Source organism: Enhydra lutris, unplaced genomic scaffold, assembly GCF_002288905.1.
Source record: "Enhydra lutris kenyoni isolate GAN:26980312 unplaced genomic scaffold, ASM228890v2 scaffoldscaffold2, whole genome shotgun sequence".
Lineage (NCBI taxonomy): Eukaryota > Metazoa > Chordata > Mammalia > Carnivora > Mustelidae > Enhydra > Enhydra lutris.
The window spans coordinates 8,550,123-8,694,301 of NW_019154086.1; the positions used below are offsets into that span (position 1 = coordinate 8,550,123).

The following is a 144,179-nucleotide window of genomic DNA, read 5'->3' on the forward strand; positions in this document are numbered from 1 at the left end:
ATTCAACCAACATCAATTAAAGCCTTACTAAATGCCAGACACTCTGGTAGGGGCTGAGATAAATAAGAAGTCCTGTATTAGCTGTATTAGTCCTGTATAGCTATGGAACAAGGTAACCCAAAACTTAGCAGACTAAAAGAACACACATTTATTATCTCACACAGGTTCTGAGGGTCAGAAATCCTGGAGTAGCTTAGCTGGGTGGTTCTGGTTCAGGTTCTCTTACAGTTCTCTTATGGTTAAGCTGTCATCTGAAAGTTCAACTGGGGCTGAAGGCTCTGCTTCCGAGTTCCCATCATGTGGCATATCTACAGGAATACTCACAACATGACAGCTGACTTTCCCCAGGTGAGTGGTTCAAGAGAGAGAGACTGACCACCTATTCACAAAATTTACATACCATTCACTTGTGTTGAATTCACACCAACTATTTCTGGTATGTTATAGAGTGAAGACCAGGAGAGGTGGAAATCAGTGGGAGCCATCTTGGATACTGGCTACTCCAGGTCCACTGTCAAGGTTGAATTACTGGTTTACTTTTGGGGGGCATTTCAGGTAAATATATTCCAGTATGTACACAAAGAAAAGTGGCTTAATAGGAAACTATACAAAGGGTAATGATGGTAGGACCCTAACCAGCCTGCTGCCAACTTTGCCCCAAGTAGAGCACCTCCCCAGGAGAGCAGCTCCTCAACCTCTGGTGCTAACAGTCTATTGACCAGCAGCTGTTCAGGCAGACTTGCCTGTTCACCAGGCCTGGTTGTTGGCTCATTGGTCTACAATGTTAATTGATGGCTTTGCCTCAAGAATTTGTTAACTCTTTGTCATAATATAATCCAAAGAGATCTGGACCACACAGATATCCCACAAGACATCACACCGAACAATTACTTTGATGACATTATGCTAATTTGACAGGACAAGCACAGAGCCATTCTTATGTTGGAGGCCCGGGGAAGACATGTGTATTACAGGAAATAGGAGACAAACCCGATGAAGATTTAGGTAGGGACTAACTAATTCATTGAAGTTTTTAGGGACTCAGGGGGTCAGAGGCATGCCAGATATCCCCCCAAAATAAAACACAAATATTTTGCATCTTGCATCCTTTCCATGAAGAAGAAACCATAGGGCACCTGGGTGGCTCAATGGGTTAAGCCTCTGCCTTCGGCTCAGGTCATGATCTCAGGGTCCTCAGATCGAGTCCCGCATCAGGCTTTCTGCTCAGCAGGAAGCCTGCTTCCTCCTCTCTCTCTGCCTGCCTCTCTGCCTACTTGTGATCTCTCTTTGTCAAATAGATAAATAAAAATCTTAAAAAGAAGAGGAGGAGGAGGAGGCAGAGGAGGGGGAGGGGGAGGGGGAGGGGGGAGGGGGAGGGGGAGGGGAGGACCAGGTAGGTCTTTCTAGGGTCTAGAGACAACTTTACACAGCTAGGAAAATTCCTCTGGCCCATTTGCCAGGTGACATAGAAAGCTATCAGTTTTTAGTGGGGCCAGAGCAGGAGAGGGCAGGACAACAACTCTAGGCTTTAATGCAATCAGCTCTGCTGCTTGAGCGTACAATCAGGCAAACCTCATGTTGGAGGTATCAGTGGTGGGGAAACATACAGTATGGAATTTTTGGCAAACTCCAGTGGAAGAATCATAACACAGGTCCTGAGTACTCTGGAGGCCATGCCATTTGCTGCAGAAAAATAGATGCCCTTTAACATGAAGCTCGTGGCATGTTACTGGGTCCTGGAACACTTGACTTTAAGACACTGTTACCACATACCCAGAATTGCCCAGGTTGAGCTGACTTCTGTCAAATCCACTAAGTAATGAAGTTAATCTTAAAATGGTAATAGGACAGAGGTCAGTAAATTACAGTTCATGGTTTGGCCACCCGCTTTGGTAAATAAAGTTTTGTGGAGTACAGCCATGCCCATGTGTTTATGTATTGTCTACAGCTGCTTTACAACAGCAGAGTTGAATAGTTTTAACAGAAACCGGTCCACAAAACTTAAAATATTTATTATCTTCCCTTTTACAGAAAACTTGCCAGGCCTTCAGGTAGTTAAATGTTTAAATTTATGAGAAACTGCTGAAAGGTTTTTTCCAAAATGGTGTTTGTCTTTCTCTATCTGGCTAAGTTTACTGGACATAATGTCTTTCCAGGTTCATCCATGTTGTCCCACATGGCAGGATTTCTTTCTCATAGCTGAATATTGTTCCATTGTGTACATTTATACTGCATCTTCTTGGTTCATCCAGTCAATGGACACCTATGTGGTTTCCACAACTTGGCTATTGTGAATAATGCTGCAATGAAGGTGAAAGTAGAGATATCTTTACAAGGTACTGATTTCCTTTCTTTTGGATATATACTCAGAAGTGGGATTTCTGGCTTATATGGTAGTTCTATTTTGAATTTTCTAAGGCACCTCCATACTGTTTTCCAGAATGGCTATCCATTTTATATCTCCACCAACAGTGGCAAGTGCTCCCTTCTGTCTACATCTCCACCAACATTTGTTATCTTTTGTCTTTTTGACGATAGCCAACCCAAGTGGTGTGAAGTGACATCTCATCGTGGTTTTGGTTTATATTTCCCTGATGATTAATGATACTGACCACCTTTTCACATAGCTGTTTGCTATTTGTATGTCTTCTCTGGAAAAATGTCTATTCTGGTCCTTTGATCATTTTAAGGTGGGTTATTTGTTTTTTGCTCATTTTTTACAATTAGTGAACAGCATGCATCACTTCATTTTATTTTATTTTTTTAAAGATTTCATTTATTTGTCAGAGAGAAGGAAAGATAGAGAACACAAGCAAGGAGAACAGCAGGTAGAGGGAGAAGCAGGCTCCCGGCTGAGCATGAAGCTCCATGTGGGACTTGATCCCAGGACTCTGAGTTTATGACCCGAGCCAACAGCAAACACTTAACTGACTGAGCCACCCAGGAATCCCTATTTTTTGCTATTGAGTTGTATGAATTCTTTATATATTTTACATATCAACCTGTTGGTTTATAACCCTCCTGGAAGCTTCCCAGGTGCAATCTGAAACCAGTCCCCAATTTTCTCTTGCATTATGGTTCTTTTTTTCTTATTGATTTGTAGGAGATATTTATTTATTAAGGAAAGTAGTGCTTTTTTGTGATAAGAGTTATAAATTATTCCCAGTTTACTCTTTGTTTTTCCTATGTATGTTTTGCTGTGCAGATTTAAAAAAACTGAATTTGATTAATTTTCATTTATAGTTTGAGTATTGTGTTCCACTTAGGAAAACCTTCCCTCTTTTAAGATCTCCCATAGTGTTTTCTAGCCTCTTTTATGCTTCCATCTTTTATATTAATCTCTTATTTTTTTAGAATTTATTTTGATTTTAGGTATGAGAAGTAAGGATTCAACTTTATTCCTCAAAGAGCTAGCCACTTGTATCAATACCACTTCTTGAATTATTGAGTCTTAAAATCTAGAATGTATGTTGAATTTTACTAATGACCTGTTAAGCATCTATGAACATAAGATTTTTTAAACTATTAATAAGATTAATTAATCAATTATATGAATACTGAATCATTTCTTGTAACATCATCCAAGTTTTCAAATTTATTTGCTTAAAGTTGAGCAAAATTAGTCTCCAGCAAATCTATAATTTGTTTTCTGTATCTGTGACTTTTTCCCACTTATTTTTTTTTAATCATGGCAACTGTGCATTTTTCTCCATTTACTTTTATTAAATTAGTTAACTACATTATTAATTTCTTTTCTAAACCTCTGGATTTATTCTTTAATATGTTTTCTAAATTCGTTAATTTCTTCTTTTTTGTTGCTAATTTCTTTATTCGCTTTCCTTGTATTTATTTTTGTTTTTTAACCCTTGAATTGATTATTTTATTTCCACTATGAATTTGCTTACAAGCCCTGCTTTAACTATGTTCAAATAAGCATTTGTATGTAGTGTTTTTATTTTCTAGATATTCTGCAATTTGGGTTTTGACTTCCTCTATTTCCCAATAGTGCACTAAAACACTTCCTTATTTTTATTTACTATTATTATTTTAGAGAGAGAGCGCTCCTGAACGACAGGAGGGGTTGGGGGAAAGGAAGAGAAAGAACTTCAAGCAAACTTCGGGCTGAGGAAAGAGCCCCACCCTGGACTCCATCTCTGCACCTGAGCCAAAATCAAGAGTCAGAGGCTTAACCCATTGAGCCACCTAGGCGCCTCTGAACTAAAACACTTTTTTAAAAACTCGGGTAATTTTAACTTTTTTAAATTTTATTTTAGTTATTTACTTCAGGATTTTTTTTCCCCCCTTTCTCGAGAACACTAGAAAAATTACGTGTTTTGCTCTTCTTCCCATTTGACTTTTCCCCCAGGACTCCGCCTCCACCACTTTCTCCCGGAGTTGAAAAAGGTCAAGAGGCGGGCTCTCCGTAAAGCGCGAAGAGAACGAAGGAACCCAGCGGCCCAATAGAAGAAATAGCAACCCAGGACCCAGGGGTGCCAAGGAAGGTGAGGGGCGGACCTCGCGTTCCCTAGGCGCTACGTCCAAAGCGGCCCTAGGAGGCAGGGACCACACCCCCGCGGGTTCGTGGCCGATTAGCCAATCGTCGCCCCCGATGCCCTGCTCTGCTCTTTGATTGGTTTTAATGGAGACGCCCCCTCCATGCTAGAGAGACCTAGAGCCTGACTCAGCCCTGGACGGTGGCCCGTAGAGGACAATAGGCTTGCGGAGCGGGGGGAAAGATTTTGCGGCGAGTGCGAAGCAGCCAGTGTACCAAGGAGTCGGAGGAGGATTGGGCTGTGGGGACATGGCCGCAGCCTCTGCGGTGTCGGTGCTGCTAGTAGCGGCGGAGAGGAACCGGTGGCTGCGAGTCCCGGGCCTGCTGCTGCCGTCCAGGTAACGTGAGGTGGAGGGGCGATGGGTCTGTGTCTGGGGCCCGGGGCAGGCGTGGTGGTTAATGAACTCCTGCACGCTGCGAGAGGCGCGCGGGGGCCGAGGGTGGAGACGGAGGGACGGGACTAAGGGAGGACGGAGGGACAACCTCAGCCCCTTTCGGGGTGTTGTGCTTTCAGTCTTGGCATCGGGAGGGAGACGTCTTCATCCCCGGCCCTTCCTGTTCCTCCCTTTCCCCATATCCACCCCGCAGCCGTCTGCCTCTGGTTTTTCCATTTTTGAGGCGTGGGGGAGGGGGTGGAACTGGGTCCGCCACATCCACGCTTTGCTCACTACGGCAGCGAGAGCGACGCGGCACAGCACAGCTGCTGCGGTTAACGCGGCGCTTTCTCTGCGTTCGCCGTATGGGTGTGTTGGTAATCCCCGTGCGGGTGAGCCCCAGCGGGCTCAGCGACTTGCCCGAGTTTACACAAGTGGAAAGAAATGGAGCCAGGACGCCCTCAAGCGCTTTTGGGTTCAGCTATCCCGGCTCAGCTGTCCGGTTCAGAGACCTGGAGTTCTTTCTCATTGTTGGAATGGATCAAGTTAACAAAAGCAAATTTATCTTCCAGAGGGCCGAGAGGCTGTTTTGTCAAAAGGTCTTGGAGGCAAGTTAACCAACGTGACTCCAGATCAGTGTCAAATTGTGAGCTGTAAGCTTCAATGACAATAACTTTGGTAGTGAAGACACCCTCAGGTTCCCAACTACCAGGCTTCTCTATCTTGCTTTGCCTCTTCCTCCTCACCTCCTTCTCCATTCTGGAAAGACGGCATTGCTTGGTGCTGAAGGGCGCTCAGACTGCAGTCAGAAGCCAGGGAATCTCAACTTTGCTGCTCAGTAGCCTGTGAGCAACTTTGGGCAAGTTACTTAATGTCTCCGTGCGTCAGTTTACTTACCTAGGAGGAGGTGATGATACTGTTCCTAAAGGAGATAATATTGGTAGCTAGGATTGTGTGAATTAAATGAATTAATGCATGGAAAGGATTCAAACAGTATGGTACAGATGAATCCATAAATGCAGCCTTTGCAGACCCCCATTTGGGTCAAGTTTTTTGCTCACTTTTATTTTTCGCAAGTTAAGGTAGAGGTATTTAGATTTCAGTTGCTTAATTGTGGGACTAGCCCCAGAGTAAAGTAAGACTGGTGGTGAAAGCAGTGCTTTCCTCTTTCTCCTCATTTTTCTTTTCTTAGGTTTCCAGGGCTCTTCAGGATATTACACAGACCCATTTTCTCTCTCTTCCCTCTTCCCTACTGTGTATAGAACTGTTTTCCTGGAAAATGTTAGTGTTCTTAATGGCTAAAGGAATTACAAATCTTGTCATTATAGAGGGTGGTTACATGTCTTGTAGGTCATGATTCTCTAGTAACTCAGAGAAAAGAAGTCTGGTGGTGGAATTTTAGAATAAACTGATTTAGAAGTTATCTTCAAGTAGGATGGAATTATCTCATGGAAGGAACTTCTTAATTTTGTTTTGTAAGCCATTTTTTTAAGTTGAGCTTAGATAATGGTGAGAAATGGAATAGATCAATCAAAACATCAATGGGATAGAGGATTATGTTAAATGGTGTGTGTGTATGTGATTGTCTTGACTAGAATAGCAGAAGAAAACTTTAATTCAGCAGTGGCCTTGATCAGAGTCTTAAGCTGGATTTATCAAGAAGCATTTTATAGATACAACTGTGCAATACAGGCCTTGAATCTTAGTTGAAAAAAAAAAAAACCTATCTGAAGAATGTGATGGGAAGATGCTGTGAACTAGAAGGTGCCTTTTAAAGATAAGGAAAAACGATATTTTTCCTTAAAGATCAAGATAGTGAGGTTAGTGGAATTGGGAAGATGTGGGAAAGCAAGAGCCTCCTGAGGAAGCCTTCTTGTGGAACTCAAGTGCCATAGCTGTGGGTCTTCCCACCAGCCCTGGATGGATGTCAGTAGCTGATTGAGTGTCCATCAGAGGCCAATGACTGCCAAACCCACTGTAACAATCCCGCCTCCTGCACCTCTGCCCCAGTGGAATGCTAGTTCTGTTCAGTTACCTAGTTATAGACACAGCATATACATGCTACACATACATAATTGAATAGTATCTAACATACATTATGCTTTTTATCACCTGCTTTGTAAATGATCTAAAATGGTTAGTTGTTTATAGCTATAGTTTTGTCACATCATCCAGATCTGGATGGAAAAGACAGAGGTGGAATTCCTTCTGCAATTTGTTGTTTTCCCAGTGTATTTCTTTTAGCTGACAACTGATAGGCATTATACTCTTTTGTTCCCAAAGAGATTATGGCCTGCTTTCTGTCAGTTCTTCGTTAAAGTTTTGTAACTTACTGTATCAGTAGGTATCATGGAACTTAAAAATTGCTTTAGACCTTAATGAACTTCTACCTAATTAAGAAACCTCAAACAGGGGCGCCTGGGTGGCTCAGTGGGTTAAGCCTTTGCCTTCGGCTCAGGTCATGATCTCAGAGTCCTGGGATTGAGACCCACATCTGGCTCTCTGCTCAGCAGGGAGCCTGCTTCCCCCCTCTCTCTGCCTGCCTCTCTGTCTACTTGTGATCTCTTTCTCTCTGTCAAATAAATAAATAAAATGTTAAAAAAAACAACAACACCTCAAACAAGTCACTTAGCCTCCCTGGTTCTCCATTTCTTATTAACATAAAGACTCAGTTTAAATTGTATTCTTTGAAAACTGAGAAGTTTTCTTCTGTGAGGACACTGAAATTTGAGTTGTAAAGTGAAAATTGGGTCTTGAGAGAGGGAAAAAAACCTCAGATATAACCGTAGTTACCATACCCTCCAAGGCTCAACCCCTCCTACAAAATCTTAGTATTCGTAGTTTTGCATTAGGGGGGCCATAATGAAAAAAGGCTGGAGACACACTGATGTAAAGAGACTTGCCTGGGATCACCAGCAGCTAGTTGGTGGGGGTCTCACAGCCCCATAACCAGCATTCTTTCTGCTGCGTTTGATCAGCTCCTTCTCTTTACTTCTCTGGGCTTAATTGTTCAAACCTGTCTTACTAGGCGTTAACTTAGATTGGTATTTTTCAAGCTGTAGTTTGACCAGTGTATTTTATTTAATAAACTGGAATAGAACAGAGAGTATCAAAACACAGGGAAATCTTCTGTCATGAAACTTCTCTTTGGTGTGCGTACCAGCTTGTGAAGTCATGTGAAAATACAGTTTTTACTTTGGGTTCTAGTCAGAAGAGTTTGAAAAAGCTGAACTGGATGTTCTTGAAGTACCTTGACTTTCTAATTGTTGGTGACTCTGGCCATACGCCAGCCTCTGGAACGAGCCGGTTAGGTGATCCATTCAAGGACACACGGTGCCAGGGAAAACAGCCAGAACTGTAACTTCCGGTTTCTAGAGGGATTGTCTTCCCACAAGAAAGTCTTACTAAGTCACTTTGTGGGCTTCAGGCTTAACTAAGATCATATCTGGACTTGGTTTCAAGTTTTAAACAATTTTGATTCTTTTGAAACAACTGATCTGTGTATCCTGTTGAATTATAATTCCATTTGGATTCATTTGCTAGGAGATGGACTTGGAAGCAGAGAACCATGAAGTACGCAACGACCACAGGTACAGTCTCTGCTCTACTTGGCTTGGCGTCAGGTTGTGAAATGTTAAATTCCTTAATTTGTGTATGTAGAATTAGTTCTCCCTATACTTTTGAAGTTTGGGATTTTCATAATCATTTTCTTAGTAAGTATTGAGTCATGGTTTCCGCCTCTTTTTATGTCAAATCTCTGTTGTTGAGTCTGAAATACATACAGAAATAATTGAGAACATTTAAATGTATATTGTTATTTCTGCCTCTCTCATCTTTAGTGCAGTGAATTGCAAAGGCATAACTATGATGGTCTAAATCAGTGCTTTACAACAGCTCTGTTAAGTAGCAGAATGTTTTTCCAAATAAAACGTTACATGGAATTCCCACCTCTGAAACATATGTAAGTGTAACTCCTGGTTGATTGGATGCCGTTTCCTCCCCACAACACACACGTGCATACATCATCCCAGCAGCTCCTGTATCAGCTCAGGCTCTGTAGATACCCACAGAATGACCTTGTTTTAAGTTCTATAACCGTATTTTTTGAGAAAGATAACTTTCATAAACTGCCAGGGAACATTTATTTCATGTGTGATGATGGAAATGCGTTTTATGTATTAATACAATAACATTATGTTCATAATCATGGCACTGGTACCAATGTCCTGGCATGGTCCTCACTTGTATTTATATCGCAAGAGAACCACGCATCCCTGTGTGTGTACAGGGGCTAGAGGCCATAGAGCAGAGTGACTGAGAGTTCAGAATCTGGAGTGACGCTAACCTGGGTTCAAATCCCGGATCCACTATTTGTTTTCGCTGTATTATTCCGGGAAAGTAATATCTCTTTGAGTTGTAATTTCTTTATCTTTAAAATTGATGCAGTAATAATAGTATCTACTCCATAGGCTTATTGTGAGCATTTAAGTCCAGGTTGAGTCTTTAGCAAAGGTCCTGAGGCGCAAAAGGTACTTAGGAAAGATTAATTACTATTAACTGTGATGGGGGTTGGGGCTATTATGATTTGGCCTTATCATATCAAAGCATCTTTTCATTTTAAAGCTGAAAAAGCTGAGTAAAATAAGAGTTGATGTTAATGAGGGCACCTTGAATTTCAGTGAAGAGGATAAAAAGGCACAATTGATATCAGTTAAAATGGTTATTTGAGGCTCCACTGTGTTGATGTTACCAAAACAGATGTTCATCAGCTGGTTAATATCACGGAATGTTTATTTTGCTTTCTCATTTTTTGCTGTCCAGTAAGATTTGTGTGTGATTTTCATGGTGTTTTAAACAGGACGAAACATTGCCAAGCTCCTCATTGCAAACAGAGGAGAAATTGCCTGCAGGGTGATACGAACAGCCAAAAAAATGGGTATACAGTCCGTGGCTGTGTATAGTGACGCTGACCGGAATTCCATGCATGTTGACATGGTATGTGGTTAAAAACAAAGTCAAATTTTGTAAGTGATTGGCTTTTTTATTGGGTTGGTACTTTACTTCTTTATGTTAATAGTTTATGTTTGCTGTGTTAACAGGGCATAAGGGGGAAAGTTCAATCATCCCTACTGGGAACATTTTTCAAACATAACGCTAGTTGAACTAAGCAGTGTGTTTGGTTGTGTAGTTGACTTACAGGCAAAGTCTTATCTCATCAGGGGTTGGTAAAGACAGTTCACATAATGTGGCCACAGATCTTACTTTGAGGGGCATGTATCCGGATCCCCGATGTGCAAGAAGGATCCAGGTTCCAGTCTTAGTAGCTACCACTTACTGGCCAATGGATCTTCGACAAGTCACTTAATGTTTCTGAGCGCAGGCTTAACTATAAGATTATAACTGAAAGGATCCTACTCCCCCAAGTGTTACCATTCTTTACTTGCAGTTATTCATCAGCCAGAACCAGCCCTGGATGAATTCAACCCTTGGTCTTCCTTATGCCTGTGGCAAGACCAAGCAGCAACAGAAATTCGTGGCAACTGGCCACCCCTGGGCTTTCAGCATTGCATGGCAGGCCCGTGGGCTCTCTGGCCACTTTTCTCTCTCATTCTGTGGAGTGACCAACTCAAGCTTGCTGTTCTCCATTCCAGCCTCTGACTCTCCCTCTACCCACCTATTCTCAACTGATGATCTTGATTCACAGAGGAAGAAGAAATGCATGTACTCTGTTCACTGCGTCTGCGTCTGTCGTTGTCCCATCTAAGGCTAGTTGTCTTCTTATGCTTTGGAGTCCTCCTCTTACCCTTTCAAGCAACTTCCAGCTTCTTTTCTCAATGATCTCACTCTAGATCATTTTGTCTGCTCCTAGGGCTTTACTAAGCCCTTTCAAATTTCTGTTTCTGTTTCTAGCCCAGATTCTCTTTTGAATGTGGTATAGGTCCATCCAGCTGCCCACTTGACATCTCCACGTGGATGTGTCACAGCTCCCAAACTAATGTGCCTGAGATTGAACTCATGACTTTGTTCTGTAGTGAAGCTGCTTTTCCTGCAGACTTCCCTAACCCAGCAGATGGTAACACTGTTGCCCACAGCAGCCATAGTGCCCGAGATCCAGGAGTCCTTGGACATCTTCTGTCTTCCCACCACTCTACATCCTTTTCCTTCCCCATCAAGGCAGTCACCTGGTGCTGTTTGTTCTGTTTCCCAAACACTTCTTTCCACTTCTTTCTGCCCTCTACTCCTGGCACCTTAAGTCAGAGCCACCAGCACCTTTGCCATAGCCTCTTAAGTGGTCTCCCTACTTGCATCTTGACCACTTCCAGGGTATGTTCTACACTGCAGGCAGGCCAGTAGCCTAAAAGCAGATTTTCTCATGGTGCTCCTCTGCCTTAAATGGCTTAAACATTTTCATCATCTACTGGATTAGCACGAATTTAAAAGACAGATAGTATTGTTGGTTATAATGTGGTGAAGAATTAGTATGTTGATGGAAATGTATGTTGGTGATACCATTTCAAGGGATGATTAGCCAGGAGCTATGAAAACATCATACCCTTACACCCAGCCCTGCAAACGTTCCTCTAGACCTCAGTCTAGAGCACATATGTGCAAATAAGGCATGTAGGGGCACGCTGCCAGCATCAAGCTTTTTGCCTTTATGACCTAAGTGTCTGTTCAGAGGTACATAATTAACTGAATTGTGGGACCTCCATCCTGTGGAACATTATGTGATTGTCATAAAAAATGAGGTAGACATATGGGCCCTAGCAAGATGAGAGCTCCCAAGACATACTGTTAATGAAAAAAGCAGTTACAGAAGTTTGATCCTATTTGTATAAAAATAAAAACTAAAACTGTATGTGCTTATGTAAATATATACAAATAAATAAGAATATGGATGTGGAAGAATGTGTCCCAAATTGATGATAGTAGTACTGTCTGGAAGAGGTTTGCAGTGAGGGGGAGGGGCGGTGCCAAAAGGCTCCTTTGCCTTTGTATTATGGTTCATGTTCTTTAGAATAAGAATGGATCTGTGTTTTTGTGGAATTAAGTTTTATTTTTATTTATTTTTTTTTTAAGATTTTATTTATTTCTTTGACAGACAGAGATCACAGGTAGGCAGAGAGGCAGGCAGAGAGAGAGGGGAAGCAGGCTCCCTCGTGAGCAGAGAGCCTGATACGGGGCTCAATCCCAGGATCCTAGGATCATGACCTGAGCCGAAGGCAGAGGCTTAACCCACTGAGCCACCCAGGCGCCCCTGGAATTAAGTTGTTTTTTTTTTTTTGTTTTTTTTTTTAAAGATTTTATTTATTTATTTGACAGATAGAGATCACAAGTAGGCAGAGAAACAGGCAGAGAGAGGAGGAAGCAGGCTCCCTGCTGAGCAGAGAGCCTGATGTGGGGCTCGATCCCAGGACCCTAGGATCATGACCTGAACTGAAAGCAGAGACTTTAACCCACTGAGCCACCCAGGCACCCCTGGAATTAAGTTTTAAAAACAAAAAACAATACCCAGGAAACTTCATTATGTGTTCCCTTGGGAGAAAATCCAAAGCTTAGCCTCCCAGGAGGTCCCCTGAAACCTGTGCTCCCTGGTCTCTCCAGCCCCATCTCTGGACATGGACCCCCCGGTTCACTGGGCTCCAGCCACACAAGCCTCTGTCAGTCCCTCAAATGGGCCAAGTTTCTTCCCTACTCAGGATGTCCATATATGTTGCTTTCTGGGTTGGGGAGGCTGGCCCCCTTCTCCATTCCTGTTCCCAGCTCCACATCCTCCACCCATTTGCCTGGCCAAGTCCTAGTGCTCCTGGGGGAGCCCCTGATCTTCCCTCCCAGGCTTTCCCTGAGTGCCCTCAGGCCTGATCCATCTTCCCCTTCATCTGCATCATGTCCTTTGTTTTGCTTTCATGGCCTTTATCACAGTTGTCACTAAGCTTGTGGATGTATGTTTGATGTCTGTCTCTCCCTCCAGGCAGGGACATTTATTTACTATTGTGTAGGTAGCTCCCACCTCAAAGCACGGCATGTAGTAGGTGTTCAATAAATCTTTGAATGAATGAGGGATGTTTTTTCTATCCAGTCTGCTTCAAGGGCTGCCATGATTATGTGGAAGTTTTAAAGGACAGTATAAAGTAGTTCACAAATGTATAGATAGAGCATTATCATCATACCTGAATAATTATACAAACTTTAGTAAACTTGATAATTTTATTTCTTGCTGAATACAACCTTTATATTTTATCTCATCAAAATGTACACTTTCAGCATTAGATTTCAGCACTTAAGGTTATTATTGTTAATGATGAGACTATGATTCATGCCTGTTGCTTTCTATCCTAAAGACATTTTGCTTCACGCTAGTGCTTGCTTTATACACAAAAATCAAACTTGGGCAGCCTCTTCATGCAAAAGATTCCAAAACAGTCTTATTTTAATAGCAGGCATGAGCTGGTCCTTCTGTTTCTTAATTCTTGCATTGTTCTTGGGGAGCCATTCTTTTTATTTATAACGCTCAAACGACCCTGAAGCAGTTCTGTTGTGTACGAGTGTGTGCTAGCTGTGAGATCTTTCAAGGCATGTAATATTCTTTACACAGGCAGATGAAGCATATTCCATTGGCCCTGCTCCTTCTCAGCAGAGCTACCTTTCTATGGAGAAAATCATTCACGTGGCCAAGACCTCTGCTGCTCAGGTAAGAGTCCTGACGAGATTTACAATGGGAAAGGAATAAGTTTTATACAATTCACACAAAATTACTTAACTATTTTCAGAACACATTCTCTGTTTTTAGCTATTCCCAAGATTTTTACATTTGATTATTGGGTTGTTGTATACTAGACATGTCCTTATTCCTCAGTCACTCCACTTTCTCACTGAAACCTGTGCACTTTAGATCTTCTGAAAAATAGGTAGAGGAAGGGTTTAAATCACAAATTAAAGTTGAGAGGGAATTCTGCCCTTCCCATTAAAACCAGAGCTTAGGAACATTCCTTTGTGGGAAGTAGATGGTGCTCTAACTTTCAAGAAGAAATGTAATCAAGAAAGAAATCTGTTTCTCTCTTGACTTCCCAGTCCCATTCTAGGCTCCACTCCCAAGTTTTCCAGTCTCCCAGGTTCAAAACTCCAATATTATTACATCAACATAAAACAGGAACCAACTGTGTAGAGTCTTTGTTTGAAATTTCTTCAGAAGTAGTTCTCTTGAAGAATTAATTAATTAATTAATTAATTTGTCAGGGAGAGGAAGAGAGGGCGCATATAATCAGGGGGAGTGGCAGGCAGAGGGAGAAACGGGCGCCCCGCTGAGCAAGGAGCCCAAGGTGGCACTTGATCCCAGGACCCTGGGATCATGACCTGAGCCAAAGACAGATGCTTAACCTACTGAGCTACCCAGGTGTCCCAAAAGTAGTTCTTTCTTTATCACACAACCGGACCATATGATTTCCCCTCTAGGTTTCTGATTCTCAGCTGGTTTCCCTCCTAAGTTCATTACCTATCCAGTGAATTCTCCATGCTATTTAGACAAGTGTTTCTTAAATACTAGTTTCATTATTATTCCCTGCTCTTTTTTTTAATAACCTCACCCTTTCTCACCGTGTCCCCTAGTGAGTAAATCTTCAGTGGTGACAGGTTAGAGTTCCAACTTGTTAGCCTAGCATTTAAGGGTGTCCGATATTTGTCAAAATGTTTTTCTCATCACCAGTTCTTTTATTATCACTACCATGAACTTTTTTCCATCTCCTATATTAGACACATACTTATTTCTTCTTCTGAGCATTTGCATGTATTATTCACCTGCCTGAGGTACTCTGTTCCCCCTTCTCCTCCATGGCTTTATTCTCAGCAAGCATTCCTTGGTCTGTTTTATGCCAGCTTCTAAGCATAGATGCAGCAGTGAGTAAGACACGTAGTTCTGACCCGTGAAGCCACACTCGTAGGTGGGGCAGATGCTAAATACTTAACCAGGTAAAGAGATAATATAATTAAAAATGTTATAAGTGGTGGAGAAAAGTAAAGCAGATTAAGGGGGTGAAGATGGGTTAGGAGATACTCTAAAATCAGCTGGTCAGTGGAGCCCTTTCCAAAGAGGTGACAGTTGAACCAAGACCTTGACTGATGAGGAGCCTGCCATATGAAGAATTTGAAGAGCGAGATTCGGGCAAATGCAATTGCCAAGACTCTGAGATGCTGAAAACAAGCTTGGTGTTCAAGGAACAGTAGTATTCAGTGTGGATGGAGTAAAGGCAGTGAGGGGCTGTCATTCACGATCCAGTCAGGAACATTGAAATTCCATTACATATTTCTTTTTTTGTTGTTTTTAGGAGAGAGTATTATTACCTTCATTTTACAGATGTAAAATCTCATGCACAGAAGGTTACATAATAACCCAAATCATCCAACCTCGCCAACCAGAGCATGGTCTGTGGCATTGTTTGGGAGCTCAGCAGAAATGCAGATTCTTTTTCTTTTTTCTTTTTTTTTTTAAAGATTTTATTTATTTATTTGACAGAGAGAGATCACAATTAGGCAGAGAGAGGGAGGGAAGCAGGCTCCCTGCCGAGCAGAGAGCCTGATGCGGGGCTGTATCCCAGGACTCTGAAATTATGACCTGAGCCGAAGGCAGAGACTTAACCCACTGAGCAACCCAAGTGCCCTAGAAATGCAGATTCTTAAGCCTTACCCCAAACCACTGTGATTTACATTTTTATGCATAATTTGCATTTTTATTAAGATCCCCAGGTACCTTGAACTTAAAATTTAACATTGAAAGAGAAGATTAAATAAGAGTCTCCTGACTTACAGCCCTGTGTTAGACCATGCTGAGCAGTAGAACTTTGTTGCCCTGTATTTTGGTAAAAAGGAAGGCATTATTTAATCAGAAATCTCAATTAATTAAAAATAGTTTCTTGTAGGATAGGGGCGCCTGGGCGACTCAGCTGCCTGCCTTCGGTTCAGGTCATGATCCCAGGGTTCTGGGATCATGCCCCATGTCTGGCTCCCTACTCAGCGGGGAGCCTGCTTCTCTGTCTTCCCCTCCCCCCACTCATGGTTTTTTTTGTCTCGCTCTCTCAAATAAATAACTAAAATCTTTAAAAAAAAAAAAAAAAAGTTTCTCATAGGCCAGCCAGCTTCCGTATTTTATCATTGATTTGTGCTCTAATCAGTTATTTTAGAGGTGAAAATCTCCCTTTTAAAAAAATTTTTTTTGAGAGAGAGAGAGAGAGAAGCAGTGGAGGGTCCAGAGGGAGAGAGAAAATCTTAAGCAGACTCCACACCGAGTGCAAGCCTGACCAGGGCTCAACCTCATGACCCTGAGATATCGCGACTTGAGCTGAAACCAAGAGTCAGATGCTTAATCGACTGTGCCACCCAGGCACTCCTGAAATCTCCCTTTTTAATGATAATTTGCTGAGACCGTTTTCAGTTTAAATAACAACCCTGTAGCAAGTGAATGATATTGCTAATTCTGGGGAATTTATTAACTCTGTATCTGTCTGGGCTAGTATTATTTAGATGCTATACTAATACACAATGAAGAAAGAAGAAATAACTTTCACATACTTTGGATATTCAAGATTCGAGATGGCTTGTAAATATTACCTGTAATGTTTGTAAAACAAAGAATAACATCAGAAAAATCAGTAATATAGGACTATTATTTGGTATAGGGGTTGGAATTAAGTCAGAAAACTTAGGCCAAAGAAACCTGCTTCAGTTCTTCCTGGAATCCTGATTCAGAAGGAAATTTGGTGGGTTACAATCAATGAGGCTCTCTAATAAAAGGTTACTTGTCAATTAGGGGAGTATAACTTGCTTTAACTTTGAAGAAGAAACTTACTGATCTTTTTGATATAGGACTTTGAATAACATTTGTCTAGTGATTTTGAAAGGTTGCCCAGAATGTAGAATTGTTAATGTAGCCATATTGGCATAGGCATTTTTACAGATGCTAGAGTAACATTTGCACGTGAGCTACATTTCTTGTGATTTGCCTGGTGACATGGCTAACTTGAAAGAATCTAGAAAATGTAATGGTTCTCTAGTTCTCCTGATTGTCATTTGTCTCAGACCTTCTCTGCATGGGAAAATCAAGTAGTGAGTGCTGGCTGAAGATTAGGATCACCCGAGCAGCCTTTTTTAAAGAGAATGTTGCCATAGTGCTTTGGGGGAGGGTCCTATAGTTAGTTATTGGAAGAGAGCTCATAAGGGTCTTGTGGAATACTAGTGATATTTTGTTTCTTGAGCTGAGTGCTGTTCAGTTAGTCAAGACTGTGTTTATAAAAGCTGTCTACTTATGACATGCACTTTTCTGTATGTGTATTCCTCTTTAGTGGAGGGTTTAAAAAAAAAAACAAAAAACTTATCCCCTCAGTTGACAGGATTAGTTCCTGAACATTAATGTTTTATGAAGTGCTCCAGTTTCTTTTACTGTACCACCAGGAATGAATAACTATTACAGGCATTTCAGGATCACTGATAAGTAACTTTAATGAATATTGCAAACTATTTAAATGCTGATCATCTGTGTAGTTGACCAAATGGAAATCCATATGTTTTAAGTATCAGCTGTAGATAGGAAATTCTTGGTAGTAAGAATTTAAAGAGTATGACTTGTTCTCTCCACCAAAGGAAGGACACCTCTCATTTCTGCTTGAAGGCAGAGCCAACAACAACTTTGGATCTGTACATATGCTTGGAAAGTGCAGCAGAAAGGTTACAAACTAAAAGCATGGAATAAATTATTTTGGCAGAGATTTAAGGGTAGGAGATGACAGTTTTTATCTTTACTGTTAAAGGCACATTAATGTTATAGAATGAAGGATCTAAACAGGGGCTTATAATCCTGGGAGCCCAGGATAAATTGGCTGCTAAATACATGCCCAGTGGCTAGAGAATTAGCCCCCTGCTAACAATAGTATTACTGATTTTTCCTTTTTAATATATTCAAATGATCAAGAAATACTGTGATCTGGATATATTAAATTGTTCTTCCTAAGATAATTAATTAAAACTTCTTGAGGTCATTCCTGTAATGTGTGGTTGGACTTTTCTTTTTCTTTCTTTTTTTCTTTTTATTTTTTTATTTTTTTATTTTTGCAAGAAGATAGTGCTTTTCTTTCTAGGTTTGAAGGGAGAGTATTTATCTGGTTCATCAGAATTCCATTGAATTAACTATCTGTTCAAAAGAAGGGATGCTAGCGACACTTTGAAAATGCAGTTAAGGAAACAGTAATATTCAAAATAACATCAATAAAAATCAAATACTTAGCACTAGCTTTAGAAAAATCAGTTTTAAGATCTATGCATGAAAACTATAACATATTGCTGAGGGGAATTAAAGAAGTTCTAAATTCTAAGTTCTACATATATCATATGTATATGGTATATATAAATGGATACGTATATCATTGGAATAATTAGTAGTATTAAGATGGCAGTTCTTTCCAAATTGATCTGTAGATTTAAGGGAATCTTGATCAAAATCCCAATAGGCTTTTTTTTTTTTGGTAAATATTGACAAGCTGGTCCTAAAATACCCCAAAAGTCTAATATATAGTTAAAACTATTTTGAGGAGTACCTAGCTGGCTCAGTCAGTAGAGCATGCAACTGTTGATCTTGGGGTTGTAAGTTCAAGGTCCATGTTGGGTGCAGAGATTACTTAAAAAAATCTTTAAAAAAATTTTTTGAAAAGACAATAAATTTGTAGGGTTTAGATTTTTGGATTTCAAAACTCACAATAAACCTACAGTAACCAAGACAGTACGGTATCAGAAGGAAAAATACGTATGTCAGTGCAACAGAATAGAAAGTCCCAAAATAAACGTGCACATATATGGTCAATTAATTTTTGAACAAAAGAGCTAAAGTAATTCAGTGGGAAAGATAGTCTTTTCAACAAATTATGCTGGAACAATTAGATATTTATATACAAAAAGATAAACCTAAAATAAGCAATAAAAAGGAAAGAGGTGCTGATACATGCTAAAAAGTGGATGAACTTTGAAAATACTGTGTTCAGTGGAAGAAGGAAGCCAGTCACTGAAGACTGTATGTATTGTATAATTCTATTTATATGGAATGTCCAAAATAGGCAAATCTGTAGAAACAGGGTAAATTAGTGGTTATCTAGGGCTAGGGATATGTAGGGAATGGACAATAACCACTAATAGACATGGAGTTTGTTTGGGGGGTAACAAAAAGTTACGTTATTAGATCTTACTCAGTATCTTAGATTATGGTAATGATCTTTAGATCATTATCATCAACTACTTTAGAAAACTGGCTGGTTTTAAAAAGTTAAATATATACTTACCATATTTGACCTAACAGTTGCATTCCTGGGTTCTTTTTTTTTTTTTTTTTTTTTTTAAAGATTTGCATTCCTGGGTATTTACCCAAGAGAAATGAAAAATATGTTCACAGATGTTATTTGTACATGAGTGTTCATAACAGCATTATTCATAATAGTCCAAAACTGGAAAAAAATCCAAATAAATGGATAAATAAAATGTGGGCTATCCATTCAGTGCATCAACAAATAAAAAAAGATCTATAAAAAATGAACTACCCACGCACCCAATAAGGATGAGCCATAAAACATCATGCTAAGTTGAAGAAACTGAACACATCAGATTCTGTACTATGTCATCCCATTTATATGAGATTTCTAAAAAAGGCAAAATTATAAGAGACCAAAAGCAGGTCGGAATTGCCTGGTTCTGGGAGCAAGGATTTATCGATTATGCGTAGGAGCACAGAAGAACTTATTCAAGTGACAGAAGTATTCTACAACTGGATTATAGTAATAGTTGCACATTTGTATAAATTTGCTTAGTTAATCAGACTGTAAATGAGTGAATGTTATGTACTGTAAGTAAAAAAAGAAAGGGTGTTAAGACATTGGGAAGACTAGGATGTAGATCTGTTTCACTTTGCCTCACATAAATAATATTTGACATTTCATATAAAATTACTAAAATTGAACTTTGGTTTAAAAAACATCAAACTGTGATCAAACTGATATCAAAATGTGATTATCTTGCATTTTATTATTTATTCTCACTAAAATGTAGGTATTCTGTTCATGAGTTTCCCAAACGTCTGAAGCATACTCCTTTAATTTTGAAACATAACTATTCTTTGGTTTTTTTTTTTTTTAAGAATTTATTTATTTGGTTTTTTGTTTATTTTAAAGAGAGAGAGATTGAGAAAGCACATGCACAAGCCAGGGGAGGGGCAGAGGGAGACAAGAAGAGAGCATCTCAAGCAGACTTCACACTGAGCGCGAGCCCAGGATGGGGCCTTAAAATCCTGAGATCATGACCTGAGCTGAAATTAAGAGTTGGTCGCTCAACCAGCTGAGCCACCCAGTGCCCCTGAAACATAACTATTCTTTCAGTATGTTTGTTTTGAAATAGTATTGGCTGAACTTTTTTCTTTCTACATTCTCTTGGTTATAATTATTATATAGTCTTATTAATTTAGAAGAACAGAAATGCTATCAGGGCTGTTGAGGTTGGAGAGAAAGTTGCTTTATCCCTCACTGAATCATGTTACACTGTTGTGCTTTTGCTTTCCTTTGTATCCTCCCTTTTTTGCTGTGAGTATGTTTGTTCTTGGAAATCTTACTGTCCTTTAGGTATTAATTTTCCTCTTCTGTGGGCTAGAAAGCCAGACAAATAAATTTTTTAAAACTCCAAGTAAGTTTCAAGTGACTAGATTAACATATGAGGGAATCCTCTTTCACTAAGTATATGTAGACTCTAACATATGACTTTTTGTTTGCTTCTTAGCTTTTTTTCTGGAAAGGTGATATTGGCAGATAGTGAACTGAAGATAAATGAGGTATTATTGTGCTAACGTGTTCCTTTCAGTTTTGGGGTACCATGGTTTCAGTTCTAGGCCAGCTTTATATGGAAGCAGAGTAAACAGCCCTCCCCTCTGCTACTCTGGAGCCCTTTACTCATGTTTGCAAATACTCATTGACACTCTACCCTAATAGCAGTATTATTTTAGATTCTTCTGTATGATCCAACAGCTTCACGTATAGATATATACCTAAAAGAATTTAAAGCAGGGACTCAAACAGGTGCTTGTACATCGATGCTCATAGCAGTGTTATTCACAAAAGCGGAAGGTAGAAACGATCCACACCTCCCTCAATGCATGAATGGATAAGCAAAAAAACAAAATGTGGAATATACACAGTGGTCCATTATTCAGCCATGAAAAGGAATGAAATTCTGATACATGCTACAACATGGAAGAACCTTGAAAACATAACACTAAGTGAAATACAGTAGACAAAGAAGGACAAATGTCGTACAATTCCATTTATATTAGGTTCCTAGATGGGGTATTCATAGAGACAGAAAGTAAGATAGAGTTTATCAGGGAATGTGGAATTGATATTTAATGGGTACAGAATCTCTGTTTGGGATGGGGACAACATTCTGGAAATGGATGGTGTTAATAGTTGCACAGCGTTGAGAAGGTACTTTAATGCCACTGAACCGTACACCTAAAAGCAGTTAAAACGGTAAGCTTTATGTTGTGTATATATTACCACAATAAAAAGAAGTATAGATTTTTCCGTTTCAGGCCAGGCTTTGGAACTTTAGTAAGAATGTTTCAGATACCTCTTGGAAAGAGATTTTGATAGAGCCCATAGTGTACTTACCACCAGTGTCGGGAGAGGCTTCCCCAGAGGAAAATGCCATCTCCTTCCTCACGGCGCGCCAGTGGAGTGCTAGTAAGTTTGTCCTTTCATTTTCACTTCTAGGCTATCCATCCAGGATATGGTTTTCTTTCTGAAAACACGGAATTTGCCGAACTGTGCAAACAAGAAGGAATTCTTTTTATAGGTCCTCCTTCATCTGCAATTAAAGACATGGGTATAAAGAGGTATTCATTTCTACCTTTTAAATATAACCGGAGGACGGTCTACTGAAATTGTTTGTTTAACCTCTAACAGACATGGCAGTTAGAACCTTTGGTTGTCATGGGCGTAATCTGTTCATCTGCTACTCCAGTGAGTTACAGAAAATGTTTATCTAATTAGGGTTTCTAATCAATATATGAATTAGTTTTAGGGATAAAGAACAAGGTGGGATGAGCTATCACATGAAGCACTAGATTCATAGTTATCACAGAAAAACTAATAGTTTAATGTTTGTGTTAATTGTTGTCTCAGACTGTAGTCTTTCCTTTACCTGGGAATGTTTTATTTTTAAAAAGTTCCATTATATTTGTCGATGGGGCTGTTTGTATGAAATAACGCATAGAAATGGGGCATCTCACCTTTCTTATTCGAAAGCACATCCAAATCCATAATGGCTGCTGCCGGAGTGCCTGTTGTGGAAGGTTATCATGGCGAGGACCAGTCAGACCAGTGCCTGAGGGAGCACGCGGGGAGAATCGGTTATCCTGTCATGATTAAAGCCGTCCGTGGTGGAGGAGGGAAAGTAAGATTGTGCGTGCTCGTGTTTTCACTTCAGGCTAGTCTTCTTGGTTTTATTTAGGTCGTAGTCATACTCTATTGCTGTCTTAGGGCATGAGGATCGTCGGATCCGAAGAGGAATTTCAAGAACAGTTAGAATCAGCACGGAGAGAAGCTAAGAAGTCTTTCAATGATGATGCGATGCTGGTTGAGAAGTTTGTAGACACTCCAAGGTGAGTTCAGTCTTTTTTCCAACTCAGATTTTTAAAATTAAATTATAAAAGAAATGTATGCAAACTATAAAAAATTATTTAAAATATAAAGTTCTACTAGTACATAGTACATTAAGTTCCCCAATCCCACCCCTGATGTAACCACTTAGTATATATGGTGTGCTTTCCTCCAAGCATTTTCTAATCAAATAGAAAGGTTTATGCATATACACACAGAATGTAAAATACATACAAAAGTACAATGAGTACAATCTTACACAATATCATATGCTAATATGATACCATAGCCATCTTTCCATGTCAGTAAATATAGGTCTTCTGTATTCTTTTTATTGGGCTTAATGGTTCCATGATATTGACATACCCTTAATTTATTCAATGCATTTCTTTTTTTTTTTTCTTTTTTGAGATTTTATTTATTTATTTGACAGAGAGAATGAGAGAGCACAAGCAGGGGGAGTGGGAAAGGGAGAAGCGGACTCCCCACCGAACAGGGAACCAGATGTGGGACTCGATCCCCAGGCCCTGGGATCATGAGCTGAGCCAAAGGTGGACACTTAACCGACTGAGCCACCCAGGCATCCCTAATCAATTTCTTGTTGATGGAACTTAGGGATTTTTTTCAAAATAAAAGAATTCTTGTAAAAAACTTAGTTTTATCTTACAGAACTCTATAAGCATCAGTTGAGATGCTCGGAGAATGGGAATAGATACCTAAATTGGGCCAGTAGTGATATGTTAACAAATAATACTAATATCTCACCCATATATCACAATTACCATTTGCCACATTCTGAGCATTTTACATATACCCAATAATTTTGCTGTCCTAATCCTAATTTAATCCCTGCAACAATCCTGTAGGTAGGCCCTATTCCCGTTTTGCATGTGAAGACCCTGAGGAGCAGAGTGGTCGTTAACAACTTGCTTCAGGTCTCCCAGCTGGGAAGTGATGAAGCTGGGATTTGAATTCAGAATTCACACTCTAAGCCACTGTACTAAACTGCTTCTCTAGGTACTGCTGTAACAAATATCATGTGAATTTCCAATTTTTTTATTTTCTGAAACTTTATTTTCCTATGTATTGCTTAAAATAAGATACTGACGATAAAAGCTTCTTGTTTCATAGATTTTGTGGTAATTATGTATTAACACACACACATTTATATATATATAGAGAGAGAGAGAGAAAGTCAGGTGGCTTCATAAAGAGTAATTCACTTGGGAACCATGAGCAGAGAGGGTTTTACCTTGATGATAATATACTAAAGCTTCAGGCCCCTCCCTTGTGTGAGCCTCTTCTAAGATCCTATACCTAATTTTATATTCTTCTTAAGGACAGCCCCCAAATTGTTTTTGTTTCAAGTGCTACAAAACTTTGAACTGTCCCCAAACACAGCATGGTAAGTTAAATTCATTTAAATGTTAATAGTTAAAAAGTCTGCCACCTGTTAGTGGGAAGTAAGGCAAAAATGGAAGAAGTTCTAAGGGAAATTGAGGGCTCCCTTCCACAACATGTTTCAAAAAAGAATAGGCTGACTATCTAGACTGGCATGCTTCTGAGTTAGAATTATCCTGGAGATGTCGGCTAGCTATTTCAGTGACTGTAACTCAATGCCTACAACGTTCTCTAAAGATGTAAATTCTTTACATGTAAAATGTTAGCTGAATATTACTTCACATTGTAGTTTTTCACCCAATAGCTGGAAAGCTCCTGGGAATCAAGGACCTGATAGTACATTTCTTTTTAATTTTCCGTGTATATCAGCTGGCATGCTACTTTCTTCATGACAAGAATCAATAATAGTATTTTTTGAAATATAGAAGTAATATACATTACAAACATGGAAAATACGGAAGATGGAAAACAAAGTCACTCATAATCTCATTCTCTTAATACAAGTAATAGCATTTCTGTATATATTTATTCTGTTTTCTAGTAATAATATTTTAATATCATGATAATTACACTATTTTGTATGTTGCCAGGTAATTACATGTTGAGTTAATGGAGTGCCAGAAGATTGTCAAGGTGGTGCTTATAACTCAGAAAAGTACATATCAAGATGTTTTATAAATCTGCTCAGAACTGTTGAGCTTACCTGAAAGGCTGGGATAGAAACAGTCTTCAAAATGTACTATTTCAGAGGATATAAAAGGAAATCAGGTTCCTTTCTCAGTTCACACTCAATATGTATTCTAGATGGTTAAAAATGCAAATAGGAAAATAAAAACTGTCGAACTTTTGGAAGATATCAAGGCATTCTTGGTAGACTCCAGCTGTATCTGTCCACGTGGCCAGAACCCAGCAATGACTGAACTGGAACAGCTGGGGTTTGGTGCACCTCCTGGTTCTCAGACAGTCTGCTGCAGAATCTCTAAATTAGATAAAGCAGCACAGAAAAAGGATCAGTCAGAAAAAGGAAAATAACAAAAGCAAAAGATCACTACAGAAATCAGAACAGAACACAGATCCTCAAAAAGTTTCCCTTGTAAGCCACCACAGGAACAAGTGTGTCCAACTTCTGAGAACTCAGAAAAGAGCTGTGTTGTGGCCCTGGTATGTGTTCCTTTCAGAACCTGGAGTCCCTTCTCTCCTGACTCCTTCCCTGGAGCAGCTAACAGATAAGAGAGTAGTAAAATTTTACAATTGGAATTTGAAAAACAACCCATTCAGTTCCAACATGTAAAGAGGTTGGAAGTTGTCACTCACATCCAAAAAGCAAGTGCAATTCTGAACAAAATGAAAGTCAGTGAATTTTAGACCTATCAGAGTGGGGACCGCAGGGCAAACCACCACCCTGAAATCCAGATAGCACACGTGAATACAGTGAATCATAGCCAAGAGCCACTCACCCTGAGCAAAAGCCACGGAAAGCCAAAAATTGATAGGGACGCTTCTGCAGGGATTATGATAAATTCCTGGAGTCTGGGTGTGGACTAGCATGATAGTGAGAAACCCCTCAAGGTCCAGTGTTGGGGAACCCCCGATTTTCATGTTTTCCCTTCAAGAACACCACCAGGTTCTCACAGTGAAAATCCAGGAAAAATTCTCTCCCATTCTGGGGCAGAAGGAGGAGAAAAGTAACCATCTGAGATAGGCCCGGAGTGGTCTGTTCTCCCTAACAAAGGCCAGCTCTCCAAGGGAAACTTTGCTGTTGTGTGGGAAGGGTAGTTAGCCAACTCTAACCCCCTCTAGCTTTCCTGTTTCATGTAACGAGAGAAAAAATGCTAAGAAACACTTCTGGGGGTACCTCTCTGGCTCAGTCAGTGGAGCATGTGACTGTTGATCTCAGGGTCGTGAATTTAAGCTTCACACTGGTTGTACAGCATACTTTAAAAATAAATATCTCCCTCTCCTGCTCCCCCTGCTTGTGCGCTCTCTCTGTCAAATAAAATCTTTAAAAAATATATACACACATACATACAAACAGATGGTGCTCATGAACACAGAAACTGGAAGCACACAGGGATATGAGCCCACTAAAACACCGAGATTTAATCACTAGATCATAGTCTGCATTCCCTCCCCTGCACCCTTTTACCATGTCACCAGGGACCTAGTATAATAATAGGGTTTCAAGTGAAAGAACTGTAAGACACAGACTGTTTAAGAAGAGCTCCTAGTCAAAGACAACAGGAGAAACAAAGCAAAACAAAACAAGGACACTAGAGGAAACAAGCCTCTGGTACCTACAGCTACTGCAGACATTAAACCCAGCGCCCTGGCCAGATTCACATTAAACTTTACAGTAAACGTCTATATTTATCTTAGTTACTGTAAAGTGATACCTCATGTCCAGCTTTTACAAAAAAAAAAAAATGACAAGGCATGCCAAAATGCCAAAACTTAGACAAGAAAAAGCACAGTGTAAAGAGACAAAGCAAACATCAGCACCACAGATTTTGGAATTACCAGACACAGAGTTGTTTAACTGATTAATATGTGAAGGGCTCTAATGGAGTGAGGGGACAACAAGCAAGACCCTTTGGGAAATATAAGCAGAGAGATGGACACTCAAAGAGAAGAGTCAAAAGAAAATGCTAGGAATCAAAAACAATGTAACAAATGCAGAATGCAATTGGTGGGCTCCTCAGTAGACTGGACACAGCTGAGGAAAGAATCCGTGACCTAGAACATAGGTCAATGGAAATTTCCCAAACTGAAATGCAAAGAGAAATAAGAATGAAAACAAACGTTAATATCCAGGCTCTGTGGGACAGTTTTAAAAGGTATAGGCTATGTGTTATTTGAATACTACTAGAAGAAAGAAAGGAACAGGAGAAATATTTGAGGTAATAATGGCCAAAAATGTTCCGAAATTAATGACAAACACCAAACCACAGAACTAGGAAGCTCTCAGGATACCAAGCAGGATAAATATCAAAACATCTTTTGAATCATATTCAAACTTCTAGGAAACCAAAGACAAATAGAAAATCTTGGGGAAAACATGGGGATAAGAATGTCTTACCTATAGAGAAACAAGGTAAGAAATATATCAGGCTTAAGAAAGAATGGGGGGAGTGAGATATTTATAAAGCATTGAAAGGAGAAAAAAAAAACTAACAGAACTCTGTGTCCAGTGAAATTATCCTTCAAATAGGAGGGAGAAACAGACTTCCTCAGACAAACAAAAGTTGAGGGACATTGTTACCACAGACTTGACTTCTAAGAAATGGTAACAAGTTCTTCAGAGAGAAGGAAAATGATACAGGTCAGAAATTTGGATCTCCCTAAAGAAAGGAAGAACATTCGAGAAGGACTAAATGAGGCTAAAATAAAATCTCATTTTTCTCTTCTCAGTTGATCTCACAGACAACAGTTTGTCCAGAGAAGTAATAGCAAGAAAGTGGTGATAATAGCTTAAAGATAAATGAAAAGAGGAGGAAAACTCAAGCAGGCAGATCTAAAAGGAAGAAATCAGTTCCCATTATTTTGTCAAGAGCTTGTATTGGACAGGTTGGAAAATGTTAAAATTGAACATTCAGTAGAAATGGTATATCAAGAAACTAAATTTTTCAAGTGGTGTAATGAAGTGGCTTCATGAGGTGAACAAAAGAAACAGAAAAGAACTATTGTGCTACAACAGTACATTTACAAGACCCTTCTTGGTTTTTCTTTTATCATTATTTCTTTTTGACAATTTTTATTTTAAAAAATCAACAGAAAAAACATTTGCTGGTCATTCATTTCTCCATCATGGTGGTGAATATGTGAGGTAAACTACACAGTGAACCTATCAGAATAAACCTACTGAGAAGAATGCTTTCATGTTCACCAAATGGTCTGTGTACCCTCATTTTCTTAAGTGTTCTGTGCATTTACTCTTAATATGGTTTCTCATAATTTTGCTATTTTAGATTCAACATTAAAGTGTCTTTTTTGTTTTTATGATAATAACATTAGTAATATTTTTTAAAAATTCATGATCCATACTGATTTATTCCTTAACCTTCTTATGGATGAGCCATTATAACTTTTAGTCTGCCTGAGTTTATAAAATCTGACCATGAGAGTTGATTTTTAAAAATCCCCTGATTATAGGGTGCCTGGGTGGCTCAGTCAGTTAAGCAGCTGACTCTTGATTTCAGCTCAGGTCATGATCTCGGGGTCTTGGGATCGAGCCCTGTATCAGGCTCTGTACTCAGTGGAGAGTATGCTTCAGGATTCTCTCTCTCCCTCTGCCTCCCTCTGCTTGCTCTCTCTCTCTAAAATAGATGAATAAATCTTTTTAAAAATAATAAAAAATGAAATAAAAATCCCCTGATCATAAAAAAGTTATCTTTGGTTTTGTGAGAGTGCATGAAAAGTGACTATAATTTGTAATTTTGATGTGAGATTTATCAGTTTTCCTTGACAGTTTGTACTTGTGACTTGTACCTACTCTGAGGCTGTAAATATAGTCTCCTATGTTTTCTTATTTCCTAGTCACTTCATGTATGTAATTTTTTTTCTAGAGTGTTCATTCTACAAGTGGAAACTTTCTCATTGGGTTTTTAAATAGGCATGTAGAAGTCCAGGTGTTTGGTGACTACCATGGCAATGCTGTGTACTTGTTTGAAAGAGACTGTAGTGTACAGAGGAGGCATCAGAAGATCATTGAGGAAGCCCCAGGGGTAAGGACCTTGTAAAGAAATTTGCAAGCTTCTCTATAATGTAAACCTCAATCCCTCTGATTTTCACATCAGAAATCGGTGAAGGTAGTGTCTCCTCCAGAGTCCCGCTGAATAACTGCTTCCCAGGGGTAGTATAAAGATGAGGCCCCACTGAAGCCTTGGGGATGAGGGGGTTGAAATTCCCAGGCTACCATACTGAGGGCCATGATCCTTCTGGATGGTATCTAGGAAAATCTACTCTGATCCAAGTACAGACTGTCCCTGACTTCACCATGGTTCAACTTAGAATATTTTGACTTTACAGTGGTGCAAAAGTCATACACATTTAATAGAAGTACTTTGAATTTTGAATTTGATCTTTTCCCAGGCTCTATATGTGGTATGATACTCTCCTGGGCAGCATCAGTGAGCCAGTCAGCCACACAGTCAGGAGGGTAAACAAAATCGTTCTTACCTGTACCCGTTCATACACCCTCTGTACTCAGTATTCAGCAAATCACATGAGATGTTCAGCTTTTTATTACGGAATAGCTGTTGTGTTAGATGATTCTTCCCAACTGTAGGCCACTGTAAGTATTCTGAGCACACTTAAAGTAGACTAAGCTTAGTTAGGATGTTTGGTAGGTTACATGTATTTAAGTGAATTTTCAACTTCCGATATTTTTAACTTAAGTTGGGTTTATCTGGGCACAATCCCACTGTAAGTTGAGGAAGAGCTGAATCTGACTTATAGGGAGCAATTGTGTAATAATTCCATATAGATTTTAAAATTTAATGGGAATGTTTGAGGAATGGGTTAGCCTGGTTCACTGAATTTTTTTTTTTTTTTGAAGTTTCTTTTAACTTCTGTTTGAGATGTCCCTAAAATATATTAGTCATCCTCCTGCCATAGAGATTTATTGTAGAGGAGGGAGATTTGCTCTTATTTGGCAACTTTTCCCCCTTGGAATTAATTGTTACATCTCTTTGGGTCTGTCTCTTGATTGGTTTCGGTTGTCCTCTGGGTCAAGGCCTAAGCCTAGAAGGCCTACTCCTACCCCTTTTTGGATTTACATTTCTTTGAGCCTACTACTGCCGTAGGCTTTCTTGGTTTTCTACACGGTTTTTGTTTTTTGTTTTTTTCAGTGCTTGTAAAAGGTCAGGGATCTGAGGTTTCTGGTTAATCAGTTTGTTGCTCTCATACTGTATTCAGATTTTAATTTCTGCTGCAGACTATATTGTATCATTCAAAGTAAATGTCAACAATAATTTCGGTAAAGCCTTATTTTCAAGTAGTGATTGCTTAAGTATGTGGCTGTAGAACACTGTTTTAAAATGTTAAAACCTTTGCCTACTTTTTAACCTACATTTCTTTCTATGAACCTTTCTTACTAGGTTGGACTCTTAAGGTTTACCATTATTCCAAGATAATTATTGGTCACATGGCCCAGATTGCTCTACCATCTTTAAATAATATAATGATCATTCAGAGTTTTCATATTGATACATGTAATTGGATATATAGTCATGAAAGTTCTTATGTAGGTACAAAGGAGATTGATATGTCATTATGCTGAATAATATCTACAGTTCATAGAAATTACTAACAATGATTAAACTTTGATATGGAGCTTTTGACTGTGGTATAGGATGTATTTCTTGATGAAATATATAGCATTAGCTATTTATCCATATTAACTCTTTAATGTAATATTTGATACCTAGAAATGCAATATTGGATCTTAGTGGAAATTTCTAGTAGGGCAAAGAACTAATGGAAATTTATTTTAAATATTTTTTCATAGCCTGGTATTAAACCTGAAATAAGAAAAAAGCTTGGAGAAGCTGCAGTCAGAGCTGCTAAAGCTGTAAATTATGTTGGAGCAGGTATGCTAAGATTTACTTTGAATGGACAAGAAGAAATAATCATTTATTGATGTTCAGAAGGCAAAAGAAACTTACAACTTTTAAATCATTGTCTTTCAAACAAATTATACCCACATTAAGAAATATGTTTTACATTGAGACCCCGCATGTACACATAAGTATGTATACATATGTATTTATGTCTGTATACATGTATAGTTGGAAAAAAATTCACTAAACAGTACTTATCTTAATTATGAGTAATGCTATTTGATATTTTCTATCCCATTTTAAAATAAAATCACTAAAATGCTTTCTTTTGCCTCTTAAAATTAGTAAACTTTAATTGGTTCACAGCTAAATTGAGCAGAGAGTTGCCATATTCCCCACCTCCACCCTTGCACAGCCTCCCCAAGTGTCAGCATCCACACCAGAGGGGTTCATTTGTTACAGTCAACAAACCTACAGTGACACATCATTATCACCCAGAATCCATAATTTACTTTAGGGTTCACTCTTGATATTGTGCGTTCTGTGGCATTGTTGTACAGTATACATTTGGAAAAATGTGTAATGACGTGTATCCACCTTTGTAGTATTACACAGAGTACTTTCGATGCCCTGAATAGCCTCTGTGCTCTGCTCTTTATCCCTTCCTATCTTTAACTCCTAACAGTCTCTGACCTTTCTGTTGCTTCCATAGTTCTGCCTTTTCCAGAATGTCATATAGTTGGAATCATACGGTTTGTAGCCTTTTTTTTTTATTATTAACATATAATGTATTACTAGCCCCAGGGGTACAGGTCTGTGAATTGCCAGGTTTACACACTTCACAGCACTCACCATAGTACATACCTTCCCCAATGTCCATAACCCCACCACCCTCTCCCTACCCCCCTACCCCCGCAACCCTCAGTTTGTTTTGTGAGATTAAGAGTCTCTTATGGTTTGTCTCCCTCCTGATCCCATCTTGTTACATTTATTCCTTTCCTACCCTCCCAAACCCCCCATGTTGCCTCTCAAATTCCTCGTATCAGGGGGATCATATGATAATTGTCTTTCTCTGATTGACTTATTTTGCTAAACATAATAGTTTGTAGCCTTTTAAGATTGGCTTTTATCATTTAATAATATGCATTTAAGTTTCCTCCATGTTTTTTCATGGGTCGATCAGTTCTGTTTAGTGTTGAATAATATTCCATTGTCTGGATGCACCATGATTTATCCTGTCACCTACTGAAGGATATCTTGGTTACTTTTTAGTTTGGCAATTATAAATAAAACTATTATAAGAACCTGTGTACAGAGTTCTATGTGGGCATAGTTTCAGTTTATTTAGGTAAACATCAAGAAGTTTAATCACTGGGTTGTATGGTAAGAATATGTTTAGTGTTGTATAAAACTGCCAAACTTTCTTCCAGAGTGGTGGTACCATTTTGCATCCTCACCAACAATGTAGGAGAGTTCCTGTTGCTCCACATCTCCACTAGCATTTGGTATTATCAGTGTTCTGTTCTAATAGGTGTGTAGTTGTATCTCATTTAAATTTGCATTTCCCTAATAACATGATTGGATCATCTTCTCATATGCCTGCTTGCCATCTGTGTTTCTTCTTTAGTAAGGTCTGTTTAGGTGTTTTGCCCATTTTTTAAATTGGTTTGTTAGTTTTCTTGTTACTGAGTTTTACGACTCCTTAATAAATTTCGGATAATAGTCTGTCATCAGAGGTGTCATTAGCAAATATTTTCTCCCAGTCTGTGGTTTGTCTTCTCATCCTCTTGACATTATCTTTTGCAGAGCGGAAGTTTTTAATTTTAATGAAGCCTGGCTCATCAGTTATTTCTTTAATGAATCATGCCTTTGCTGTTGTACCTAAAAAGGTGTCACCATACCCAAGGTCATCTAGGTTTTTTCCTACTATCTTCTAGGAATTTTATAGTTTTGTGTTCCCAATTTAGCTCTATGGTCCATTTTAAGTTAATTTTTGAGAGCATAAGATCTGTGTCTAGATTCATTTTTTGATATGTAAGACATATACAATAATACCATTCCAGCACCATTTTTTTTTTTGAAAGACTGTCTTTGCTCCATTGTATTGCCTTTGCTCCTTTGTCAAAGATCAATTGACTATATTTATATAGGTCGATTTCTGAGCTGCCAATTCTGTTCCACTGATCTGTTTATTCTTTCCCCGGTATGTCATTATTTTGAATACTGTAGCTTTATAGTAAATCTTGAACTCAGTGTCGGTCCTCCAACTTTGTTATTCTCCTTCAATATTGAATTAGCTATTCTGGGTCTTTTGGCTCTCCCTATAAAACACTAAAATCAGTTTTTTGATATCCACAAAATAACTTGCTGGAATTTTAATTGGGATTATGTTATCTCTGTACAACAAGTGGGGAGAACTGACATCTAAACAAGGTTAAGTCTTCCTTTCCGTGAATGTGGAATATCTCCCCATTTTGTTCTTCCTTGACTTCTTTCATCAGAGTTTTATAATTTTCTCATATAGATCTTACACATACTTTGTTAGATTTATACCTATTTCATTTGAGGGGTGTTTGTGTAGATGGTATTGTTTTTAATTTCAAATTCTACTTGTTCATCATTGGTATATAGTAAAACAATTCACTTTTTATATTAACCTTATATCCTGCTTGTTAATGACCTCTTTTTAGTTCCAGGAGTTTGTCAGTTCTTTTGGATTTTTCAACATAGATAAGTCATCTGTGATGAGACAGTGTCATTTCTTTCTTCTCAATCCACATACCTTTTATTTCCTTTTTTAATTGCATTACTAGAACTTTCAGTGTGATGTTGAAAAGGAGTGGTGAAAATGGACATCCTTCCCTTATTTCTCTTCTTAGTAGGAAATCTTCTAGTTTCTCACCATTAAATATAATGTTAGCTGCGGGTTCTTGTAAATCTTCTTTATCAAATTAGGAAGTTCCTCTCTGTTAGTAGATTATTGAGAGTTTTTATTATAATTAGGTATTGGATTTCATCCAATACTTTTTCTGCACCTATTAATACAGTCATTTGATTCTGCTTTAGCTTGCTGATGTTATGGATTACATTAATTGATTTTTCAATGTTGGACCAGCCTTGCATACCTGGGATAAATCCTATTTGGTCATAATATATTCTTATTTTGGTACGTTATTGGATTTGATTTGCTAATATCTTGTTGAGGAACTGCATCCATGTTCATAAGAGATATTGTAAAATCTTTCTCTCGTTTTGGTATTAAGGTAATGCTGGTCTCATAAAATGAGTTAGGAAGTATCCTGTCTTCTATGTTCTGGAATAGAAAATTGGTATAAATTCTACCTTCAGTGTTTGGTAGAACTCACCAGTGAACCAATCTGGGTCTATTTTAGAGGCTTGGGAGGTTATTAATGATTATTTCAAATTCCTTAGTAGATAGAGGCCTGTTCAGATTATTTCAGAGTGATTTTTTTTTCTTATGTGACTTTTGGCAGATTATGTCTTTCAAGGAATTGGTCTCTTTCATCTAAGTTATCAAATTTTTGGGCATAGAGTTGTTCATAAAATACTTTTAATATCCTGTTAACAACCGTAAGACCTATAGTAATTTCCCTTCTTTCATTTCTGATATTAATAATTTGTCTCCTCTCTCTTTTCTTTTCTTAAACAACGTGGCTAGAAGCTTATGTATGTTATTGATCTTGTCGAAGAACTGACTTCTGGTTTTATTGGTCTTCTCTGTAGATTTTCTATTTTCAATTTCGTAGATTTCTACTCTATTATTTCTTTTTTCTTGCTTACTTTAGAATTATTTGCTGTTCTTTTTCTAATTTCCTAAAATGGAAGCTTAATTTTAGATCTTTCTTCTCTTCAAATATATGGATTCAGTGCTATAAATTTCCCCCTAAGCACTGCTTTCAGTACATCTCACAATTTTTGAAAAGTTGTATTTCTATTTTCATTTAGTTTAAAATATTTTTAAAATTCACTTGGGATTTCTTCTTTGGTCCATGTGTTACTTGGTACTGTGTTATTTAATCTCCAAGTATTTGGGGACTTTTTTCCTAGCTATCTTTCTATACTGATTTCTAGTTCAATTGATTTTTAATTTAATTATGGTCTTGAGAGCAAACATTGTATATCTATTCCTTTAAATTTGTTTAGTTTTTTTCTGTGACCCTGAATGTGGTCTGTTTTGTTGAATGTTCATGTGAGTTTGAGAATATGCAGTGTGCTATTGTTGGATAAAGTAGTCTGTAGATATCAATATGTCCAATTTATTGGTGGTGCTATTGAGTTCAACTATGTCCTTATTTTTCTGCCTCCTAGATTTGTCCATTTCTGATAGAGTGGTGTTAAAATCTCCAGCTGTACTAGTGGATTCATCTATTTGCAGGTCTCAGTTTTTACCTTGCAGGTCTCAGTTTTTAATTCCATGTATTTGACACTCTCTTCTTAGGTGCATACACGTTAAGGTTTTTGTCTTTTTGGAATATCGACTATTTTCTTGTGAGACAGATCTGCTGCCAATAAGTTTTCTCAATTTTTATTTATCTGAAACAGTCCCTATTTCTCCTTCATTCGGAAGGCTAACTCCACAAGTAACAGAATACCAGGTTGATTTTTTTTTTCACTTGACTTTAAATAACACTCTACTCTTCTTGCTTGCGTGGTTTCTGAAGAGAAGTCATATGTAATTCTTACCTTTCTCCTTTATAAGTGAGGTGTGTCCCCTCAGCCCCAGATTCTTTCAGGATTCATTCATTCATTCATTCATTCATTTTTGTTTTCTGTACTTTGGAAATGATATGCCTAGGTATAGGGTTTTGGGTGTTTTTTGGCATTTATCCTGCTTAGTGTTCTCTGACCTTCCAGAGGTGTGTATTCAATGTCTCGACATTAATTTGAGAAAATTCTTAATCGTTATTGCTGCAGATATTGTTTCTGGTCCTTTCTCTTTTATTTTTTTGGTATTCCCATTTATGTATATGTTACACCTTGTCTAGTTGTCCACAGTTCTTGGATAGTCTGTTTTGTTTTTTTCAGTCTTTTGTCTTCACTTTTAGTTTTGGAAGTTTCTGTTGTCATATTCTCAAGCTCAGAGATTCTTTTCTTAGCTGTGTCCAGTCTACTGATGAGCCCACCAAAGGCATTCTTCATTTCTATTACCATGTTTTGATTTCTAGCATTTCTTTTTGACTCCTTGAATTTCCAAGGAATCTTATCTATGTAGGTTCTTGCATGTGTCTACTTTTCCCATTAAACCTATTACTGTACTAATCAGAATGTTTTTAAGTTCCTGGTCTGGGGATGCCTGGGTGGCTCAGTTGGTTAGGCATCTGCCTTTGGCTCAGGTCATGATCCCAGAGTCCTGGGATCGAGTCCCACGTCAGTCTCCTTGCCCAGAGGGGAACCTGCCTGTCCTTCTGCCTGCTGCTTTCCCTGCTGTCCTTTCTCCCTCTTTCTGACAAATAAATTAAAAAATATATATATATTTAAAAAAGAAGTTCTTGGTCTGATTATTCCAATATTTCTGTCATTTCTGAGTCACGTTCTGATGCTTTTTCAGTCTCTTTAAACTGTGTTTTTGCCTCTTACTGTGCCTTGTAATTTATTTCTTGATAGCCTGACCTGAGGTACCAGGTAAAAAGAACTGTGGTGAACAGGTCTTTAGTATGTGGTGGTTAGGTGTGGGGAAGGAGAGGTGTTCTGTATTCCTAAGATTACATCTTAAGTGTTTTGGTGAGCTTGGGCCCTGAATTTCACCAGTGTGTCTCAGTTTGGGGTTTTTTGTTTGTTTGTTTGTTTGTTTTTGTTTTTGCTTACTTGTTTTGATTTATTCACCTATGGGGGCAGGATGGCTGGAGTTGTGTATTTCCCTTCCTCCTCATCTGTTAATTAGGCTCTGATGAAAAACCCATAGTTTAGGCTCTAGTAAAATAGTTCTCTTATGGATAAATCTTGGTCAGAACAGAACTCTGGTGTACTTCAAATGATTCCTTTTCCCTTTCTGCTGTGAGAGGCTCAGGGGGATTTTTCTCCAATATTCACTGTGAGGACCTGATAGAGCTTCTGCAGGTAAAACACAAAAGTACACGGGGCTGTCCTTAGAGGTTGTAACTCACAAAGTTGTCCACACTGAGCGTCCAGCAACTCGTCAGTTACAGCCCAGTTTTTCCTCCTCTGGTACTTATTCTCTTAGAAGTTTTGTTCATGAGTTTCTGTTCCAGTAAGTTTTGAATCTCTGCATTTGCCTGTCTCCGATTTTGGGGGCAGCAGTTTGCCCTACAACTTTATATCTCTGATGGGTCTGAGAAAAATTGTTGATTTTTTCAGTTTATTTGGCTTTTTACTCCTGTCAGGTTAGAATGGTGACTTCTTAGCTTCTTATGGACCAGAAAGTGGAAGTCTTCGCTGAATTTTTACAAGGCGCTAATGGGTTAGGACCCACAGTTTGAGAAACAGTATTAAATTATATGGAACTTTCAGCTAAGTGAAAAAACCTCAAACACAAAAAACTACGTAGTATATGATTTCATTTATATGACACTAGGAAAAAACTATGGTTGCCTGGAGCCAGTGACCCAGGGAAGGGACTGACTACAAAGGGGAACAAGGGAACATTTTGGATAATGGAAATGTTTTGCATTTTCATGGTGGTGGTGGTGGTGGTTCTATGACTGTATTCAATTGCGATTGAAACTCAACACACTTCCCTACACTTAAAATGGGTAAATTTTATTATATGAAATTACACCTTAATAAGGTTGGGAAAGATGTAGCTTTTGTTGCTAAGCAGTCTTCCACTGGATCACCAGCAAAAGGACTTTTAAAGGAAACCTCCAAAGCCCACAATCAGGAGGCAAAAATACTATTATATTTTTTCTACCGGGTGAGAGTGAGATGGAATGTCACAGTGTGAGCCTCCAGGGATCCCGGCGCACCAAAGCCGTAACACATGGTCCGACCGTGTTCTTGCTGCTGCAGCAGTTGACACTGCTCAGAACTTACCCTTTGCTGAAAACCACAAACGTACTTTTTGTTGCTAGATTTCATGTGTGGCTCCCTATTTTTTATTAAGGCTCATTTGCTGCTGCAAAGTGTAAGATATTTTCTTCTCGAAATGCATAATGTTTACCATTTGTTTACCATTGAATGAAGGCAGCATTAAAAGTTGATGTGATTTGGGGCGCCTGGGTGGCTCAGTGGGTTAAAGCCTCTGCCTTTGGCTCAGGTCATGATCTCTGGGTTCTGGGGTCAAGTCCCGCGTGGGGGGGCGGGTCTCTGCTCATCAGGGAGCCTGCTTCCTCCTCTCTCTCTCTCTCTCAACTCTCTTCCTGCCTCTCTGCCTACTCGTGATCTCTGTCTGTCAAATAAATAAAGAAAATCTTTTAAAAAAAAAAGTTGATGTGATTTGTTTCTCTCTCTGGTTTTGGGAAACAAACCATAAGAGACTCTTAACTATAGGAAACGGAGGGTTGCTGGAGTGGAGCAGGGTGGGGGGAAGGGGTAACTGGGTGATGGACATTGGGGAGGGCACGTGATATAATGAGCCTTGGGTGTTATATGCAACTGATAAATCACTGAACTCTGCCTCTGAAACTAACAATACACTCTGTGTTAATTAACTGAATTTAAATAAAATAAAATTTTAAAAATATGTTAATAAAAAGTTGATACGATACATCATAGAAGGTTTTGATTTCTAGTGATTATATGGTATTGAAATGTGACCATTGTATTTTATCTTTTAGGAACTGTGGAGTTTATTATGGACTCAAAGCACAATTTCTACTTCATGGAAATGAATACAAGGCTGCAAGTGGAACATCCTGTTACCGAGATGATCACAGGAACTGACTTGGTGGAGTGGCAACTTAGGGTGGGAATGTTTTTTCTGTTAAAGATAAGTCTTGAGAATATGTTACCTGCTAGCCTCCTAAAAGATGGTATCACTTTGGACAAGGGTTCAATTCTTGGAGGTTGTCATGAGGACAGGGAAATGGAAAGTTAAAGATGATATTTCATTTGTTGCTGTGACATTATTGTTACTTTATGGACTCAGATTTCTAACCTGTCACCATAATTTCTCTTCGGCATGGGGCAGCCTAAGGCAACGGGCAGGTGAGCTGCTGCCCCCGAGGCTTTCATGTGACCACGTTATCTCAACACCAAAGCCTCGTGCTCTGCCTGAGGCCACAGTATTCTGGCCTAGGCCATCATTTGATTTTAGAGGCAGGACAGATGCTAGCCCCAGTGAAATGAGCTAAGGAAGAGCTGGAAATGAAGATAATGACCAAGATCAAGGTAATGATCTAGACAAATAGAGTGAGCCACATGCAACTGCTGACTTGCACACTGTTGTTGGTAGGATAAGTATAGCCCACTCAGAATAAGTGCTTAGAAATTTTTATAACATTTCTGACATTGCTATGATATGTCTACTGTATGTTACAAAAGTGTAAGTCTATAATTATTCCTTTGTTTATAAATAGTTTCCAAGAAACACTGGCCAGTTTGAACTAGAGTTCCACAAAGCATATTCCTTCAAATAAGAATAATAACTTAGTCTGTTTTACTCTCATTATTGAAAACATTTGATTTTACAGCCTTTTTTATGAAAAAATATTTAAGCACTATAAGTACTTTTGATCTCTGTAGGATTCTTGGTTCTTTATATATTTGAATCTAATTTTTTTTTTTTGCATGGTTGTGATGCTAAAGTCTTGATTATTTTGATAATTTTGTCTTTTCAGAACATCTATGGACGATAATATGATGTTCCTTTTGCTGGTTCCTTGGGGATGATTGGTGGTTTTAATTGAGCCATAAAATTCTTTGGGACCTCTATATCCTTGGGAGCTAATGAAAACCAGGCACATCAGGCTAGTGTTAGTAAGTGAGAGAAAAATTATAGCAGATTTAGAAAGTTTTGGAAAGAGTGGTTCTGTTTCCAGAATTCAAGGAAAGGGGGATTTTTTTTTTTTCTGAAGCAGTAATTGAGAGAGTCCAGATTTTTTTTGTTTTAGATTGATTGATTGATTGATTTTTAGAGGCGGTGGGAGGGGTGGAAAGGGAGAGAGTCTCACGCAGACTGCACTGAGTGCAGAGCCCAAAGCAGAGCTCAATCTCAGGGTCCTGAGTTGAAACCAAGAGTCAGACGTTTAACTGACTATGCCAACTCCAGTGCCCCAGGAGTCTACAATTTTGAAATCATCATGGATAAAAGGTTTCTAAGGAAAGAAAGAGAACGCTTTTGGAAATAAGGGGAACCAGTAAACTTTTTATTTTTGCCTCTCAAGAAATTGCAAGAGCTTTGAAGGCCCTTTAAAAAGAGACGCAGGCTTTTCTTATCAGGGGAGGGATTCTAGAACTGATGGATACCACCATACCTCATTTACAACATTCAAGGCACTTTGGAGTCCACCTTTCAGGCAGCGGTAAAACAAGGGGTCTTGCCATTTAGTGAGTTAAGAGTTCAAGCTCCAGGACCAGCCTCTGGAGGCAAGGACTCCCTAGAATGAGGCTGCCGTGGTGTCAGCATCTGGGCTGCAGACGCAGGTGCTTAGCCTTGTCCGCGGAAGCTGGGGAAAATAGCCAAGGTCCAGGAGTTCCAAAGAGTCAGTGTCTAAGCCTGAGTGAACTAACATGACACAGATTTCCAAAGATCCAGAGGCTTGGTTGGGGCATGTTTCTTCTGAACCCAGATAGAAGCCAACCTCAGAGGAAAATAAGCACAGATCAGCCAAATTAAAATGGGGCTATATAGTTAGAAGTAAGATCACATCGTGACATACGGACACATGGTCATTCTTCTCCTTGTTTGTATAAAGACAAATAGAATTCTTCATTAAAACATTAAAAAGCATTTCATCATAAAGGATAGGAATGAAATGACAATAGCTAAAACTTGTATGGTGCTTACCATATGCACTTTCCTCTGAAGCATCAAGAAATTAAGAAACAAGCCCAGAACAAAGTATAAAAACAGAATTGGAACCTAGGCAATAGGGCTGCAGAGTCTGTGGTTTGAAAGACTGTGTCAAAAAGGCATTCAGTGTACTCCATTTACCTTTCATTCTTAACTCCTGTAGTTCCTGATTTTTCCTACCTATATACTTAAAGAGATGAAATCTTTGCCTCTGTTTCATGCTTTCCTGCTTAATTCTAAGTGGTGCTAAATTACTTCATTTCTTCCCCTCTATCTTTTGCTTTCTCAGTTTGTCCTTTTCTCACCTTAAAGGGTGACTTAAGGAGAGAGTAGAGAGAGTGACAGCATATCCTCCAATAGCCTTTTCCAAATTATACTAGTTGAAGAGAGAGAGTTGTTGTATTAGTACATAACAGTCAGCATAATTATAGTAATGATAAGCAACGATGGTAATCCTGTTTATAATCTGGTATCACACAATATGCGTTTAACATAATAAAATTAAAAAACCATCGTGTTCCCCTTTCTGTTTTGCTTTATCACTCACTTGGTGATGAAGATGACAAAGATGGGGGCACCTGGCTGGCTTAGTGGGTAGGGCGTGTGACTCTTGATTTCAGGGTGGTGAGTTTGAGCCCCACATTGAGTGTAGAGATTACTTAAATAAATAAACTTTAAAAAAAAAAAAGGTTAACAAAGATGACAAATGCCACACTTTTGCCATAGCAGTGAGTGTGGTCCTAAACACCAATTAATAATTAATTATTAAAAAAGATTGGTTTGGTAACTGAGCACTGATGTTTTAAATGAAAACAGATTATCTTGCTAGTAAGAAATTTTAACTGATTACATTGAAAAAACATTGATCTTTATAATTTAGTCATCAGTTCACCTCGTTTTTCTACTTAAAAACTCTAGAAATCCATTGTAATTAATACATTATTTCCAAGCTGCATCTGTTTTTTAACCTATTTTTGTTTTCGCCCCAAACTCGGGGAGGTGGATAAAATAATAATTTTTATTTGGCTTCATTATAAAGCCCACGTGTACATTTTCCATGGAAAAAGGCAAGACCATCAACTTCCCAAGTCTCATAGGTGCTGTTAAGAGGATTTTCATAGAAGCACATCTTCTTTTACCAGATTGCAGCAGGAGAGAAGATTCCTTTGAGCCAGGAAGAAATAACTCTGCAGGGCCATTCCTTTGAAGCTAGAATATATGCAGAAGATCCTGACAATAACTTCATGCCAGGAGCTGGGCCATTAGTGCATCTCTCCACCCCTCAGGCAGACCTTTGCACTAGGATTGAAACTGGAGTGAGACAAGGTAAAGTGAAATGAATGAAAAGTCTTGGTCTTTTTGAATTTTCGGTGCGTAATTATTTCCGGACAGCATCTTTTCCCTGTGTCTTATGGAAATGTCTAGTATGTTTTATAATAAAAGACTTAATTGATTTCTCATTAATCTTTATTTTTCTTTCTGCAATAGTTATTAAAAAAAATAGCTAGTGTTTGTTTTTTTTTTATGATTATTTATTTATTTGACAGACAGAGGCCACAAGTAGGCAGAGAGGCAGGCAGAGACAGAGAGAGAGGGAAGCAGGCTCCCTGCTGAGCAGAGAGCCGGACGTGGGGCTCAATCCCAGGACCCTGGGATCATGACCTGAGCCGATGGCAGAGGCTTTAACCCACTGAGCCACCCAGGCGCCCCAATAGCTAGTGTTTTTAAACAATACGCCCTTTGTTGAAATGTAGCAGTACTTCTTCAAACCTAAATAGCACACATTTATATTTCTACTCTACCTAGTTCTAAAAGTGATTTAAGGCTCTGATCCCCACTATGCCCAATGCCTTCTGCCTTCAAGGGACTTAAAGTCAAGCTGGAGAATTAATATATAGAATTAATATATAAACTCAGTGCAGGCTAAACAACAATCAAAGAAATAAAGAGAAATAAAACAATAACTGCGTAAGAGCTCTCATAGTCAGCATGTGATTCATAATGATGGTCATAGCAATTATTTAGCATTTACAGTGTACTGTGTACACTGTTCCAGGTGACTTTTTTACATGGGCTGCTTTAACCATGAGAACTACCCTGTGAATAGGTATTGTTATCACCCCCATTTTCCAGATGAGGAAACCGGGGCAGAGAGAAGTTAGGTGACTTGCCCAAGGTCCCTGTTGGAGCCAAGATTCAGACCCGGTCTCTCTGGCTCCAGAGTCCATGCCCTGAGCTCCTACCACCTTGACTCTAGTTGCCAGAGAAGTTACTTAGATGGCGAGTGATGAAGAGCAGTTCTCAGGATCGGAAGTTGTATTAGGCCAGTACAGCTGGGACACATTTTGAAGGGAAACCATGAGTGGATCTGAGTAGGCAGATTGAGCAGCACACAGAACAGTGAAGAAAGGAGAGCTTAACTCCAGGCGTGGTGGAGGAACTGTAAGAAAACATGTGGCTGGAGGAAAGGGTGCAGGATGGTGTAGCTAGGGGTACAGGTGGAGAGCAGGTCACACAGTGTCTTGAAAGCCAAAATGAGGAGTCAGGACATCTTTTTTTTTTTTTTTTTTTTTTTTTTTTAAATTTCATTTTATTTTATTTGAGAGAGACAGTGAGAGAGAGCATGAGCGAGGAGAAGGTCAGAGAGAGAAGCAGACTCCCCGCGTAGCCGGGAGCCCGATGCGGGACTCGATCCCGGGACTCCAGGATCATGACCTGAGCTGAAGGCAGTCGTCCAACCAACTGAGCCACCCAGGAGTCCCGGAGTCAGGACATCTTGAGGACAAATTGGAAGAATTTTGAGAGCTCTGGCTAAACCACAGCAAGACTTAGTATACTGTCAGTACATTTTTTTGAACTTAACAGCAGAATACTTGAGAGAAAAGAGAACACTTGCAATGGAAAAGAAAGAATCTGCAGGGCAAGCTAAACTTGAAGTGTAATTTAACAAAGGTGCTCAAAGGATAACAGAGGTGTAATTCCAAGAAGGACTCCCAGATTCACATCTCCGCATGGGGAGGGTCGTCTACTCCAAGAAGCTTCCCCAACCTTCCTCTTCTGTGTTTCCCTGAGCCCCTTGTGTATTCCTCAGGCACTTTCCTTATGTTCTTTTACAGTAAGCTTTTACTTCCTGTCTAGCTTTCCCATTATATTGTAAGTTTCTTCCATGTTACATTTGCAGCACCTTGCTCAGGCCTGGGTCTAGAAGTGTTCTGTATGTGTTGGTGAGTGGTGGGGTGGGTAGGTGGGGGGATGATGGATATGGGAGTATAATTTAACACCTTGATTTTATAGATGGATACCTTGGGGTTCAGAGGGGTCAAGTGAGCTGCCAAAAATCACACAAAGATCCTAGAACAGTATTCTTTATAACATACCACATCCTTTTGACTTGAACCATTTTTAACCTTGAACCATGAGATGTGCATGGTTCAGATTTTTTTTTTTTTTTCCAACTATTCCAGCTAGCAGCTTGAGGGGCACAGGTTGGGTTACGACTGGGCCTTCATGTGCATGGCCCTGAACTTATGGGGCTGCATTGTTAGGATTCTTGTTCTCTAAGACTCTGTCGTAGCAATGATAGCTGCTATTTGTTTATTGGTTCTGCCAGGTATGGCATTTGGCCTTTTATTGTCAATGCTCCAAGAACCCTCTAGGATAGTAGGATTATGATCCGTATTTTTCTGATGAGGAAGCCGAAGAGTGGCGGGAAGGGAATGCTAAGGGCAGAAGTGATTGTGACAGGAGAGGGTAAAGGCAGTTTGAACTCACTTCTAAAATGAGAAGGGAAGAGAAGGTTCAGAAGAAGATAGGATGGGGAAAGCCACCATGTGTGTTATTCGATCACTCTTTTCGGGACTGGTGCCGTCGGGTGGCCATCATCTCCTCAGACTTGTGGTAAGTTTTTAAACCCCTGCGAGCCTCAGTTCCTCATGAATAAAACAGTGGTAACGATATCTATCATGTAAGAGCTCCTGAAGATTAAGTGTGAAATGAGCATAAAGCCCTAGCAGAATGTCTCGCATGTCATATTTTATCACTTTGAGTTTTGACTTTGAGTGGTTACTGTGGTTTTTCAATTTCAGGAGATGAGGTTTCAGTGCATTATGACCCCATGATTGCGAAGCTGGTTGTATGGGGTGCAGATCGCCAGGCAGCCTTAACAAAACTGAGGTACAGCCTTCGTCAGTACAATGTGAGTGCCCTGGGGCCATGTTGGGGACCCCAATGATCTGTGTCTCTCCACAGCCAAGGATGACTCTCACAATTGGGCAGCCTTTGTCCTTGTCAGCTTATTTCTACCAGTTACCCAGGTGGCAGGAACAAACTGATTTCACATTCCCATGAGTCAGAATAGAGTTTAATGACTTCTTGATTCAGCTAGAAAAGAAAAATTGCAGGACTAAAACTGTTAATGTCAGTGTTATACTTCAGTGACATCTGATATTAAATTCATGTTCATCCTGTTAGATAAAGCCAGCTGTGCAAGTGTGGCCTGCAGTCTGGTTTTATTTTCCCCAAAGGAAAATAATTGTTTTCACTTTTATCCATTTGACAAAGTTTGTTGCTTTTTTGTAGCACGTTAGTTTCCTTGGTGGAGTAAGCCCCAGACCACACTGATGTAGCTTCATAAAAGGATTTATTAACCCGTGACATCCAAAGTGTTATATGGCGTTAATTTGACCAAACTTCTCATCTCTGTGGCTCCAACCACACAGGTCTCCTTGCCATTCCTTGGAACCCGTGTGTTCCTATTCTGTCTTCCAGAACGAATTCTTTCCGCACATAATCACAGGCCTCCCTCCTCACCATCCTCAGCTCCTGTTCACTTCAGAATCCTTCTCAGTCTTCTCCATTTTTTTTGAAGATTTTATTTATTTATTGAGAGAGAGAGGGTGTGCGCATGCATGCGTAAGTGGGGGGAAGGGCAGAGGGAAAGGAAGAGAAAGAATCCCCAGCAGACTCACATTGAGCTCAGAGCCCCAATGCAGCGCTTAATCCTGCGACCCTGAGATCATGACCTGAGGTGAAACCAAGAATCATTTAACCGACTGAGCCACCCAGGCCCATTCATTTTTTTTTAATTGAAGTATAGTTGATATATAATATTATATTAGTTTAGGTGTTCAACAGAGTGATTCAATTCTATATAGGACTCACCACAATAAGTGTAGCTACCATCTGTCACCAAAGTGATTACAGTATTAGTGACTACATTCCATATGCTGTTTTTATTCTTGTGACTTACGTATTTTATAACTGGAAGTTTGTACCTCTAGATCCCATTCATCTGCTTAACTTATCCCTTCATCACCTTCTCCTCCGGCAACCACCAGTTCTCTATTTATGAGTCTATTTCTGTTGTGTGTTTGCTTTGTGTTTTAGATTGTACATGTAAGTGAAATCATCTGATACTCATCTTTGTCTGACTTATTTCACTTAGTGTAATACCCTCTAGGTCCATCCATGTAACAGATGGCAAGATTTCATTCTTTCTTATGGCTGAGTAGTATGCCATTATGTGTATACACCACATCTTCTTTATCCTTCATCTATGGATGGGCTGAGGTTGCTTCCATATCTCGACTATTGGAAATCATGTTACAGTAAACATAGGGGTACATATATCTTTTCTAATTAGTGTTTTCATTTCATTTTGGGGAAATAGCCAGCAATGGAATTACTGGATCAAATGGTATTTCTGTTTTAAATTTTGGGGAGAACTTTCATACTATTTTCCACAGAAGCTGTACCCTTTTACCTTCCTGCCAACGAGGCACAAGGATTCCCTTTTCTCCATGTCCTTACCAACACTTGTTATTTTTGTCTTTTTGATATTGTCCATTCCGAGTGGTATGAGGTGGTATCTCATTGTGGTTTTGATTTGCATTTCCCTGATGCTGAGTGATGGTGAGCATCTTTCCATGTGTCTGTTAGTCGTTTGTATATCTTTTTTGGAGGAAAAAACAATGTCTGTTCAGGTCCTCTGCCCACTTTTCAATTGGATTATTAGGTGTTTTGCTGTTGAGTTGTAGGAGTTCTTTATATATTTTGGATATTAGCCCCTTATCAGGATATATCATTTCCAACTATCTTCTCCCATTCTTCTCTTTGTTGATGGTTCTTTATCCCATTCTTCTCTTTGTTGATGGTTTCTTTCCCTGTGCAAAAGCTTTTTAGTTTGGTATAGTCCCAGTAGTTTATTTTTGCTTTTGTTTCCCTTGCCTGAGGAGACATATCCATAAATATTTTTGCTTAAGCTGACAGCCGAGAGATCACTGCCTATGTTTTCTTTTAGGAGTTTTATTGTTTCAGGTCTCATATTTAGGTCTATAATCCATTTTGAGTTTATTTTTTGTGTATGGTGTGAGAACGTGGTCTAGTTTCATTCTTTTGCATGTAGCTGTCCTGTTTTCCCAACCCCAGTTATTGAAAAGATGGTCCTTTCCCATGGTATGTTCTTGCCTCCTTTGTCATGGATTAATTAACCATATAAGCATGGGTTTATTTCTGGGCTGTCAGATCTGTTCCATTGATCTTTGTGTCTATTTTATTGCCAGTACCATAATGTTTTTATTACTACAGCTCTGTAGTGTAGCTTGAAACCAGGTCACCCCATTTAAAATAAGGCCCTTTGCTCTTCTCTGTCCCCTTAACCAGCCTTATTTTTCTTCATATAGCCTGGTATCATATTAGATACTTGTTTATAGATATTGTATGTTATCTGTCCCTAGAATATAAGCTCTGTGAGATTTCATTCCTCATTGTGTCCCCAGTACCTAGATCAGGGCCTGACACCTAACAGTGCTCAGTAAATGGCTGTTAAATGAACGATTGGATGAATGAATGAATGAATGAACCCAAGGCTCAGATGGCTGGTTTTACCTTTGATCCCATTTATTGGGCATATGTGGTTTCATTTTATGCCTTTTCGTTTTTATACCAGTGTGCGAAGTTTGGATTTTAGTGTCGGAAGTTTCTTTGAGGTCATTTAATCCTATCCCTGCTTCAGTGTAGCAATCCTATCCTCAGTTTGCAATCTTCCTGTTGTGTGGGAGTATTCTGAGTGGGATGTCTTCATTATCGTGCAAATAAATCTCATTTAAGTTTCTTAACATTTATCACTTTCCTAGCATGAGTCAATTAAATGTCTCCACACTACCTACCCTAACATCATTTCCTATTTCCTCTTTATCATAAAGAGTGAAATGTAGTCTACTACATTTTAAAATGTATCATACAATACAGTTTTAAATGTTAAGTCCACATAGATAGTGATGGTGAAGTGGGGTTTTTTATGTTGTTTTGTTTTTCCTACAAGTTGTCCTAACTGCCACCATGTGGCACCTTAGTAGGTTTTCTATTTTCCTTGAGAGTTGTCCATTCTAGAAAATACTTCATACAAAGAGCAGATGCCATAGAAACGATTTTCTGAATGTGTTGTTTTCCCCACTCACTAGGAATGTGGGCTTTATTCTCTTCCTAGATTGTCGGACTACACACCAACATTGACTTCCTCCTTAACCTGTCTGGCCACCCAGAGTTTGAGGCTGGGAACGTGCACACAGATTTCATCGCTCAGCACCACAAAGAACTGTTTCCCGGTAGGAAGGCCACAGCTAAGGAGTTTTTATGCCAGGCAGCTCTGGGTCTCATCCTCAAGGAGAAAGCTGTGTCTGATATTTTCAACATTCAGTCACAAGGTATGGAATGCTTTTCCCTTTCCTCTGCTTGTTAAGTCTGTGAATAAGGTGCTTTTCTGGAGGTGCTTTTCTTCCTTTATGCCACTCTTGTGTCCCTTTTCTTTTCTCGGTGATGGACAGTATCTTCTGCCAGTGTGGTTTTTATGTGAAGTAGAATGGATTCACATATCACGCATATGCCCCTAGAGACTTTTTAACCCATTAAATATAACTTAATTACTTGCCTAACAGTGTTGAGATGGATCTTTTTTCAACCAAATGCTAGTTCCTTCCTACACCCTGTGCTGACTCCTTCCAAAGCTTTTTTAATTTGCCGCTCCTTTCGAGGTCTTACGTTCTTGTATTTTCTGTACTGTGGCAACTTCCTTGGTCCTAGGGACCAAAGACAGAGCACTGGAGACTCAGATTCTCTTGGGTTACCTGAGATTTATCATTGTGTTATTTCCTCCTTTCCTTTCCTATTCCATGCTTCAGTTTCTGGCAAACCAGAGACCTCAGTACTTCCTCGAATCAGAGGATCTGAGCACAGGAAGGACTGTGGCGAAGATTCCCGGTTGCTTCACACACACATCTCTGCTTCAGCACCCCCACTGCGTTGTTGCTCAACCTCTTCCTAACACCTCAGGAAGCTAAAAATTTGTAACAAGAACTCATTAGCCTATTATGCTTTCAGTCAGCTCTTCATTTAAAAGTTCTTCCCTCAAAATTGAGCAAAATCTGAACCCTCCCAACTTGCTTCAGAATATTTACTTCAGGCTAACTCCCACCTTTGGAGCCAATAAGAAAAAAAAATAATAATCCATTTATCCTTTCATTATTTTTAGGATTATTATAGGATTTTATTATTAGGATCTTTAATTTCTAGATTCATTCAAGAAAGTTATATTGAAATCTTAAAATATATAACTACTTCTCATTTTGTCCTTTTATACTACATGAAATGCCTCTAAATATGCCCACGCAGTGTTCCTAAGCCTGAACATAGCATTGTTAGAATCGAGTATCCTTTTTTTTTTTTCTAGATTATATTTATTTATTTGAGAGAGAGAGAGAGAACAAGCGTGAGAGGGAGAAGGTGCAGGGGGAGAAATAGGCTCCCCACTGAGCAGGGAGACAAACACCTCTATCCCGGGTCTCCAGGATCATGACCTGAGCCAAAGGCAGACACTAAACCAACTACCCACCCAGACACCCCAGAATCAAGTGTCTTCTTACTCTCCTTCCTCTTTACAATTTATAACCAGCACACATTTGAGCCTCACAAGAAATTGCTTCAGTTCAGCTGTGCTGTAACTCCTGGATATCGTCCAACAGAGGATGAACACACAAGCCTGTGGGCAGGACCAGTGACGCAGAAAGAGGCGAGGCGAGAGAGAAGTAGTGAGTGGTGGAGATTTTGGTGACCTGGAATGCATTTACCCAAGAAGGGGAGACCTCTGGGCTGCTTACGCCCCCAGAGGAAGAACGTTTCGGCTGCACACACTCTGATTTTTCAGAGAAGCTGGAATTTTTCACATGACATTTCCTGAAATGTAAATGAAAGTGTCTAATTTAAATTTAAAGAAGTAAGGACAAAGAGGACACATTTGAGCTACCAGCGTAGGGCTGGTGTTTTACATTTTCTTTTGTAAAGTATAAAGTCAGGCCTGTTGTTTGTAAATTTCTTGCTGAATTTTTATTTTCTTCTAGATCAGTACTCACCTTTTGCGTCCAGCAGTGGAAGAAGACTGAATATCTCTTACACGAGAAACATAACTCTGAGGGATGGTAAAAACAGTAAGTAATGTTTTATTAAAAGAGGAATGTGCTTCAGAGAAATAGCTCATATTCACCTGAAATAAAAGGACCCACCCCAGTCACGGAGCAGTCAATTACATTTTTGAAGCTGCCTAGTCTAACCATTGGTAGGACTACCAGGATTGATGGGCTCAGGTGGTACAATTAGTGGTATCTTTCTTCTTTTTCCCTTTTTCTGTATTTTGTAACTATTTGAAAAATATGTCATAAAACATAACTAGCAAAATTACTAAAATGAAATATTCCAAGATGTTAGGAGACCATTGGGTAGCGGGATTTGAGGTGGTTGATGTCCCCCCCCAACCCCAACCCTGCACAGGCCACTTCTTTATACTTCCTTTGTCTTGCAGTTTTTCTTCAGCAAGAATGTACTGCTTTTAAATATGAAGAACAGTATCCAAAACTACTCTAGGGAGAAGGATTACCCACCAGTCAGGCAGTGTTTTAGGTCGAAGTGGGTTATTAAGGAGCTATGATTTATTAAGTGCCCGATCACATGTAAATTTTTATATTCACCAGAATAGGGGCACCTGGGTGGTTCAGTCAGCTAAACGTCCACCTTTAGCTCAGGTCATGACCCCAGGATCCTGGACTCGAGCCCAGTGTCTGTTTGGCTCTCTGCTCAGCAGGGAGTCTGCTTCTCCCTCTCCCTCTGCCCCTTCCCACCACTCTTACTCTCTTTCTCTCTGTCTCTCCCTCAAATAAGTAAGTAAGATCTTAAAAGAAAAAATCTGTCTTCACTATAATTGAATGAGGAGGAATCCCTACCATTCCTATGTACAGCTGATGAAACTGAGGTAGAGAAGGTGAAGTAATTTACTGAAGGTTTGTGATATTGACACTCGGCCTTTCTGATCTTGACTCGTATGCTGTTTTTACTTTTCCAGTAGAAAATTGATTTTTGACTGCAAGCTAATTTGAGTAGGCTGAGGGTGGGACTGATTTATTGTAATTGAAGCCAGGAGAGTCTGACATCAAAAATTTTAAATTTTTTATATATTTGTGGCTGGAACAGTATATCAGAGGGATCAGAATCCCTTGATAGCGGGGCGCCTGAGTGACTCAGTGGGTTAGAGCCTCTGCCTTCGGCTCAGGTCATGATCCCAGGGTCCTGGGATCGAGCCCTGTATCGGGCTCTCTGCTCAGCGGGGAACCTGCTTCCTCCTCTCCCTCCTGCCTGCCTCTCTGACTACTTGTAATCTCTGTCTATCAAATTAAAAAAAAAAAAAAAAGGAAAAGAGAATCCCTTGATAGCAGTATCTCTTCTGTAGCAGGACGGTTTGCATGGGAAGTGACATTGGTGTGGAGTCAGAGCTGGGAGGGCTGCATAACCTTGAATGTGAGGTTTCATTGAACTGTGAAGGTGCCATTACAAAAAACGTGCCTACCAGGTGAAACAGAATCCTCCTGCTCGCTCATGGCAGTACTCCTCCCCAGACAGAATAAGATCTTCTTTATCTCAACTCTCTGTAGACATCTGTTTGGTTTTTAGCAAATTCCTTTTTCACAGAAGTTGATTGGGTTACAGCTCTTGAGATCTTTTTTCATCCTGAACCTAGATGGTCATTACCTTCAGTGTGTTGCATACATGGAAAAAAAATGTTTTCAAACATCCCTGATAGAGTAGCGGTCTACAAATGGTTAACCTATCCATTTTATGCTGGTATGTTTATTCATTTCATTCTAAAAAACAACGCCTCCGAAATCAGGGATGATCTTCCTCTAGACTCCTATATACCGAATATAAGTATCAGTAGCAGTAACGTTTCAGTGGCCTCTTCAACCTAAATTAAACAGAAAAATCGCATATGTGATTAAAATTCAAACGAGCCAGCTGTGTTATTTGGTATGGATCTTCACCAAGGCACTTAGCAGTGTTTTGAACTCTGGTGCATTTCTTGGAAATTTTTAAAATTTTTAATTAGAGAATGAATTCATGATTGAAAACCAGCATGGTTGCTGTTCACTACATCCTTTTGGTGGTCTTTTTCAGCAATGACCCAGGCCTGAATGTAACAGCTTTCAGAAATTTTCTGATGGGTGTCTGATAAATGCTAAGGAACAGTAGCCATGATTGAATGAGTGCATACACCAAACAGGAAGTCAGAAGGGCCAAGAAGCAATTATGAATCTAAAGTAGAACCAAGTCTTAATGATCTCAGTGCAAATGATCAAGTATTTTAAATACTTAAGGCTTGCAGAATATTCCTACTTTGTTGCTAGTGACCATGCTTCACAAAACCCTGCCCTACCCTCAATAATAAGAATAAGAATAATAGCTAAGATTTATTGAGTGTTTTGTATATGCCAGATATTAAGTGCTTTCCATGAATAATTACCATTTTCAGAACAGGCCAATGAAATTGGTGTTATTATTAGTGTCAACTTTATAAATGGAGAACCAACTTAGATTAATAATTTTCTTAAAAGTCATTCGAGAAGTAATTGGTGGAGCCAGAATTCAAACCCACACTCCAGGGTATATGTGCTAACCTAACACTGCACCATGCTACACTTCCATACCTTATTAAATATGTAAGAGGATGGGGTGCCTGGCTGGTTCAGTCGCTTGAGCAGGCAACTTGATCCCGGGGTCATGAGTTCAAGCCCCACATTGGGCAAAGAATATGATTATTTATAGGTTATATAGATTTTATCTATATTCTCTATAGATATATATAGATTATAGATTGGTTATAGAAAATTAATTTAAAAAATAGAGAAGAGGATATTTAACATTCTCTTGTGGAGATTTAGAGATAACTAGGGGAGGGAAGAACAAATACAGTTACCCATAACATATGAAAGGATTTATTCTCTTTGGTGCAAATGTAAATGGGATTGTTTTCTTTATTTCCCTTTCTGCTATTTCATTATTAGTGAATAGAAATGCAACAGATTTTTGTATGTTGGTTTACGTATCCTACAACTTTATTGAATTCATTTATTAGATCTCATAGTTTTTTTGGTAGAGTCTTTAGGATTTTCTTTGTATTGTATCATATTATCTGGAAATAGATAATTACTTCTTCTTTATCAATTAAATGCCTTTTATTTATTTTCTTGTCTGATTGCTCTGGCTAGGACTTCCAGTACTATGTTGAATAAAAGTGGTGAGAGTGGACATCATTGTCTTCTTCCTGACCTTAGTGGGAAAACTTTCAGCTTTTTATCATTGAGTATGATGTTAGCTGTGGGTTATCGATAGATGAATGGATAAAGAAGATGTGGCATATATACACAATGGAATACAACTCAGCCTTAAGAAAGAATGAAATCTTGCCATTTGTGACAACATAGATGGACTTAGTGAAATGAGTGAAATAAGCCAGAGAAAGACAAATATCATATAATTTCACTTATATGTGGATTCTAAAAAACAAAACAAGTGAACAAACAAACAATGAAGAAACAAACACAAAACAAACTAGTGGTTGCAGAAGGAGGGGGAGGCAGTGGATGAAATGGTGAAGGGGATTAAGAGGTACAAACTTCTAGTTATACAACAAGTAAGTCATAGGAATGAAAAGTACAGCATAGGGAATATAGTCAATAATATAATACACATCAGGGTAAGCGTTTCATAATGTATATAATTGCTGAATTCACTATGTTGTATACCAGAAACTAATTTAATATTATATACCAACTATAATTCAAATTTTTAAGAAATTTTTTAAAAGAATTTAGTTTTCCTGGCAATGTGTTTATTGTGATTCTGTTGGCATTCCTGTCATCTGAATACATTTCATATTTCATAAATTGAAAAAAACCCTAATGTTTAATTGGTGCATTTTCTCTTAAGAAGGGTTGAAAGATATTGGCAAGGTTTAGGTTGGAGAGGTTTCATTTACTCGTATGTTCATTACAAAGTTTTCAAAAAAACAGATGTTTTGAGTAATGTGAAAAAGAGGAAAATACATGACTTTGTCCCTACTTTTCTCTCTTTAGGAATTCACCACCTAGCAAAGAAAGGAGAAATGGGTATGTTGGAAAGATAGGTGGTGTGGTGGTTAATAATGCAGACCCTAGGGAAACCTGGGGGGTGTGTTGGTTAGGCTCCAACTCTTGGTTTGGGCTGAGGCCCTGAGGCCCCCAAGGGTCATGGGATTGAGCCCCACATTGGACTTCACAGTCAGCATGGAGTCTGCTTGGGACTCCCTCTCTCTCTGTTTCACTGTGCTCTCTCTCTGTCTCTAAAGTAAATAACTAAATCTTTAAAAAAATAAAATAAACATAATGCAGACCTTGGAGTTAGGCTGTTATGAGTGTGATCCTGGTTCCTCTGTTGTCTGTAACCCTTGGGCAAGACACACACTCTCTCTAAGCGTCAAGGTCAAGGTCCTCAACCATAAATAGGAATGATAGTAATAATTACTTCCTTGGGTTGTTGTGGATATTAAATGAGACAATAGAAAGCTCGTCGTGCAGCATATAGGAAGCAGTCAGTAGACATTAGCTGTTCTCCTCCTCCTCCTCCTCATCATGACGAAACTACCCCCTTGCTACTATTGAAAGACAAAGTAGATATATATGTCACATGTTAATAAAAAAAAAGTTGGAAAAATAAATAAAAAGTTTTAAGTTGGTTTCAGAACAATATGTTTAAGAATATACTATTTTTATAAAAGAAAAATATGTTTGCATTCTGAAAGGACTTACATTAGAGAGTTTAACAGTAGTTACAGTAGGCAATAGAGAGAGGACTTTCCTTTTTTACTTTATATACTTCAGTATTTGACTTTTGTGAAGTTTTATTTTTGTACTTTTTTTAAAAACAGCTGATAAAGAGAAAAATCATTCTGTCATAAAACTGGATGAGGCAAGAATCATAATGGTGTTTTATATGCAAATATTTGATGAAGTGTTCGGAGGAGAGTAAATTCATTCCAGCTAGACAGACTTTCCCAGGGACCATGACTGAGCATGACATGACCGAGGGGCGAGGTTTCAGTTTGGTATGGCTGGGGACTGACAGCGTGTTGAAGGGGAGCATGAGCAAAGGGGCACAGCAGGGGGAAGACTGGAGGCACATAATGGAGAACATTAATTGGCCCATTTTCCCATTTGGTTGTAATATAGGACCCTATGGAAGAAGAGTAGGAAGTAAGACTGAGAGTTCAGGACCTTCAATACCAGCCCAAGTATTCTGATTATAGTGGAGACACATTAGGAAGCATCAGCTGGGAGGGCTGAGATAGGAAGCAGGAAGTCCCAAGAAGACTTCAGTGTTACCAAGGCCTGCCTTCCCCCTGAATCCGGTTTGAGTGGGGAATGAGAGGAAGACATGAGTAGGACAGATAGGGAAGAATTTGGCAGCTTTGTAGCGACTATCAAATGTGGAAAGCAAAGGAGAAAGTAAGAATGACAGGTTTTCAACCTGGATGACAAGGAAAGTAGTAGCGCCAGTCATGGAGCTCACAGGGTGGGAGGGAAGGCGGGAAGAGCAGGGAGATGATTTATTGGGCCCTCCATATTCACTTTAAGGTGCGATAGAGCATCCAGCTGGGAATGACTAATCAGAGTTCTGGAGAAGGAAGGTCAGGGCTGGAAATAGATTTGAGCTGGCAGCATCAAAATGGTGGTTAAAGTATCAGGAGTGGATGAAATGACTTTGGTCTGCATTTTCTCGGCCGCAAAACTTTTTTTTTTTTTAAACATTTTATTTATTTATTTGAGAGAGAGAGAGAGACAGTGAGAGAAAGCATGAGCGAGGAGAAGGTCAGAGGGAGAAGCAGACTCCCCGTGGAGCTGGGAGCCTGATGCGGGACTCGATCCCGGGACTCCAGGATCATGACCTGAGCTGAAGGCAGTCGCTTAACCAACTGAGCCACCCAGGCGCCCTCGGCCGCAAAACTTTTGATTTCCATCTCCTAGAAAGGTCTTCTCCAACCACCCACCCCCACCCCCATCTCCTAGGAAAGTCTTTAACCAATTCTGTGTTCACATAATACTATGAAATATATATTGTATTTGTATCCTCTGTTACAGTTTGCAAAGCACTTTCACATTTAATAAATCATTGTTACATTCTCATAACCATTTAATGGGTCAGAATGGACCAGGAAATCAGGACTCTGAGATTTGAAATGATTTAGTCAAGATCACAGAGGTGATCATGCCACAGATGGCAGATTTGGGTCTTAAACCAGAATTACTCTCTTCCAATCCATTGCATTTCCTACTTTAACACTGCAGCTTTTCTTGTTGAAGGAAAATCATCTAAAATATCCCACAACATTAGAAGAGCTAAAACTCCACTTTTTAAAAAATTTGAATTTCAGTGTAGTTAACATACAGTATTGTATTAGTTTCAGGTATACAGTAGAGTGATTCAGCAATTCTATACATTACTCAGTGCTCATCATGATAAGTGCACTCTTAATTCCAATCACCTGTTTCAGGTGATTCCCCCCTTCCCCCCACCCCAGCACCACCAGCCTTCCCTCTGGTAACCACCAGTTTATTTTCTATAGTTAAGAGACAGCTAAAACTCCATGTTTTGTTGTTTGTTTGGTTTTTTTTTTAAAGAAACCTTTGAAATTCACCTTTATTGGAACCTGCCTATAGACTTTTTTTCTTTAATCTTTATTTTCCGAGAGTTAAAAGGTGTTAACATCCCTAACTGATGGTTATCTTTAAGGCTGAAAGAGATTTGTAGAATGTCAGTTACTGAATAAATGATTGTCTTCTAATTTTTCTTCAATTTTCCCCCCTTTTCCATAAAGATGTAGCCATAGCTGTAACATATAACCATGATGGGTCGTATAGCATGCGGGTAAGTCTTACTGGTTTTGTTCTACAGTTTAGAGCTAAATCTGATCTCTTTCATACAGAGAAGGGTTTTGTTTTTTGTTTTTGTATTTTTTACACTCTGGTTTCTCCTAAGCCAGTGACCAGTATGACTATAGTTGGAGGGTGCCATGTGCTTTTATTTCAGACCAATTTGGTGAAATTACCCCCTCTCCAGTTCTGATTGTCTCCTCAATTTGGCTGTGGTTCCCTTAAGAATGAAAACTTGTAAAAAAAAAAAAAAAAAAAGTAATAATAGCTTTGAATCAGACTCCTGACAAGTCTCTAAAGTATGTGCATGTATTTACATCTAAAGCAGCCATTCTCAAACTTTTTGGTCTCAAAATCCGTGTACACCCTTCAAAATTATTAAGACTCCCCAAGGAGCTTTTGTGTTAATTACATGTATTAATATTTACCATTTAAAAAGTTAAACCAAGCATACTTTTATTTCTTACTATGCTTTTTAATGTATATTTTAAAAATTATATATTAAATTTATCATATTAGACATTGTTTTACAAGCATCACCACCACTCATCTCCTCTTTTCTCTTGCAAAACTGACAATTTGTACCCATTAAACAGTAACACTCCACTTGCCCTTTTCCACCTCCCTCTCCTTCCAGCCCCTGTCAGCCACCATCCTACTTTTCTGGGTCTATGAATTTGACTACTTTAAGTACCTCATATAAATGAAATCATTCAATATTTGTCCTTCTGCGACTGGCTGTTTCACTTAGCATGTCTTCAAGGTTCTTCTGTGTTGTAGCATATGTTCAGTGTTCATCTGTGGAGTGATATTGCATTGCCTCTCTATACCACACTTTTGTTTATTCATTCATCTCTTGATGGAGACTTGGGTTGCTTCTACCTTTTGCCTATTGTGGATAATGGTGCTACGTACGTGGGGGACGAATACCTCTTTGAGACCCTGTTCTCAATCCTTTTGGGCATATACTCATAAATAGAATTGCTAGATCATATGTTCATGTTCTATTTTTAATTTTTTGAAGAACTGTTTTCCACAGTGACTGCACCATTTCATGTTCCTACCAACAGTGCACAAGGGTTCCCTTTTCTCTGCATCCTCGCCAACATTGATTTTCTGTTTCTTTTTTTCTTCTTCATAATAGCCATCCTAATGGGTATGAAGTGTTATCTCACTGTGGTTTTGATTTGCATTTCCATAATGAATAATGATGTTGAGCATCTTTTCATATGCTAATTTGCCATTTGTGTATCTTCTTTGGAGAAATATCTATTCAAGTCCTTTGCCTCTTTTTTAACTCAGGTTGGGTTTTTTTGTTGTTGTTGAGTTGTAGGATAAATTGAGAAAATTTAAAACCTAAGATTACACAAGCACATGTTCCATTAGCTGTCAGGGTAACATTATCACATGCTCTGCAGTCTCTAGAAAATCCCAGTGTATATTCATGAGAGAATGAAGGTTTAAAAAGGCCAGTAACGTTAGTATTATTATGAAGTGGTTTGGGGACCCCAGGGGATCTGCAGGTCATACTTTGAGAATCCCTATCAAAGTGTTCATGGTAGTCCTCAATTAAAAGAAGTTCTTACGGGACGCCTGGGTGGCTCAGTTGGTTAAGCAGCTGCCTTCGGCTCAGGTCATGATCCCAGAGTCCTGGGATCGAGTCCCACATCGGGCTCCTTGCTCGGCAGGGAGCCTGCTTCTCCCTCTGCCTCTGCCTGCCATTCTGTATGCCTGTGCTCGCTCTCTCTTCCTCTCTCTCTCTGATAAATAAATAAAATCTTTAAAAAAAAAAAATTAAAAAAAAAAAAAAGAAGTTCTTACACTGACAAAATAAAATGCTGCAAGGGATTTAAAAAAATAACAACAATAATGTGAGAACTCAACCAAATTCCTATATAGTAAGGTACAAATTCATAGAGCAGAATAAATCACTTTTAATATGAGCCAAGAGACTTTAAGTCCTACAGAAATGATTGATTAAGGATATGCTGCAGATCTGCCAAGTGCCATGAGATACCATTTTTGTTTCACTGAGATTCAGAAAAACTGGGAAGTCTATGAGGGTTGTAATTCATATTGGTCCCTCGGGTTTGGGGACCCCTTCTTATTCCCTTGGTAAAGTCAACTACAGATTTGTTCTAATCTGCTCTTTGAACTATATTCACAATTTTAGAATGAGCTTGTGTAAACCTTTAACCAAAACTGTTCCCGATCTAACCTTTATGTCCTGAGAATTTCACAAACATTCAAGTGGCTGTTTTAGTAGGTTACAAAACCCAGTAAATGTCATATTTAACTTAGGATAGATGAGAACCGGCATATAAATACTACAGTGTAACCTGGTTCACCTCAGCCTCTATAATATATTTGAAAAGAATAGCCATGGGACTTTGACAGTAACCCCATGGGAATTGAAATGAAACATAGAGAAGATTTAAATGGATTTCCTGTGTGTAAAGGAATTTTTTTTTCTTGGGTGTGTATGTGAGAAAACATTTTTTAAAACAGAAAGGTTTCGTGTCCCTTTGTCAGCTTCCCTGAAAGATCAAGTGTGAAATCTGTTCTTTGGCATTTTCTCTTACAGTGAGAAAACTGTGGCCAGTCTCCAGCTAATTTATCTTCTTAAACTCAAAACTGAAACCCATAAATTTTAGCTACATATTGGAGAGAGAAAAGACATACCATCTAATTAGGTGGTTCTGGCTTTTTTCTTTACTAACATTGGCATAGTAAAGCCAAATTTGACTTCAGGTACTCAGATATGAATTATAATGTGTAATATAGTCAACTGAATTTTAATAATCTTGCTTAATTTGATTTGTATTTCTATTTCATGTTTTTATTGTTATTCTGAACATTTATCTGTAGCATTAACAGTGCTATAGATAAGTTATCTGTTTTTTTTTCTTTTAATTATCATATGTTGTTTCTATTCAGAGTACTTTGTTTATGAGTCTTAAGTTCCTACATGGCTTTTTTAAAAAAATATATTTCACCTGTTACCTTTTGAAACTATTAATAGTAAAGAATTGACTCTGATTTTTTTAATTCTATAGGGTGGTTTATTTATTTTAAGGATCTTATTTTTCTCTTTTCTTTTCTTTTTTTTTTCAGATTGAAGATGAAACTTTCCAAGTCCTTGGTGATCTTTGTACTGAGGGAGACTGCACTTACCTGAAATGTTCTGTTAATGGAGTTGCTAGTAAAACTAAGCTAATTATCCTGGAAAATACTATTTACCTATTTTCCATGGTAACGTCTCTTTTTTTATAATAACACTGTTGAGGTCTGAGAGAACATTGCTTGACCAGAGGCACCCCACTGAAACATTAGGAAGACCCTGCTTCCTTCCATCACTGCTATGACCTTCCCTCTGTGTCACCCTCTCCACCCTGTTTCTTTGCCACATTCCTGCTCTCCCTGGTTCTTTTATTCACACAGCTCCTCACTGATAGACACATATCCATTCTCTTCCTTTAATTCTAAAACAAGTCCTGACCCCCTACTTGTCAGAGAGTGTCTCACTGCCCAGTGCGCAGTATTTTGTCAGGCATTTGGTGCCTGAATACTTTCACAACCACCATCCTCCTGGCACTTGGAATTCTGGGCATTTGGGAGGAGGTGACCATTGAGGAAAGAGTCTGTGGAACTAATATTCCTTGTGGGGAAGGTGGGCATTAGGGAAGTAGTGGGGGTTAATGGTGATGTCTTGGCAATCAAAGGATGGTTGGTGATTGAGGCAGACGTGGCATGGGTTTGGATCAGAGCATGTCTCCTGTCTTATGGGTCCCATTTAGGAGCCTGCTGCCTGATGAGCCCATAGTTTCTATATGGGCAGAAAAGAAAATGTATTATCAAATACACTGTGGCCTCTTCAGAGTCTTCTCACATTTGAGAACCCGCTTACAGATCATACTCCTTTGTGATCAGATGCCTTTAGTATTCCAGTAGTTAAACTACTTACCTCATAGAGAGTCAAGGATGATCTCACATGATCAGGCATTCCTTTCCATAGTTACTCTGCTATAACAATATGGTGGTGGAGGCAGTATGGTGGAGTGGTGACGAGTAGGAGTTCTGGAACATGAAGCTGCTTTGGTTCAAATCCTGGCTTTACCTTGGAACAGGTGTGTGAGCTAGGGCTAGTTAAACTCTCTGGCTTCAGTTCCCCCATCTCTAAACAGGAAAAATAACAGTATCTACCTACCTCATAAGCTTCCTGTGATGATCAATGAATATATATATATATGGCAGTTAAGAACAGTTCCTGGCTTTGACCAAGCACTTGAAGTGGGGATGCTGCCCAAAATGGCTTTCAGACAGTGGCTATCTTTTTGTCAACAGTTAAATACATTAAATCCTTTAATTCGCTGTGAGGCATGATGCCATTACTCCTTTATATGATGGGAAACCAAGACTGAGAGGGGGTTAATAATTTGCTTAAGGTCACCAAGCTAGATTAGAACCCTCGTATTAAAGATGACTAATAGTTAACAAATAGCTTGAAAATAGTCATTATCTTAGGTATATTAATAAAACTGCAGTGGTTTGATCTTGATTTCATTTCTAGTTTGTTTTCTATTTATAGGAAGGAAGTACTCAGATTGGCATTCCAGTCCCCAAATACTTGTCTTCAATGAGCTCAGATGGAACTCGGGAAGGAGCCATAGCTCCTATGACGGGTACCATTGAAAAGGTAATCACGTGAACGTATGTAGACAGATGTTCAGTAAGGCCCGGTAAATGGCATATACATCATTTTTCCCTCTCCAAATCTTTCCGATTAGAAAACATCCTACTCCGGAAAACAAGAGAAGGGGGCACCTGGCTCCCTCAGTAGATAAAAGTACGTGTCTCGGAGTTGTAAATTCAAGCACCATGTTTTGTGCAGAAATGACTTAAAAATAAAATCTTTAAAAAAGAGAAAACAAGAGACTATGATAGATTCAAGTTCTCTGTTCAGTCTTCAGTGAAAATACCCATTTACCTAATTTATGATACTGTTATCTTTGAAAGTGGCAATTTCTATCAAAGTACAAATAATCTAAATTTGTCTTTTTATGATTAAAATGGATCATTCATCAAGCATTAGCCAAAGGGCTGTTTTTTAATGTTAACAGCAAACAATTTATCACGAAATAACATTTTTTCTAATGTACCTAACTGCATGTATGTTAAAATAAAATTTGAAAGGCTGGTACTGGTGAAGAACAACGAGCTTTGGTGTTGAATGCTGTTATGTATTCAGAGTTAAGATTCATACTGAAATAACTTCAAATAGTGGTGGATCAGTAGTCTTCTTGTTACACACTTGAATATAGTAGAGTCCCTGTAAATGCATCTAAGTCATAAAAACTCAACTCTGTATTCTTGGTACCCAAAAAGAAGAAAAAGAAAATAACCATTTAAGTAGTGAAAATGATTGCACCCACCATTCCCCTCTACAGATGTTTGCCCCAAAGGGAGTATAAGCTCGGAGACTTGGATCACTCAGTCTCCATTCCCACGGACATTCCATAATGTGGCATCTTTGCACACCTGTGGGGAAAAGATTTTCCCCATAGCTGCCCCCTAGACTATGGATTCCACCAAGCACTATTACGGCATCATCCAGCGTTGGGTGATTTGAGGGCTTTCCTTAGGTGTTTCTCATTTTTCACACTTTGGGCTCTATACATTGACTCTAGAACCTAACTCCACTGTGTGATGTTTCCAGAAACTGCTTCATCACCATGTTAACCAAGAAGACAGTGAGACATGGGATATATGAGTTCATTTATACATGTAAAAAGGAAAATAGAGATTTTTTTCCATGGTTGCCAATAAGTTTAATTCTTTCACATGAAGATAGTCTATGCATTTACTACACAGGGGCCTCAAAGCTTGGAGCACTATCCTAGACCACCTATAAAATCAGGAAAACCAGGCATGACCCTCCAATGCCTATAATATTGAAGTATATTGGTTCTTCCTTGGTCGTATGGCTTGTCTGTACATATGTGAAAACAGAAAAGGATCTCAAGATATATAAAGCATATTCATCCAATTCCAGGAAAACTAGAGGGCTTGAGGATGGAGGTGAGGAGCTAAACAGTGCTCCCCGAAGACATGAGGGCCAGCAATGCCAGATTGACGAGTAGGTCTCTGATTGGCCCCAGCACCCGTCTTTGGCAGATGAGACAACCACATAGATCCGTACTTCCACTGTATGCATCCTTATGCCAACTCTGTAGACCATGAGGGACCTCTGTCTTTTTCAGTATTAACCTGTCACTCTTAATTTCTAGATATTTGTGAAAGTTGGAGACAAAGTAAAAGCTGGAGATTCTCTAATGGTTATGATTGCCATGAAAATGGAGGTAATGAAATCACAAGCTCACTTGCCAGTTAAAACTTCGGGAACTTTCAGACCTAATTGGCTTTTTGCCTTATTTTATAAGTTAATACCATTTTAAATAGTAAGAGCCATGGGTTGATGAACCATTAACTGGAGGACATAAAACCAAACCACCCTTCTTTTAAATAGGTTTTCATTTTAATTTTGTGAAACAGCATTTGTCAGTTCTGATACTGAAATTAAAGAAATTATCAGTAGCTTAAATTCAGGCAGTACCCCAGCTGATTGTTAAGCTGTTGGTATTTTCTAAGGCCAAACTTGGGATGCCAAGCATCAGTATCAGGGTGAAAACCTCAGTCAAACTAGATGAGCTCCTGAGGTTTGTAGATGGTTGGAAATTGTAGGCCAGTAGTTCTCAGCCTGGCCATATATTACAGTCACCTGATGGGGAGAGCTTTTCCAAACTACTTCCCCAGAATGGCTGAATTGGGATCTCCTGCGCTGGGGCCCAGGGATTGATAGTTTTATTCAACAGCTTCTCAAGTGAGACTCTGCGGTGAAGCTTGTGGCAAAATACCAGGTAGGCCAGAGTGTCCCAGTCAGTGACCTTGAGTGCGATACAGGTGCGTCAGAATAGTGACTCCTCACAGCCCTGAAGCACACCATAAAAATGTTACTTTCTTTGGGGTTATGGGTATTGTGGAGGGTATGTGCTATGGTGAGTGCTGTGAAGTGTGTAAACCTGGCGATTCACAGACCTGTACCCCTGGGGCTAAGAATATGTTTATTAAAAAACTTTTTTAAAAATTTTTTTAAATGTTACTTTCTCTGGGTGCTGTGGTATCTAAAGCTGGAAAAACTTCAAAACAACCAGCTTTTTTACTTTCCATCTCTCTTGCCTTGCTGCGTGCTCAGTCTTCGTTGGTATTGCAGTCACTGTCCGGTCTTGTGTCCCTGCAGCACACCATAAAGGCTCCAAAGGATGGCACGATCAAGACCGTGTTCTACAAAGAAGGTTCTCAGGCCAACAGACACGCTCCTTTAATCGAATTTGAGGAAGAGGCATCTGACCAAAGAAAAGCAAAATAAACTCTGTCAAAGAAATGCCCCGTTAAGCAGTATCTTCAGTATAGTATCTACGCCAAAAAGAGAAAGTGCCTTCCTGCTTTTCTCGGAGTCTAATAAGCAGCAGTTTTACTAAATGATTATTATTAAGCTAAAACACATTTTTATCTTTGAGAATCATGTACTTGGGTCACCACTACAATAAATTATCTCAAAATATTTCATACTAATAAACCGAATTATACTTTATTGGAAGCTAATATCGTTTGTTTCTGCCTCAAATATTACACACTGTAATGTCCTTTAGGAAGGCAAGTAGCACTTTGATCAAAAGAGGAGGACTGGAGGAAGAAAGGTGGTTTAAATTATTTCCCATTTAAAATCATGATGAAAATAGGCATATTTCAGAGACAGAAGCAAATCTGAAAACATGATTGAGTTGAACGTAATTTTCCTGGGGCACCTGGGTGGCTCAGTCAGATACGTATTGGACTCTTGATTTCTGCTGAAGTTGTTATCTCAGGATTGTGAGTTCAAGCCTCACATCTGGCTCCACAGCTTAACATTCTCCTGGGTGCGTGGGTGGCTCAGTTGGTTTGGTGTCTGACTCTTGATTTCAGCTCAAGTCATGATCTCAGCGTCACGAGATCGGCTCTGCATCTGGCTCGCACTCAGCTCAGTCTGTTCTCCCCGCCTCCTCTGCCCCTCCCCCAACTCGTGCATGTGCCTTCTCTAAATAAATAAGATCTTAAAAAAAAAAAAAATTCTCAGGGCAGCTGGGTGGCTCAGTCAGTTAAACGTCCACCTTCAGTTCAGTTCATGATCCCAGGATCCTGGGATTGAGCTCTACATCTGGCTCCCTGCTTGGTGGGGACCCGGCTTCTCACTCTCCCTTTGCTGTTCCTCCTCTGTGTGTATGTGTGTCAGATAAATAAAATTAAAAATTAAAAAGTTCATTCTCCCTCTCCTTTTACCTCTGCCCCCTCTCTCCTGCTCTAAAGAAGAAAGAAAGAGAAAAAGGAAGGAAAGAGAAAATGAATGGGGTGCCTGGGTGGCTCAGCTGGTTAAGTGGCTGCCTTTGGCTCAGATTACGAGCTCAGGGTCCTGGAATCGAGCTCTGTATTAATCTCCCTCCTCAGCGGGGAGCCTGCTTCTCCCTCTCCCTATGCCGCTCCCCATGCTTTTGTGTTCTCTCTCTGTTGTAAATAAATTTAAAAAAAAAATGAGTAAGGTGGGTTCCACATCCAAAAACAGATGTGCCCACCTGAAATAGAGGGTACTTGGGGCCTATAAGAGAAGATGTGTGGAATTTAGTTTGGGGCCAAACTAACTGGCAAGGAAGAGCCCTTTTGGATTTTTACCTTGCAAGTAGCAGTTACATTGAATTGTTTCTTAGCAGGGAAAACAGTGATTTGTAGAAAATTTGGCTAGTAGAGCCCCTTTAAGAAACTTTGACATTTCACAAGGTTAAACATTTGCATACTCTATGACCTAACTTCTAGAAATGCACAAACGCTCTTGTGCACCGAGAATGTTCATAGCCACGTTACCCATAACACTGGAAACAATCCCAGTTGGTCGGCAGGAGAAGGGATAAATAACTCTGGTATGGCACACAGTGGAATACTATCTAACAACAAAGTAAACAGGCTAAGAACATCAAGGCATGGGTTTTGGAATCATAAATTTAAAGACCGGGATAAGCTTCGGGCATTAATCAGGTCAGTGGTTGAGACAGGTGAGGCCTATAGAGCTAGATGCAAGGTACCGGAAATGTTCCAGGGCTGACTGGTTGGTTGGTTATATTCATGCAATTATGTTTCATAACATATTACATAGAAGCTTTTCATAATTCAAATAATATTTTTAAAAATTTCGTCGGGCAGCAATATGCATGTGGACAGAGGAGGAAAAGACTAGAGCCCAGAAAACCAGTTAGGCATGGGGTCATAAAGGACAAGGCCATCTCAAACACAGCCTTTTAAATCTATTTTTAGCAACAGAGGCTTTGCCTGGATCCAAGCAAAACTGTCTACAGAGGGAAAAGCAAAGGTGTCCTGGTGGAAATTTGGGGTTGCTATTTTCTCCCTTTCATCTCTTTCATGGAACAAGATCGAGCTCTCAATTTCCTTGTTACTTGACTCTCTTGGTCATAGGTAATAGCGTGCATAGGAGGAATTTCAAGCCCGCCAGCCCAATTACCCACATATTGGTGGAATCCTTTGAGAGCATCACCAACTGTGGTGCTGTGAGAGCAGGGTTCCTGATTACATGTGACTGCATCTGTTCCTTCTAAAGACAGCATTTGCCGTAGACCAGGACCTCTGGAAACCAAAATGGCAAGAAATGGTTTTTGCTCCCACCCTAATTAATGGAAAACAGGATCCAGCTATGTAGAAGAATGTCCTCTGATAGTATGATATACCTGTGCACTGGGTGCCATGGTGGGGGTCAGGTGAGTGGCATAATCACTTCTACTTTAAAGGGGCTGGGAGGCTGAGGGAGAGGCAGTGACATCCGACCTGGGCTTTGGAGTACAGCCATTTGCCAGCAGAGAAAGAAGGTAAGATAAGGCCAACGCAGGGAGAGGGACTCGCAAGGGCTAATAATAACAGTAAGGCGTGAAAGTGCACACGGCGTTCAGGGCACAGAGCCATACAGCTTGGGCTGGGTCATGGGTGCAGCAGAGAGGGGCTTGGGGAAGTGGCTGCCCAGCAGGGAAAGCGCTTGATTCTGGAGGCAGTTGGGAGCCCTGGAGGTTTTCAAACAACGTTTTTCAAAGTTGTTTCTGTCCACAGTCTGGAGTACAGACTGGAAAGTGGAGTGAGCCCAGAGACAGTGAGTCTAAGTCCAAAAGAGGCACCAAATATGGATGCCTGAGTTGGATGGCTCAGGCGGAGAAGACAGAGCTCGGTACACCTGTCCACGATGGGCATATAAGTAGCTTTTCTTTTGGGTAACCTCCATTTGCAAGCATGGGTCAAAACCTGAGCTGTATGATTAGAAGAAAGCAGTTTGCTCCCTTAGCTCTGACAATAGCATTCTGGATGCATTGTGTTCACATCTAGAATAATGAAGAAAACAAAAGTTGAGAGCCCTGATGGTTCCTTTTTAATAATTGGCGAGGCCACAAAACATTGTAGTGAAAACAGCCTTAGGAGTTAAAATTTTGGCATTTAGACCCTCACCTTGCCACTCACTGGAGTATCCTGAGTAAAGTCACTTACACTCTGAGGGTCATCTGTAAATGGGGGGTGTCAACACTACATCACAGGGTTATTTGGGATATTAAATGAGAAAATGTATAGGTTGCTTTTAGCACTGTGCCTGGAACATCATTTATTCACAACTGATAGTTATTAATTTTTAACTGCAGTTAGAGCAATTAAGGAACCACTCTAAATTCAGCTCAGCTGCTTACCCTTGCCAGCAAAATTCCCAGGTGCTGGGGTGGTGAGCAACCCCACCTGGACATGCATCGCTCTGTTGCCCCTCGTCATTCCACCCCTCATCTTCAGCCCGCTCCAGAGTCACCCAGGCTCTTGTCAACCACAGGCAGATTGCCGCAACGTCTGGGGTAGGCTCTGTAGTTCCCTCCCTCTGCGACGTGGGTTGCCAGGCTAGCATGTCCTAGAGCCTGCATGCTGATGGGACAGCAGCATTCCCAGAAGCAGCTTGCTTCTTGCATGAAGGATGGGCTGGACTTGTTCCATCTTCCAGTTGTCACATGGTGTAGATGGCACTGTGAGGGGGGACCTTCCTTGTTTGGCTTCAGGGTCCATGTGAGTGGGTGTTAACGACTCCCATGGGGTGCAGTTGAGTAGGGAGTTCTCTTCCGTGAGCTGAACTCCTTCTCTGTTTTTTCCCCACGACTGTCTTCTCACCTTTGCACTTACCACTCTTTTTTTTTTTTTTTTTTTTTTTGCACTTACCATTCTTAACCCTCAAATAGTTCTCTGAGGAATATTAGAAGTTGAAATGTGCATCTATGTTATGTCTACATATAACACTTCTGCCATGTTAAGATACTTTACAGTGTTGGGGCGCCTGGGTGGCTCAGTGGGTTGAGCCTCTGCCTTCGGCTCAGGTCATGATCCCAGGGTCCTGGGGTCGAGCCCCGCATTGGGCTCTCTGCTCAGCAGGGAGTCTGCTTCCCCCCCTCTCTCTCTGCCTGCCTCTCTAACTACTTGTGATCTCTGTCAAATAAATAAATAAATTAATTAATTTTAAAAAAAAGATACTTTACAGTGTTGATAGTAAGACCTTGCACTTCTGTCGTACCTTCATCAGAAGATTTCTAAAAGCACTCCTAGATATTCACACCCAGCTTCAAGATACCCAGGAAGAGGAAAACGTGACTTAAACTGTGTGGTGAGAGGGAAGGAGATGGATGTCCCTAAATGCTCTTCTCTGTCCCCAGATCAGGGAGCCTTGGGTAATTAGTGCTTTCCCGCTACTGACACACTGCTCCCTGAAGGCTGGCCGCAGGGAGCTGCGGCTTTGGGGGAGTGGTTCTACGTCACCAGACTCTAAGTATACAGCATCCCAGGAGGCTCTGCCCACGCTCCACGGCTTTCAAAGTCACACGCAGGATGGAAGCAGTCTTGCCCATCCGCCCCCAGCTCCTGTGAATAACCCTGAGGACACCATTCCTTCCGGACCAGGGAGTCGCTGGATTGTTAGCGATCAGAGCTGATACCAAAGATTACCCTGTCACTCTTGATATTTGTCTCCCACATGCTGGATCATGGGAATCAGAATGCCCTGGTGCCTCTAACTGGCTTGGTCTCCTGCAGCGGGTGTCAGGTACAAGGAGCACTCGCCCCTTAAACCTCCAAGTCCCAGCCACGATGTAACTCCCTCCCCCCTAAGATGGCCAACGTCATTCTCTATACAGACGACTCTGCATTAGCTTGATGCTAAACGCTTTGTTTAGATTAGAAAGAAGTCCTCATTCCGAATCCATCACCCCCACCAAAAACACAAAAGCAAAACAAAACAAAAACCACCTAAAACCACTAAGAACAACAACAAAAGATAACTTGGGGCTTCTCTCCTTCTTCTTGGTTATTCTTACTCCTTTATCCTCACCACCTATGTCCTGAAAGCCCTGTGGTTTTGTTCCCATTCCCGAAGTCATGTGTCATGTTAGTCATCATTGGGACTGGCATCCCGCCTAAGTTTGTTCTTCCATTGCTCATCTGGCCCCACTGAGACCTTCCATTTCGGATGGGCCATGCTAAGCAGGCTGCCTCATCCGCCACGGGCAACGCTTGTCCTCGACCTCCCTTCCTTCTCTGTGGGCCAGGCCCATCGCACATCTGAACCCCTGGTCATTCCACAGTAATCCAATACACCAAACGGCTACTGAGGGTCTATGTGCAAGATAAGTCACAGGTCTTTCTTTCCTTGGCCATGTAAATACCATTGGTCTCTTCTCCCATAAGTATTTAATTTGTGAATAGGTGATATATGCTCATGGTTCAAAATCTAAAAATGTATACTAAAAGTCCTGCAGTGGAAATCTCCCTTCTACCCACGGCCTCCTCGCCCCTGGCAACATGTAGCTGTTTGTATTTGTTTCCTGTGTGTCCTTCCAGTGTCTATGTGCTCAAAACCAAATACAACTCTATTATCTAATTTCCAACCTTTGACGATAAAGGTCAAGTTCTGCACTTTGCTTTTTTTATTTAACCATGTGTCTTAGAGATCCTTCCATAACAACATACAGGGAGTTTCCTTATTCTGTTTCACAGCTGCATGGGATTCCACTTGTTCCACTAAATGGACATAACTTATTCAACCAGACCCTTACTGGTGGACATTTAGGTTGTTTTCAAATCCTTGCTATGACCCAAAAAATGCAGTGAAGACCCTGACAATATTTCATTTTGCACATATGCAATTCTGTTAGGATAAATTGCTAGAAGCAAATTCCTTGGTCAGAGACTAATAATGAAATATTGAAAAATTAAGCTAAAAACACTTACGTTTGAGGTTAGTGTTACTGTGCCCGCAGTAACAACTCACATTTATAAAGCATTTTATGATGTGCTGACATTTTATCACCAAGGGAGGAATCCTCAATACCGTCCTCATGGAAATTTGAGGGAACTGAGATTATGAGAGAGACTCCCACACAATCCTACTTCTCATAGCTTCTTGTAGTTGTTGGGACTAAAACTGAAACGGGGACTTTTCATTCCAAAATTCCCTGTTTTCTATGGATAATGCTGACTTCTGAATTAGCAAGGGAGGGGGAAAGGCAATTTTACTCATCCAGAACTTACCATTTTCTGAAAACACTTCTCTCCTTGGCTGAATATCTCCTCACTCTCTTAGATCTCCTCCTGGAGAACTTAGTGGTACCATGGCCCCCATGCTTGTTTGGCCAGAGAATCTCAGGTAAGCTACTTGCCAGACCATCCTACTTAAAATGTCAGTGCAACTTAAGGTGGAATTGGAACTGGAAATTAAAACCGTTTTGTTCAGAATGGGGTTTAAAGTTAAAACACCCTCCAGAGACCCCAGGGTGGCTCAGTTGGGCATCCGGCTTGATTTCGGCTGAGGTCTTGATCTCAGGGTTGCGAGTTTGGGCCCAGCATGGAGACTACTTAATAAAACAAAACAAAAATACCCTCCAGACAAACTGATCTTCTGGTGGTCTTATTTCCAGAATAAGATCATTCTCTTGAAACCTTAAGAGAAATACCGTGTCTCAACATCGACAAGGAATTTGTTAATTTGCCAGACAAAAACTGTAGAATTGGGGGATAGACGGGGGAGCAGGCAATGTGCTCTAATTTTCAGAGATTTTTACTTCAGTAAAGGACTTTGGATATACCTGAAATTTGGAAAAACTTAGATTCAGTGACAGTTCAGTTCTTTTTAACGGAAGGGTAAAATTTTGTGCTTCTTGTGGAGAATTGTGGAGACAGATTAAAAGAAAATATATGACTCATCAAGGCCATTATTTCATTACAAAAACTGAAAAACTTTGTTAATTTAAAGACCACTTCCAGGGCGCCTGGGTGGCTCAGTGGGTTGAGCCGCTGCCTTCGGCTCAGGTCATGATCCCAGGGTCCTGGGATCGAGTCCCACGTCGGGCTCTCTGCTCAGCAGGGAGCCTGCTTCCCTTCCTCTCTCTCTGCCTGCCTCTCTGCCTACTTGTGATCTCTGTCTGTCAAATAAATAAATAAAAAAAATAAAAAAAAATAAAAAAAATTAAAAAAAAATAAAGACCACTTCCAGGGGCACCTGGGTGGCTCAGTCAGTTGGGTGGACAACTCTTGATCTCAGCTCAGGTCTTGATCTCAGGGTCCTGAGTTCAAGCCTCACACTGGGCTCTAGAGCCTGCTTAAATAAAAATAAAAATAAAGACAACATCCACAGAGAAGAAATTGATGATTGCAGGAGGTGGGGAAGCAAAATGGGTGAAGGGGAGTAGGAGATCTAGTTTTGGGTGAATGAGTCGCAGGAATGACAGATACAGCATAGGGAATAGAGTCAATGATATTGTAGTAGCACTGGATGGTGACAGACGGTAACTACACTTGAGGTGAGCACAACATAATATATGAAGGTGTCCAATCACTATGCCTAAAACTAATATGTGTCAACTAAACTAAATATTTTTTTAAAAGGCAATTTCCCCACCAACTCTGCTTTAAATATTTTATTTCTTATCTATTTTGCAGACTTTTTTATTTGCTAATTCAATTCTTTCCCAAAAAATCTGACTTAAACAAATGCATAAAAAAGTTAAAAACTACACAGTGGAATCCACATAAGACAACTTTGTGGACAAAATAGTTTGTCCCCTCTTCAATTCAGATAACATGCACACATGCCCAGAAATGAGATTTTGTTATTAAAAGTGGTTTAATCTCTTAGAGACACTAATAGAACCCACAGAAAAATATATCAACACCTTAATGATGAGTTCTTGATTCACACTGAGAGACGCACCTATCACTCCAATTCGGATAGTCCTGTTGATTTGACTGTGCGTGTTTCTCCTGGTGTGAAAAGCACAGGGAAGCCAATCAGAATGACCAAGGTTCTTGATGGACAGGGACCCAGATAAGAGGAGTTTGGTGCCTGGTATGGGATCTAACAATTTGATTCCCACGGAAGGAATGCATTCAGGGCTAAGGAGCCCCAAGTGGTTGAAACCCCACTACCACTTTGCTTTTCTGGGATTTCCTACTTTCCCGTGTTTTGTCTACTTGCCCCCATTTTATTAACCTATTCTTTCTTTAGATTTATTAACACCACCATTAATCTATTTTTCCTGGACTTTCCTCATAATAGGAATCACCTGGAGTGCTTGACCAAAAAAGATTTCTGAATAGAATTTCTAAAGGAAAGTTCTGGCATTCTGTATATTTAACAAACACCCAGGTGATTTTTACCAGGAGGGCTTGGGAACATTTAGTTCGTTGTATCTCAAAATGTAATGTTCCTACAATCACCTGTTCCTGATGCCATTGGTCTGGAGAGGGTCCTAGATTCCCCATTCCTAACAAGCTCCCCAGGCCTCTGGCCAGGGGACAGATGGCATTTTGAGTAAGAGGCAGTGGTGCTTTTCAAAAAGGTGCTCCTGGGCCAGCAGACTGGGCAGCGCCATAGAACCTCCTAGAAGTGCCAATTCCTAGTCTACACGTAATGAATCAAACACTGGGGTGTGACCCAGCAATTTGTTTTAACAAGGCCTGCAGGTGAGATGTTGATGCATACTCAAATTCAAGAATCACTGATCTATAGGTCTGCTTCGCTGCTGCTTACTGCTTCTGATTGGGAGGTTATTTCACTGGAGATGAACTGCGCACATTTCTGATTTGATTCACGTTGTCTGCCTTCAGATAGTTTAACTCTATTTGGGATGATCCCTTACTAGCACCTTTGTCAAGTGTTTGGGAAATATTGGCAAGAAACTCATCTTAGAGTATTGGGGGAGGGGGGACTTATTCCTTGGCCAGAGCAGGGTTCGCAAATGCTTAAAGGGACCAGACGCTCAAGAGAGAAGAGGTTAAAGAAAGCAAAGTGGTGGGGTTTCAGGGATGAGGTCTGGCTTCAGAAAGCGGCTGTGCCTCTGCTCCCCCCAGCAGGTGCCAGGCCAGGCAGGGAAGTGGGCTCAGAGGAGTCACCTCTCTGACTGCTTACAGGAAGCCAGAAAACCAACTTTTCACGTGGAATCTTGTGATTTTTAAACATTGGCAAACTGTTCAGTATTGTTGTCACTATTCTGTGTGCCTAACAAGCAAGGCTTCTGTTAGCAGCTGCATGTTGGAAGGACTGGTTAGGGAGGCCACTGATTCACTGGCCTGGCTCCTGAAGAAGAGAGAGCCGGCTCTGGAGGTCCTTGCTGGAAAACCCAAACCCAAACCTTTTATCACGCTCCTGGGAAAAGCCTGTCAATTCTTTTCTCTAAGCAGCTCCTGGAGCAGCCACAGGTTTGAGCTCATAGAAACATGTGGAACATTTGTAATTGGAAAATGGGCAGTGTCACATTGTGTGATCCATCTGGAAGAAAGGACAGCTCTGCCGTGGGGCAGATACAGATTCCATGAGTCCTGAGGCTTATACAATTTGGAGGGACCTTATTTAAGAAAAATATGTGAAATTATGAATACAAAGTTACTTATGAAAGTACAAAGAAATCTTAACCAAATGTGGGAAATGTTTACGCTTGCAAATTTTACAAAGAGCAAATGCCCACTGCCTTGGAAGGGCCCACCCAAAGCTCGGGCCCTGGGGCGTCAGGTGTCCCCACACATCTGCCTCGGTCCTGGTGACCACTGGGAGGCAGGCAGGGGTTAGGAGGGGACTGGAGGGGCTGGTGTTCTGGGTTCTGGTGATGTTCTATTTCTTGACCTGCATGGGAAGGTGGATACCAGGGGGGTTTATTTTGTGATTTGTTAAGCTATTCACTTACATTTTTTTTATAGTTTTATGTATCTTTCATAATTTGAAGAAATATTTGGCCCTTTTCTAAGTCAGCAAAAGTACACATTTCATTGGGTAAACTGGTTCTTCAATAAACATTTGTTGAATGAATGCACAAGTAAATGAATACCTTCAAATCTATTCAGCCACTATATATCAAGGGCCTAAATGTGTAAGGGTCCCTGCTAGGTATTTTGTTATTAAATACATTATAGTAGGACATCTGGGTGGTTTAGTCAGTCAAACGTCTGCCTTCTGCTCAGGTCATGATCCCAGGGTCTGGGATCAAGCTCCCTTCAGGCTCCCTTCTCCCTTTCCCTCTGCCTGCTGCTCCCCTTGCTCATGCTCTCCTTCATTCTTTGTCAAAAATAAATAAATAAATAAATAAAATCTTTGAAAAAAATACATTATAGTATTTGCTATTTAAGTAGAAGGAGAAGTAAAAGAAAAAAATTTTTTTTTTTTTGGAGAGAAAGAGAGAGAGAGAGCTCATACATGCACCATGGTTGGGGAGGCGGTGGCAGTGGAGGGAGAGAGAGAATCTTGAGCAGGCTCCATACCCAGGGGCTCAACCTCATGACCCTGAAATCATGATGTGAGCTGAAATCAAGAGTCAGATGCTTAACTGACTGAGCCACCCAGGTGCCCCTAAGTAAAATTTAATGAAAGAAATAAAATAGGGGTACCTGGCTGGATCAGTCAGTGCAGTATGTGACTCTTAATCTTGGGGTGATGGGTTTAAGTCCCACATTGGGTGTAGATCTTACTTAAAAAAATAATTATTTTATTTTATTTCATCATTTTAAAAGGTTAATCTTTTTTTTTACTATTTTATATATAAAACTAAAAATATAAAAATATATTATTTTATATATAAGCTGGATACAGGCTTTAAAAAGTAAAGATTTAAATTAATACCATTAACCAAAGTTCTATTATTTATAGCTTTAAAATTTCTTAATCTACAATCATACAATTTTTTAAAATGTTAGGTAGAAGGAATACAAAAAAGAAATTAGTATTTATTTAACATATTCTAAAGGCCAGCTGAATAATATTTTAAAATCATGTGTAATTCCACACACTAACATAACCACTATTATTGTTTCCTTCAATCTTTTATTTATAGGTACACTTCTTACATAGTTAAAATCATAGTGTCCAGTGGGTGACTGGGTGGGTCAGTTGGTTAAGTGTCCGATTTTTGGTTTCGGCTCAGGTCATGATCTCAGGGTTGTGAGATCTGAGCCCTGAGTTGGGCTGTGCTTGATGCAGACTCTGCCCGAGATTCTCTTCCTCTATTCCCCCCACCCCCACCCCACCAATCTAGTTCTCACTCTACAAATAAATAAATATTTTAAAAAATTCATAGTGTCTATAAAATTTCAATCCTGATTGTCTGTACCTAACACATCATAAGCATTTTCTATGTTGGTACATGGTCTTCATAATTCCAGTTTTAAAAACTGCATAATTATTCCTTAGCTATTCCCAGTAAATGGATAGAATATAATTTATATAACTATGCTTCTAATCTTAGACATTCAGATTATTTTTAATTTTTGCTATTATAAAATAATGCAGTACTTAACATTTGGATGTACATCGCTTTCTTTTCATATTACAGTCCTATGCCTCAGGATACATATCCCTCAATTTTCTTTTTCTTATAAATGCATGTATTTCATTTGTGCACTCTGAAAAAGAACCAGAATTAGAGTGGAAGTGAGAGAAGGAAAAAGGTGGGGAGATGATACAAAGGGAACATCCCTGCCCAGAGATATTCAAAATTGTTCACCTTGATTGACTCCAAGACAGGACTTTAATTTTATTGCATTAAAATTCATAGAACACATTTTTCTCCTATCAGGAATGTTCTTCTACAATCCGTTGGTCACCGTGGATGTTCCGCCCAAACTGGCAGGGTAGGTCCCTCTCTGGAGAATCCATTTCTCAGGTTGTCAGAAACTATGATAGCTATCAAGAAAGATTTTTAGTAGCCAAATGTTGCAGATATGCGATTGCCTGATTATGCTCTAGATGACATTTCATTCCAACTTAATTGAAGAAATTGAGCATCTATATTTCTATTTTCTGTATCAAAAATCTGGACAAGTAGTGTGGTGATTTTTTTTTTCTGATTTGTGAATGTAATTGCGTGAAGAGTCATAAAAAGCTTTTTATTATACACTTAATTACCTTGTCTATGAAATCTGGGCATAAGTATGGGCAAAACACTCAAAGACAGGCATAAACAAAACACAATCCTTCTGCTCAAGCAGTTTATATATTTTTTTAAAGATTTTATTTATTTATTTGACAGAGAGAGATCACAAGTAGGCAGAGAGAGAGAGGGGGAAGCAGGCTCCCTGCTGAGCAGAGATCCTGATGCGGGACTCGATCCCAGGACCCCAAGATCATGACCTGAGCCGAAAGCAGCAGCTTAACCCACTGAGCCACCCAGGCGCCCCTCAAGCAGTTTATATTTTAAGCAATAGGGAACATAAACATGAGTCAATTAACCTTCTAAATAAAGTTTATGTTCTTAAAAAAAAAAATATATATATATATATATATATATATATTTATTTATTTATTTATATATGTATATATATATGACACTCCAAGGAATGTAAACACAAACCGGACAGTTGAAGGTCTTAGGAATGATGGGATGACTTTTTTAGGTGAGTTAATGATGTTGTATTTTTTTTTCTAAAATCCCATTCTTTTAGAGAGATGGAAATGAATTAGAATAAAATGAACTATATCTGAGATTTGCATCAAAATTATGCAGACCATGGGAATGGTTGGGACAAGGTTGACCTTGAGTTGATAATTGTCGAAGTTGGGGGAAGGGTACATTTGGGGGATTTAGTCTACTTTTGTATATATTTGAAAAATTTTATAAATTACTACACCATATTTAGCTTTCCTTGGGCCATGAAATCAAAGCACTAATTATGATTGGAGCCTCAATGATCCACCAACAGCACATGGTACTCTCTCAACCTTCATATCCTACCCAGCCTGCCTGCCTGCCTGGCCTTTCTTCCTGGGCCTCTCCCCAACTCTCACCATGAGCCTGATCAGCTCGCAGCGTCTGTCCTGCATTACTTTGAGGTCCCTACCTGGAAGGGAGATGTTGACAAAGAAGCTTGGTTAGTGAGAAATTGTGCTTCCTTTGACCCCTCCTTGAACTTTCAGATCTATGTTTATTTGGGAATAAAATAGAAATGATTCAGCTTATGAATTTCCTCAGGGCCGGTGGAATCCTGAATTCTCTTAGATGACTTTATTCATTCTAAGCTCTAATTGAAACCACAGTGTGGAAACCGGTTGGCTCTTCTCTTATATATTCTATCTGTTCGAAGCAACAACATCTCAATTCCTGCTTCCTTGGCATTGGGTTGAATTAATCAATAGAGTATATAACTAACACACAAAAAAAGCCAAATAGAAAATCTTCCAGTAAGGCAAATGGAAAATTACAAGATAAAAACTTAACTTTTTGCAGCTTTTCAAGTCAGGTAAAAGAGATTCATTTTTCTTTCGATTTGAATTGTTTTGAATTAAAATTGAAACGGATAGTATAAATCTGAGATACTCTCAGAAACCATTTCTTTTGTTGTATTCCCTTTGTTGAAGCTCTTCCCCCTTAACTCATTGAATTATATCACTGTAATTACCCAAGTCACTGTCATTAAATAGAAAATCTTGTGCCACCATTTTTATTTTAGATTTACAGTAGACAAGATGATCCTATCAATGAGAAGGGAGTAAATTTTTAATATTTTGAAGGCCTAACATCTATTCTAATTTAAATAACCAGTTTAATGGTTCCTAACCTCTTTGCCTTTTAGATTCTTTTTAATTATTTCTATAAACAGGGGCTTTCGGCATTAAAACAATTTTTCCCCCTAACAAAAAACATATACTTATTAACAGGTCATCAAGTAACTTCTCCATTTTTTCAAAGTGTTCAAAGAACACATGTAGTTCATAACGAGCTTGGAAAAATATGTATTATCACCCTGAACTAAAATAGCCCCAGCGAAAAGGAAAGAATTCCAATTTGTGAGCAGGTGAAAGCTTTTATTTTTTCTTTAGCTAAGCCATTTCTGTTAGACTTTTTTTACATAGCGAAAATGGTCTGTGATCTATATTACCACCTTTGCAAACTGTAATTGTGGTAATAGCTCTACTCATTAAATTGTGTCATTCAGAGCTCCTATAAAAGAGCCTTGGTAGCAAAAAAAATAATAGGTTTTCTTAAAGATGATTTTTCCCTTTCTCATTGATAGGCATTACTACACATAAAATTGTGTGAACTAGTAAATAATCTTTTGGGTATATACTTTCTTACATTCTTTTCCTTCTGTGTTTTCTTGCTGTAAAACCGATGTCCCTGGCCATTGCCAGGGAGGAAAGGCATCTTGAGGCTGACACGTGGACATGGGCTCATCAGGCAGGCAGGTGGTAAAACAAGGGGCTTATTTGGAAGTTCTTTATCTCCCTACTGACCGTCTCTTCTCCCCCTTGAGTGTTCAGCCTGGTTCAATTCGGTTCATTGGGCAGAGTGTTAGCGCAGTAGACAATACTTTAGGAGACCTACAAATGTAGGACGCATGGTCCCTGCTTTGGAGGACGTGAAATCTAGTCATCAGTAGAGGAAAAATGATGTGGGCAGAAATACCTAAGCTGAGAGGCAAAATGAGCTAAGTGCTCTAGGGATTTCAAACAGCCTGCTTGGACTTGAACAGGGGTGTGTGTGTGTGTGTGTGCATGTGCGTGCACGCACGCGTAGGGGGTTGGCACCTCTAGCCATAGGGACTGAGGAGCATGATGGAGGAACTGGATATTGAAAGAAGAGGAAGCCTGTGGAGGGTAAAGATAGGGAGATGGGGACAAGGGTATTGCTGACAGAGAAGCAGTACCATCAGGAGATCTGTCTTGTCTGTCTATCTATGGAATTGGTCTTACATAATTGTGTGAGCTGGTTAAGCAGTCTCTCTGAGCCTTTGTCTCCATGTCTAATGTTGGAACTTAAAGGCCACCATCCAGACAGTCAGGAATGGATGTTGGATGTTAAAAGTAAGGGAGATCAGGAGAAGGCTGGAAGTCACAGCATGAGATGGGATTTCGTGAGGATGGACTGAAAGCTGTGTCAGTTCTTGTGACCTCTGACCTTGGCATCCAGGCTATTCTGCAGAAGGGAGGACCCTAGGTCACAGAGCTGAACACAAATACCTGGCTCAGGAGTTGGAGAAGCTGAAGGGAGAATCCAGGACAAAGAGAAGCTGCAAGCTTAGTTGCTGATTCATGCCAATGAGATGAATCAGCACATCAGCAAATTGTGTGTGAGCCACAAAATGGCCACTTCCCTTCTGCCCTCCAAATCTCCAAGAATCGCCCTTATGGCCCACCCTAATAGAAAACATATAAGAAAGGGAATTCAGGGAAATATAGACCAGATGCTTTCCACACCATCACAAAGTGTATCCAGAGTATGGAGCTTCTAAAAATTAAGCTAAAGAATTAAGATGGTATCAACATAAGTGGCCATTGGAATTTTCTGAGACAGAGGACCAACAGTGAAGTTGACCTTAAGGACAATGAAGTGGTGAGCAGGACAGATTGGAGGGCCTGACTAGGAAGCTCAGAACTCTGGTGAGTAGTAGCAAGGGGATTCAGGAGGTTGGAGTAGAAAGGGAAGTGGAAAAGCTATGCCTAAAAATTTCACTGCTATGGCCAGTACACAAAGCTTGCTTTTGTATGTTTGGCGAAGAGAGTGGATCTACGTACAAAGCACTGCCCGCCCTTGACATTGGTGCACTTGTCCATCCATTTTCTTCAACATTAAAAATTTCAGTGGCCTGGGTCAAAGTCCCGAGTTTGTGACCCTAGAAGTTTGTGGTCCTAAAGAGAGAAGATCAGTGGATGTTTGCCATGTTTTATGACACCCAACAATAGCAATTGAAAATCCTTTTTGGGTTTGGGGAATTTTTCTCACTAAGAATCCTGCTGGAAGCCGGTACATCATTGTCTCAGCTTACTTTTAACCTAGGGAGACTCCAATTTGTAAGAAGACAGGAAGAAGCAGGTACCAAACAGAACCACCTTTTTATTACTGGGTAGTATGCTGTTACATGGATATTCCACATTTGCTTTATCCATTCACTAACTGACAAACATTTGAATATTTTCTAGTTTTTTTCTATTATGTATAATACTGCTGTAAATACTTTTGTACCTGTCTTCTGGATAAACATCTAATAGTGCAATTGCTGGGTCATATGGTAACTTTAAGTTGTAAGAAATTGCCAAACTATTGTCCAGGTTTCCATTATACATTTCCATCAGCAGGGCATGAGGATCAGGTTTCTCTACATGTTCACCCAAACTTGGGAAGGTCCATCTTTTTAATTATAGCCATTCTTGTGGATGTGTAGTGCTATCTTGTGGTTTTAATTTGCATTTTCCCAATGACCAATGATGTTGAATTTCCATAAAAATTTTGGGATCAACTCATCAACTTCTACAAAGCCTACTGGGGTTTTGATAGGGATTGCACTGAATCTATACAACTATTTAGGGGAGATTTGCCATCCTTTCAATCTTGAGTCTTTGAATCCAAGAACATGGGACATTTCTCACTTATTTAGATCTTCTTTAATTTCTCTCAGCGATATTTTATAATTTTCAGTGTACAAATCTTTCACTTCTTTTGTTAAATTTATTCACAATTATTATTTTTTGATCCTGTTGTGAGTGAAATTGTTTTCTTAATTTTAGATTGTTTGTTGCTAATATATAGTAATACTATTGATTTTAAAAATATTGATCTTGTATCCAGTGGCCTTGCTGAATTCATTTTTTTGTTCTAGCTGCTTTGGGCAGGGGCTGGGGGACTCCATAGAGTTTCCTATGTATAGGACAATGTCATCTGAGAATAAAGATAGTTTTACTTCTTTTTTCTAATCTGGATACCTTAAACATTTTTTTTCTTATTGAACTGGTTAGAACTTCAGTTCAAGGTTGATTAGAGGTGGAAAGAGTAAGTATCTTCACCTTATTCCCATTATAGGGAGAAGTAGTCAGTCTTTCACAATCAAGTATGATAACACTAGTTTTGTTTTGTTTGTTTTGGGGTTTTTTGTAGATGCTCTTTATCAGGTAAGGAACTTCCTTTTTATTCCTAGTTTGTTGAGCATTTTTACCATGAATGGAGTTAGGTTTTATTAAATGCTTTTTCTGCATCTATTGAGATGGTTGTATTGGTTTTTTTTTTAATCCTTTTTTTTCTCCCATCACTTTTCTTTTTTCCTTTTTAAAGATTTTATTTATTTGTCAGAGAGAGAAAAAAAACACAAGCAGGCAGAGCAGGCAGAGGGAGAAGGAGGCTCCCCACTGAGCAAGGAGCGTGATGCGAAACACAATCCCAGGACCCTGGGATCATGACCTGTGGTGAAGACAGACCCTTAATGATTGAGCCACCCAGGTGTCCCTGATTGTATTGTTTTTGTCTTAATCCTATTAATATAGTATTTTACATTAACTGCTTTTCAACTATTAAACCAACCTTGCATTCCTGTGTACATGGTCATGGTATATAATTCTTTCATACATCATTGAATTTGGTTTGCTAATATTTTTAAAAGGGTTTTTGCATTTATGTATTAAGTCTGTAGTTTTGTGAGGGGTATTTTTGTTGTTGTTCTTTTTGGTTTCACATCAGGAGAATACTGACTTCATGGAATTGACATTTGTCTTGCTTCTATAGGCAGGTAAATAGAATTTGCATTATTGTAATTCTTGCATTTATTTGTTTCTTCTTCCTTTTGAGAAACAAGTTTTATAAGTTATTTTTAAAACAGAAACTAGATCTTATCTACTGGTTTGGTCACCAAAATTTAATAGATGTTTCATCTGAGAACCCATGCAGGGTCCTCTCTTCACACTATCTGTCTGTTGATGCAGACAGGGGCAGAGACAGATGGCATACCAGGACCTAACTACCTCAAAGTCAAACTTCCCAACTGATCACAGACAGAAGAGAAAGCTGTCCCCTTCTTTTTCTCTTCTGTAGTGTAGAGGAATAGAAAAATGTTTCTTGAGTAGTCATTTACCATTGTTGTAACTTCTTATCATAGACCCTTGAGCTATGGGGAAGAAATGTGATAATTATATATATAACCAGTCAAATTCGCTCTGCTGATCGAAGTGTCTTATTTTTTTTTAAGATTTCATTTATTGAGAGAGAGAGCACAGTAGGGGAGGGACAGAAGGAGAGGGAGGAGGACAAGGACAAGCAGACTCCCTGCTGAGTGGGGAGCCCAACACCGGGCTCGATCCTAGGACCCTGAGATCATGACCTGAGCTGAAGTCCGATGCCTAAGTGACTGAGCCACCCAGGCGCCCCCAAAGTGTTTCTAGATGCCAAAGCCATATCAAGTGTTAGAAGAATCTTTGTGTTGATACAGTGTTTAGAAGGAATCGACTATCTAACCAGTGTTTCCCTCTTCATGTAATCTTAATATTTGTTATGATCATGGTTGATTTGGGTTATTTTTCAGTGTATGAAACATAAAGAACAATCACAATGCTCTACTTGAGGGTACCTTTTGATTAAAGAGGCATCCAAACATAATAGGAAAGAACTGCTCCCCCCCCCCAACATCACTTTAAACCACTTTCTTCTTCTCGAAATAAACCAAGTCACCTCAGACTGAGACTCACTGCTATTCATTCTTTAGAAGGTCACTCATGCGTTACTTCTTCTAGATTGAGCAGGTAACCACCACAGCATTACCTATGCTGTCTCAGTTATTCTCCACACAATACTTGGAGATATAGGTATTTTATAGATGAAGAAACTGGGGCTCATATTAAGAAATATGCCAACATCGGGGCACCTGGGTGGCTCAGTGGGTTAAGCCTCTACCTTTGGCTCAGGTCTTGATCTCAGGGTCCTGGAATCGAGTCCCTCATCGGGCTCTCTGCTCAGTGGGGAGCCTGCTTCCCCGCTCTCTCTGCCTGCCTCTCTGTCTACTTGTGATCTCTCTCTCCGGCAAATAAATAAATAAAATGTTTTTTAAAAAAAAAAAGAAATATGCCAACATCACCTTTTCAAAAGATTTTATTTATTTATTTATTTGAGAAAGAGAGACTGAGATAGTGACAGAGATCACAAGTGGGGAGGAGAGGAAAAGCAGTCTCCCCACAGGGAGCCCGAAGTGGGGCTGGATCCCAGGAACCAGGTATCATGACCCGAGCCAAAGGCAGCTGTTTAACTGACTGAGTGACCCAGGCTCCCCGCCAGCATCACCTTTATAATAAAATGGTAGAGTCTGGTTCCAATGCTGATCTAGGTAATTGAAGCCCACCCTCTCCTGCTACACACAGCCACTGGTCCCCCCCGCCCCGCCCTGGAGTCCTGCTGGGCTTCTGGGATGCAGTACCTGTAAGCCGTCTCAGAGACCCTTTTCTCACCCTCCACCAGAGTTTCCACATCATCTGATCCTGGGTTCCTGGGGTGGGTGGGCAGGGACGCCAGGACTGTTTGGTTCTTTCTTTGTATGTCTAGTACCTCATACTGTGGCTGATGTGCAGATATTCAACAAACGTTGAAATAATGACCTAGTGAGAGAAATTGTGCCTCCCAGACTTTTGAGGAAAGCTCAGATTTGAAACTGGAAGGAAATCAGGAATTTATCCAACCCAGACTTGCCAGTCAGTGGAGTCGAGGCTCCAAGAAGAGAGCTGTGATTTGCCCAGTCATCTGGAGATAGCCAAATTGGAATACAGTTGTCTTATTCCATGGCTTTCTCAGGGTACCCGTAGGCCAGTTTCTGACATTTCAAAGCTGATGCCGCTCTTCAGTTTGTAAGGTATATAAAGGTAATGCACATGTAAAAGTAATAATAAGGGATCTGACTTTTAAATCATGTAGAGGTAACGTTGCATGAAAAAAGTTCTAACTACAGTGACTTCTAACTACAGTGACTAACTACAGGGACTTAAGACTATTCATTACCTCTTTTGAGAAATCATCTGAAGGATTGGAATCAAATTTTAAGACTTTTCTCAGCTGAAACATCAACCAAAGCCCTGGGCCTGGGGGACTGGACTAAGAACTTGGGTTCTGAGCCAGACACTTCACCCAGGGTGTGATTGTCATATGTGCCCAGCTTGAGTGAGGTGTTCGCTTACACATTTTGCAGCTCTGTTGTTACTCTGTGGGGCTGGATCCTATAGATCAGGAATGAAAATAATCCCTTCCTCTCTCCTGACCCCTCCCACTGGCTGTTTCTTCCAGCCAGACCTGATCTGCCAGTTGTGCTGTCACCAGCGCTCGCCCACCAGGCCTGACCCTGGGCCACCGTGCTTCCTCACCACTGAACCCTCATCCCCCGCACCCCTCTTTCAGGTCAGGCTGTCAACAAAATCAGGGGACCGCTTCAAATTCCTTAAAATTCATTGTTTTGTTTCAAAGTGGTGATATGCAACCACAATATTTTCCTTCCAGTTGTCTGAGGGTGGCCATGTCACGCATTTTCTCTCTGAAGATCTCGGCCCAATCGTCTCCTCTCCCAAATGTCCTGAAGGGTCCTCTCAACGTATTAACCCATTTGGGCTTCACTTGCAGATTCCTTCACTGACTGCTTCTTTCTGTAGATTTGCTTTCAAAATGATAACCTTACATTAGGAGCTTCTTTGTGATTTTTATCGTATTTTTCTCTTTCTTAGGGCTGTAAGCTAATCTGACCCCAATTTTTTTTCTAGTTGAACCACCTTAGCTTCCCAATTCTAAATAGTTTTGTCCTACTCTTGGTTATATATAACCAAGATATAACCAATTTATTTGGTTTTCATTTATTTCCTGGAAGTAAGAGTACTTATTTCTCCCACTTGTTATCTATTTCCAGGCAAGACACTGTCTGGACCTGTGCTGGCCAATGTAGTAGCCATTACCATATGCGGCAACAGAACACTTGAAATGTGACTAGTCCAAATTAAGATGTACTTTAAGTATAAAATACAGATCAGATTTTCAAGACCTGCTCTGAAAGAAAGAATGTAAACTATCTCAGTAATATCTTAGGTTAAGTACATGTTGATATTTTGGATCTCTTAGGTTAAATATTATAAATGAAACAGGGTAAGCCTGTTTCTTCCCAGTCTTCTAAATGTCAGCACTAGAAAATTTAAAATTTCCTATGTGCCTCACATTCATAGCATGTATTATATTTGCCATACAGTGCTAGTCTAGGTACTTCATACACTTAGAAATGAATGGATGAGCGAATGAATGAGATAAGCTCTACTTTCCTGATCTCTGAGGACAGCTCCTAATTGTCTACCAGGAAGGAATCAAACAAACTCCGGTTTGATTGCACCTTACCACAATTCAACCCAATCTTCTCATTTTGTAATTGAGAATACCCAGTCCCAGAGAAATTTGCATGCCTTCTGTACTATGCGCTGAATAAAGACAGGAAGGCAAGGTGTTGTTGATTTAATACTGGCATTTTCTCTGTCATCAGCAGTGGCAAATGCCTTAGTGAAGATACCCAAAGTATCCAGGGACGGACACTCTGGATTCTGGAGGGCTATCAACTGTACTACCTATAGAATTATTTCAGCCTTCACAATTTCAATGAATTTACTCTCTGCAACTGACCAGAGCTGTCTAAGACAGACACGTAGGCTGAGCTGGAGTCTCATGTGGGAGGGCCCAAGCGGGACTGGGTGGGGAGGTCCAGGATTGACACTTGACATTGTGTCAATTATTGACACATGGGGTTGACATGTGGGACATTGTGACATCATCAGTGATGGTCTCAGATGGTTTCCCATTGCTGGGCCTCCAGTCTCAGCTGATACTGCAAGTTCATTCCTCTACCATGAGTGTGGAGCAGCTAAAATCAACAGATCCACATGTACCTTGAGGTGACAGACTGGTTCTGGTGAATACTCCCTTTTCCTGTTTAGAGGAGACCCTTCTCTTTGCTCTTTTGTGTGAAGAGGACAATGGTGCTCATTTTTCTAAGGATTCCTTAAGGTTTATCCTTTTGTCCTGATTAAGGATTCCTATTCAAATAGTTCAGAATGTGGGGGAAAGAGTCCCAGGCAGTCATTCATTTCTTCAGGTCACACTGTTCATTCTTACTAGGGAAAGGAGAGCCAAAAGGCTTCCATTTCTTCCCCTACTCCGGTGAGTTAGGCATTAATTTGGGGCTCTGGCTCTCACATTAGATTCCTTGCAACTGCACTAGGGCCTGTCCCTGCCCCTGCGGCCTCGTCCTGTCTGCTTCACCCTTTAAAATATTATCATTCTGGATCAGTAAGACTGAAATGCCACGTTTTACTCAAACTAAAATAGGTTGCATTGGTCAGTCTCATTTACTCCTATGTATTTATAACTAGGCGGGCTTGAATTCAATAAGCACATTTATGTAAATGTTGGGCAAAATCAAGTCCACCCAAGTGAAGTGTGGGAGGGTGGTGGCTGTGGATCCCAGACTAGTGCCTTTGAACTGTAACTATGTATACATGGTTCCCCTGCAGGCTTAATTTTAGCTAGATGAACTACCCGAAATGTTAGCAATCTGTCTCTTCAGATTACTTTTGCTCTTTCCCTTTGCTACAAGACAGATTTTAAAAGTATGGAATCCTTGGTTTCACATGTTTCTTTAAACAGAACTGTAACAATTTTATCAGTGATTATATTTATCTTGACATGAATTTTTAAGCATCCAAGGCAATATGCATTTTTCAAATAGTTGCATGTTTTACCTTGAAAAGTTACACTATCTATAAATACTCTATATTAATGTGTCCATGTAGCTATAATGCACAGTGAATATATATGTATGCATGTACTTTCTCTGTGTGTATATATACACACATATGTTATATATAGAGATGTGTGTGTCTATAGATATAGAGGGAATGAGAATAGTGGATTTCAGCTGGATGGTTCCACCTTATTTCTTATTTTGTATTGAGATTGTCACTTAGGAAATAATCTTTGCAAATTCTGCTCTTAAAAAAAACTCAAAGTCTTAAATATCTGAAACCTCATGACAAAAAAGTATTGTGAACATGTTAAGGAATATTCCTCAGTTGATCACATATTGCATTTTGTGCTTTATCTTCGGGACTTTTCCATTTCAAAAATAATCAGGACAATTTTAACAAATATGTTTCTCTCAATAACGATGACTGAGTGATAATTCTCCATTTCACATTCAGTTCTGTAGCTTGTAAGTGCTGTAATGGGTACAGTTGCTACTACATTTACCATCTGACCATATGGTGTAACATACATCTGCCAAAAAGGACAGACATTCCTTTACAATAACAAACATAGGCATAGTCTAAAGGCAAATCGGCAGACATCAGATATCTCCCATCTATTATCATGCAGCACATTCTATGTCATATATGTCAGATACTTGCTTTGACACTGAAAACTCCAAGATGTGTGCAGCTGGGTCTCTGACCTGGAGGAGTACACAGTCTGGCAGGGGAGGTGGTCATGCGGGCAGATGATTATCCTGTGATGTCATGATGTCCTAAGTGTAATAGCAGCATATATGAGGTGTCACAAGTGCAGAAAGAAAAACAATGCCTAACTGCTGGAATCCGGGAATGAATGAGGTCAGGAGATAACTGCAGAGAAGATGGTCTTTGAATTGAGTATGAGGTCTTGGTTGGAAATACAGAGTGGTGGTTAAAAGAATCGTCTGTAGCCAGACTACATGGGTTTAAAAATCCCAGCTCTACGGCTTACCAGCCAAGGAAACTTAGGCATGTTATTTAACCTTTCTGTGCTTCTGTTTCCTCCTCTGTAGAATGGGCATAATCACTGGGCACAGTTCATAGGGCTGAAGTGAGGATTTTGTAAGTGTGTGCCATGGGCACAGAACAGTGCATGGCACATGGAAAGCTCTCAAACAGTATCAGCTTCAATACCAGGGATAGCAGGAGGAGAGAAAGCAAGGAGACCTAAATGAGTACTTGGCTTATCAAAACTGAAATTTGAGGTGTATTTGTGTGGAAGGTGGGAGGAAATGACAAGGTTGGTGGACAGATTACGGCGAGAGAGCCTCATATGCCACACCCATGAGGCTCATGTTTATGGGGCCTGTAGAGAATTTTAAGGAACAAATTCGGGTTTGTATTATAGAAAGATACATCTGGAGCAATGGGGAATGAGTAAAGGCCAGATTAGTTAGGAGGTTACTGATGAGAAGAGATATGATCAAGGCTCGGCTGGGGGATGGAGGGTAGGGTGGAGAGTCAAAGTTAAAATTGATAAGACCTGGTGACCGATTAGATTAAGGGGTTGAGGTAGAAGGAATTGTGCATGACTCTTGGACTTCTAGTTTGGGTGATGTGGTAAAAAGACTGGAGGAAAAGCAGGCTTGGGATAAGGTTTGGGATTTGTCAAAATTGATGGGCCTGTGATGGTGATGGGACCAAATTAGTGTTTAGGCCTGCCACTCAGGAGCTGGAAGTCAAGATTCAGTACTCCTCAAGATCAAGGTAGCAGCTGACATTGTGGAAATGAGTGTAACACGGTGCAGACTGTATACAGGAGGAGATTCATTGATGGTTCAGGACCATTTCAGAGGCAAAGAAAGCTGAGCCAGCAAAGGGGAGTATTCATAGAAGAAGGAGGAAAATGTAGAAGAAGGTGGAATCATGGAAAATGATGGAGAGGAAATTCAAGGAGGAAGTGTTCAGATGCAGGACAGAGGTCAAGTAGAATGAGAACTGAGAAATGTACTTTGGATCTGGCAATTAGAAAAAGAGCTTAAGAAAACCTGTGAGTTATTAACTTGGTTAAATATAACACTGTGGAGAAAGAGATACAGTGAATCCTTTTCATTAAGACCCTAGATGTTAGTTCATATTTCAGGTCAACTCTAGGGGAATTCCTGGAGAACCTCCAGGGATGTGGGCCAGCTTCAGGCTGGCTACACAAAGCAGATCTGTCCTGCCCTCAAGGAGCTGTTTACCCAGAACCTAGTAAGGGGCTGTGGTGGCCACAGATCTGTCTTAGTAGAGGTCTGGGAACTCCTGATATATGGCTGGCTCCAGAAAGTGTTAAGTGGCCCTGGGGAGTTGCCAAAGAAGTTCTGTGGCTTTGATAAAAACTTCAAAGCCCTGAAGTTGCAGGGTTGATCTGGTAGCTTATGCCCGTGTTGGAGGGAAAAAGGTGTTGGTGAGGATAGTGGTTAAGAGGTTGATTCAAGTTGGTTCTGTTCTGGAACACATCCAAACTCTTGGCTCAGTCTTAGATGTGATTTTTCTGATTAGGGTTGCTTCATTACCTGTTTTCTTATTTCCTTCGTGTAGGTAAGTGTCTCATCTCTCCAACTGGTTAATCAATTTCTTAAGGATAGGGACCATACTCCAAACTGTTTTGAACCCCCTGTAAGCACATTCCTGTCCAACTGAACCCTATCTCAGAATCCTGGTATACTCAGCCTCACCGGACTTAGAACCAAGAATAGATCAAACCTGTACGGTGCACCTGGCGTGATGTCAACCATCAGCAAAAAAAAAAAAAAAAATTCCACAATACTTCCCAAAACTTATCCTAGTAAGGTTGACCTGAGGGGATATTTAGAGCAAATAGTAGGTGTTGATACTGCAATTTTTGAATGCGCTGGGCCTTGACCCCTCAGGACTCCTGGCCAAGAACTCCAAGGCCACCACACTGGTCTCCCAGTGGACACTTAGGTCTGGGAAGAACCTGTGCCATGCTAAAGGACATTATGGATCCCACGTGGCTAGATTAAGGTCTCCTCTGGTATGTCCACACAGGGGACCTGATGCAGTCCAGATATTGCACCCGGGGGCCAAGAAGGAAACACAGGGTGGAAGTGTTTTCACTTCTTTTTTTTTTTTTTTTTTTTTTTTTTGGTATTGATGGGGAGGGGTGGCTTGGGATGGATCTAGCGCCTCGGTCCTATTCCTTCCAATCTCCCTCGGCTGCTCAGGTTATTGGCCACCACTCGTCCCCTCCTCGAAACGGTGTAGACACAGCCGGCAGTGTCCTCCGGCGGAAGGAGCGCGTAGGAAGCGGAGGTGGGTGTCCCCCGGCCCCCCACCCCGCCGGAGACCGACCAGCGCGACGGGAGGATGTCAGCGCGTGGAGGGGCGTGCGTCGCCCCCCTTCCTCCCCCGCCCGCGCCCCCCGCCCTGGGGTACCCCGCGCACAGGGGAAGTCCCACGCGTTGTGCCGGACGCCCGCCCCAGTCCCTCCGCCTCCCCGAGGCCCGGGGCTGTCTCCTCGGGCCGCGCTGGGGCCGCCCCGCACTGCGCATGAGCGGGAGCCCGGCAAGCCCGTGAGAGGAGCCGCCGCCGCCGCCGCCGTCCATTCGCTGCGGAGCCGGAGGAGGAGGGGAGAGGCCTGGAGGACACCAACATGGTGAGGCACTGCGGCCGCCCGCCCGCCCGCCCCGCCGGCTGGGGGCCGGCGCAGCTGCGCACCCCCGCCCCGCCGCCCTCCGCCCCGTGGCGACCCCGCCGCCCCGAGCCTCTGCCCGCGGCCTCCGTCCGCTCCCCGGCGGGGCTCTCCTTCCCTCCTCTCCCTTCCTCCTTCGCCCCTTCCCGCCCGGGCGCCGCCGCTACGCGAGAGCCGAGGAGGCGGAGCGGAGCTGGGCCTAGTCGGGAGCCCCGGGGAGTTTGGGGCGCGGGGCGCGGCCCCCGGTGCCCCTCGCCGGACCCGGCGCGGGGGGAGGAGGCGTTGGGGCGGGGGAGGGGATGGGGCAACGGCCCTGCCCCTGCCGGGCCCCCTCGCCGGCTCCATTGTGTCTGGCCGGGGACCGGGGTCCGGTGTTCCGGGTGAGGAGCCTCCCCCCGCCCCGGAGCCGGGGCTTCCCCCTCCGCCCCGCCGGCGAGAAGGAAAGACTTTCCCGGTGCTCCTCTCTCTCCTCCTCTACGGTTCCAACACCCCTCAAGTCTCCAGGCTGTTTCGCTTGGGGTGGGGTATTAGCCCTTTTCCTTTCTCCATCACCTCTTGATGCGTCCCATGCCTTTGGAAAATGAGAGTTTAACTGGCCAGTTGGTGGAGGTTATAGTCGCCTCTCCGCTCAGAACATGGGAAACCGCTGAGCTTGGGGGACTTGGGGGGGGCAGGGAGTACGGAAGTGCAACCTGTTCTCATTTTATAAAATTAGGAGAAACAGACTTGCTACCTTTTGAGCACATGTTTAATTTGCTTGGAATGGGAGGAGTAATTGCTTTATTATGCCAGTTAAAGACCATTTGTGATTTCTAAAAAACAGTTTGTCAAGTTATTCCCCTCTTCTTTTTCTTTTGGGGGACCCCCCCCCCAAATAACAGTCTTCTTAGTAGCTTGAAAAAGTGTAGTCAAGTTATCTGTTTACATTTTGGTAATCTTGTACCTGACTCTCTTGGGTTCTCTTTTTTCCAGAAGTGATGTTTGCATTATAGTTTGAGCATGAGTTGAATTCCATGCAGGTTACTGTATGAATAGACAGTAAAAATGATATTGTTGTCCTTTTGCTCATGGGGAATATAAAGGCCTCTTTGAGGACGGTATATGTGTGTGTCTGTGTTAAGGGAATGCCCCAGTATCTTTGTTTTTAGTTGGGCTTATTTCTGCTGAATAACACTTATCTAGCTCCAGCCTCTAACTTGGCAGAATTTCGGTGTCATGTATGGATATGTGGTTTGGTTTGTCATACATTCCATGGTAAGTTTCATGAAAATTTGCCATTTGTATTTGTAAGAAAACTTGCCATAAAGTACAGGTTAATGTTTGGATTGACATTGCTGTGTTCAAAGATCTAGGAGGGCATCTAAACATTTTCTAAATTTTAAAGTATCTTGAGGGTCATAGACACTACTCCTGGAGTTTTTTAAGGCTCTTGGCATGTAGATAAGTAGGAAGTTTGAAGTAATGAAATGTAATTCCCTGGTAAACACTCTGTGAGAGCACTGAAATGTGCTCTGTTCGTAATAGTCTGTAAATCAGAAGCATCCTCTGACTGGCTCTTGATAGTGCTCCTCACCTGCTCAGGAATTCAGGATTTATGTGGTTCATGCAAGAGTTCAGCTTGGATTGGAGCTTGTAAGCTTCTGTCCTTTTGTTAATATTACATTAGCTAGTTTTGGAACTTAGCCATAACTCATCTAATGATACCCGTAGTGGCAACATATCACTAATTTAAAACACTTTCTGTGGCTGAACTCAGATCATGTCACTAGAATTGTCTTGGTATGCTCTCGTTAGTTTAGAAACTCAGTCACCATGCACTCTAACAGAAGTTAGGCCATAGATTTTTCTAGTTAAGTTTCTCATCGTAAATTAAAATTGTTTCTTGACAAAATTTTTGGGCTGGTATTTCTCAGTATGTGTAACTCCGCCTATTTCTAGAAGACATGTTATTGTTAATTCCAGGGTAGCTTAAATGATAGGATATCTGAAATATTTTGTATAAAAAGTGTTCAGTTAGCCCTACCTGACACATGCATGGACCAAAAATAACTTCAAAACTAGACAATATTCTGTTATTCCTGAAAATCTTTTAAAAAGTATTCAGCATTTCTGGGTTGTTTTCTTATTTGTAAGATGACAGGATCGAATTTGATGATTTCTAAAGTTCTATTCAGATAAAAATTTTGACTCTTAATTTCATCTAGTATAAAAAGTGTGTACCAGGTAATCTACTAAATTTTTATATTCATGGCATAGGATTTTTAGACCAGAAATGGTTCCAGAGATTATCTGTTTTATTCCTCTTCCCTTTTACAAAAGAATAAATTGAGGATCAAGGAGGTTTTGAGGTTCAAATTTGCAAAACTGTTGCAGAACCGAAACTTTTTCTCCTGGTTTACTGTTTCTGCCAGTATTTGTGGTACATGTTGTCTTAACTCAGATGGAATCTAGAGAAGTTGTTGAAAATTGGATTTGGTATTAAATTATAGTATTCGTATAAGAGGAAAACCCATGTGTTATTAATGAATGTTTAATAACAAATTTCAAAAGGATGACTAATGTTAATTATAATGCTTTTAATGGCTTTTTTAAAAATGTGGACTTAGAAATTTAAGATCGTACCTTCAGCAAATATAGAGTTTATAAGTCCAAATGAAGGTAGTCCTGTTTAAGTTTGTCTCTTTAGAACTTATTTCACATTGTTTTGCATATCCACAAGTAAATTAAAGGAGGGCCTTAATTCATTTCAGCAATTATTTATTAAACACTTTGTGTCAAGCATTGTTCTGGGCATTGGGAATGTGTGTGTGTATGTGTGTATATTTTGTGTTTTACAGAAAAAATGAAAATCCCTCCTCTGTGATTGCTACATTTTAGTAGGGAGACACAAATAAATATAGTATATATTTTTCTTATACTATGTTAGAAGGTATTAACTGCTGTGGGAGAAAACAGTGTTAAGGAGGGGTAATGGGAGAAGGGTGGGGACACAGTGGTAGTGGGTTTGCAAAATGGTGTCTGCATCAATGATGAGGTGAATTTTGAGCAGACTAGGAGATGAAGCATTAAGCCATGCAGAAATGTAGTAAGACCAGTGTGGCTGGAGCACTGTAAGGCGGCAAGGGGTATTTGGGCATTAGAGCCGATGAGATCTGAGTGGTAAGGAGTAGAGATGGGTGGGTATGGGTGGGCATTGTAAGGATACTGGGTTTTTACTCCAAGAGAAATGGGAAGCCACTGAAGGATTCTGAGTGGTATGATAGACTATTTCTGTTCTCCTATAGTGTCCAGTTACAATATTATAGGCAGTAATTTTTTTTTAAAGATTATTTATTTATTTGACAGAGCACAAGTAGGCAGAGGCAGGCAGGGGTAGGTGGGGGAAAAGCAGGGTCTCTGCTGAGCAGAGAGCCAAATGCAGGGCTCTATCCCAGGACCCCGAGACCACGACCTGAGCCGAAGGCAGAGGCTTAACCCACTGAGCCACCCACATGCCCCTGTAGGCAGTAATTTTTTAAAGCAGTTTTTAAAAACAACAAAACCCTTAGTATAATTTTCTTTACCTTGCAGCTTCTGTATATAGGGTTTCCAATTCTGTTTAAGATGACTCTCTAGTATTCATTAAAAACTAGTTGACCATTGAGTTTACCTAACCATGCTGATTAATAAAAACAACGAAACCTCTTCCATGTATTGCTATTGAATATGTTCTAGTAGTTTGTACGTAGTTTAATAGCTATATGCAGAAAGTTGGGTCTCTGAAGAGAAAGAAGGACGTTAACATTTATTGAGAACATACTGTCTGCTAGTCAGGCAATTTACAACTGTTATTAATCTTCAGTCTTGACATGGGTATTGCTACGTCCTTTTAACATATCTGGAAATGGGGATTTAGCAGTTCTAAATGATTTGACCAGGGTTAAAGAGCTAGTATGTGGCAGAGCATGACTTAGAAGCCTGGTCTCTGATTAGCACACTTTATCTACGTCCCCATCCCCCCCCCCTTTTTTTTAAACCCAGCAAGTGCTCTTACAGTATAGGTGTGGAATTTTTTATTAGTTTCACTCTTGTTTCTTTGTTAACATATTTCCTAGTGACCTAGTTGTTTCTGTATCAAATGAAATGATCTGATGTAAACATTTAAGTAACTGAAAAACTTTAAACTCTCTCAGTACATACATACAGTAAAAAAGTTGAAAGTAAGATGAACTCTCCTGGTGGTGGTGGTTTGTTTTGTTTTAAGCTTAAAAAAAAGCCGAGCTCATTGAGTCAAGTTGCTCTTTCCATTATGGTCTTATAGGTTGGGTCAAGCATAATGAAAATCTGTGAGAAACCTCCTTTTTGAATTTCAGCGTGTGTTGTTCAAGTTGTGATAGTATGAGCCATGACATTTGATGAAGAGAAATAGTTCCAGATAGGATTCAGTTGCTTTGTGGACACAAATAAGCTCTTGAATAACCTGCTGACTAGTTTACAAGTTTACCTAGTCATTTTAGGTGTACATACCCCACCTAAGAAAAAGCAAAAACAGCAGAGAAAAATGCCACTAAAGCATTTTTCATCACTTTGTTGAATCCCTTTTATGTAATTAGTACCTAATTACGAATGGTGATTAGGCTGCTTGTTTGCATTGTAAAATTTTAAGAGAGATTTACTTTTAAAGAGTTCTTTTCTGGGGTGCCTGGGTGGCTCAGTGGGTTAAAGCCTCTGCCTTCTTTGGCTCGGGTCATGATTCCAGGGTCCTGGGATCGAGCCCCACGTCAGGCTCTCTGCTCAGAGGGGAGCCTGCTTCCTCCTCTCTCTCTGCCTGCTTCCCTGCCTACTTGTGATCCCTGTCTATCAAATAAATAAATAAAATCTTTAAAAAAAAAAAAAGAGTTCTTTTCTAAAGAATTCTTTTGCATTACACTTGTGAATGCTTCGACACAACATGGTGTTCAGCAACAGAGATAAATTGCTGAAGTTCATGGCCCATATCTTTGTTATATTAGGATATTTTCATTTCAGTAAACATTTAGAGTGCTTATTTATTATTCATAGGATTCTAAAATTTTTGGAATTAGGATTTGAATAGATACCAGATCTTAGAATTAAGAGATTTCATTTTTCAAGGATCATTTATTTATGAAATAAATATCACATGACTCTTAAATATTAGTCATCATTATAAGTTATTTAACTATGAAACTCTTAAAATGTCATTTAATTCTTTTTCTTTTGTTTTCGCCTGAGTAATCTTTTTGTTAATTTAGATTTCTTTAGAGAAGATGTTTGTGGAGAGGAGAAGCAAGTTTAAATTAGCTACCTTGACTAATTGTTAGAAGTTCAGAAATTAGTTTGGGGGAGCCAATTGAAATATGATGGCTAACAGAAGTATTTTAAGGAGGTTATTTCTGTTCTATTATAGATAATCAGGATTTAGTAAAAATAACTTTTTAATAGAACAGTCTTGCTGAAATCAAAACATTATATTCTGTTTATAGTGGAAGTCATCTTTTGGATATCTAGTAATTCTTAGGGTAAGGAGAAGAAAATCCTTTAAGTTTCTGTCAACAGTACTTTTTTTAATATATTAAAAACACTTTTTAAAAAATTTTAAGTAGGCACCATACCCACCGTGGGACTTGAACTCATAAACCTGAGGTCAAGAGTCTCCTGCTCTACTGATTGAGCCAACCAGGCACCCTGGGATACTTTTTTAAAAACTATGAGGAAAATCATACTGAACCAAACAAAACTGAGAAACATACAAAACCAGTTTGAATCTTACAAGTATACTTTCTGTAATATTTTTTTCAGATGAATTGCTATTATATAAAACTTCATTGACTACAATTATTGTATAATTACACATTCAATTTAGTGTTAGTACAACACATCTTAAAGAAGAGTTGGTCATTGTAAGTACAGGAAGTTTATGGAAGAATGTTAAGAGGCACAGGCCTAACCATAAATAATCTAACCTGCAGATTATCATTTAAAATAATACTGAGTGTTTTTGTTTTGCTTAATATTTGAAATCGTACATGTTTGTTTATATTTTGGGGGCATAACCTACACGTGTTGTTATTTTCTCTGGGTTTTAAGCCTTCTCATTGGAGAAGGAAATACTGACTTTGAGTACCCTGCAGTTTTCCATCTCTACATTTAAAGATATAGATTGTGGACAGCTCTAAAAATAGACGATGACATGACAATAAACACATTTTTCTTCCTGTTGAATTACTTTTCTTAAAAAATGACCCATCTCCCTCTTCTCCCCTCTTCTTCCTCCCAAAAACCCTAAAAAGAACATTTCATCCCTAAATTAGCCTTTTATTTAGGTTGTGAGGGAATGCTTAATGGACAGTTATTAGTCAGAATGCAGATTGTTTACATGAGATTGGGGAAAGGTCAATTGATCACTTAACTTTTCTGTAAAAATAGGTGAAGAAATATTGCTCACAATTCCCCTCCTCCCTCCAGTTCACACATAATTAGTCAGTGGTTGCACTTTTGCCCTTTCTGTTTTCTCTTTCACTTGATGACAATATGGAATAAATGGAAAGACTGCATGCCCTGAAGCCAGGCACCAGGGTTTCTTTCCTAGCTCTGCTACTTTTTGTATAAGTCTATATTTAGATAAATTGAGCTCTGAGGCTTGGTTTTCTCATTGGTAAAGTGGAATCAGTGATAACCACCTTGTATGATTTTTAATAATTAAATATCTAGTGTAGTGCTGGCACACAGTAGGAGCTCAAATGTTAGCTGCTAGTTTTCTGGTTATGATTATTCTATCATTTGCATAAGTATTTTTTTTTCCTCTGGAGTATTCTTTCCTTCATGAACTTGAAAGGAGGCCTTACTGTGTGCTAGGTACAGTTCTAAGAGTTTAACCTGAATTAATTCATGTAACCTCACACCCTGTTTATAGATGAGGAAATTGAAGCACACAGAGATTAAGTAATTTTCCCAAAGTCACACAGCAATTAAGAGTCATAGGTGGGATTAAAATCCTGCCAGTCTGGTTTGAGAGTCTACACTAATCATATAGTACCTCTCTGTACAGGTAGAAGAGAAGAGGATTTCTAACTTCTACCTAGATTCTTAGTCTAGCTTTCCTGCAGAACTTTGCCCTTAGGTGAAAGTCTTCTCTAGGAGTGGGTAGTCTCATTAGTTGAATTGATTTTTCTTCCCACTTTGACTTCAGACTGGTAATCTTACCAGGACTCTTTTATGGATGAGTGGCTTGGGATATTGTAACGTTTGGTTATAGCTGCTGAATACTATGTATCATATACGGAAAGTGTGATTTTTTTCTGGACTTAAACTAGCTCTTCTAAGTTTCAGGTAAAGTTAAACTTAATCATTGGTAAACACAGGAGATTCAATATACAGAGCATTTAGTGAGTATTATGGGTGATCACTACAGTATCTTGATTTTTAAAATGCCTTTTGTGAGCTAGATTCATCAAATCCTGAGAGAACTAGAATTAAGTTAGAAAATTAATTCTTTTAAAAGTGTAAAGACCTTAGTATCTCTCTCTCTCTTTTTTCTGCGTTCACGCTGTATTTGAAACTTAAGGGTGAGATGATGAAAATTCAGAATAATAGAAATTATGTATCTTTAATTTTTTGCTTTAAAAATGCAATTTTTTTTGCATTTCAAAATGCCCTTTAAAATTATTTCCATTTTGGAATTATTAGGACTTAGTTGACTAGGAAATAATTTTCCATGTTCATTATTTTTCTGGAGGGTAATACTTAAAAGGAATTTCTTAACATTATGATCATTATTGTAGAGCCCAAGTCCCTGTTCTTTTTTTTTTTTTTTTTTTTTTTTTTAAGATTTTATTTGTCAGAAAACACAAACAGGGGGAGCAGCAGGCAAAGGATGGGGGAGACACAGGCTCCCTCCTGAGCAAGGAGCCAAACGCAGGACTGGATCATGACCGGAGCCCAAGGCAGACACCCAACCAACTGAGCCACACAGGCATCCCAAGCCTTTCTAAGTCCCCATTCTTCTATCACAAAGACTTTATAGGTTCAGTGGTAAAATGTACTTGACTATATGATACTTGGCTACATCCAAAGCATTTTTTTCCCAGATAAACTATTTTACTTTTTTATAATTTTTAAAAAGAGAGAAAGTGAGAGAGAAAGGACTGGTGGGGGGAGGGGCAGAGGGAGAAGCAGACTCCCCACTGAGCAAGGAGGGAGATGCTGGGCTCTGATGCTGGGAGCCAATCCCAGGACCCTTATCATGATTTGAGCCAAAGGCTGACGCTTAACTGACTACGCCACCCAGGAGCCCCTTAAACTATTATTTTAAATGTGATTCATGAATTTCTTGAGTGAAAAAAAGTTGCAGACATGTTAGACTTAAGTATTGAACAATACATGTTGTTAACTGGATTTTTTGTTTGGAAAGATGAACAAGTAAGTGTTTTTTACTGTCCAAAATTATAATAGTATCTCTAACTTTGGTGACTGCATACAATTTTAATTAGCTTTCTGTTATAAAAGATAACACTTCTCTCCTTTTTTCCCTTCCTCTCACTCTCCTATTCTTCCTCTCTCCCCTTACCTCTTGTTCCCCCCCTTTGTTGCTAGAATTAAAAATAACCAGAATATATTCTGTATTTTATACATTTTGCATATTTCAGTACTGAATTTCCTTGAAAATTTGATAGCACATTTGAGTACTGAAGACTGTATTATCTTATTTAATGATTTATTTAATGATTGATTTAAATAAGATTAAAAGGAACAAACTAAAACAAAGTAAATGACATATACTTATTTGAGTGCTGAATCATTATAGTTGTTACATGTTTTTGCTCTCAGGAAGATCCCCACTGCGTTTGTAGTAGAAATAGAGAAAATCCATCTGTTTTTGTCTTGTACTTTAGTTTTCTATCCACCCTCTCATCCCCTGTAAATAATTTTTTGCTGGCTAGATACCGTTTTTCTCTTCCTTAAGTTGATAGAAATTTAAACCTTTAATGCCATGCTCTTAAAATCAGAAAACCTTGCCTGATGTCGCCATGTAGCCTGGGAAAAGAGGGTGGGAGTGTTAGAGGTCTCCTAGAGAACTTGGGGAAGGGGCAAACGGTATGTAGTACATTCCAGCTTTATTCTAGGACAGACTTTGAGACTATAGAATTGAGTATATCCTCCCTAGTAGGGGAGCACATGGCTAAGATTGATTCTAGGGACAGAGAGCTGACAGAAAAATGGTAAGAGTGCATTATAAGTACAAAAAGGGGAGGGCACTTAACCAGACTTCGCAAGAATGGGATTGCTTATTACTTCTTGGCCTAGCAGAAACCCATCCTGTCAGTTCTGTGCCAGGTTTCACTCATTAACCTTTATGGTGTTGGAAGTGGGTAGCTGCAGCCCTTTCCTCAAAATATATTGATATTGCCCTATATACTGGAAACTTTAACCAGTTAAAACAGTTTATATATACAAAGACATTATTTATTACATATACCTTTTTCAAATAAGATAAATTATTCATTTATATAATTTTGTTACTAATTTGTGTGGGTAGGATGATTTTTATCTTTGTTCCCCAGTTTTCTTATATCTGGCACTGTGACAAGAAGTCATTATAGACTGAACCGTTCTTTTGGCTTGCATAAGTGACTTAAGCTATATTTTTCCTTCCTCTTTTCAGCAAAAATGATTCAAGTTTCAGGGAACAGAGCACTGGATTTAATATTAAATGACGAAACTCCAAATAATGCTGATTGTTTTTCTATCTTCAACTTTAGGGGAATGGGAAGAAGTTAATACAAAGAAGTTAATTTAGGCTTAATTAAAAAGTAATTTCCAGGGGTGCCTGGGTGGCTCAGTGGGTTAAAACCTCTGCCTTCGGCTCAGGTCATGATCCCAGGGTCCTGGGATCGAGCCCCGCATCGGGCTTTCTGCTTAGCGGGGAGCCTGCTTCCTCCTCTCTCTCTCTTCCTGCCTTTGCCTACTTGTGATCTCTCTCAAATAAATAAATAAAATCTTAAAAAAAAAAAAAAAGTAATTTCCAGGATGTAGCCTGTAGTTGGTATACTTCAGATTAATCTCCCAACACTTTTACAGCCTTATACAATGGTCACTGGTGATCATAGTGACCATCAGATACTTCTCTATTCTTCAAAGAAAAATTAAAATGTATATCAGTATACTGTCTCTCTCAAGGGAAAAAGGTATACTAATTTTAAAAATATTTCATAATACAAGTTGAAATCAAAGTGGCTTCTTTTCAGTTAAACAGTATATTAAAATAAGGTGGGTATCTTCATTGGCATTTGATTTCATTGTGATTCATATGAGAAGATACTTTTCAAAAGGGAAGAATCCTAGACATCTGAGAGATGTGTAATGTGGTATGAGTTATCTGGTTTCCAGAGGTGATAGAGTTATTAGTGAGGTAGCACAAGGTTTGTGAATTTGTAGTTTCTTTATTTTAATGGAGAACAGAGGTTGAGATTTTAATCTGTAATCCTAAACAATAACATATTTACAGAGAGAGGAGTGTGGCTGACAAATCAGACTCTAGGGCATAAACATTTTTCATATTGTAAGAGATAGAGTTAGTTTTCATATTTGATTTTGCATGTTCTTATTTTTATTCTGCAGTAAGGTGGAAATATTTATATTTTTGGTAGTCTTTTTCTTGAAAATCTCAAAAGGCTCATAACTGTGTACAGTACGTAGTGTGGTTTGTGGAAAGATTATGAAGACTCAGATTAATGAGATCTTTCTCTTCCTGTTCTATTTCTACTAATAATAACCTGGGTGATTTTTGAACAAATTCCTTAACTTTCTGGGTCTCTTCTCATCTGTACATTCGGGATTGAGGTTTGTGATCTGTCAGTTAGGGCTAGATCAAAGAGGCTGGGATTCTCAGATGTGTTGCTTAATCCATGGAACTCTGTCTATTAATGTGTGCCTTACTCGTGCTTTTTTCCCCCTTGAAGTAGTAGCTCAGCAAGAACTCACGTACTTTGCTGAGAGATGGTGATAGGACTTGGTAGGGGAAGAATAATAATGGGGAGGTTAAAATTACACAGGAGATCACTTTGGGTGGAAGGAGAGGGAGAAACGTGGTCCTTGATACTGGGAGAGTAAAGGGCCTATTTGCCCTTCTTAATTTTGCATAGGGTTCAGGTCAGATGAGAAAGGAATCTGTGTTAGCATAAGGCAAATAAGAAGAGGTTATTTCAGCAGAGAGCCTGTTTGGGGAGAGCCTCTGCTAGGCTTGGGCCAAGGGAAAGAGGTGATTCTTTCAGGGGAAAGAAAGAAGAAATCTATTAAAATTACCTTTGTTGGAAGGATCCAGGGTATTTGTTCATATTGCACTGCTTTCTATTTGAATGCAACTATGGGGAAATTCTTCTGATAATTATCTTGGTTTCTGAACACCATCAGGAGAAATGTAGGGTACTCATATTTCTTTTTCACATTTGGTAAAAACAGCAAGAAAACAAGGGGTGGGGTTGGGAGAATTGTACCCTATATCCTTTATAAAAGGTTTTAAGACTGCAAGTAACACCTGTTAATTTCATTGTTCTCTGGAGTCATTGACTCTGGCTGGCTAGATAATGTCACTTCTTCACATCCACCCCTTATGCATCCCTTTAGAGCTTTGTGGTTGGTCAAGGTTTTGAGAATAGCTGTATTTCCCTTTCTAGAACCTTTATATATGCGCTCAGGATCCACTTTTAAGAGAAGAGCAGGGTGGTTGAATTTCCTTCGCCTTTTAATTTCTTCTGTAAAATAATACCAAACTTTGTGCTTTACATTAAAAAATTGTCTATCTGGTTAATAGATAAAAAATAAGGCTTGACTTGAAATATTTTAATATTTTATGAGGAAAAAGTATTGCTAAGAGTGATTAGTTAGCCATGTAGATATAGTCATCTGATTTTATGTAGAGTTTCAATTTATTTTTTGGTTTCAATAGAACAAGTTGAAATCATCGCAGAAGGATAAAGTTCGTCAGTTTATGATCTTCACACAATCTAGTGAAAAAACAGCAGTAAGTTGTTTGTCTCAAAATGACTGGAAGTTAGATGTTGCAACAGACAATTTTTTCCAAAATCCTGAACTTTATATACGAGAGAGTGTAAAAGGATCATTGGACAGGAAGAAGTTAGAACAACTATACAATAGATACAAAGGTGAGTGCTTGTGACTTTAAATATTTTGAACCAGGTTTTCCAGTTACATGTTTACGAGAAATCAGGCATACATAGAACATAAATTGGGTGAATGTGTCCAACAGAGCTCTGTAGATCTTAGAATTACTTCAAGAGATCTGAGAGAAATTCTTTCCCTCTTTTCACTAAAATTTCTTCTTAGCCTCTTTATTTCTTCCTCCCTTATCCTCCCCACCCTCTTTTTTCCCCCAAGATCCAGTTTTAGAATAGTCACTGGGGGCCTGGATTTTTCCCCTCATTTTCATAAAATTCTGCTGAACCAATTTTAAGAAATAATTTTAACAACCTTTAAAGAATTATGAAATAATACTTTAAAAAAGTTAAACAACATATAACAGATGAAGAAAGAAGAAGTAGATAGCTTCTCCCTCTTTATTCTCCTGAGGGAACCAATATTTGATAGCCTGGTCTGGATCCTTCCATATCTTTTATGTTTATGCAGAAGTATACATACTTTCTTTCAAAAATTTTCCTAAAGTGGGATTACATTTTATGCTTAACTTATGTCCAGAAGCTGAAAGATACACAAATTTTTTATTTTTAGAGATATTAGCAAATCACCTACAACAGTGCATTGTATGAGTGGCTCTTTCTTCTTGTATTTGTCATTACTTTAAATTTTTGCCATCTGATCAGTAAATATATTGATAGTTGGGTTTTTTCTTTAATTTGAACAGCAGATGTTTATATTGTTGAGATTGGGATTGAATTGCAGAGTTTATAGTTTTTCTGATACTAAGAAATGATTGCCATTATAAAATGAACTTTGCTGTAAGAAAACATTCTATACATATGTTCAGAAAAAAAATCCTTTTTTTGATATAGGAATGTCTGATTTTCTGAGTGTGTACGAGTATGGGACATTTTTCACATGAATAAATAAAACTTAAAAATCAAGTGGCCTCCCCCCCCAAATCTTCCTGTTCATCTCAAGAATGCCATTTCAGGGACAAAATGGCTTTAAATATTATAGTGGGAACTGGGTATTTACCCTAAAGATACAAATGTAATGATCCAAAGGGGCACGTGCACCCAAATGTTTATATAGCAATGTGCACGATAGCCAAACTATGGAAAGAACCTAGATGTCCATCAACAGATGAATGGATAAAGAAGATGTGGTATATATATACAATGGAATATTATGCAGCCATCAAAAGAAATGAAATCTTGCCATTTGCAACGATGTGGATGGAACTAGAGGGTATTATGCTGAGCGAAATAAGTCAATCAGAGAAAGACAATTATTGTAGATCTCTCTGATATGAGGAATTTGAGAGGCAGGGCGGGGTTTGTGGGGGTAGGGAAGGAAAAATTAAACAAGAAGAGATCGGGCGGGAGACAAACCATAAGAGACTTGTAATCTCGCAAAACAAACTGAGGGTTGCTGGGGTGGAGGGGTAGGGAGAGGATGGTTGGGTTATGGACATTGGGGAGGGTATGTGCTTTGGTGAGTGCTGTGGAATGTGTAAACCTGATGATTCACAGACCTGTACCCCTGGGGCAAATAATACATTATTTGTTAGTAAAAATAATTTTTAAGAATATTATAGTGGGAAAATATGTTAGAATATTACCATTTCATATCTCTGATCCATTATGAACATTTAAAAAATGGAATATAGAGCATTACTTTGTCAGTTTTAAGCATAGCATAATAAAGTATGGCACTAATTTAATATTGCACTGTTATTTTTAAAGATCCTCAAGATGAAAATAAAATTGGAATAGATGGTATACAGCAATTCTGTGATGACCTGGCACTCGATCCCGCCAGCATCAGTGTGTTGATCATTGCATGGAAGTTCAGAGCAGCAACACAGTGCGAGTTCTCCAAACAAGAGTTCATGGACGGAATGACAGAGTTAGGGTGAGTCTATAATCACCACAGGAAATTATAGGTACATTACTATGAGAATTAACTGTGGAAATGAATTGTGTTATGAATTTGTAAATATCAGTTTTTAAATTTACCAGCCTACAAACATTGGTGTAAAGAGAAATGGGGTAGTTTGCTAGCTTCTTCCCATGTTGTATACTTTCCTGGGTTTGTCAAGGTTTCTGTGTAGTTTAGCCTATTCCATTTGCCTTATGCTTTTATCATTTGTTTCTAAGGAAGGTTCATTATATTAAAATAAATTACTATGCTTTAATATTTAACATGGATAAGTGAAATGAGCAAGCTATAGTTTATTTCTCATTGTGAGGTTGTGAACCCTGAATTTGTAAACAAACTCCTAGAATGTAAAATCTTAGAAATTACTAATTGCTTTTTGTTCCACTTATACCTTGAACAGCTGATTAGCTAAATGTCTTGGGATAAATAAATTAAAAAGTCATGGGTAGAGATTTTACCTGTGGTATCTAATTGTCCATAGTAAGGGAGAATATGAAAAAGTATTCAGTATATGGAGCGGTAATGGGTTGCTCTTCTGTGTTCAGTAGATGACGAGTAATAATAGCTACTAACATTTGTTGAACATTCATTTTTATTTCAGAAAATATGCTAAGTAAATAAGTATTTCACTTACACAACAACTTTGTGAGAGAAATAATGTTTACCCATTTTAGAGAAGAGGAAGAGAAATTACGGAATTAGGTAGGATGAGAGCCAGAATTTGAACCCAGGCATTCTGATTCTAGAGCCTAGGAACATTATAATCAGCCAGGGTCCAGAAGAGACACAAAAACCATGTCAGTAATTTGAACAGGGAAAATTTTAAGAATACTGTGTAAAAGAGGTAAAAGAAATTTCTAAGGTATAACAGAAGAGGCAGATGCGGAAAGCCACCATCACCCTTAACGGCAATGGGAAGTGAGCAAAGAAGGAACCTACAAAGGAAGAAATCCCTGCAAGGCTGAGATTGAGGAGTTCTGAGGAGAGGGTGTGGCTGCTGCAGGAACACCAGGCCTGTGGTGCTTGCTTTGCCTGCCACTCTAGTCGAGAAAAACTGGCTGCAGTCCACTTGTAGCCGGGCCATGTGAGTTGCCACCATTGCTGAACACTGCTGGGAGCTCCCAGCACACAGAAACCCTTGCTCTCTGCGGAAAACAGACGAGGAGAGAAAAAGTTCCTTCTTCCTTTTCCAGCCACTCGTCGCCCTCTATTGGTAGAACATAACAGTGAGCTAACTGGTCAGAAAACAAAGCCTGACAATTGGTAGTTGACTGCAAATAGTCACAAAGTAGGGCAAAGAAGGGTAGGGAAGTTGAGGAGCAATAAATTAATAACTGGCCTAGACACTGTGTTCTGCCTCCCGCACCTGACCTATTCTGAACTTGTTAGAATTTTCTGTACTAGGACAGTTTCCATTAAAACTCACTTATTTTTCATTTGAAATTGAATTCATATAAAATGTAATGAACTTCCAAATCAAAATTTTAATCTACAGACTAATGAGCTAGAAGGTGTTATGAAGAACACAGAAGAGAAATAAAAGCAGAAATGATTAGAAGGAAAAATGCAGTGATGGTTTGTAGAATCTATAAAAAGAGAATTTCTGGGGCACCTGGGTGGCTCAGTCGTTAAGTGGCTGCTTTCATCTCGGATTATCCCAGGGTTGTGGGCTTGAGCCCCACATTGGGCTCCCTGCTTGGCGGGAAGGCTGCTTCTCCCTCTCCCACTCCCGCTGCCTGTGTTCCTGCTCGCTCGCTCTCTCTCTCTCTCTCTCTCTCTCTCTGTGTCAAATAAATAAAATCTTTTTTTTTTTTTTAAAGATTTTTATTTAGTTATTTGACAGAGATCACAGGTAGGCAGAGAGGCAGGCAGAGCGAGTGGAAGGGAAGCAGGCTCCCTGCTGAGCAGAGAGCCTGATGCAGGGCTGGATCTTAGGACCCTGGGATCATGACCTGAGCCGAAGGCAGAGGCTTTACTGAGCCACCCAGGCGCCCCAATAAATAAATAAAATCTTAAAAAAAGAAAAAAAAGAGGTTTCTGCCTTCAGGCTATTATGTGGAAAGTAAGATGGGTACATAGACCCTTTTAGTTCCTTGAATTGGAGTTGAATGCTTTGCAAATGTAGAAAAAGCTTAATACTGATTTGAGATAAGCAGTTGGAGATGATGAGGGTTCATCTGGTATTTATTATTATAGTTTGTATAACAACACCTTTTCAAGGAGAATGCTTCCTCATCTAAGGAAGAGACACTGTGCTTTCATTTAGAGAGCTAGACATGTGACTTGTTACCAGGTAAGGAGTATCTACTACTGTTTAAACTGGTGATTGTTATGGTGATTACTATACATTCTATTCACTGTAGCTGACTTCTATAATTTGGGTATGCTGATAGTCCTGTGAATTACATAATTAAAAGTAATACTGCATTTCTTTTAAAAATGGTAACTCTGACACTTAATCACTCCAGACCTTTACTTCCTCCAGCCAACCCCATACTTGTTTATGTAATGTAAAAAGGTAAAATTTCAACTGATTTTTAAAAAAAGTTCTATGAAATAAATAAAAGCTACCATAGGAATATGTAAGTCCTTTATACTGAAAAAGTTTATCTTTTATAAACCTTAATTTTATAATGTAGATGTGACAGCATAGAAAAACTAAAGGCCCAGATACCCAAGATGGAACAAGAACTGAAAGAGCCAGGACGATTTAAGGATTTTTACCAGTTTACCTTTAATTTTGCAAAGAATCCAGGACAAAAAGGATTAGGTAAGAATTTTTTAAATTATATTTGGTGCTTCAAATATATTAAAATACGTTGACAGTGTCACTTTTTTTTTCGTAATAGAAAGGTTTGTGTTTTGAGCATTAAGTCATCATGAAAATACCAGTTACTGAAAAACAGTAAGAAACAATGAACTTTTAATTAATCAGAAAATACCATACACGTTAGATAATAAGGTTACCCTGGATACCATATCTGAACCACTGATTTTTTTTTTTAAGAACTGTAATATAGAAAATAAATAGATAAAATTTCACTGGCATACATGTATACATTTATTTACTTGTGTATATTTATGTGTTTTTATGTGTATATGTATATATATATATAAAATAATATTTATTATCTAGAAGATATTATAGGCTCATAGGACCATAAATTGTTTCACTGTGGATCTGTAGAAATAGCATTGTAAGATTTCTGAGTCATAGAATGCTAAAGAAATCTATTCTTTTTGTTTATGATTTGTTTGGAAGCTGTAAGAAAGAATAAAAATGAAAATTATCAAGTATAATCTTATGTAGAAATCCTATCTATAATCACCACTCTTAACAATTTAGATCAGTCAGTTTGTGCTGTATGTAATATCCATATACTTGCTTTGGGGATGGCTAAGGGATATGAAAGTAAAAGCTACAGTGTAATTTTACAGTTTACCTGGAAAGATTTGACGATAGCAGGTAATACACAATAATAAACGTGTGTGAGGGTTTTAGATAAAAGGAGTAATGAGTAAAAGCAGGAGTGGTTGGGAAATGCTTCCTGGGCAAGATGGGATATGAACTAAAGGATATGGTATTTAACTCTGTAAGGAAAGATAAAAGGTGCTCGAGAAGATGGTTATGAATGACTATCTGAAACGTCAGAAATAAGCTTGACTTCTTTGTAGGAGAGAGAAAACATTAATGTGATTTTAGTGGGATTGCTTATTTGAAAATAAAGTTGGTGAGACATTGTAAGGCTTGACAACCACAGTCTTCTTTTAAAAGCAGGGCAGAAAAAGTTTAAATTAGAATTTGTGGGCAGTAGGGATACACTGAAGATTTTGATGGTATCAGTATCTTCCATTTACTGTGTGCCTGGCAGTGTGCTAAGTACATCCACTGCTTCATTTCATGTTTAATAGTTCTATGAGTTACTCATTTTTTCATTCAATAATTTGTCACCTGCCGTGTGCCATATACATAGTAATAGAGTGCTGGCCATTTTTCTATCCTGATTTTGCAGATGAGGAAACCTTCATATGCCTACAAGAAGGTTAAATAACTTACCCAGTGATGGAAGTAAGTTTGTTTTTGATTTTGAAGATAGTAGTTAGAGAGACTAATAGGGGCCTCTTGTACTAATCCTTCTTTATATTTTAAATTAGAAGGGAAAATGCACTGAGAAAAGGATTATGTGAATAGGGATTAGACCAAGGAAGTGCTTGAAAGCCAGTGAGGAAGGGATAGGTGTACATTTGTATTGGAAATTTGGCCTAATGAATGACTGAATGTGATTGAATTGATTGAAGATAGACAAGATGTCTGGAAAGCAAAATTACAAATAGTGAAGCCTCCTTTCCAACTGATTATTCAGTTTAGTTTGGATTTTCTTCTTGCAGTAAAATTCCTCATTTTGCAGGCAAAATAAGCTGGGATGGATGATATGTTGGGTTAGTTTCTCTACTATTTGTGGCCATCAGTTAACTGGGCTGTTTTTTCCTGGTTTCCTCCTTACTTCCCACAAGTAAAAACTGATTAAAATTTTTGAATTTGTATGTATACACTGCAGTAACTATTTTTGTTGTGTTTAGAAATGTAGCACAATATTTTGGTAAGATTAAATAAAATGTTATGAATATAAAATGTTGATTTAAATGGGCTGAGTCTATTTCTTTAGTTATATCCCTTTCCTTTATTGGAGCACAAAACTAATGATATTTTGGGATTAATATATAGTTTTGATATTGAATTTTAGTTTTTATTATATGTGGTGAAAATAAAGCAAAATTAAATTTTTTGTTAGATATTGGATATATTAAATTGGAATTTTGGATTATAGGGAAAACTGCAAAAAAGATGGTACAGAATTAGATTTAAAAATTTTACTATCTAATGTAGAATGCTGAACTTAAGAAAATTGTAGGATTTTTGATGGATGTAGAGTTTCTGTTTTACAGGATGAGAAAAGAGTTCTAGAAATTGGTTGCACAGTAGTGTGAATGAACCTAATACTAAGTGAACTGTACAATTAAAAATGGTTAAGATGATACATTTTGTTGTATTTAACCACAATTTTAAAATTATTTAAAAAAAAACCCTGTAGACTGTACACCCCAGAGTGAGCCCTAATGTAAAATATGGACTTGAGTTAATAATAGTACATCCATATTGGCTCATCCGTTGTAAGAAATATACCACACTAAAGCAAGGTGTTAAAAATAGTGTAAACGGGGGGGGTGAGGTGGGGAGGTATATGGGAACTGTCTGTACTTCTCAGTTTTTCTGTAAGACTGAAATTAAAATTTTTTTTTTAATTTAAAAAGGGAAAAAACATAATAGGAAGACAAATCCTAGTTTCTCCTTTTGTTTTGCATTGGTGTTGAGTATCAGGAAATGTAATGACTTGCTTGGTTGAAGAACTTAATTAAAAAGAAAACCGTTTTCTTGACAGCCTTTCTGAGGGCTCACAGGGCTCTTAAATTACAGTATTTGGCAGAGAAGAATTAGATCATAGGAGAGGAGGTGAGGCCCAAAACAAACGGCAGAGTGACAGTGACAGCACTGTGGTTTATTTATAAATAGCTCTGCTAGTTATAACGAGAGTTGGTGTTTTCCATATTTTCCCATTTTTTATTACTTGATTTCCCTTGACACCAGGATGGGGTGTTTCCACTCTCGCTGTCTGCTTCAGGCATCTGGCATTTCTGATAGGCTTCTGAATCTTAAATTTGAAAGAGATTTCGTAAGTTGTCTAACCTGTCCAAAGTAGCATCCATAGCTGATGCTTATGTAGTTTTTACTTTGGAACATTCAGGGATTGGACACACGTTGTTTTAGGAAGTGGTCGGTTCTTGTCACAGAATACTCCTACTTCTTATCACACAGTTCTTCCTTAGGAAGTGAGCATCTTTGTCTTACTAACTTCTACCATTGCCCTTATTTGTCCTCCACCCTCAGCAGAGCACAGAGCAAGTCTGACCTTGTAAAGACTGCTGTCACTTACCCCCCCCCTTTTTTTTTTTCCAGGTCAGCATCCCAATTATTTTAACTGTTCTTCATTTGAGAAGACCTTTGTTATTCCTGTTACTGTCCCCTACCAGGCACATTTCCAATTTCTCAGATTCTCTCAAAATAGAGCTCTTAAAGCTGAATACTCCAGAAGGAGGCTGTTTAATGTAGAACGCCATGAGTCTGTTATTTTTTGTGAGACTGTTCATTCTGTTTGGTCAAAAATTACGTTTGTTCTCTAACAACCATGCCTTTTTAGGACCATCCTGAACTTTTATCAGACTACAGATTGTAGGTTATTTTCTTGTGAACCGTGGTTCAGCTAGAATCTTATACCTGTGCAGTTGATTTAAAAAATTTTAAGATTGGGGCGCCTGGGTGGCTCAGTGGGTTAAAGCCTCTGCCTTCGGCTTGGGTCATGATTCCAGGGTCCTGGGGTCAAGCCCCACATCTGGCTCTCTGCTCAGCAGGGTGCCTGCTCCCCCCTCCCCCCCCCCCCCCCGCCTCTCTGCCTACTTGTGATCTCTCTCTGTCAAATAAATAAAATCTTCAAAAAAAATTTTAAGATTATTTGTTAGACATTTAATATTTAGAAATAATTTTATAGAGTGTTTTTAAGGTATATTTTCATCTGTGTAATCCCATTTGGTTCTTGTAACAACCCTTTGAGCTGTGTAAAAAACCTATCATCCCCTTTGTCGTAAAGATGGAGAAATTCGTGGATAGAAAGGTTGACCTACTAAGGTAATGTAACTTTAGAGTTGGTAGAACTGGGATTCAGTCCGAGATTTTCTGGCTCCCTGTTCTGGTTTTTTTTTTTTTTTTTTTAATATTACATTGTGCTAACTTTGGATATTTCTAAATAAATGAAGACATTGTGAATAGGATTGTTAATCACCTTTCCATCTTCCCTAGTGAGTTGGCAACATTTTGTTTCCCTTAGGGACAGTATTTGGATCCAGTCTCAATTCATTTCCATGTTCATTCAGCACTCAGTTTATCACCTTTTATGAAATCCCACGTTGCCTTGTTGATTTTGTTTGACACTGGGATTACCTCAAATTTTTAATTTTACTATAAGGGCTTAAAAATTCATTCTGCAAGTATCAGTTTTAGGCAGTTTTGTTATTTGCTTGTGCTTGTCTCTTTTTCCTCTGTATTTTCCTTCTATTTATTATAACCATTGTTGCCACTTGTTACCTTCTTGTCGAATTTGCTCTGTTTTCCAATACTGCTTCAGAATCTCTAATAATAATTCTAAAAATTATTAAAAATAAATAATAGTGATAGTAAGGACTCACTTATTATTTACCAGGCACTGTTCTGAATGTCTTATGTCTATTAACTCATTTAATCCTTACAGCAACCCTGTGAGAGTAGGTACTGTTAAATATATTTTAAACAGAATTATAGAGAGGCAAATCACTTGCCCAAGTTTCCTTAACTAGTGGTAGAGTTGGAATTTAAGAGGCTAAAATACTATTTCAAACTACTTCTCTCTAGCTAGGCTCTTCTCTCTGTCACGCAGTCATTTCTATCTAAAGGGCAGTTTTTCTAAATTGCTAAAAGGCAATTGCCGTTTTATCTCTGTACAGTCTTACGCATTTCAATTCTTTTTTTTAAAGATTTTATTTATTTATTTGAGGGAAAGAGGGAGGGAAGGAGAAAGAGAGGGCATGTATACACACATAACATAAGCGAGCCAGGTGGGGGGCGTGGAAGGGGTTAGAGGGAGAGAACTTCAAGCAGACTCCTTACTTCATGTGGAGCCCAATGTGGGACTCAGTCTCAGAACCCTGAGATCATGACCTGAGCTGAAACTAAGTTGGACACTTAACTAGCTGAATCACCCAGGCACCCCTGCATTTCAGGTCTTAATTATAAGTTATTAAATCTTTTAGAGTATACTTTTTTCATTCAAAAATATTTATTGACTCTTTACTCTGTGAGCATAGAGTCAGTAGCTTCTTAAGTTTGTCTGGGTGAGTTTGCAAAGTCTTCACAAAGACGATTAATTTTTTTTTTCACACAACAGTGGTTAATTTTACTTGTTCAAGGGCTCATATTGCAAGCATTAAACCAAGCGTGGGCTTTGATCTGTGAGCCCAGATTCACATATTTAGGAAAATAAAAGCACACTGTGATCATGTATATGGATGAAAAACTAAAGGCTCACAAGTTAATCACATTGTAGTTTTAAATTTCTACAGCCTAGAAGCCAGAAGTCACAGATCTTTTAGGTCTTTCTGGATGTTCCACAAGGTATCTACACTTTTCTTGAGCTGGGCAACCTCACCATCCTTCAGCTTCTGGTTGATCACACTGGTTAAGACCTGAGCGCTCAGGATACATGGAAGGCTCAGGAAGACTTCGTTCTCAGTACCTTATATCCTCTTACCACTGTTGACACCGGATGAATCCTGGATAGATTTTTCAACATGGATTCAGTGAGATCAGCCACACTTAGTCTAGTGGCCCAGTTGGTATATCCTTTTAGCTTGATGACTGTATAGGCACTTTCAACCACTGTCTTAGACACTTTGTTCTAATTTTCACTGTCATTGTCTGTTCCCATTTCTGGATTCAGTTCCTGAAGAGAAATGTCCCACATTCAGTCCACTCCACACAACCTTGTGTCCACACCCATAACCCTTGAGTCACCATATTTTCTCCCAGAATCCATCCATGGCAGCTGCTGGATGAATGCCAAGTTTTTCAGCCATAAGATAGCAAAATCTAGCAGAATTCAGACTCCCTACTTCTAATGACATGGTGCTTGCATGGTCCACTTAGTTTCCAGGTAACATGTTTGAGAATATCCACTGGGTTGGAAACCACAATTATGATACAGTCAGGACTGTACTTGACTACCTGTGGAATAATGAATTTGAAGATTGAGCCGGCTCTCTCCATTGTTGGTGGATTCCTGCAGTCACCACCACAGTCTTAGAATTGGCAGTCACAGAGCAATCTTTATCTGCCACAATTTTAGATGTCTGAAGAAATAAGCTCCCATGTTGCAGATCCATCATTTCTCCTTTGAGTTTGTCTTCCAAAACATCCACACAGGCAAGTCGATCAGCTAGATACTTTCCTAGAATGCTGATGGCGCATGCCATAACAACTTGTCTAACACCCACTACAGTGATCTTGTTTGGGAATGGTTGTCTCTTCTTCTGCAACTGGTGCAATCAGGTGTTTCCTTAAGAGTTGCCATCGTGCCCAGAGAGAACTGGCTGTAAGAGTCGAGTGAGGAAGACAATGTTAGCTGCGTGCATCTCCTCCAGTGCAGGATCTGCAAGCGAAGATGATTAATTTTTGAGCTGTGAAGAATGAGTATATGTTTTTGAGGCAAAAAAAAAAAAAAAAATAGAAGCCATCTCTTGTGGAGTGATTAGCAAGTTCAGTTGTTCAGAGGTGAGAGACCTAGCATCTTTGAGGAACTACAAATAAGTTCATTTAACTAGAAGTGTAGATTTTATCTGAAGGCAATAGGAAAATTATTGGAGATTTAAAAAAAAAATTTTTAGTAGACATTATTTTTTGAGCTGTTTTAGGTTTACAGCAAAACTGAACAGAAGATACAGAGATTTTCCATGTACCCTCTGCCCCCACACATACATAGTTCCTTCCACTATCAACATCCCTCACAAAAGTAGTACTATTTCTTACAGTTGGGTGTACAATATAGGTGTACTGATGCATCATTATCACCCAGAGTTCAGGTTTACATTAGGGTTCACTCTTGGTGTACATTCTGTGGGCTTGGACAAATATAATAACAACATGTTATCTATCATTATAGCATCCTGCAGAGAATTTTCACTGCCCTTAAAGTCCTCTGCTTTGCCTATTCATCCTTTCCTCCCTCCTAACCTCTGGCGACTGCTGATTTTTTTTACTGTCTCCATAGTTTTCCTTTTTCAGAGTTAGCCTTTTCTGACTGGCTTCTTTCACTTAGTAATATTAATATGCATTTGTTTTCCTGCATATCTTTTCATGGCTTTATAGCTCATTTTCTTTTAACACTGAATAGTATTCCTTTGTCTGGTTATACCACAGTTTATATGATCTCTCTGTCTACTAAAGGACATTTTGGTTGCTTCAAACTTTTGGCCATTATGAATAAAGCTGCTATAAACATTCATGTGCAGGTTTTTGCATGGACATAAGTTTTGAGTTCATTTGGGTAAATACCAAGGATTGCAATTGCTGAATCATATGGTAAGGGTATGTTTAGTTTTGAAACTGCCAAACTGTCTTCCAAAGTAGCTGTACTGTTTTGTATTCCCACCAGCAATGAATGAGAGTTCTTGTTGCTTCACATCCTCGCCAGCATTTGTTGTTGTCAGTGTTTTGGATTTTGGCCATTTCAAAAGGTGTGTAGTGGTATCTCGTTGTTTTAATCATCGAAGAATTTTAACATGGAGGTGACAATATATATGCCTGAAAGGTTCATGTGAAAGCATTGTGGTTCTTCAAAAGGAGTGGAGTCAGAACTAAAGGAAGAGTGATTGGTTATAGGCTCTTGCAGTGATTTAGCTGGAAGAGGACTCTAGCATTGGTCCTGTAGTAAGGATGGAGAAGAGATTTTTTAAAAACGTACTTAGAAGCTAAAATGAAAGTGCTTTGACTGAAAGTGTGTGATGAGGAAAAAAGGAGTTTCTCTATCAATTCTGAACACCTTTAGGGAACATTTGGAAATGTATGCATGTGTTTTTTGGTTGTCATAATGACTGAGGGTTTCCTCTGGCATTAGGAGGGTGCTGAATGTCATACAGTGTATAGGGCAGTTCTTCACAATGTGGACATTGTGTTTCATTGAGAAACACTCTAGGGTGAGGACGCTGAGAGAAGGAATAGCAGGTCTGTAGAGGAGGATAATGAGTTCAGTTTGAGCTCTATTGAATTTGAGCTGTTTATGGATACCCAGTTGAAGATGTCCTTGGGCAATTTGATACGTGAATCTAGAACATAGAGATAAAGGATTCATATTTAGGAGTTGTTGAAGAGTATGACGTGGGAAAAGGTGTAAGGGTTTGAAAAATCTGCGGAGGGTAGAAATGGTTATTGCTGACATACAGTATTACAGAACACCAACATCGAATAGAAGAATGGAGGAAGGGGAGCCAATAAAAGAGAAAGCCAGAGGGGACAGAGGAAAATTATTAATAGAGTGCTATCAGTTAAAGCTGAATGACAGTTCCATGTAGAAGGTGTATTCAGTTTTGTCCAATATGACAGAGAGCCAAGTAAATTAAGGACATCAAAGTGTTTATTTGGCAACCAAAATAAGGACATAAAAAGTGTTTAATAGGTAGAGATTACTTTCAGTAGAGTGACAGAGGTACACGCTAGTTTATAGAATTAAAGAGTGTGTGGGAGGGGCGCCTGGGTGGCTCAGTGGGTTAAACTCTGCCTTCCGCTCAGGTTGTGATCCCAGAGTCCTGGGATGGAGCTGGGCATCGGCTCTCTGCTCAGCAGGGAGCCTGCTTCCCTTCCTCTCTCTCTGCCCGCCTCTCTGTCTCCTTGTGATCTCTGTCTGTCAAATAAATAAATAAAAATCTTAAAAAAAAAAAAAAGTGTGTGGGAGGTGAGGAAATGGGGCAATGAATGTAGATTACAAAAAAAAAAAAATTCTCTTCTTGAATAACCTAAACCTTCAAACATCATTCACATACACTTATGCCCTTGTCAGATTCTTTCTTTCATGTATCAGCTGACAAATGGGCATTTATAGGTGTCTCCTGGTTTGTAGTTATTTGAATATCTCTGTTGTTTCTTATCCTTATTTTGTGAAAATTAGTTGAAAAGGGAAAAAAATGCTAGCCCTAGCAATAAGCTTAGTTATACATTTCATGCATTTGAAAGGAAGAAGAAAATCATTAACATGCTAATGACAGCCTTTGTGCTGCACTTGAGCCACACAGTTAGTATGTTTAATCTTTAAAAGAAAAGAACAAAATTGAAGAACCTTAGAGGAATATAGGCTGTAGAGCCTTAAAGACTGCAAAGATTTAAAGGTATTACAATTCGGAGTTAGTGTCATATTTCTAGTTTTCTTAAAACCTGAGGATCCGAATTTGACTTTTAGATTTGATTTCAGGAGCACATTATGTATAAAAGTAGAAGACTTCATGTGCTGTTTTAAGATTATCTGTGAAGCAAAAGAGAAAGAGGTAGCTAGTTAGCTAGTTAACGGGATGAGAGATCTAAGAAAGTTTTTTTTTTTTCCAAAGGTAAGTTCTATAACCTGAACATATTTCTTTATGAAGGGGGAAAAGTCAGAAGACAGGGCAAAGTTGATGTAGGGAGAGAGGAAAATTAACCAGCGGTAAGATTCCTGAAGGATGGTATTGGCTTGAGAACAGTGGTGTTAGGGGCTTATCTTTTGGTAAGAGATAAAGTGACACCTTTTCCACTGAGTTTGAAGGAAGACATAATAATGGACTTGAAGGTAAGTAGTGTATTTCCACATGGAACTGTAGGAAGTTCATTGATTCAGCGGTTTCGGAATGCATACTGTGTGTTTCGGTCTGCTCGTTTGGGGATATCCGGTTCCTATCCTTGAAGAACTGAAGTTCCAGTGCAGAAGGGGATTATTTTCTTATGGCCTGTATATTGTTCTTTGAGGTAGGATGTGAGCCTTTTTGGTGTCTTTCCTGGTCTCAGGATTCTTTAGGGGTGGTTTGGAGATCATATCTGAAAGGACTTTTACGTTCCTTGGGATATAATTTTTCCTGATCTGGAGATGTAAATTTACTCATAAAAGCTTGATACTTTCTTAACAGGTTTAGTTCCTTGAAAGAGGTCATAGTTCTTTCTGTCATGACAGGTATTGTACTTTGTCATGTAGTGGTATGGTTTCACTCTGCTATAAAACCCAGTTAAGTAGCCATTTATATTGTCTTCAAAACTTTTCCAAAAGCAAATCTTAGTTGATGAATTTTAATTTTTAAATCAGTATTCTTAGTGTCTCTGAAGTCAGATTCAGTCATTGTGGAAAGCAGTCGTTTGCATTACAAACTGTAGTTGTACATTAGTGGGTCTCAACTGGGGGCAGACAACGAAAAATTATTGGATCCCAAATGTCAGAGTTGCTGAAGTTGAGAAACAGTGATGTACATTTTAATACTTATCTTTAATACTTATCTCGGTCAAGTATGCTTCTCTGCATTATGCAGTTTAGACTTCAGAACCCCCCTGTGAGGTAAGTGGTATTCTTCCTGCCCAGAAGGGACTGTTCATTAGTGAGGGAGTCAGGATACAAACCATGGTCTTATCGTATTTGAAAATTTTATGAATAAGTAGTCAGGACAAAACTTTTTTAAATTTTTAAAAATATTTTTAAAGGGCTATCTTTGGTCTTACCTGGTTTTTTTTTTTTCAGGGATAAATATTCATGGAATTTGAAATACATAATTTATTTTTAATATTACAGATCTAGAAATGGCCATTGCCTACTGGAATTTAGTGCTTAATGGAAGATTTAAATTCTTAGACTTATGGAATAAATTTTTGTTGGTAAGTTCATGTTTTCTGCAGCTCCATCTTTTCTGTACATTTTTACTTTCTTTGAAGATAAATGAACATTTTTTAAAGCATGACTAACTCATCTCAGAGTGTGTAGTGGACATAGAATGAGAAATTTGATTACCAGAATTTCATTACACAAGTTATTTTGCATTCTTGAATTTAGCATCATTTGGGCTGATATTTTGAAACTCTCTTTGGTGATTTGGATGTTTTTGCTTATTTTTTAAAAATAGGAACATCATAAACGATCCATACCAAAAGATACTTGGAATCTTCTTTTAGACTTCAGTACAATGATTGCAGACGACATGTCTAATTATGATGAAGAAGGTAATGAATGTTTTTGCCTTACTAATATTGGTTTTGTTTTTGTTTTACTTTATTGCATACTTTTGAACTTCTTATCTACTTCTGCTTTCATGGAGTTGGATTTCTGTCCTCTGACCTTTTATTTGTGTTGTTTTGAATGTGTAAAATGCTTTTGTCCTCTTTACTAGTCTATGTTGTTCTGTTTCTTTAAATACCACCTCAGTCATCCTATCTTCCAGAAAGGCATGAGTAGTTTCCATCCATGTTTTAGGTTTTCAGTTTACTTATACTGCTTGTCTTAATATACTTTAGTATTTGTGTTTTTATTGTTACCTGTTTGTCTTGTCTGTGAACTTGACTGTAAACTCAAGGTTAGTGGCTTTGTTAAATTTGAAATGTACTTCAGCTGCCTATTGTAGTACTGTTGGCATTCAATAAATGATCATCAGTTGGATTCTTTTCTGATATTTTTTCATATATGTAAAAAGATGATATTACCATCTGCTACGGGGACCTGTGCTTTTATTTTTTGAGAAGTGGCAGTGGTTTACATTGATTTCTTCACACTTCCTTACCTAGCCTCCCTTGAGAATTACCAGGATATGATGCATTTTTGAGATTGTCGAATAGACAGAGGTGCTCTTTGGAAAATCTCCAATGCCTTTGGCTTCCTTAAAAGTGTCCTGGAACTATTTAATCAGAGATGATTTTTTTTTTCTCTTTGTTTTCATATGGTGTACAGTCTTCAGTAACAAGTGAGAAATATCTAATCCTGGGTATGACTGATGATAATTGTGCTTTCTGTAAGGCCTTACACAAAACAGGAGAACTTCCTGATGCGGAGGTTCGCGTGTGGATGTTTAGAGGCATGCATATGTGCTATTCAAAGTCTTTTAATAATTTATTATCATGAAGGAGGATAGAGTTTGATACTTACTGTTGATTTCTGTTGTAAGTTTGCCACAAAACACCTGGAAACTTTTTTCCTCCTACCTATGCTCTCAGTGCTGACAGCATGCCACTATAGCCTCGCCATTTAAGCTGCCAGTTCAGTGGCCTTCAGAAAACCATGATATTGTTGATTGATTACCAGAAGAGTTATTATTTATTATTCAGGGGATTATCAAGTTTTAGAATAATAGAGAGAATACAGGAATATTTTAGGTAGAAACTCTAAAAAGTCAGAATTTTGGAAGACTTACCAGTGGGAATATTTGTAATGATATACTCTAACTGTTATGGCGAAGGTATTTTAAGAAGTAAAGGATTCTCTAAAATGTTTTATTTCTGCTTTTCTTCCTTTCTTTGTTCCCATACTCCCCCTCCCCCTCCCAGGAGCATGGCCTGTTCTTATTGATGACTTTGTGGAATTTGCACGCCCTCAAATTGCTGGGACAAAAAGTACAACAGTGTAGCACTAAAGGAACCTTCTAGAATGTACATAGTCTGTACAATAAATACAACGGAAAATTGCACAGTCAATTTCTGCTGGCTGGACTGAACTGAAGATCAATCCTCACAATTCAGACTGAGGGTTGTGTCAAAACTTTAAGGATACATCTTGGACCATATCGTATTTCATTCTTCTAATGGTGGTTTGGGCTTGTCTTCTAGTCTGGGCCGCTCTAAACATTTATAATTCCAACATTGTGGATTTCATCTTATATCTGTGGACCATCCTAGTTTATTCTCCCATAAGTCTTAGAAGCTTTATGGTGATTATTTTGAGGTTTCCATTCTTGCATAAAGCACAATGCTGTCTTCATCAGAAAACAGTTTGGCATAAGAATTAAACATATGAACATCACAAAAAATTTATAAAAACTTCTTAAATATATGCTTTGGGCTAGTTGCAAAGACTATGCTGATAGCACTTCCAATAAGAGTGATATATTTAAGTGTACCAGATCTGGAATGGTGTTTGGTTTGGGGGGATTTTTTTTTTTCCTGGCAGATCACATGTATTGTTGATGTGAGTAGAGTAACCGATGTCAAAATAACCAACGTGAGAAATTTTTAGGATAACTTGGTATGCCTACCTGAAAAATTTATTGTGTTTCAGACCCTCGATTTCAAAGGTTCCACAGAACTAGTCTGCACTTACCTTACCCATGTTTATATATAGTTGTCTTACAGGGAACTTTTATTTAGGAAATGTCTGCATAATGTTAGATTTTACTCCTGTCTACATTATGCACTGCATAATTGGATTTCATTATGATTTTGAAATGCTTATATGCCTGTCGAATAAGTTAAACTATTTAATTTGTTTTGAATGTTTTAGATTGTTACACAATACAATATTCTAAATTTAGGCATGAGGGTTTATTTTTGTTTTGGTTTGTTTTTTTTTTTTGTTTGTTTTTGTCAGCACACTATGGAACACAAATGAAATTCTCTTAATTTATAAGAAGATAGTAGGAATTAAATTTTGAAAATGGTCATGATGAGCCATGAAGTTCAATCCTTATAGGTACTGCTTTCAGACAAATAGTCCATTTTTGATGACTTCTTATTTTGTTGAAATTGCTTTAACTGCTAATCACTGTGGTTGCCAAATACTTACTTCAGGAGCAAAAATTTTCAAGCAAGCATGTACTTGATGCAAAATACCAATCTGGTTTTTATTCTTGTAAATTATTTAGTTTCTTCACTTTTTTTGTTTCGTTCAAATTAGCTCAGTTTTCACATCAAAGCAGAATTCTATCTTGTATTTTTTTCGTTACAAGACCCATGAACTGCTTTCTTGCTGAAAATGCCTCATTTCTCTGTTCACTTCCTGACGTGTGAAGGGTTTCTCACTGTCTTAAACATTTCTGTAAGGCAAGTAAAAAAAAAAACGTAAAACTTCATATATTGGATGGCTTTGGTTTTTAGCAAGGAATAGGTTTTTGCTTGGTATATCCAGGCAACTCTCTTAAGATACCAATGTTAAAATTATCAAAGGAATGTACTTCAGAATAGCAGTATGTTTTATGTAGATGTGGAAATGATTTTAAGAAACAATGACATCTTACAACTACTTTTTATTTACACAGTTTCTGAAATGGAGCTTTCCCCATAGATAACTATATTAATATTCCAATCATAACTTTAACTCAAGAATATAATTCTACCAAAAGAATATTTTGAAAACTTCTGTTCGGGTTACTGGAATTGGTTATTTTAAAAAAAGGAAAAAGAAAAAAAGAAGAATCCTGCTGCTTTCAGTATTTCCTGATTTCATATTTGTAAATATAAAGAGGAACTTCAATTATGAAAAATTTAAAAAGATATATATATATATGTACTATTTTGTTTTTTTGTCTTGAAGATTTTGAGTTATGGTATTGTTTTCGGATTGATTAATTCGAGTATGCTGTGTTTTAAAATGAGATCCCATTAGCTTTTTTTTTCTTCCTTCAATATAAATGGTTTTACTTAGAAGTCTGACATTGGTTCATGGCTTAGTGCCTTGGGTTTACAGACTTTTCCTTTTAAATGCAAGACCTTTTTCAACAAAATAGTGTTTGTCATCATTTTGGTACTAAACATTTATAATTACTGTGTAATTATAAACAAAAAATACATAAAGCTTTGAATATAATTATGTAGCATAAAAGTTAAGGTTGTTCACTCTATGATGGCATCTTAGAATTAAACAGTACTATTACTAGGGCTGAAAAGAGAAGACTGGTTTAATGTGGTGTGATTATTTTGAGGATAAATATCTGGTTACAGGGAATATTTTGTACTAAAAAAATGCTTATACATATGGCCATGTATGTGTGTGAATGTGTCTGTGGGAGAGTTTGACAGAGAGAGAGGTTGAAAGATACACACACATGTGCAAACACACACAACTTGAAATGCTTTAATTCATTAAGTGTTTCAGTCTTCATTTCGGTAAACTCCCCAGGCTGATTCTTTGTTTCAAATTGAACCACAGGTACAGTTTCCTTTTTGCCAAATGTCAAAACAGGTACACATTTTAAAATGTAATGCTTTTTAAATAGTAAAGTGTATAAAATTAGAAGTGCCCACATAAAAAATACTTGAGATCAAGATTATCTTTAGTGACTATCATCTGCATATCTCTGTAAGTTCAATTGTGCTTCTTACAATCCCTGTCATATTACCAACAGAGGCAATAAAAGCTTCAGTGAAATTGCCATGACTAAATCTTTTCACATATTATTTCAGTGTAATATTTTAAAGGCTAAAATACACCTTAAACTTTTCCAGGAAGAATAATTATTCATGGAAAGAGCATTGTAATGGCAAGTTTTGGGAAGAAAAGACATGCCAAGTCTTGTTTACTACATTTCTAAAATGTTTACAACTATACTGGGCTGCTTTATTTAATTAACAGTACTGTAGTTGTGTAATATGGCATTATAAGTGTGTGTTCTTCATTAGACTTTTAAAAAGTTTTAATGAGAGAAAGTAAATAACATGGGAAATCTTTTATATAATATCCTTACTGGGGAATTCTTATTTAAGCAAGGCTATACTATTCTTTTTTCCTCAGAAAGATTTAAGTGAATGAAGTGTTTATCTATTTTTTATTTGATGATAAGGAATTTGGGTAGTTGTAGCTAGTTTAATGTGCACTTTGCTTAGATTTTTTAAAAACATGTTACTATGAAGACTACGTATTGTAAACCTGTAACTTTTACATATGAATGACAGAAGAAAGTTAAACCTAATGAAAGAATTTTGGAATGGAAAAGGAAAGTGGTGCTGGGGAAATTTACTATAGTTCACAAAGTATGCCTTTGTAAACCTGAATCAACTTTTAGCAAGAATTAATTTATGTAGTTTTAAATGTTAAGTTGTATATTTAATAGAAAATAATTATTTGGCACCTCAGCAGTTTTCTTTAAATGTTACTTTATAAAACTTTTTAACAATATAATTTATATTGAATACATAGATGTTTTGATAAAATTTTATCAAATTTGATTATGTAATGATAAAATGTTTTTAAAATGTGAACTATTTAACATATATCTTAATAACTGAGGACACAATACCTGAATTGTGATTTTTAATAATGTGATAATTAGGGTTCAAATTATGGCTCATCATAATTGATTATAAACGAGTATATTTCTAAACTCTTTACTTGCCTCCATTTTTACAGTCATATAGCAATAATTTCTATTTTTATTTTATAGAAATTTGGTGAAGTTATATGTCATGGTATCTTTACCTTTGATTTCTGAGGGGAAGGGGTTTATATTTTGTAGTTAATATAAACTTGAAAATTCTTATCAATACAAATCCCCTTTTCCAGGTTTATCCTTACTATTTGTTGCCATTTTGGTTGAATATTTGCTTGATTTGTATCTGATTCTGGAGGCAGATAGTGCTGTGGTTTTTTTTTTGTTTGTTTGTTTGTTTTTAGTTCATAATACAGATACATTAATGATTTTACCAGAGCATTCTTGCCATCTTACTTTCCTGTACTGCCTGTTGGGTAATTGGCATTTCCTGCTGACCAACTTATTTATTTAACCGCTTTCCACTAGGCTCAATGTTCTGTTTTACTGTGGCTTTTGGCTTTACTTAATCTATTTTTAAAATCTGTCATAAATAAGGAAATTATGATAAAGGGTACACAGTCTTTGTAGTAGATGGGATTCCTAAAAAGTAATGTATTTATGGAGTTTAAAAGACATTATTTTGGGGATTATTTTAGAATTATCTGTTTTTAAAATTGAGGTTCCAAAAAGTCAATTTTTTATTTAAGTATATCCCAAGTTTTTCATATGAGTAGTGCTTAAATATTTTGAGTTTAATCTTTTTGTATTTGTGCTGTGCTGAAATTTGACTTCTAACGCAGAGCATTGGTTTATAAGCCATCCCTTGAGTCTGCTGTATTCTGTGAGGTTGGGTCATGGAGCCAGGGTGCCTCTTCGTCCACTTTATCCATAGCTACCTACTTTATCTCTTACAGATTAATGGCATTTTGTTTGAAATTTGGTTTGGGAAAAATGCTTGGTTAAATTTTTTTTTTTTTTAAATGTGTGGTTTAAGCGGGAACATAACCACTTTGGCCGATTTTTCAGTGGAATGGAAAGAGATGGGAGTTAGACCAAAATTAAAGCAGTTCTGACCATAGAAGACCGCAACTGCTTTGAAAGAAGAATCCATCAAATGATTTTAAAGTGAAGGATTTTGAACCATAGTGAAAGCAAAGCTTGATTTGAAACAATGAAGTCTGAAACTTGCCAGAGGCAATACATGAATGGCTTAATGATGAAACAAAACAAAAAGAGGATAATATTTTGTATTTAGAATGTATATATTTAGCAGCATGTTCAATATAAGTATTTACTTAAAATTCTAGTTCAAGTTATGAAGTACTCTAAGAAAACTTTGTATTTAATGGGAAACTGGGGCAATACAAAACAAGATTTTTACCAAAAGGAATAGTGTCGGGCATACATTCAGGGGAAAAAGTGGCTAAGAGAAAATGTTGGTGTAGGCTGTAGACAATGATTTGTCTCACAATTAACATGATGTAGCTAAAAGAGTAGTAGTTGATCAGTAAAGTTTAGAGATGTATATACTTGGAATCCTTTAAAAATAGCATGTTTAGGGGGCGCCTGGGTGGCTCAGTGGTTGAAGGCTCTGCCTTCGGCTCGGGTCATGATCCCGGGGTCCTGGGATCGAGCCTCACATTGGGCTCTCTGCTCAGTGGGGAGCCTTCCTCCTCCTCCTCCTCTCTCTCTGCCTGCCTCTCTGCCTACTTGTGATCTGTCTGTCAAATAAATAAAAATCTAAAAAAAAACACATGTTTAGGTTTCAAGCAGATGCTAATATTTTTAATCCTGAGAGTATGTTTAAAGTCCTTCTATTGAAATTAAAAGAATAGGCTGTCAGCCAGAGCTTTATAAAACAGTAATTCCTAAGACTTTGGTGTGATGGTACTTTTAAAACAAACAAAACTTTACTGAGGTATAACTTACACATGATAAAATTCACCCATTGTAAATATACAATTTGATGGTTGTAGTAAATTCATAGAGTTGTGCAACCATCCTCACAATCCAGTTTTAGAACATTTCCATCAGCCCATAAAAGTTCCCCTCGTGGTCCTTTACAGTTGATTCCCTCTCTTACCCCCAGCCCCAGGCAGCCACTTTCCTCTGTTTCGTAAGTTTTCCCTATCTGGAAATTACACATGCATGGAGTCACACAATTTGAAGTCTTTTGTGGCCAGCTTCTTAGCATGATGTTTTTGATGTTCTCTCATGTTCTAGCCTATGCCTGTACTTGGTTCATTTAATTGCTGCATAACCTTCAGCATATGGCTGTACTACGTTTCGTTTATTCACCAGTTGATGAACGTTTGGATTGTTCATATTTTTGGGGTATTATGAATAATGATGCTATGGACATTCACATATTTGCCTTTGTGTGGATGTATGTTTTCATTTCTCTTAGATCCCTAAGAATGAAATTGTCGGGTTGGCTGGAAAGTTTTTGTTTAATTTTCTAAAAAAACTGCTAAACTCTTTTCCAGAGTGGCTGTACTATTTAAAAATATTCCTGTCACAATGCATAAGCATTGCAGTTTCTTCACATCTTGTGAATACTTGTCTTTTTTTATTATAGTCATTCTGGTGAGTATGTATTTTAAGTGTGCAAATTATACCTTGCAATCCTAACCCATGTGTCCATAGATTGGGTGGGTGAGTATAAGATGGTCTGAGAGATCACTGTAAAATTACTTACTATAGATATGTAGTTAGTTAAAGGTAGTATTTTCTGTAGCCAGTGAGAGAAGTTACAGCCTTCCAGTGCGAGTGTGCTGGTCCCTTGGGACTCTGCTGAGGAGAGGAAGTGTGTAGGTGAGTAGTGCTCGTGGCTGGTACTTGGTGCTATTGTATGGATCATAGTTGATAAAGCTGCTGTGACTGGTGGTAATACTTAAAACATTGTACAGACCTCGCACTGCACAGCCATGTCACAGTCTCTTTTAAGTTTCCCAGAGCTCTTTTGCTTTAAGATAACTGGGAATTTCTTAAATTTGTAAAAATTTAGCTGGTATTGTTTAGTTGCCTCCAGCTACTTGTGCTCTTACATATAGTGGACATTGGAGTAGTGCTTTTTAAATTTTTAATGGAAAATTTCAGACAAAGACGAAAGTACAGTAGTATAATAAACCTACTTCATCATGGCCAATTTATGACCAATCTTGATCTGTATGCCACCCATCTTTGCAACCCTGATTTATTTTGAAGCAAGTACCACAGAGCAGATAATTCCATTTGTGTTTCAGTATTTATATTGAAAAGATAAGGATGCTTAAATATAACACTTAAATATCGACAATTTCGTAGTAATTTTCCAGTCATTATTAAATTGTCTTACAATTTCTTTTTCCACTTCAAGTCAGAATTCAAATAAAGTTCATACATTGCATTTATCTCTAAATCTTTTCACCTGTGGGTCCCTGTATACCCCCAACTCCTTGGCTTGGAGTACATAAGTTTGAAAAAGCAGTGGTTGCTTTAAATTTTTAAATATCTATGCAATTTATGTTTAAGGTGAAATTTCATGTGCTTAAAGAATGTATTCTAACTTGAAAATATTTTGAAAGTTAATGAAGAGTGGTCCAAAAAGCTATAAAAAATCAACAGATGTTTCCTTAATTTAAAATTATAATGGGTCTTATATCCAGAATATATAAAAACCTCTTACAGTTTAACAAAAAGACAACCCATTTTGCAAATGAGCAAAGAATCTGAATAGACATTTCTCCAAAAAAGATATACAAATGGCCATTGCACACATGAAATGATGTTCAACATTATTAGTCATTAGGGAAATGCAAATCAAAACCACAAGGACTTCACACCTACTAGGATTGCTTTGATCAAAAAGACAATAGCAAGCGTTGATGAAGATGTGGACAAACTGGAATGTAAAGGGTGGGAATGTACATTGGTGGGAATGTAAAGCCGTGCTTCTGGTTTGGAACACAGTTAGGCTGTTAACTCAAAAAGTTAAACAGCATATGATCCAGCAACTCCAATTCTAAGAGTATAAGAGAATTGAAAATACATACACTCCATCCCCTGGAAAACACCTACTTTGCATGTCTATGAATTTGATTATTTTAGATGCCTCATATAAGGGAGTCACAGTATTTGTCTTGTGATTGGCTTACTTCACTTAGTATAGTATCTTCAAGTATCTGTGTTGTAGCATATGACAGGGATTCTTTTGTTTTTAGCTGAATATCTTGTAGGTATATACAATTTTGTCAGTGAACATTTGGCTATTGTGAATAATGCTGCTATAAAATTAAGTGTATACATATCTCTTTGAGACCCTACTTTCAATTCTTTAGGATATATATACAGAAATGGGATTGCTGGAGCATAAGGTAGTTTTGTTTTTAAATTTTTGCAGGCCCCCCCCCCAACTGTTTTCCATAGCAATTATACCATTTTACAATCTTACCAACAATGCACAAGGGTTCCAATTTCTCCACATCCTATTTTCTTTATACTAGCCATCCTAATGGGTGTGAGGCAATATCTATGATTTTGTTTTGCATTTCTCTGACGATCAATGATGTTGAACATCTTTTTGTATACTTGTTGGTCATTTTGTATGTCTTTGGAGAAATGTCTATTCAAGTTCTTTGACCATTTTTGAATTGGGTTATTTGATTTTCTTGTTGAGTGGTAGGTGTTCTTTTGATATTCAAGATATTAACCCTCTGGTCTAACATGTTAAGTCCAATGTTTCCTTATTGATTTCCCACCTGGATGATCTATCCATTGATGAAAGTGGGATATTGAAGTTCCCTGCTATTATTATATTGCTACCCATTTCTCCCTCTAAGTCTATTAATATTTGCTCTTTTAAAAAGAACTGTGGGCATCTTTGTCTTGTTCCAAACTTTTCTTAGAGGAAAAGTTTTAACATCTTTCACCATCATATTTAATGTTAGCTGTGGGTTTTTCATGTATGGTGTTTATTATGTTGAGATAGTTTGCTTCCATTCCTTGTGTGTTAAAAGTTTTTTGTTTGTTTTAAATCAGGAAAGGGTGTTGAGTTTTGTCAGTTGCTTTTTTTGCATCAATTAGGATGATCATGTGGCTTTGTTTTTAATTCAGTTAATGTGGCGTATTAGAATCACCGAGTTTTGTTTGTTGAACCATCCTTGCATTCCAGGACTGACTCCCACTTGTGGTGTATAATTCCTTGATGTGCTGTTGAATTTGGTTTGCTTATATTTTGTTGAGGACTTCTGTATCAATATTCTTCAGGGATATTGGTCTGTAGGTGCCTTGTATTTCCTTGTCTGGCTTTAGTATCAGCATTGCTGGCCTCCCAGAAAGAGTTTGGAAGGATTCCTTTTCTTCAATTTTTGGAAAGTTTGAGGAGGATTATTCTTTAAATGTTTGGTAGAATTCTTCAGTGAAGCCATCTGGTACTGGGCTTTTCGGTGTTGGGAGGTTTTGATTACAGATTCAGTTTTCTTACTAGTTATTGGTCTGCTCAGTTTTTCTGTTTCTTCAGTATTTAGGTATTCAGTTAGGTCATATGCCCATTTTTATATTGAGTTACTTCTTATTGACATGTAAGTGTTCTTTATATATTTGAAATACTAGATCTTTACCAGATATATGATCTACAAATATTTTTCTTGGTTTTTTTTTTGGGGGGGGGGGATGGTGAGATTTTATCTATTTCTTTGGGAGAGAGAGTGTGTGAGTGCATAAGCAGGGGGAGGGGCAGAGGGAGAGGGTAAGCAGGGAGCCCAATGCGGGGCTTGATCCTAAGACCCTGAGATCATGACCTGAGCCAAAGGCAGATGCTTAACCGACTTAGCCACCCAGGTGCCCCTCTACATATATTTTCTATTCTGTGGATCCTCTTTTTACTTTTGTGGCACAAAAGTTTAATAAAATCCAATTTATTTTTTTCTTTGCTCGCATTTTAGATATCAAATCTAAGAAACCATTGCCTAATCCAATGTCAAAAAATTTACACTTACGGTTTCCTGTAAAAGTTTTATGGTTTTAGTTCTTATCTTTGTCTTTGCCCTATTTTGAATTAATTTTTGTATATTGCATAAAATAGGGGAACAAATTAATTCTTTTGCCTGTGAATATCCAGCTGTTCCCTTAGCACGTGTTGAAAAGACTATCCTTTGTTTCCCCATTGAATGGTCTTAGCACCCTTGTTGAAAACCAATTACATATAAATGTATGGGTGTATTTCTGGATTCTTAATGCCCATCAGTATGCCCTTCCTTATGACAGAACCACATATCTTAATTCCTGGAACTTTGTAGTTAAGTTTTAAAATTAGGAAGCAGGACTCTTACAACTTGTTTTTCAAATTTTTTTTTTTTGTATTTAATATCCATGTTGATATTAACATCAACTTGTCAATTTCTGCAAGAAAATGCAGCTGGAATTTTGATGGTTGTGTAGAATTTGTAGAACAGTTTTGGAGCATTTATAAGTTTTGTGTCTATATGATGTTCTTGATTCCCAGTGTCACTGCCTTTTAAGTTTTCATCACCAGATTGCCAAAGTTCCTATGGCTTCCTATATACTTTTATTTTTTATATTTTTTATATATTTTTTCCAATCACTTATTCTTGCTATTATCAGCATGACTTATCTAAGAGGCTTAATTATGATCTTTTAGTGACTCTTCAGGGCTTTCATAATTTATTCACTCATTCAAGTAATTGTCTTTTTTTTTTTAAAGATTTTATTTATTTATTTGACAGACAGAGATCACAAGTAGGCAGAGAGGCAGACAGAGAGAGAGGAGGAAGCAGGCTCCCTGCTGAGCAGAGAGCCCGATGTGAGACTCGATCCCAGGACCCCGAGATCATGACCTGAGCTGAAGGCAGAGGCTTAACCCACTGAGCCACCCAGGCACCCCTCAAGTAATTGTCTTTAATCCCTTAATGTGTCAGACATTATCCTAAGAATACATCAGTGAACAGAAGAAAAATAATTGTCCTCATGGAGCTTACATTCTAGTATAAAATATAGTGATAAATAGAAGTGCTGTGGAGGGGGGAAAAGGGAAGGGGACAGTGGAATGTGCGATTTTAAATAGGGTAATCAGGGAGAACTTCATTGAGATAACTGAATACCTTAGAAATGAAATCATAAGTCATGTATATATTCAATGAAAGCTTTCAGTCATTACAAATATCAATTATAAAGACTGAGTTGGCAGCACATTTGAGGAACATCAAGGAGGCTAGCAGGCTGGAGAGGAAGGAGTGAGGGGAGTTAACAGGAAATGAGATCAAAGATAACAGAGGTGGGGTGCCTGACTGGCTTAGTCAGTAGATCATGCAGTTCTTTATCTTGGGGTTGTAAGTTTGATCCCCATGTTGGGTGTAGAAATTATGTTAAAAATTTTTTTTTAAAGATTTATTTATTTGACAGAGCACAAGCAGGGGGAGCAGCAGGCAGAGGGGGAGAGAGAAGCAGGCTTCCTGCCGAGCTAGGAGCCCAATTCGGAACTTGATCCCGGGACTCTGGGATCATGACCTGAGCTGAAGGCAGACGCTTAACTGACTGAGCCACCCAGGTGCCCTAAAAAATAAAATCTTTACAAAAGATAATGGGTAGCAAACGGTGTGTGGGCCGTTGTTAGTTTTACCAGTGAGGTGGGAAGTCATTGGAGGGTTCGAGCAGAGTAATATTAGGTCAGTCCTTGAAATTTAACAAAAGTGCCTTAGCTGGTGTGTTGGGAAAAGACTGTGTGGGAGAGATAAGGTGGAAAGCAGTAGACCATTTGTAGTGGGCAGCCTCTAAAACATCCCCAAGGATCCCTGCCCCATGAGATTCACTCCCATGTGTAATCCCTTCCACTCGGGTATGGGCTGGACCTAGTGATTTGCTTCTGATGAATAGGGTATGGTAAAGTGATGGGTTATCATTTCTGAGATTAGGTTATGGTCTCCATCTTGAATGTTCTTTCCTACTCTCTCACTTGCTCACTTTTGGGAGCCAGCTGCCTTTTGTGACCTGCCTTTAAGAGAGATCCATGTGGCAAGAAACTAAAGGTGGCCTCTGGCCAACAGCCAGTGAGGATGCAAGGCTCTTGGCCCAACAACCCATGGAGAAATAAATCTTGCCAACAACCGCATCAATAAGCTTGGAAGTTGATCCTTTCTCAGCTGAGCTTTCAGATGGGACTGCAGTTCTAACAGCTTGACCTCGGCTTTGTCAGGGACCTTAAATGTGAGGTACCCACATTGACTCTGCACTCAGATTCTGGATCCACAAAAAATGTGGATAATGCCTGTTGTTTTAAGATGGTAAAGTTTGGGATAATTTGCTACACAGGAATAGATAATTAATATGTCAACTAAGAAGTTAATGCAATTACCCTGATGAGAGATGATGGTAACTTAGGACAGGGTGATAACAGTGGGCCTGTTCAAAAAATTGAATTCTGGATATATTTTAAAGGTAGATCTACCTGGATTTTCTGAGGAACTAGGTGTAAGTGAGGGAAGGAGGGATGTCATAGAAGAGGAGAAGTTGTTACTGTGTAGCAAGAGTTCTAAGGTTTTTGGCCTGAGAAACTGGAAGGATGGAATTGCTATTAAGACTTAGAAGAAGAAGAAGAAAAAAAAAAAGACTTAGAAGATATGGGAGAAACAGGCTTTGTAGGAAAAGATCAGGAGCTCGGTTCAGGGTAAATGATTGTGATGCCTATATGAGCCAGTGAAATTCTGTGTAGGTAGATGAGATCAACAAGAATGAAAGTGGACAGAAAAGAGAAGTTAAAGGACTGAGTCCTGAGGCACTCCAATATTAAGAGATCGCGTGAGGGGTACCTGCGTGGGTCAGTTAAGTGACTGACTCTTGAGTTCGGCTTAGGTCAGGATTCAGGGTCGTGAGGTTGAGCCCTGTGTCTGGCTCCTCACGCATCAGGGAGTCTGCTTGAGATTCTCTCCCTTTCCCACTGCCCCTCCCCCACCATGTGCGCGCACTCTCAAACAAATCTTAAAAAAAAAAACAAAAAATCGGGTGAGAGTGGAGGAAATAGCAAAGAAAACGGATGAGGTACCAGTGATGTAGGAGGAAAGAAAAGTGGTGTAGGAGCCAAGTGAAGAGATTATTCTAAGGAAGGAGTGATAAACTGTCAAAGGCTACAGATAGCTCAAGAAAAATAAGAATTGCAAATTGGATATTGGATTTAGCAACATGAAAGCCATTCTTGACCTTGATGAATAGCTTCAGTAGAGTAATGGAAGGAGAATGCCTGATTGGAGTCAATTCAAGAGAAAACTGGAGAAGAGAAGTTAGGCTATGGAGTACAGACAACTTTCAAGTAGTTTTGTAGCAATGAGGAGCAAAGAAACAGTATGGTAGCTGGAAGAGGAAGAGTAGATTTATAAAGATGGGAGGAAAAACAAAATGGTTGTATGAGAAAGATGCACCAGGCATAAAGATGGTTGCTATAGGAGAGAGATTCGCTGATGAGTTGTCCTAGAGTAAGCAAGATAAAATTCTGACTGTTCAACTCAACATCCAACACCCTCTGCACGCTACTCTCTGCTGGTCTCTCAGCTCATGTGTGCCATTTGTGTAGTTGGGTTTTGCATCTTGGAGGCCTTTCATGTTCTTTCCCCAGTGTGTAGTTTCCCCTTTCTATACCTTTTCCTTTAAATGATTCATATTAATTTTTAAAATAACACAGCTTGAGTGTCCTCACCCTGGGAGACTTTCTCTGATGCCTCAATCTGACTTAGATGGTTTTCTTCTGTGCTCCTGTACCCTTTCTCTGTATTTATTCTTCTTACAGCACTTACCACAGTGCACTGAGACTACTCGTGTATCTCTGATTAGACCATGAGGGCAATATTGATAAAAAAGGACCATGGCTTATTTGACTCTGAATCCTTGGCACATACAGTGTTTCACACATGGTGAATATACACTAAATCTTTAAAAGAAATTCAAGAACCCTCTAAGTTTCTTCAGTTCTTGTGTTAGATGAAGGCTGTAGCAATGAAAGATAGTTGACTTTAGATTTGAAAATGGTATTGATTTATTAAGGAGAAAATATATAATTGTTCTTACTGTCTGTGGGTTCTGTATTTGTGAATTTGCCTACTCACTACATATTTGTAACCCCCCCAAATCAGTACTTGCAGTAGTAGCGAGGCCGTCATTTGCAGCCATGTCCAGAGTGGCAAGAATTTGGCGTTGCCTGTTGTGCGCATTCCTAGTTGAGGTCAAACGAGGTGATGCTCTGCTTTCATGTTTTAGCTCTCGTACTGTAAACAAGTGTCCTTTTCTTGATATATATGGTGCTGTGTTTTGCACATTTTTTTGCTTCCTCAGGGGATGATTTTGCTGTTTAAAATGGCCACAGGTGTCATGCTGAAGTGATACCTAGTGCTCCTAGCACAGGAAGGCTGTGATGTGCCAAACGGAGAAAATACATGCGTTAGCCAAACTGCATTCAGGCACGAGTTATCATTCTCTTGGTTGTGAGTTCAATGTTAATGAGTCAACAATCTACATTAAAAATAAAAATTGGGCTGCCTGGCTGGCTTAGTCAGTACAGCATGCAACCCTTATCTCGGGGTTGTGAGTTCAAGCCCTAGATTGGACGTAGAGCTTGCATTTAAAAAAAAAAAACAAAAATAAAAAAAACAACCACACACAACATATATTAAAGTGTCTTTAAAGAGAAACACAAAGCAAGCTTATGTATTGATTAGTTGATGAAAATGTGACCAGAGGCTTGTAGGACCCTCACCCTGTTTTCTCTAGGAGCAATTGTTCAATAATTGTAACAACTTTAGAACATAACTACTGTGAGTGAGAATCGACTGCAGTTTGGCCTCATTCTGAAGTTGCAGGGCATGTTCTTCCCACTGCTCCCTACAGATGGGAAAGTAGGTGAGTTTTTAGATAGTCCTTTTTTAAAAAATTTAAATTCAACCAATTAACATACAGTGTATTTTTAATTTCAGAGGTAATAGTCATTTGTAAAGTTACCCTAATCAAAATGACTTTTCATTCATAACTTTCTATTATGAAATCTGATCTGAAGCTACCCCACTCAGTCTGAGGGGGAAAGGCAGTGCAGTAATTCCAGGAAGATCTAATACCTTGGAGATATGCGAGGTAGCCGTGAAGTTCTCTTATGACAGGTAGATCAGACGAGAGTGCCTAAGATGTTCTCAGGTAAAATTGCCCTTAGACTATGGTTATTTTTGGCTTCCCAGACTCTAGAAATTTGGAGTCGTTACATGCCTGATGAATGAATAACATTGGTAATTATTTTCACATAAAAAGAGAATTAGTGTTGAGATTTTGAAAAACATACCCAGCATTAAAAATGTAGCTTTTTTTGCTGAAGTGCCCCTCCTCTTTTGTGTTTCGCCTCCATTTTTTGAGCACTCACTAAGCTTCATATTGTGCTGAATGCTTTCCTGACACTATGTTGTCCAACCTTCATAACACTCTGAAGTGCAGGTATTCTTTCTTCCATTTTACAAGGAGAAAGAGGAGGCTCCAAGAGGTTAAGTAACTTATAACTAGCTGTTAAATGGCAGAACCAAGATCTGAACCTGGGCTTAATTCTAAAGCCTTTAAACATTGTTACAGTTTTCCAGTTTGTAGAACCTGATTTCTACCTTAAAATCAACACATGAATGAGAAGTCTTAAAAATTCTGAAAGAACTGGAACTCTACTGCAGAGTAACTATTTCATATTGCATTTTATAACTCATTTTCATTTTTGGATTACTAAAGTACTCAGTACTCTAAAGAAATGGATGGATTTACTCCTTATCATTAGGATTTTTATGAATTCAACATAGTGAGAACACATTGCTTTTAAAATATGGTATAGAGGTATCATGGGATGATTTCAACTATTGCCCATAAGCAGCTTTAGAGGTGGTTATATGAATGACCAGTTATTTAATGTGTACATCTGGATATTAGCTTAGCAGAGGTGGACACTGTTGGGAATGGTTGTTTTTCCATGGTTACATTCTGGCAAGTATCAGAAAAATAGATGCGGCCTTGATTCTATTACTGATCATTGTGAACTTGAGGGTAAGGGTGTTTCAACTGAATCTGTTTTTACATATGTCAAATAAGGGTTCCTTCTCTATCAATAATCCCTGATTCCATAATGCCTTCATGTGAGACACATGCAACAGACTGTCTCCAATTTATTGGCTCATTCTCTGTTGGAACAGATGTAATTGAGTAACCTGAAGTGTTGAATAAAAACCTAGTTCCACAAATACTGTGACAAAATCCCTCAAAATTGGCTCTTCTCTACTTCCATAGTTTCTTGTAGTTGGTACATGGTTACCTGCCTGGGATATTGCTTGATTTCTGCCTATTGTTAAGTGGTAGTTATATGACTAAGTTATTACCATAGAACAATCAGATTTGATGTGTCTTAGTTCTGGATTAGTGCCTTAACCATCGTTATTTTTCCACATATTCTCTTCCTGTCAATTAGAACCCATGTCAACTCAACTCCACCCATGCAGGTGGGGACAATGCCCTAGAATGGCAGATCATCAGGAAGAAAAATGCAAGTCCCTGAATGACTTCATGGAACAGGGCTAGTTGGGGACTGGAAGTCTCCACAGATTGTAATCACAAAATGTTATACCTCTTCTCTTGAATCCTCTGCTGTCTGTTGCAGCAATATGGCCTTATATAACCACTACTCATGCTGAATGTGAAAGAAATTTTTCTAAGGGAAACAAAAATTTTGGATTGGATACTCAGACACTTTGTATTTCCAGATTTATTAACAAATCTGTAACTTGCTTACAGACCTGAAGAAAAGAATGCTTAGCTCACTTGTTCACAAAATTCAGTGTATTTGAGTTATATTTTAGCTTACTTATTTTTAATGTAATCACCTAGTCCTACTTCTAGAGATTCTGAATTGGTTCAGCAGAGTTGGAGCTCCAAAAGAAAAGGACCCAGCCACATGAAGACCTAGCAGAGAACATTCCACGCAGAGAGAACAGGACTATAAAATCCCTGAGGAATGAATGGATTTGGTAAGTTTGAGGAACAGAAGGGAAGGCAGTGAGGTGGCAGGTCAGTGGGTGAGAGAGAGAGAGTGGCACGAGAGCAGGAGCCACATCATAGATTATGGTTTTGTGAGCCAAGGAATCTGAATTTTTTTTTAAAATCTGAATTTCTAAGTGCATTGGGATACCTTTTGGGATTTTAAAATAAGCAAAATATTTGAATTTTGCTTTTAAAAGATGACTCTGGGGTGGCCTGGCTGGCTCCCCTAGAATGTGCAACTCTTGACCTTAGGGTCATGAGTTCAAGCCCCACGTTGGGTGGGGTGTTGAGCATACTTAAGTAAAAATGAAAAAAGGACAGAGTAGTTCCCAGGTAGATAAGAGATTGGCATCTAGACTAGAGGTGATGCTGGTTTGAACTGGTGACAATGGTAGAAGAAAGGTGGGCAGAGTAAGGATATACTTTAAAGGTGGGATCAAAGAATGTAATGATGGATAATGGATAATAATGTATGTCAGGGGAGAGAAGGAAAGCAGTTTTTAACTGGAACAGTTTTTTGTTTGTTTCAAGTGTTATTTAACTTGCAGTTAACATATTAGCATAATATTGGTTTCAGGAGTGGAATCTGGTGATTCATCATTAAGGGCCTTAATTATCTGTCTTATGCCACCACAATTAATTGTTTATTTTTACTAATAAGAAATTTAAAGTATTAGAAAAGGAACCAGGAAAAAATCACAATCTAGTGACATTTGTTAGTCTTTTTGAAAAGTATAAATCTGAAAAGAATGAAGACTGTTGGAAATGATAAATGTGGATAAATATAAAAGGATTCTTAAAATACTAATTTCTTCAATTGACTATTCAAAAGCAAAATATGTTTTATTGGGTTTATATAATGTAAAAGTTAATACATATGACAATAGTAAAAAGGATTATAAGAGGGGTAAATGGAATTATACTGTTGTAAAATTCTTATAGCATGGATGGAGGGGTATAATAAATCAAGATAGACTGGTTCAGAGTAAGGATGATGCATTTAAATTCTAGGAGTAACCTCTGAAAATAGAGATACAACCAAGAAGCCAAAAGAGGAGACTGAATGCCAAAAACTAATAAATACAAATGAAGGTGGAAAAGAATAAGAAGGCCCAAAGTAGAGTTGGAATAAATAGAAAATAAAGAGCGAGATGGAAAGTTTAAAGACAAATATATCAGTAATCATAGTGAACATCAATGGGCTAACCATCTAACTGAGAGAGAATGTTGGAGTAGGTAAAAAGCAAGACCCAAGTAAATGCTTTTGTATGAGAGTCATGCTTTAAATAGACACAAATGGGTTAAAAGCCTAGAAAAAGATGTACCATGTAAAGAATAAGCATAAGAAAAATTGTGTGGGCTATATTAATATCACTAAATAATAAAGTTAAAAAAGGACATTTCATTAGGATAAAAGGAACAAGTCACCAAAACATAACAATCCTAAATGTGTATGGCCCTAATAACAGAGCTTCAAAATGTATGAAGCAAAAATTGACAGAGAGAAATGTACAAATCCACAGTTACAGTTGGAAATCACTGGTAGAATTAACCAAAAACAAATTACAAAAATAAAACCACCAAAACAATAACAAAAAGCTAGTATAAATACAGAACTGAAAATGACTGTTAATCAAAAAAATCAATTTTTTTAATGTTTCAAGTTGTTATTTAACTGGTAGTTAACATATTAGCATAATATTGGTTTCAGGAGTGGAATCTGGTGATTCATCACTTACATAGAACGCCCAGTGCTCATCACAACAAGGGCCCTCCTTAATGCACCGTCACCACTTAGGACACCCTCCCACCCGACTTCCCTCCCGCAACCCTCAGTGTGTTCTCTATAGTTAAGAGTCTGTTTTATGGTTTGTCTCCCTCACACACACACACCCTTTTTTCTTTCCCCTATGTTCCTCTGTGTTGTTTCTTAAATCCCACATATGAGTGAAACACATATGTGTTTTTTTCTGACTGACTTGTTTTGCATAGCATGCTACCCTCTAGCTTCATCCACGTCATTGCAAAGAGCAAGACTTCATTCATTTCTATGTCTGAGTACTATTCCATTGTATATATAGACATATCTTCTCCATCTATTCATCAGTAGGTGAACATTTGGGTTTTCTATAATTTGGCTATTGTGGATAATGCTGCTATAAACATTGGAATGCATGTGCCCCTTGGAATCAGTATTCTTGTATCCTTTGGGTAAATCCCTAGTAATGTAATTGCTGAGTCATAGGGTAGCTCTGTTGTTAACTTTTTGAGGACGCTCCGTACTGTTTTCCACAGTGGCTGCACCAGTTTGCATTCCCTGCCAACAGTGTAAGAGGGCTCCCCTTTCTCCACAGCCTCACCAACATCTGCTGTTTCCTGGGTTGTTAATTTTATCCATTCTGACAGGTGTGAGGCGACATCTCATTGTAGTTTTGATTTGTATTTCCCTGGTGGTGAGTGGTGCTGAGCATCTTTTCATGTGTCTGCTGGCCATCTGTGTGTTTTCTTTGGAAAAATGACTATTTATGTCTTCTGCCCATTTCTTTACTGGATTGTTTGGTTTTGAAGGGTGTTGAGTTTGCTGATTTCTTTATAGATTTTGGATGCCAATCCATTCTCAGGTCATGGGCAAATATCTTCTCTCACTCCAAAGGTTGCCTTTTCGTGTGTTAATTGTTTCCTTCACTGTGCAGAAGGTTTTATGTTGATGAAGTTCCAATAGTTCCCTTGCCTCCAGGGATGTATCTAGTGAGAAGTGCTATGGCCGATGTCAAACAGTTTCTGCCCGTGTTCTCTATAACTCTGATGGTTTCCTGTCTCACATTTAGGTCTTTACATCCATTTTGAATTTATTTTTGTGTGTGGTGTAAGAAAGTGGTCCAGTTCTATTCTTCATGTAGCTGTCCAGGTTTCCCAACATCGTTTGTTGAAAAGACTGTCTTTTTTCCATTGGATATTCTTTCTGGCTTTGTCAAAGATCAGTTGACCATGTAGTTGTGGGTTCCTTTCTGGGTTTTCTACTCTGTTCCAGTGATCTGTGTGTCTGTTTTTGTGCTAGTACCATACTGTCTTGATGACTGTAGCTTTGTAATAGAGCTTGAAATCTGGAATTGTGATGCCTCCAGCCTTGCTTTTTCTTTTTCAAGATTGCTTTGGCTGTTTAGAGTCTATTGTGGTTCCATACAAATTTTAGGATTGCTTGTTCTAGTTGTGTGAAAAATGCTGGTGGTATTTTGATAGGGATTGCATTAAATGTGGAGATTGCTTTGGGTAATGTAGACATTTTAACAATGTCTTTTAATCCATGGGCATGGAATATCTTTCCATTTGTGTCATCTTCTATTCCTTTCACAGGTGTTCTATAGTTTTAATAGTGCAGGTCTTTCACCTCTTTAAGTTTATTCTTAGATATTTTAATCTTTTTTGTGCAATTGTAAATGGTATTTTTTGAAATTTCTGTTTCTGCTACATTAATAGTATATGAAAACACTACCAATTTCTGAGTATTAATTTTGTATTCTATCACCTTCCTGAATTTATTATTTGTAGTAGTTTTTTTGGAGACTCTTTAGGATTTTTTGTGTGTAGTATTATGTTGTCTGAATAGTGACAGTTTAACTTCTTCTTTACCAATATGGTGTCTCTTGTTTCTTTTTGTCTATTTGCTGTGGCTAGGACTTTCAGTACAATGTTGAAGAAAAGGGGTAAGAGTGGACACATCTTTGTCTTGCTCCTGACCTTCCAGGGAAAGCTCTCAGCTTTTAATCATTGAATATGATGGTAGCTGTGGGTTTTTCTTATGGTCTTTATTATGTTGAGGTATGTTCCCTCTGACCCCACTTTGGTGAGGGTTTTTTATCATGAATGGCTGTTGAATCTTGTCAAATGCTCTTTCTGTATCTATTGAGATGATCATATGATTTTTATCCTTCTTTGTTGATGTGGTGTATGGTGATTGATTTGTGAATATTCAACCATCTTTGTATCCCCAGAATAAATCCCACGTGATCATGGTGAATGATCTTTTTAATATATTGTTGGATTCAGTTTGCTAATATTTTGTTGATTTTTGCATCTATGTTCTCAGGGATATTGACCTGTAGTTCTTTTTTGTGGTACCTTTGTCTGGTTTTGGTATAAGGGTAATGCTGGCCTGGTAGGATGTATTTGAAGCTTTCCTTCCTCTTGCATTTTTTGGAATAGCGTGAGGAGAATAGGTACTAACTCTTCTTTAAGCATCTGGTAGAACTCCCTTATGAATCCATGTGCTTCTGGACTTTTATTTTTTGGTAGTTTTTTAAAATTACCAATTCAAATGTGTTACTTATAAACTGTTCAGATTTTCTATTTCTTTCTGATTCTGTTTGGCAAGATTGTGTGTTTAGGAATTTATCCATTCTAGGTTGTCCAGTTTGTTGTGGCTTAGCCACTTTTTCCTTTGGTCCGATTTCTGCAGTGACTCTCTTTGCCTACTGAGGGCAGGATTTGGTTCCTCTGTTGTTAGTGGGCCAGTCTGGGGCCACAATGGGCTTCTCTTGAGTCAGACCAGGCATTTGTCAGAGATGCAAGTAGCAATGAACTGCAAGGCACGTTCTCTGTTTTGTCCTCTGAGAAGCTTTTGTTGGTGGGCGGACCCTGCAGTCAGACCAGCTGTCTGCCTTCAGTGCTCTGCTGGGGCCACAGTCTGATTGTTGTGTGTGGTTATCTTTCCCACTCTCTGGGGCAGGAGTCACTTTGGAGTGGTACTGGCCCCATCAGGACTGCTTGCATATTTGTGGCACTGCTGTGGATGGGCTCCAGACAAGAGCCTGTTAGAGGAGGCAGTTCAGAAGTGTCCGGGGTGGGATGTGTGGCGGCGTTAGCAAGCTTTGTGTGGGTCCGCTGTGGGAGATCTGGAGCAGAGGCCAGTCTGGAAGAGGTGTTTCCACAAGAGAGTGGGATGGGGTGTATGGTTAGCAAGTTCCGTAGGGAGTGTTGGCACTGCTTGGTTCCCAAGGTGGCTGTGTGTTAATGCTGGCTAGGGATGTGGGCAGGAATGGTGCCTGCCAGTTCCTCTGTTCTGGAGAAGTCTCCCAATGAGACCTGCCCCTATAGCACGAGCTTTGAAATTAGTAAACAAATCTCCTTCCAGTATACTCCAGGCATTTTTCAAACTGCTGCTTCTATGCCACATCTCTGCAAGGCTGTTGTGCTGTCTCTTTAAGGGCAGGGACCCAGTTCCCTTCTGCCTTCCCAGCTTTCTCAGATCCAAGGGCACTGGTTTTTAAAGTTCCAGGTTTTAAGTCCCACTGATTGTAAGAACTTATGAAATCGAGCTTCTCTGGTTTTCAAACCCAAATATTATGACAATTCATCTTTCCTATGTGGGTCTCCTGGTGTAAATCCTTTTCACTCCTTTTTTCCAGCCCGCAGCATCCCTCCCTCCTGCTTACAGTCCCATAGGTCCTTTTAGCTCCCAACCTCACCTCTGCTCTTCCTACCCTCTTTTATGGGACTTCTCTATATGTAGCTTGAAGAGTTTGTTCTGCCAGTCTTCCAGCCATTTCCTGGGTTATTTACACTGACGGGAATGTTATGTAGTTGTATCTGTGGAACAAGGTGAGCTTAGGGTCCTCCTCCTCAGCCATCATCCCCAGAAGTCAGTGTTTTTGTTTTCATCTGATAGATACCTTGAGGTGACTTGCCTAATCATTCGGTAGTTCTGTTTTTAATTTTTTTGAGGGACCTGTATACTGTTTTCCACAGTAGCTGCACCAATTTATATTTTCACCAACAAGGCACAAGCATTCCTTTTCCTACACATCCTTACCAACATTTGTTATTTCTTGTCTTTTTGAGAGTAGCTATTCTAACACATGTGAAGTGACATCTCATTGTGGTTTTGACTTGCATTCCCTGATAGTGACACTGAGCATCTTTTTATGTGTCTGTTGGCCATGTGTGTCTTCTTTGGAAAAATGTCTACTCAGATTCTCTGCCCCCTTTTTAATCACATTGTTTGATTTGCTGTTGAGTTGTAGGAGTTCCTTGTTTATTTTGGATATTAACTCTTTATCATATATATGATTTGCACATATTTTCTCCCCATTCAGTAAGTTACTTTTCATTTTGTTGATTTCATTTTGTTCATTTCCTTGGCTGTGCAGGCTTTTTAGTTTGATGTAGTCCCATTGTTTATTTTTGCTTTTGTTGCCTTTGGTTTTGGGGTCAAATTCAAACATTCAGTGCTAAACTGATGTCAGGGAACTTCCTTTTTTTCCTTGTAGGAGGTTTATAGTGATTTTAGGTTTTACATTCAAGAATTTTATCCATTTTGAGTTAATTTTGTGTATGGTGTAAGATAGTGGTTCAGTTTTTCCAACAACATTAGAGACTGTCCTTCCCCCACTGTATGTTCTTGGCTCCTTTGTTGTAAATTAATTGACCATATATATGCATGGGTTTATATCTGGGTGTTCTAATACGTATCATACTGTTTTGATTACTATAGCTTTGTAATATACCTTGAAATCAGGTTGTGTGATGCCTCTAGCTTTTTTCTTTGTCAAGATTGTTTTTGTTATTCAGGGTCTTATGTGGTTCCATACAAATTTTAGGATTATTCTACTTCTGTGAAAAATGTCATTGGAATTTGGTTGGATGGAACTAGAGGGTATTATGCTAAGCAAAATAATCAGAGAAAGACAGTTATATTATTTCACTCATATGAATTTAAGAAACAAAACAGAGGGGCATAGAGGAAGGGAGGGTAAAATAAAGCAAGATGGAGTCAGAGAGGGGGACAAACCATAACAAATTCTTAGCCACAGGAAAGAAACAGGATTGCTGGAGGTGCGGGGGAGGGGGTGGAGAGATGGGGTAACTGGGTAATGGGCATTAAGGAGCGCACATGATGTGATGAGCACTGGGTGTTATATACAACTGATGAATCACTGAACTCTACCTCTGAAATGAATAAGACATTATATGTTAATTGCATTTAAAATGTCATTGGAATTTGAATAGTGATTGCATTGAAACTGTAGATTGCTTTAGGTAGTATGGGCATTTTAACAATATTAGTTCTTCTAATCCATGAACATGGAATATCTTTCCATGTATTTGTGTCTTCAATTTCTTTCATCAGTGTAATAGTTTTCAGTCTTTCACTTTCATGGCTAAATTTACTTCTAGATATTTTATTCTTTCTTTCTTTTTTTTTAAGATTTTATTTATTTATTTGACAGAGATCACAGGTAGGCAGAGAGGCAGAGAGAGAGAGAGAGGAGGGGAAGCAGGCTCCCTGCTGAGCAGAGAGCCCGATGTGGGGCTCGATCCCAGGACCCTGAGATCATGACCCGAGCCGAAGGCAGAGGCTTTAACCCACTGAGCCACCCAGGTGCCCTATTTTATTCTTTCTGATGCAGTTGTAAATGGGATAGTTTTCTTAATTTCCCTTTCTTTTTCTTTTGATTTGTTATTAGTGTATAAGAGTACAACAGATTTTTTTACATTGATTTTGTATCCTGCAACTTTACTGAATATATTAGTTGTTAAGAGTTTTTGGGTGGAGTCCTTGGGACTTTATATATATA

At 38.8% G+C, this 144,179-nt stretch overlaps 2 protein-coding genes and 1 pseudogene across 4 annotated transcripts; 2 read left to right on the forward strand and 1 right to left on the reverse strand.

Annotated features, from left to right (window-relative positions):
• Positions 1–4,709: 4,709 nt before the first annotated feature.
• Positions 4,710–64,421, forward strand: LOC111148861 (methylcrotonoyl-CoA carboxylase 1). 2 transcript variants are annotated; one of them, XM_022505662.1, is made up of 19 exons: positions 4,710–4,890; positions 8,470–8,516; positions 9,785–9,921; positions 13,523–13,618; positions 21,711–21,832; positions 22,245–22,392; positions 22,479–22,600; positions 28,609–28,720; positions 30,505–30,586; positions 38,311–38,438; positions 41,630–41,813; positions 44,573–44,682; positions 47,974–48,190; positions 49,880–49,966; positions 56,716–56,765; positions 59,885–60,022; positions 61,359–61,466; positions 63,058–63,129; positions 64,068–64,421. In XM_022505662.1, the coding sequence occupies exons 1-19, from the start codon at positions 4,802–4,804 to the stop codon at positions 64,194–64,196; spliced, it is 2,178 nt and encodes a 725-aa protein (XP_022361370.1). In that variant the 5' UTR covers positions 4,710–4,801; the 3' UTR covers positions 64,197–64,421. The 2 variants fall into 2 exon arrangements, 1 of the variants encoding a protein (XP_022361370.1); XR_002640722.1 differs by lacking the exons at positions 56,716–56,765; positions 59,885–60,022.
• A 26,050-nt stretch (positions 64,422–90,471) lies between these two features.
• LOC111148984 (defective in cullin neddylation 1 domain containing 1) lies at positions 90,472–122,699 on the forward strand. Of its 2 annotated transcripts, none has more exons than XM_022505850.1 (7): positions 90,472–90,567; positions 102,548–102,764; positions 104,505–104,673; positions 107,340–107,470; positions 118,140–118,222; positions 118,468–118,564; positions 119,879–122,699. In XM_022505850.1, exons 1-7 carry the CDS (start codon positions 90,565–90,567, stop codon positions 119,956–119,958), a joined length of 780 nt encoding a protein of 259 aa, XP_022361558.1. In that variant the 5' UTR covers positions 90,472–90,564; the 3' UTR covers positions 119,959–122,699. The 2 variants fall into 2 exon arrangements, with proteins under 2 accessions (XP_022361558.1, XP_022361566.1); XM_022505858.1 differs by lacking the exon at positions 90,472–90,567 and adding an exon at positions 91,842–91,857 and having other exon boundaries at positions 119,879–120,419.
• Positions 112,712–117,513, reverse strand: LOC111147243 (annotated as a pseudogene).
• Positions 122,700–144,179: the final 21,480 nt, after the last annotated feature.

Coding starts and splice junctions, on each gene's coding strand:
- LOC111148984 (XM_022505850.1), top strand. Junction 102,765..104,504: donor ACTATACAATAGATACAAAG/GTGAGTGCTTGT, acceptor TTATTTTTAAAG/ATCCTCAAGATGAAAATAAA. Junction 118,223..118,467: donor TATGGAATAAATTTTTGTTG/GTAAGTTCATGT, acceptor TTTTAAAAATAG/GAACATCATAAACGATCCAT.
- LOC111148861 (XM_022505662.1), top strand. CDS start 4,802: ATGGCCGCAGCCTCTGCGGTGTCGGTGCTGCTAGTAGCGGCGGAGAGG. Junction 9,922..13,522: donor ATTCCATGCATGTTGACATG/GTATGTGGTTAA, acceptor TTCTTTACACAG/GCAGATGAAGCATATTCCAT. Junction 60,023..61,358: donor CTATTTACCTATTTTCCATG/GTAACGTCTCTT, acceptor TTCTATTTATAG/GAAGGAAGTACTCAGATTGG.